This window comes from Orbicella franksi, chromosome 2, assembly GCF_964199315.1.
Source record: "Orbicella franksi chromosome 2, jaOrbFran1.1, whole genome shotgun sequence".
Taxonomy (NCBI): Eukaryota; Metazoa; Cnidaria; class Anthozoa; order Scleractinia; family Merulinidae; genus Orbicella; species Orbicella franksi.
Genome location: NC_138146.1, coordinates 3153911 through 3294682, shown reverse-complemented (window position 1 = coordinate 3294682; position 140772 = coordinate 3153911). Strand labels below are relative to the sequence as shown.

The 140772-nt window shown below is 40.5% G+C and overlaps 11 protein-coding genes and 1 pseudogene across 15 annotated transcripts; 1 reads left to right on the top strand and 11 right to left on the bottom strand.

The window, feature by feature from the left end:
- Positions 1–790: 790 nt before the first annotated feature.
- On the bottom strand, positions 791–14977 carry LOC145477187 (uncharacterized; annotated as a pseudogene). The gene is made up of 9 exons (XR_014047691.1): positions 11811–14977; positions 11191–11245; positions 10057–10351; positions 8095–8344; positions 5948–6243; positions 5536–5617; positions 3313–3343; positions 2866–3061; positions 791–1410 (listed from the first exon to the last, which is right to left on the bottom strand). The product of XR_014047691.1 is annotated as an uncharacterized LOC145477187 (transcript).
- A 10-nt stretch (positions 14978–14987) lies between these two features.
- Positions 14988–26080, bottom strand: LOC145477163 (uncharacterized). Of its 2 annotated transcripts, none has more exons than XM_081455490.1 (6): positions 24135–24603; positions 23041–23290; positions 21637–21973; positions 19396–19508; positions 18170–18350; positions 14988–16628 (listed from the first exon to the last, which is right to left on the bottom strand). In XM_081455490.1, the coding sequence occupies exons 1-6, from the start codon at positions 24431–24433 to the stop codon at positions 16567–16569; spliced, it is 1242 nt and encodes a 413-aa protein (XP_081311616.1). In that variant the 5' UTR covers positions 24434–24603; the 3' UTR covers positions 14988–16566. The 2 variants fall into 2 exon arrangements, with proteins under 2 accessions (XP_081311616.1, XP_081311615.1); XM_081455489.1 differs by lacking the exon at positions 14988–16628 and adding an exon at positions 25990–26080 and having other exon boundaries at positions 16666–18350; positions 24135–24433.
- A 2475-nt stretch (positions 26081–28555) lies between these two features.
- LOC145477203 (uncharacterized) lies at positions 28556–38076 on the bottom strand. Its single transcript, XM_081455492.1, has 7 exons — positions 37432–38076; positions 35940–36238; positions 31946–32195; positions 30917–31235; positions 30002–30114; positions 29334–29514; positions 28556–28645 (listed from the first exon to the last, which is right to left on the bottom strand). Exons 2-7 carry the CDS (start codon positions 36236–36238, stop codon positions 28599–28601), a joined length of 1209 nt encoding a protein of 402 aa, XP_081311618.1. The 5' UTR covers positions 37432–38076; the 3' UTR covers positions 28556–28598.
- Positions 38077–42608: 4532 nt separating this feature from the next.
- On the bottom strand, positions 42609–54948 carry LOC145477128 (cytoplasmic dynein 2 intermediate chain 2-like). 3 transcript variants are annotated; one of them, XM_081455486.1, is made up of 18 exons: positions 54863–54947; positions 53598–53682; positions 53100–53162; positions 52925–52943; positions 51979–52060; positions 51160–51242; positions 50935–50987; positions 50066–50105; positions 49508–49582; positions 48582–48648; positions 47721–47815; positions 47073–47117; positions 46803–46956; positions 46019–46126; positions 45237–45391; positions 44563–44688; positions 43816–43898; positions 42609–43598 (listed from the first exon to the last, which is right to left on the bottom strand). In XM_081455486.1, exons 3-18 carry the CDS (start codon positions 53141–53143, stop codon positions 43466–43468), a joined length of 1362 nt encoding a protein of 453 aa, XP_081311612.1. In that variant the 5' UTR covers positions 53144–53162; positions 53598–53682; positions 54863–54947; the 3' UTR covers positions 42609–43465. The 3 variants fall into 3 exon arrangements, with proteins under 3 accessions (XP_081311612.1, XP_081311611.1, XP_081311613.1); XM_081455485.1 differs by lacking the exon at positions 52925–52943 and having other exon boundaries at positions 54773–54948; XM_081455487.1 differs by lacking the exons at positions 52925–52943; positions 53100–53162; positions 53598–53682; positions 54863–54947 and having other exon boundaries at positions 49508–49673; positions 51979–52058.
- Positions 54949–55009: 61 nt separating this feature from the next.
- LOC145477099 (protein FAM184A-like) lies at positions 55010–65509 on the top strand. Its single transcript, XM_081455478.1, has 12 exons — positions 55010–56187; positions 57355–57536; positions 58129–58665; positions 59420–59541; positions 60071–60221; positions 61143–61355; positions 61876–62029; positions 62433–62560; positions 62835–63019; positions 63271–63417; positions 64082–64199; positions 64621–65509. The coding sequence occupies exons 1-12, from the start codon at positions 55047–55049 to the stop codon at positions 64900–64902; spliced, it is 3360 nt and encodes a 1119-aa protein (XP_081311604.1). The 5' UTR covers positions 55010–55046; the 3' UTR covers positions 64903–65509.
- A 2311-nt stretch (positions 65510–67820) lies between these two features.
- LOC145477083 (uncharacterized) lies at positions 67821–68991 on the bottom strand. Its single transcript, XM_081455477.1, has one exon. The coding sequence runs from the start codon at positions 68974–68976 to the stop codon at positions 68338–68340; it is 639 nt and encodes a 212-aa protein (XP_081311603.1). The 5' UTR covers positions 68977–68991; the 3' UTR covers positions 67821–68337.
- Positions 68992–69614: 623 nt separating this feature from the next.
- Positions 69615–87113, bottom strand: LOC145477067 (uncharacterized). Its single transcript, XM_081455476.1, has 15 exons — positions 86438–87113; positions 82189–82402; positions 81065–81107; positions 80019–80112; positions 79654–79786; positions 78065–78242; positions 77223–77320; positions 77025–77106; positions 76139–76303; positions 75337–75445; positions 75176–75251; positions 74968–75029; positions 71302–71380; positions 71074–71190; positions 69615–70630 (listed from the first exon to the last, which is right to left on the bottom strand). Exons 1-15 carry the CDS (start codon positions 86536–86538, stop codon positions 70451–70453), a joined length of 1731 nt encoding a protein of 576 aa, XP_081311602.1. The 5' UTR covers positions 86539–87113; the 3' UTR covers positions 69615–70450.
- A 4636-nt stretch (positions 87114–91749) lies between these two features.
- Positions 91750–95820, bottom strand: LOC145467746 (uncharacterized). The gene is made up of 5 exons (XM_081451352.1): positions 95621–95820; positions 95498–95524; positions 94984–95009; positions 94120–94333; positions 91750–92607 (listed from the first exon to the last, which is right to left on the bottom strand). Exons 1-5 carry the CDS (start codon positions 95733–95735, stop codon positions 91982–91984), a joined length of 1008 nt encoding a protein of 335 aa, XP_081307478.1. The 5' UTR covers positions 95736–95820; the 3' UTR covers positions 91750–91981.
- Positions 95821–103723: 7903 nt separating this feature from the next.
- On the bottom strand, positions 103724–105055 carry LOC145477020 (uncharacterized). The gene has a single exon (XM_081455471.1). It carries the CDS (start codon positions 104551–104553, stop codon positions 104014–104016), a length of 540 nt encoding a protein of 179 aa, XP_081311597.1. The 5' UTR covers positions 104554–105055; the 3' UTR covers positions 103724–104013.
- Positions 105056–113096: 8041 nt separating this feature from the next.
- On the bottom strand, positions 113097–116073 carry LOC145477036 (putative skeletal organic matrix protein 5). Its single transcript, XM_081455472.1, has 4 exons — positions 115763–116073; positions 115628–115667; positions 114764–114899; positions 113097–113893 (listed from the first exon to the last, which is right to left on the bottom strand). Exons 1-4 carry the CDS (start codon positions 115944–115946, stop codon positions 113375–113377), a joined length of 879 nt encoding a protein of 292 aa, XP_081311598.1. The 5' UTR covers positions 115947–116073; the 3' UTR covers positions 113097–113374.
- A 5775-nt stretch (positions 116074–121848) lies between these two features.
- LOC145477052 (putative skeletal organic matrix protein 5) lies at positions 121849–131387 on the bottom strand. Its single transcript, XM_081455473.1, has 4 exons — positions 130718–131387; positions 130102–130144; positions 129254–129380; positions 121849–129160 (listed from the first exon to the last, which is right to left on the bottom strand). The coding sequence occupies exons 1-4, from the start codon at positions 130917–130919 to the stop codon at positions 128642–128644; spliced, it is 891 nt and encodes a 296-aa protein (XP_081311599.1). The 5' UTR covers positions 130920–131387; the 3' UTR covers positions 121849–128641.
- A 4473-nt stretch (positions 131388–135860) lies between these two features.
- LOC145467738 (putative skeletal organic matrix protein 5) lies at positions 135861–138890 on the bottom strand. Its single transcript, XM_081451340.1, has 7 exons — positions 138762–138890; positions 138640–138666; positions 138302–138336; positions 137988–138138; positions 137321–137363; positions 136473–136599; positions 135861–136379 (listed from the first exon to the last, which is right to left on the bottom strand). The coding sequence occupies exons 1-7, from the start codon at positions 138856–138858 to the stop codon at positions 135861–135863; spliced, it is 999 nt and encodes a 332-aa protein (XP_081307466.1). The 5' UTR covers positions 138859–138890.
- Between the last annotated feature and the right edge of the window lie 1882 nt (positions 138891–140772).

Genomic DNA, 140772 nt, shown 5'->3' with positions numbered 1-140772 from the left:
GCCAAAAGTGAGGGGAGGGCAGATCGTGAAATGTACACTGTTCCACTAACTTTCTATGTACATTTGCGCGGCGCGTAAATTGTCACCTGTCACGCTGTCCTGACGCACTCATTTTTGCACAAGTCACGCACACTTCCACCCACTTTTCAGAGAATGAAACAATTACAAGTTCTATGTGTAAGCAGGTAAGTCAAAAACATGAATCAATGTGACAATGGTCACTGTATCAAGCGAAATATGTCTGATAATTGGCTCCCCAATTACCATTGCTTTATATTTGGCGCTCCCAACAGATTTTTAAATACGTTTGGTTGTAACATCTGCACTAGAATGCTAAAAACGTCCTCGAATTTAAAACTCGACCGCGTTCAAAAGCAATTCCCAAAGGTACGTTTCCGGTTTCAAGGAAGGTAGATACCGTTTAGAGAAGTATGAATACCAACGAGACTGTGTCAAAAAACAGTGCAAGACGAAAACGAGAAGTCACCAAGTGTTACTTAAAGGACCGTGGAAGAGAGTTGAGTTCAAATCTCAATGGGTGTGGGACAAACGAGAGAAAACGTTTAGTGAATTACACGCAAAATTAGAGCAGGTTCAAATTCAGTAAGAGCGCACAATCGAGCACTGAGAGTCGATGAGCCAAATCCTCGAGATCTAGCAGTAGAACACACAAGAGGTTCAGTTAAATTCCAGCTGCTTTCAACTCTTTTTGTGAAAAAGACTTTAGAAGATAGATAACAACAGTCGCAGTATTTAAACACTCGCGAAAAATTTTTATTTCGAGTTTTTCTTTTTTTTTTTACATTTTTTTTTCTGATTTTTTAAACAATTAAGACCAACAATAGCGTAGTTTAATAGCTTTCTCAGCAACTTGCTTTTTGATTGGACAATCAACGGGCACACAAACGTAAAGATGTCCATCAAGCAATGACACTCGGCGCGGTTGGCAGTGCAAGTTCCCGCCAAAACTGGGGCTGTCTTTCCTCAGGTCACGTTTATAACACGGATATTGCGCATGTGCAAGCACTAACACCACCATATTACATGCTTACGAAAATTGAAAAGAATAAACCGATAACATTATATTGTATAGGAACTTTTATAGTAGCCACACTTAAGTATTGTTTATGTTTTACATCGGGTATCAATTTTAAGTTCAATTGAAATAGGTGTGCGCAATTAAAAGTGTGTGCACTACATGTAATCTACATAATATTCATTCTAACTAACTGTCTCTGTGCTACTTAGTTGTATGACGTCAAATCCATTCTTTTCAAAGAGCTTCCTTTGTCAGTTTATTAGCTCTTATCAACAATGCATTTTGAAGTAGCTTGCTTCTCTCCCATCATTCATTCTGTTCTGGGTTAGCCCAAGCCTTCTCAATCTCTTCCCACTGTTCATCAGACAAACCTGTGAAGTAAATTTCCAGGAATGATTTTGTGGTAAAAAGGAAAACTTGTCACAGTGGCTACTTTCCGCTCTAACCTGTATTCCCTCACCTAATGCAAAAGTAAAAATCCAAAAAACTGAACTTTACGCTAATGTGCCGGTGTGTATGGCACTGCTTGTCTTCTCACAGGTTATATCCCCATGTCCTCTCCCCCTCCCCAACACTATCCCTCCTCCCGGGGTAACTTCGATTTGCCCAAAGAAAGAATTCGCTTGATCATTTTCAAAGAAACTCGATCGATAGAATGCGATCCAAGAATAACACGATCGTTAGTTTTCTTTGCATTAGTTCCGTTTGATGCAAGAAAGCAAACTCTTTCCAACGTATTAACCAAACTTTAAATCAAAATTTAAGACACAAACGATTGTTTTGCTCAAGTGTTTTCATTTCTTTTATACTGATCAATAACAAATTTTTCATATCAGCTTTTGTTTTTCCTCCCTTCTTTTTCAGGGAGAAGCGGTAAATTTACTTTTGAGAGGTGCTGATAGTCTAAACAATAGAGAAAACAATACTGCGAAAAATTCATTGTTTCGATGCTCCGGCGTACTTCAAGTTGATGAGCGGTGTCATATTCCCTACGAGAAAAAGCACTCGTTTATCTTAACCAATGAGACTCACCACCTCGCGTTTATTTGAATAATAATAGGCAATATCACAGACCTAAGATATTTTAAGAACTGTAAGTAAATGTTCCGAGAACAATAGGCATTCGGCGCGATGAGCTCGAGATTTCTATCATGTGATAGTTGAGAGGGCGCTACGCGAGTCAACTATCACGCATAGAAATCGAGAGCGAATAATCTAATTTTTTTGGTATAAGTCTACCAGTCGTTCAAAACTTTATCTAAATCCTCTTCATAGACACTTCGAAAATGCCCAGAAGATTTATACTAAAACAGTATCACGCGATAGAAATCTCGAGCTCATAACCTAATTGTTTAATAGAAACACGAAAGAAAGTTTGGGAGAACGAGAAATGCTGTGGAAACACGAGCCGTTAAGCGAGTGAACGGCTCGTGTGTCGACAGCTTTTTCGAGTTCTCCTAAACTTTCACGGGTGCATGTGCATGTTTTATATTTCTTTAATAGTAATTCAGTTGGACCGAGTGGAGTAGTCAGGGAGTAATTGGGCGAGTAATTACAAAATCGCATCGACACAGAACTTTTTAAGAGAACCTCTTTAGAACGAAAAAGTCATTATTGTAAAAACTGTGGTGAAAATTATGAACTGGGAGTGGCGTAGGTATTTAATCACAAAAAATTGAAATCGGATACCTATAATTGGACACCCATGTGATCGGAAACCAATTACGTGACAGATATCCGCACAAAGAACCAATCACGATCGATAATTTTTTTATCGACATTATAATGCACAAATAGCTAGCGTTTAACTTCTTGCGGCTTCTTACCATCAATAAGCTTAAGAAGTATAGCGTATCCCTGAATCTTTTCTACTGTTTTTAAAGATGACAGATCCACGGTGTAAATTTTGCCGGGAAGGACCTGGCAGTAAATACTCTGAAGAAAATCACGGTCTTCATCTGTAAGCGGCTTGTCATAGGGTAGGGACAACGTCATCTTCTCTGTGGTTAGAACTTCTTCAAACTATACAGCAGTGAGTGAAAAGTTAGAAATATGGCTGCAAAGGCGGAGGGAGGTAGCCAAAAAAATATGGCGTGATAGGGGGGTCACTCAAAAGATTCGAGTTAATATTGCCAAAGAATTTCCACGAAGATACAAAAATGTTACAACTAATATCGTTTATCCCTTCTATATGAAATATTCGCACTCTGTTCCCACTAATGTTTCCATTTTGACGAATGAACCATACTACGAATATCAAAAATCCTTCGTACCCACTTTAGATACTTTTTCACTCGCTCTTTAGGGACCGTTCATTTTTTATGAGGGAGGGGGGGGGGCTGGTGGGATTTGGGAAGCACCATTTAAAAATCGCATGACCCCCCCTCAGCTTACCAATTTTTTCACATGGCCCCCCCTTATAGCGGTCATTTTTTGGGATGGCCCCCCCCCAAAAAAAAAATTGAACAAAAAATATTTAGATTTCAACTTTTTTAATATTTCTCTATTATCCCCCTACTTCACGTTATTGTGCTCACTATGAAGACAATATTTACAATCTCTATACGACAGAGAGCTGTTGTTTAAAAAAACAAATCAAAAGAAAGAGAAGTCAATTTCGGATCTCCTAGTTATGGCTCGCCCTGAGCGTGTGGCATTTGGCCTCTCATTGGCATCTTCCTCATCTGAATTGATGAATGCAAGAATGACGTCACTTGAGTCATCTTCTCCCCCAGAGTCAATGGCATCACTGTTATACTCATCATTGTCACTTTCATCCCTTTCACTGCTGTCAGCACTTGCCCTGTTGTCATTTTGTGTCACTGTCCTGGCATTTCTCAGTGTTGGTTGGCCAGCTCTGAGAGGACTCTTCTGCTACAAGCATGAATGTCTTACAATTGCCTTTACTTTCTCACTCTTGCTGCTTTTCAAATGCTGCTTCAGCCCGTGGTGGTTTGAGTACTTGTTTAGTTCTGGAACACGTAGCTTTTTAGGCTTGGTTAGATCTTCGCACAACTCAGTCCAAGGATAATCCTCCTCCCTACTTAACTTTGCCTTTTCTTCTGCTCTCTTTTTCCTTTTAAATTCCAGCACTTCAAGATGCTGAAGATAATCCACCACAAACTTCGATTTGACAATAAACTTATCTGCAAATAGAACAACGCTCTCTGGGTCAGATAAAACCAGCCTGCCACTTCCATGCTCTTTCTTCTTTATATTGTTAATCCAATCGGAGAAAGAGCGCATTACTACATGAGCATCGTGAAAGAGGCTCATTCCAAAATGCGCAATAATGGCGAAAGCGACGAGTCATTTAAGAAAAGGTTTACAGCTGAACGATCCAGGCAGTTTGACATCTTACAAGCAAAAGAAGCAATCTTTCTAAGTGCGGATGGCTGTTCAGAAAGGGCGAGTGAGTTTTCCATGCAAGGGTACCAGTTGAAGCCCAGTGATGGAAGAAAACTGAACTTCTCCATCAAAGAGCACAGAGCAATGGTGGAAAAGTTGAATGTCATATTGAAAGATGTAAAGGAACACGATTCCACACTCTTTCAGTCCAGTGGACTTGCTTTAAAGCAGGGCGAAGAATTTGCCTACAGTTTTAATGTAAAACAGATCAAATGTACAGAAGCTAAGTTGACGAAGGTCACGCAGGACATGGAAGCACTAGGAAATAAGAAGAGCAATTATAACAGCATATTCAAAGGCATACTCAAACAGCACATCAACAAAAGGAGAAGGAAAAAAGAAAACCGCGGAAAGTCAAATGAAAGAAAGAGGAAGCGGACTGAAAACAACGTCCAACGAGTTTATGGAATCTGTGTTGGAAACCCGCTAGGAAATGATCTTCCAGAATGCCTTGTGTACCCTCCTAGAACGGCCGTCCCGGAAGAGTGTCTTAAAGTTGAGGATGTTGCCACGTCGATATTTAGAAGAGATGGGCCATACCTCGCACAGCTCTTGGAAGGAAATTATTTCACCAATGCTGCAAGAAGCAGAATCACCACCAACCTTGAGCGGGAAGTCAGAGATTATGTTTACACCTTCATGTACCCTGAAGAGTACACTCTGACGGAAAGCATTGCTGCTTCTTGCAGCATTGGTGAAAGAGACTCCCATAGCAGCGCAAGCGGCGACGAAGAACTCGACGACAGCGGAGATGAAGATGAGTGCCAGTGAAAGTTGCATTCGAAAATAACAGTGTTAAATACTTCTTTTCAGTAGCTACAAATGCTTTTTGTCACCAAACGTTTTTTTAAAGCAGAAGGAAAGTTTGTAATAAATTTGTATCCTGCCTTCTATGTTTATTCTACAGCAATTTTTTTGATATTCAAACATCATGCCATTTTAAAGTTTTACTAAAATATTTCACGTGACCCCCCCTTTTTCCCTTATTTTTTTGGGATGGCCCCCCCTCGAAAGCCATTTTTTTTCGCATGCCCCCCCCCCAAATCCCACCAGCCCCCCCTACCTTATAAAAAATGAACGGTCCCTTACGCTTTTCTCTATCTTCAGACTTCAGCAATATTGCCTCCTTGATGATATCCAGTTTCTTAGAATCCTCGTCTGTCAAGGGAGCTAATAATTAAGGGCATATTTGTCAGTAGAACAAATGACAAATTAGGTCAAATTAATCGCTAAATTTGGCGCGAAAGGTGACATGCCCGAGAAATTCAATCAAACAATTCTGTCTGTTCAGATATATTAGTGACGCGGGAAATGAGGCAAAATCGTTACGCAGTCAAACACAGTGCTGGCTGTTCCATCTCATAATAAAGTAGGTAATTTAACGGCGGCTTTACGGAACAGTTAAGCTGCTATTTCGCGCTGTTGTACGAGCAATAGCACAGAGAGAGTTTATTTAATAGTTATCTCTAACTTGATGTGAAAGTCCGTGTATGTGTCTACCTGCCAAATTATTTTCCTCATCCTCAAAACGCCAGGGCAGTTTGGCTGTTCTCTGTATCGTGTTCGTCGCCAGCAGCTCTGTGAACACTCGAGCCTGCAAACTCTCCCGGCGGAAGTTTCAATTTTCCCTGCGCCTTATCGTAATCCACAGGAACAAATTTTAAATAAACTGGGCCGCGTGTGTGTCTCTTTACCGCCTTCGGAGGAACGGTTTTCTTTTTAAAATAACCCTTTGCTTTAACTTTGAGCTGGGGAATAATCGAGACAGGAACATTTACACCTCCATCTACCACCACCTGGAACAAAAAACAGCAAGAAATTAAACATATCGCTATCACCTCCCCCCCCACATTACACTACCCCCACCCCTCCACGCGCAACCCCGGTCGAATTAAGAAAATCCAAACTTATAGTAAACAACTGAAACCAAGATATAAACAATAATATTAGCTCAATAAGACTGACAAACATTTACTTCAATCATTCAGGATTTTGCTAGCCCAAACGAGGGCGCTTATCAAGGAGAGCAGCTATTAGGGACGGGGCGGCTTAGTTAGTTTTCTGCTTTGACAGAAACATCTGACTCTAATAAAGCACTGAAGTGAACTCTCGGAGACAACTATCAAAAGCTCAAACCTCCATAACAATAGGAGCTCTCATAATCATAACATAACACGATTTGCTTCGATTTATTATAATATAACTATAATATATAATCTGAATATAACATTCAGATGAGAAAGCAGGGTACATAATTCACTCTTCTAATCAGTCTATTCTGCGGCAATTTCCTCAATGCCCTTTCGCACTTAAATGGTGCAAGAAAACTTTCTGGATTGGGCTTTTATTGGAAGGGGACGCTTATTGGAATAGGGGACGCTTGTTTGAAAGGGGCTCTCAATTGACTAGTGGGCGCGTATTGGATGGGGCGCTTATTGAAATAGGGAACACTTGTTGGAAGGGGGCGTTTATTGGACTAGGGGACGCTTATTGAAATTGTGGGCGCTTATTGCAATAGGGGACGCTTATTGGAATGGAGGACGCTTATTGAAATTGTGGGCGCTTATTGGAATATGGGACGCTTATTGGAATGGTGGGCGCTTATTGGAAGGGGACGCTTATTGGAATAGGTGACGCTTATTGGAATAGGGGACGCTTGTTGGAAGGGGACGCTTATTGGAATAGGTGACCCTTGTTGGAAGGAGGCGTTTATTGGAATAGGAGACGCTTGTTGGAATTGTGTGGGCTTATTGGAATTGTGGGCGCTTATTGGAATAGGGGACACTAGTTGGAAGGGGGCGCTCAATTAAATAGAGGGGGTTGTTGGAAGGGGCCGCTTATTGGAATAGTGGGTGCTTATTAGATGGGCCGCTTATTGGGATAGGGGACACTAGTTGGAAGGGGGCGCTCAATTAAATGGTGGGGGTTGTTGGAAGGGGGCGCTTATTGGAATAGTGGGTGCTTATTAGATGGGGCGCTCATTGGAATAGGGGACACTAGTTGGAAGGGGCTCTCAATTGAATAGTGGGCGTTGTTGGAAGGGGGCGCTTATTGTAATAGTGGGTGTTTATTAGATGGTGCGCTTATTGGAATAGGGGGCGTTTGTTGGAAGGGGGCGCTCAATTGAATAGTGGGAGCTTATTGGAATAGGGGACGCTTATTGAAATTGTGGGCGCTTATTGGATGGGGCGCTTATTGAAATAAGGGACACTTGTTGGAAGGGGGCGCTTATTGGAACAGAGGACGCTTGTTGGAAGGGGCGCTTCTTGGAATAGGGGACGCTTATTGAAATTGTGGGCGCTTATTGGATGGGGCGCTTATTGAAATAGGGGACACTTGTTGGAAGGGGGCGCTTATTGGAACAGAGGACGCTTGTTGGAAGGGGCGCTTCTTGGAATAGGGGACGCTTATTGAAATTGTGGGCGCTTATTGGATGGGGCGCTTATTGAAATAGGGGACACTTGTTGGAAGGGGGCGCTTACTGGAATAGGGGACGCTTGTTGGAAGGGGGCGCTAATTGGTATAGGGCGTGCTTGTTGAAAGGAGGCGCTTATTGTTATAGGGGCCGGGGCGCTTTTTTAGAATGGGGCGCTTGTTGGAAGGGGAGCATTAAATCGAAACATTACATTGTGCAGTTTCGTCATTACCTCACTCTGTCTCTTGCCTTCAAGTTCAAACCGTTCACTATAAATGACGCTATAAATGAGGTACAGTTTCTCATTTTCAACGCGTTCCATCGCCCTGGTGTCGAGCTCGGTTCCTTGTAGTATGCTATCCAGGTCTGGATCGTTAAAGTACTCTTTGTCCAATTTACCGAGTTTCAACTCTCCAAGATCATAATTAATCTTCAGATTTCCCTCCACTATGTCAGCAACCTGAACTCCAAATTCCATGTAACTGCAGATATTAATTACAATATCAATAGAAAATAGAAAGCATGTTGGGAATTATATTGGGTGTGTAAATCCAAGGAAACTTCAAGTGCTGGAATAAAAACACCCAGTATAAATCCCTTCTAAGTATAAGAATGGGACCGCACAAGGCAAAGAAACATATTTGACCTTGGCGGGATTCGAGCACACGAGCTCGAAATTAGACCATAGTTTACTGCGCCTTCAATAATATGCGGACTCTAAAATTCAAAGCTCAACCGACAAATGCGTTTTTCGCCACCGTCAATCAAATGTTCAGCGGCTCCTTCCAGTTTCCGACTACTACCGAGCGCGCGGTAATCAAATCATTGAGCAAAGTTCAGACAACGAAACAGTGCTCGGTTGTAGTCGGAAGCTGGGAGGAGCCGCCGAACATTTGATTGGCGGTAGCGAAAAACGCATTTGTCAGTTGAGCTTTGAATTTTAAGGGTCCGCATGTTATTGAAAGGCGCAGTAAGTTACACAGTTTCAGAATCATCAACTACAGTACTTATGAAGAAGAATGTTTTCTGCCAAAATAGTTGGAAAAGTGTTCTATTAAAATCTCGGATAACTTCAATCAAACTAAGGGTTGCCCACCAAGCTTTATACTGGTTGAAAAAGTTGTTTAACTGAACCAACAAAAATGCAGTTTTCTTGCCAACAGAACTCGAAATTAGTCGAAGGAAATAAACTATGTGCCAAAGAATAGCCGCAACTTACTTTGAGTTAAAGTCTGTCATTCTTACCCCATTTAAAGTTTTCTAGTCACTAGTCCCGTAACCACTGTGATTGTATGTTAAACAATTTAAGGAAGCTAAATTGCTATAGTTTTTATCACTTTTTGTATCGCTGGAACAAAACTGAGACAGCATTGTTTCAACAAGGGAAACGCCGTGCCTTTACACGGCTGAAATTGCAACCTAAAATTGGTTGATACGTCCTCTTCCAGTCCAAAAAGTCGGCATCTTTTTTTTTATCTGCCAGACGTTTCAAGTGCAAAAACTTCTGGTTCGACATAGAATTACGCTTTCAAAGAAAAAGAAACATGGCAGTGAACTTTTATCCCCAAGAACTTCCATCCTGCATTTTTCCTGCATCCTGCATCTTACATTTTTAATTATTATAATTACGGTCACCCAACTAGTTTAGCTTTTTAGTTATTTTGGGTGTCCCACTACTGTATGTACTGTACTGTTTATTTATATATTTATAACCATAATCTTGTAAATTCTTTTAGTTGTTTACAGTAGTAGAAATAAACTGTTCCTGCCCGAGCTCTAAAGGTCGGCACACACGAGGGGACTGGTCCCCGCAACTAGTCGCGGGGACAAGTCCCAGCGTGTGAACTGGCCATTTTTGCTTCAAAATCTAGTTGCAGGAACCAAAGTTTGGTCCCTGCGACTATTCTCACGAATTCAAACCAGTTTAAATTTTTGGGCCAATTCCCTGCGACTTGTTCCTCAGAACGCTTCGTGTGAACTGTTCGTGGGACAAGTCCCTTCGACCAGTCCCTTCGTGTAAACTCTTCAGGGGACTAGTTGCAGGAACTAGTCGCGCGCGCAGCGAGTAGTCCCCTCGTGTGTGCCGACCTTAAAGCAGAAAGAAGTTATAAACCTTGTGTGCGCTCGCCGGGTTCATACGCTACTGTACCGGAAATTAAATTTTTCAAAGCGAGGACATGAACTGAACATTTACCTTTTAGGTGGCTCATCGTCTTCGTTATAGTCAGTTATTTCCAAATCATTCTGTGTTTGTTTCTTGGCGTTTACGCGCTCAAAAAACTCTTCTTTTTTGTCTTCCTTTACATAGTACTCTAACCCTGCAATGATTTTAAATTCGGATTTTTGAACGGCTTCTTCCAAATACTCCTCTTTTGCTTAATCACCAACCCGAATGGCTTTACATTTGACGAACTTGTTCCGTGGGGAAGAGGGTAATAGTTATCGCCAAAGTTGTCATCTGCAAATGCTTTAAGCACCTTTCTAATCATCTGATAGAAAGAAAAGAACAACAAAGCAAAAATAATTAGTATGGCTTATATACATGTGAACTCACAATCTCGGGCAAAAGAGCTCGGACACCAAGCAAGCAGTTCTCCCCTCCCCCCACTTACAATGTTGATAATCTGGTGATTTTTTCCCCTTTTTTTGAAAAAAAAAAGCACCATTTTCCAACATTGATTAGGGGGGAAGGGGGATACGTGATCCAGCTCAAGTGTCCCAACTACTTTTGTCCGGGATTGCAGATTTCACCGTAGATTTCCAGGATTTCCCAGTGGGTTCATTCTAAATACGAGTATGGGGATTAAGCATCTGTGCATATTAGTTCAGTCTAATTTCATTCTGAATGTTTTCTTTTGAAGTTCCCTGACTGGCTCCTTTCCGAAGTCGCTCAACCAATTATAACTTTCAGTTTAAGTCTACTGCAAAGGGCGTGTGCGTCTGTGAGTAGGTTGAGCCTTCTAACGAACAACATAGAGACAAGATTTTGAGCTATTTTTGATTTCACATTTTCTTAGTTTGCGAAAAATCTGGCTTAAAGATTTCACTTCCGAGTTACCCTGTGCCTCTGTTTCAAAATGAGTCCTCGTGCAAAATGAGTTTGATTTGCATGAAAATGAACCCGCAGGGGAAACACATTTTCATATGAATGGTTTTGCACGAAGCCTCGTTTTGACACAGAGGCAAAAGGTAACTCGGTAACAGCCTATTATATTCTGGTTGCATTTTCCGACATAAGCTTTATTACTTCCGGGCGAATTTGCCTCCCCCTCAATTAAAATTGCCTTGGCACCATTACAATGATACAAACTGTTTTCTTCGACCTTGCCTTTAATCTCCTCCGTTCTCCGTCAGATAGTTGAGGTGTTTATTTAGATTACAAACTGCATAGAAGAAAACAATTAAGCTCACATAGATATTAAAACATGACAGTGGAGTTTGAGCTGTTTTATTTAAAGCAGGATACCTTTTAAGCTTGGGCGGTTTTTGCTCCATTTCAGACCATGTTGTGATACTCTTGATAATTCTAGCTTTCAAATTGCGTGTATATGAATGAATAATTTTTAGATGGATAAAAGAGCACTTGTTTGGAGAATATCACGTGGTCTGTAAAGGGAAAAAAAACAGCCTAAGGTAAAGAGGAATATTTTAATTTCGTGCCAAGGTTTATAAATATTGAATCAAATTCCCACACAACTGCCTATGACATTCAATTCCTACAGATTATTATTGAAAAGTCTCTGTGATTATACCTTCTCTGGAAATGAACTACACCGCCAAATGTTTATAAGCTTACAAGTTCCGCTTCAGAAAAACATAAAACTCAGCACATCGTAAATGGAAACAAGGAGACATTTTCTGCAAACTATATCATTAAAACAATCGTAAACTGAACCTAACTAAGGACCATAGTATTTTGAATTCTATTCCACAAGAAGGTTGACTTACCGTTGAAGATGAGCGCGACGTGTCGACCGAAACTCGCAAAATTGATTTCTGCAATTCAAATCTGTGTTCCGCTGAAGGTCACTGAACAGGAATGTCATTAAACGCTTGGCAGACAAAATACTTTGTTAAACCTCCCAACTCAAATACGTTTTCCGATTGGAGGAGAACGTGTCACGTGTCGTGGGTCAAAACTCAATAACTCCCTGGAGTGAACAAAACTCACTAACTCCCTACTCACTAACTCCCTAGGGAAACAACAACTTGAACTCGCAAACAACAACTTGAACTTTCGACTCGCACGTGATCGGGTCGTGCTCCTTAAAACCGCGGCAAATTTGAGAGCCAGTCGGAGTCAAGCAAATGATTTCCTTGTATTTTGTTTTTGTATTTTTTTTTTTTGCGTTGGAAGGTATAACAAAACACTCAATGACTGGTCCCGCGGGAAACAGTGAGTTTTGTTTCCCCTCGACCTCAATGTTTCCCTCGGCTTCGCCTCGGAGAACACTGAGGGTTTCGGGGAAACAAAACTTAATGCTTCCCTTGGGGCCAGTCATTAAGTGCTTATTAGTAAGTGAACCTACAATGCATTGTCTTTCACATTCATGCTTAACAATAGGGTTGGGCTCATGAGAGGTAAATATATAGAGGATATTACACGGTGGCTCGAAGATATGAATTTTATGTTCGCGTGGCAAGAACAATATCTCACGAGTTCGCTTCGCTCACTCGTGAGATATTGTTCTTGCCACGCGAACATAAAATTCATATCTTCGAGCCAACGTGTAATGTTCTTTTTGTTATATGGAGAAACCAATTCAACAAAAGCAAAAGGCGGGAACCGTGACTTCATTGAACGATACGACACTCACAAAGGTGACATACGGAAAATACGCCACTCGGGTCCCGGATGAAGTGGCGTATGGAATCTACGAGTGGTTTAGTTCCCAGTAAAACACTCTTCTCCATATAATAAAATGGTCTATGCAGCGTGCCTCGACCTGTTCATAAACCATTTACCTTGTCGCGTTCTTCGAGATCGCAAGCAAACTTTTAAACGAAGTGGCCTGGGGAAATACTTTTCACGGCCGTTTCGCGGTTGCTCACGCGCTGGTGCTCGAAGTAAAAAGCTATTCGCAGAAAAAAATGTCTGTGGACCGAAAACAATTATAAACAGCATATTTGAAAAGAGTGCTTCCAACCAAGGGCACCTTTTCAGGAAGTACAGGAATGAATGTAACCTAAAAAATGTGTCTTTTTTTTTTCAAGATCTTAATTTACACATTATTAGTTACTAGCTGTTTTCTTTTCGGCTTTTCGGCAGTTACCCACAACGCAGACTTGATTTATTGCGAGTGTAGGTATATTGTAAGTGGATAAAATGGAACTCGTAAGTTATATTGACTCAAGGACTTGGCGAGTATGATAATAGAATGGAATTTTGGGAATTTTATTTACAATTTCCCTAGATTACTAAAAACATCCGCTGTTGAACATGCGGAATAAATCCTTACTAGAAATGTCAAGCTGACCGCATTGTGGGGCAAGGGATCGCTTAGTATGTGTTATATATTGTAACTAGAGTTCGTAGTTTGGGGTATTATTCTACTTAAAGAAGCACAGTCACGGTTTGCGCATATTGAAAAGTTTAGCCTCAATTTTTTCAAATTTGTCGTTTGTAATCCGTGTTAATCTTCTCCATCCTTAGCCATCCTTGTTCCTTTATGGTTTATCATTATCTCTTTGGTGTTTTTCTATCTTATTAAACTGTTATTTTCAGGTTTCCTACCATTTAAAGGTAATTTTGTATGTGGCCAAAATAACTCAAAATACCGTGACTGAGCTCGTTTAATCAATTCATCAAACTTCCAATATAATAGGGCCTTTTCCGAGTGCCTCGGTTTCAAAACGAGTCCATGCACAAAACCTTTCATATGAAAATGAGTTTGATTTGCATTGAAAATGAACATGCAGGCAGAACACATTTTCATATGAACGGTTTCGCACTAAGACTCATTTTGACACAGAGTCAAAAGGCAACTCGGTAATGGCCTATTCCTCTTGGCTGATTCATTATTACTCTCGCAATATCCTGGTCCAGTCCTGTGTGTTTCATTCACCCTCTCTTTGACTAGTATTTTAAAAAATGAAACTCTTAGTAACGACGGCTCGCTCAGTAAAATCTTCTGTATTTGCCTCGAAGCACTCATTTCTCTAAGCTCAAGTCCCCGGAGGAGGGGAACCCCGTATAAAAAGGACGGGGGTGCCCGTCGTACCTTTAAGGGGTTAAAAAAGCGTTTATAGTATCTCTTAATTTGTTCAGCCTCAAAAGGTCAACAGTGGTTTTTTGGTCTCCAAATTGATATTTTTGCGTAACTTTAACACAACCTCACCCCATTACAATTACATTCCAAACGTTATCCTGTTATGGTGCTGTAGGTATAAGCCTTGTTATTGCCAGGATGCTCTTAAAGTGTCCATAACGAACATTACTTCAAGTAGTTAAAATTTTTGTCGCACCCACTTTCTTGCATACGGCGGCTGCGCCCGTAGTACGCCCGGCAGTCAAAGCCGAACTGTCCCACCGAAACGACACGATAATAGTCTTTTTCTTCGCAGCTAACGAAAATAAAGACAATGCTAAAGTTGCTTTGGCTTCTTCTAATTGTTAACTCAGGGTTTCATTTGACGAGGAACAGCATATTTTATTCAGATTAACACAACACTCGACGAACTACGAGCGAATTGTTGGACGCCGGAGACCCATTTTTGGCGCAAAATTCGTAGCGTGGCGACACAAGAATGTTTCATATTTTTTCACTTTTGACAATCTGATAATGTTTTTGGAACTGCAAACTCCTTTCGTGAATATTTAATGCAATCTACAGTGAGAAAAGTTGCCCAATAACGAAGCGCGCGAAGTCTAAAAATAGAATGCAAATTATTGAAACCTCGCGAGAGTCAGACAACATTAGCGTGCTCTGAGAGAGATAGGAGGAAATGAAGGCCAAATTTTCGTTTTGAAAATTGTTTAAGGAACACTTGCTTACGTGCTTGAAAAAGCGTCAAATTCTCCACCATTCCGTTTTGTTTGTCTGAGTTATGACGTCACTCGCGCGCTTCCTATTTCAATGCCGTCCCGAGGGACTTGTCAGAAATTAACGGGGGGGGGGGGGGGAGGGCTTGGGGGTGGAAAATAGGGGAAGGTCGCAGTTTTTGAGGAGCTTATGAAAAAAATAACAGGAAAAGAGGGATGGTCACAAGGAATTAAACCATCATGATCGTAAAGGGATGCTTTAACATTATGTTTTACAAGATGACAAAATATGTATGAAAATCAAGGCATGTAATTTTTTTGTCTTGTTTCTCCAACGCAGAGACCACTTGCATGTTCATCACGGGTCTTGATTTAAATTTGCTTTATTACCAGTAAAAGTACTTTTACAACTTTATTTACCATTTTATTTTCATCGCTTTACTAAAAATCCCCACCCCCTCCCCCTTCTAATTTCTGACAAGTCCCTGACGTCAGGACAGTAAAGTTTTTCCCGCCTGCTGAATCCTGATTGATCAATTCAAATTTCAAGCGCGCTAGCCGTATGCAAGGCCTGACAGCTCGTGCAAAGTAATTAAAGATGGGTGTACAAAAAATTATGTAAGTAAAAGACATTATGTAATTATGTGCAAGCTCAGAATTTTGGACAGCAATTAATACCCTGCATGTAATCGGCCTTTTGGGATCAGAAAAAAATGTTATTAGGGTTCTCAAAAACCAGTTTTAGAGTTTTCAAAGACCTGTTTTGTTGATGGTAACAAAACTGTTTTAGGGTCGTCAAAAACCGGTGTTAGAGTACTCGAAAACTGGTTTTGGAGTGGATGAAACGGTTTTAGGGTATTTAAAAACTGGTTTTGGGGCGGGATCGTCAAAATCCGATCTTAGAGTAATTCATTAGAAATTAAACCAAAGGCTGGTGTTAAGGTTGGAAAATCCGGTTTTTGAGACACGTGAACTCGGCTAGAGGGTCGCGAAAAACCGGTTTTGGGGTCGGAAAACCACGTTTTAGAGTCGTCTAAAACCGGCTGTGGGGTTGAAAACGGGATTTAGGGTCGGAAAAACCTGTTCTAGCGCCGTCAAAAACCAAAATTTGGTTAAGATAAAAACGGTTTAGGGGTCGGAAAAAAGCGATTTTTGTTTCATAAAAAGAACTGGTTTTGGGATCGGAAAAACTTACCAATTTATTTATTATGTAAATTTATTTTTAGAATTAACCTCAAGAGTGGTTGAATCATGCAGTGTAAACACTTGTTTCAATATTATTAATAATACTCATCCCTCAAACCAAAAACGAGATTGCAGCGTGTTTCAAAAGTTTCTCCATTAATTAATTAAAAAAAAAATTTAACAAAATATCTAGGTAAATTATGTCAATCCAAAGAGATTACTATTTAAGCAGCAAAAACAGGAATACTTCTGACATGATCGTACTCGGAGCCTGCGATCCAGGATATGCAAACTAACCAGGCAGTTGTTTGTTCCTTACGTAAACTTGTTTGCATAGCCTCGTCCAAAAGCTAACATAACTATCCAATCAAACCCTGCTTAAAATGACACAAAATAATAAGCAATACTTGTTTATTTTGTCCTGAAAACCTGCTCACAGGTTACAGTCACAGCTTACAGTCACGTAAAACCTTGTTTCTAAGTGACTTTGGCTTGCGTCCATTGTACATCTTGAATTTCCATAGCTCTACTCACTCATTAATTCTGTCCTGGCTCAGCCCAAGCCTTCTCAATTTTATCCCAATGCTCATCTGACAAATCTGTCGTGTAAAATTGCAAAAAAAAAATTAATTGTCGTAAAGAACAACAACGGCGCTAGCTTGTTCACAAGGAAATGTTTCGTGTAACATGTCTCGCAAATTTGTTTCGTCTTGGCAAGACAAGTAACGGGAACTTTGACTCTATTTCCTGCTGGCCGCGACCAAACCCTTTGTGAGAATATTTCATAAATGGGCTATTTCCCAGTTACCTTGTGCCTCTGTTTCAAACCGAGTCCATCTGCAAAACCTTTCGTATGAAAATGAGTTTGATTTGCATGAAAATGAACCTGCAGTCGTAACATATTTTCATATGAATGGTTTCGCAGTAAGAATCGTTTTGACACAGAGGTAAAAAGCAACTCGTAAATGGCCTATTAGGGCTGTTGCAAATGGACAATTCCTTGTGCTCGCACGGAAATTTATCCTACCGCTATAATTTATCTTGCACTTTTATTGACAGGCGATCCGCAAGATTCCTATACAGCTCCATGGCAGCCGGAAAATGTTCGTCGACTGGCTTATAGGGCTAAAATGGGTATCATCAGAAGAACATCAAGGTAAGAGAGTGAATCCCACATACAGGACTCTCAAGTTATTTTTAGACATGGTTTCCAGTTTTTCCACAGATGTTACTGGCGCGATGCGTGGATGTTTGCGTGGAGGAGTCGATGGAGAAGACGTGGAGACAACAATTAAAACAATGGGGGGCCGCCCGTCCTCGAAACGAAAATTTAAAGTGTGAAACGCACAGTCAAATAAGTGAAGGAAATAGAACCAAAAGTCTCCGCTCAAGTTCCAAAACCCTTAATTCTGACACTCATTAACAATTCATCAAGTTAAAACAAAGAAAATCACAACTGTGAAGGAGGTTTGGATGCCCGGTCTTAATTAGCATAGACTTTGACGATTTTACCTCTCCGTTTACTCCTTAGTTTTTGTTTCCATTGAGAAGATATATCAAACACTCGAGACAGTGTTTCATCGAATTTCGTCAAAAATTCTCCGCTGCGCGTCGTATTTTCAACTCTCTTCTCGGTGTTTGGATATCCTGATGAAACACTCTATCGTGTTTGATATATTTCTTACCCCTTTATATACCATTGTTGGCAGAACAAATGGCCCTTTCATATAGATATCATAAAAATGGTATCCTTTTTAAGGTCAACAGTAGCCACCTTGCATCCCTTTTCTATAAAGCCCTTATAATACTTGTAAAAATCAACCGCAGGCATATTTCTGAAACGACCTTTCAACTACCTCAATAGAGGTTTTTCCATTTTTTTTTTTATATTACTACTTTCGAAATGTCTACCCTTTTATATGCATCCAGTCTTAAAAATATATCCCTTTCGGGGGCCCCTGTATAGTCCACCATCCCCGGGGGAACGATGCCTTCCAATTCGTACCTAACCACCTCACACATTCTGTGGGAAATGTCCTTGCCGCCTTAACCCCTTGAGAGGATCTTTCACCAAGGAAAATCCCAGGGAACGTTTTAAAATTATACAGAATTATAGGACAAAATGAGGGCAAAATCTTACCAGCAATTTGTTTAAGAACTATTGCATATCCTTGAATCTTTTCCGTGTCGAAGCTTGACAGATCAACAGTGGACCGGTCGAGGACGGGAATGAAAATGCTTTGAAGAAACTTGCGGTCTTCATTAGTGAGAGGTTCAACAAGAGACAACTTCTTCTTGTCTGTAATCAGTGCTTCTTCAAACTGTTTATACGTGAGAAAGGGATGGATGTCAATGTTTCTACTACAAGTAAAACCCAAAATGAAGAATTAAAAAGAGCCCGAATAACTGCTCGATAGCGTCCGACGCACTAGAGATTCTTTCAGAAACTTGAAAGTTAGAGCCACCTTTTACAGCATAGTAAACAGTGCTACATGAGTGTATTTGACTTCTCTTAGTGTGGTTGTTCGTGTTTTTTTTCCTTTTGTTTTGTCTTATTTTGCTTTTGTATATTTGCACGTTTAGCTTTGCCAAACTATTTTTGTCTTAAATTATGATCATTTTGTGTGCCGATGACAGTATTTTTATTCTCGTGTTAAGTCTTAGGTATCTTTAAGGTAGCCCATTCCATAAGTCTTATTGGCTTCCCTTGGCAACCTTGCCTTATAGACTGACAACTTTTTCTTTACTAGCATTTTGAATTGTTATTATTATTATGGTAATTTTTTTTTTCTCTCCCGCAGACTCATCTGTTTGTTATTAACTATTAGTCTTGTTACATATTATTAGATACCAGTCTTTTTCTTTTTCTTCGCGTTTAAATTTCGATTGTAATCTAGTTAACGGTCACTTCTGAAGATGTATGTTGTACATACGAAACGTCAAGGAAATTAACTTTGTTTAGCATGCGTTTTGGTTCCATGTTTATCACCGCGGTTTGTGTTTTGTTTCTTCTAAAGCTACGATGGCCAAGGAAAAAGAGTTTTTATAGACTGACATTTTGTAACTATATTTAATGGAAAAAAAAAATATAACAAACAAACAAACCCATTTTGCACAACATAATAACACCACCACAAGAAAGCGTTTTTCAATGGCTTTCATTTGAATGGTCACACGTAACGGTCGCTTGAAAGTTTTCCAAACTCCTCATTCGAAGTTTGTCAAAATACTCCGCTATGCTTCGTACATGATTTTCAACTCTCTTCTCGGTGTTTAGAAATAGGGTCAAACAGGGCATTTCGCGTTTGATATATTACTTCATTATTCCTAGCAAGATGCAACTATCAATTGATAAAACATACTCACCCAGCTGAGATACTTTTTCACTCTCTCTTTACGTTTTTCTCTGTTCTCCGCAGACTTCAACACTGATTCCTTGATAGTCCCAAGTTTCTTTATATCTTCAGCTGTCAAAGATTCTAATATCACGTACATAAACATTAGTTATTTAATGATAATGATCTTTATTTTACAGTAACTATGAAGAATCTCACTAGCTTTTCAAAAATACTCGTTTTATTTTTCGCATAAAATGGGCACCATTATTCGAGAGGATTTATCGAAGTTTTCTTGGTCTTGACAAGTCTTGCCAGCAAAGCAAATCGAAAGCCGTACAAAAGTCTGTCAATTTAACGCTTTTTAAACGGAAATATCTCATTCAGCATTCGAGTTATTCTTTTTCATACTTGTCAGTTACTAACTGACAAAGATGGCGTCAACTCGCTGTAAAAATTTGTTAAAACTGAATTAAGTTTCGGCTGACCTTGCTGAGGCCATCCCCTTTTTTTTCTCTGTTTAGCGTCGTCCGACCGACCCAAATTTTCGCGTTTTTCAAAAGAAAAAAAAAAAGTTACACAGAAGGCAATGAAGGCAATCACACATTATTTCAAACAATTGTCACTTTAATCTGAAACATAAGCAATTTTTTGCCTTACAGATTTTTAGTTTTTCTCTGTTCTCGTTTGATTTTAACAACGACGTCGACTTTTTCCTTCCTCCATAGCCGCGATGTTGACTTTGTAACCACACCTTGTTGTTTCCGGGCTCCATGGATATTATGCTGAGGTACCGGGCCTCCTAGCTCCAGACTCCTTTCCAATTTCATTTTTGTTTTTTTCTTTCCTTTTCCGACCAACCGACCCAAAATCAGAAAACGCATTCGACAATAAACGAAAAAAAAGGGGGGGATGGCCTAAATGTCCCGGGGGGATTCCCATATAAAAAGAAAGAGGGTGCTCGTCGAAAATTTTGAAAAGAACCCCTAAGAGGTACCAACATGGGCGTGGCTTGAAATTTTTTCACCCCAAAGGGTACTACAGTCGAAGCTGTATTAAGCGCTTAATACAGGGTGACCGCCAAATACAGGTTGACCTCAAATTAGAAACATTCATTTCCGGCGTTTTAATGATTTGCGAAAATAAACTTAACAAGGAAATCATATGTTTTACCTCGTGTGTTACATTATTTGAAACTGTATGAACAAGTGATTGACACCGTGTGACCGTTTAATAAAGGTCAAGAAAATAGAAAAAGTCCCATAAAATGGTGAAAGCGACCGCTTAATAAGAGTAAAAATTGCAGTAATTATGGGGAGTAATTTTCGGGACTTAGAAAACTGACCGCTTAATACAGGTTCGACTGTAATTCTAAAACAACATTCTATCTCCTGTCATGCTTTTTTGAGCTCAGTGCCCTAAAGGAGGTACCAAAACCGCGTTTTTGACCCCTAAAAGGCACGACGAGTACCCTGGTCCTTTTTACATAGGAGTTCCCTTTCGGGCTGAATGTATGCACCAAGGTATTTGTTTCTGAAGAAGCTGTTGGGCTTCGTCAGCAGGCAAGTGAAATACGAAGCTATTTTATTTATCAACTTGAAGTTTATAAAGGTAAATTACAAGCCGTACTGAGTTAGTGAAGCTTAGAATGCCACTACCTTAGAGCAAACAGCTCACGCTCAAAAAGTCACCTTAACTAACTCGCCACGTCAACTCCAATTAAGTTAATAAATCACTAGGCCCAGGCCACTACGCCCTATTGGATGTATAACGTTTGAAACGTAAATGTAATTCAACGTGGTTTTGCACAAAACCGACTTGTCGAATGATAAAACTAAAGTGACATAGGTCTACCAGGTTCCACGGCATAAAAGCTTAATTAACGAGTAATAATTGGCTATTTTTCTTCCGGGGGGGGGGGAGGTGTGGGACTCCCACGTGAAAAGGTCTGGGATGCTCGTCGCCTCGCTTTGGGGTATAAATCAGGGACTTTGGTCTCACTTAAGGTGTTGATGACCAAACGCCATTCTTTTTTAGTTGTCAAAGTGTCTTTTAGGGTGCACTCGAAGAAATAATAATAACAAACGCTATTATTCCTGCAGTTCCTCATCAGCGTCTGGTAATCAAGCCTATTCTGTTTTAACTGGTATCTTTTAGGGGTCAAATAAAGCTCGACCACGCCCAGGTTGGTTTCTATTAGGGATTTAATTCAAATTTGCGGACGACCGTCCCCGACCATTTCATGTGTGAGTCCCATGGGGGATTTTTTTACCTGCAAAGTAACACTCTTCTTTCGGCGGCGAGCCGGCATCAGGCTCGACGTATTCTCCAGTATACCAGTTATTTTCCCCTGACGTTTCGAACGTGTCTTTTGTATGCGACTGAGCACGAACAGCATGCCCTGGAAACTCTCCTTCAGATAGTTTCAACTTCCCTTGAGTTTTGACGTAATCCACACGAACAAACTTGAAGAGAATCGGGCCCCGGGTGTACCTCGCTGCTACCTTTGGAGGAATGGTCTTCGTTCTATAGCAAAGGCGTGCTTGAGCATTTACAAGGCACTCAACAATCTGCGGGATATCTGCCTCGAAACCAGCGTCCAACTGAAACTTCAAAACAAGAGAAGATAAAGCAATGATGTTCAACTCTAACTTATATCAAAGAGGCAGGAAGGTGGAAAGGCGTACAAAGGCTTAAAGACTAATTTACTGGTGGCGATTTATATCAGCCTGTATTGTCCGACACGATGAATCATGAAGCAAATAGTTGCCACTAATTAGAGTTCGGATACAGCTAATAAATTCCTCTCACTAACCGAGTTCGAGGGCCGTACTCTAAGTTAAGCACCAAGTGTTTCCCGCGCGCGGGCCATGAATCAAAGGTGAAAAACGAGGATTCGTAACTTACAGTACGGACCGAGAAAACGAGGTTAGTAAGATATTATATCTCTGCCGTGTGTATGACGGGTTCAGGAATGATTTCTATTCACGCGGAACGGCTTCAAATTTCTGATGCACCTCGAAAGCAAAACGAGTCAATTTAGTGACTCTTAAATCGTTAGCAGGTCTTAATACACAATTTCAAAAGAAAGAAAGAAAGTTTTAAACATTTACAGTAACAAAAGTTTTAAAATTTTACTTGCTAAGAAAGTTAAGAGCACTTGGCGATAAATCACGAAACACTTTGACAACAAAAACAGCACAGCAGAATACGGCCCGCTAAACTGACTAATCACAGCGCGCCTATGCTAACTGAGAGATATAACAATCCAGTGTAACAAGTCATGTAACAATGTAACAACTCGAGTGTGGCAGTCGATTTTTTTCGACGAAATTCAGTCTAAAAATATATATCCAAGCCAACCCGCTTTTTTCGCCTTAGGGTTAAGAAAGGTAATGGAGGATGCACTTGTTACAGACGTTTGACCGGAAATATGTCACCTGTTCAATATTGAGGGCAAACTAAGAGTGATTGAAATTTGTAAAACTGCAATTTGCGACAATTTTCCAATTTTTATTCAGGTACTGAGAAATTCTACGAGCTGGCCTCTACCTTCCCTTTTGACACCAACACTAGCTAGCTCAAGCGAACAGATTTTAACTTCATTAACAACGAACAAATTCATTCATATTAGAATCGATGTTCGACAAATTAGGTCAACTGCTGAAATATATACCTCGTGTTCCCGTTTGCCCTTAAGGACAAATTTCTCGCTGTTAATCACGGAAAATACTAGGCGCAGTTTCCTGTCTTCAAGGCTTTCCATTTTTTTCACGTCCAAATCCGTCATGTCCAGCAATTCACGGAGATCAGGGTCTTTGATGTATTCCTGATCTAAATTGCCTAGTTCCAGCTCTCCCAGGTCATCTGCAACCTTGATTTTAAAGTTGACACATTTCCCTGCTTCCAAACTAACGTCTACAAAACTAATTACGAGAAAGCAACAAAAGCACTTGTTAAAATGACAAGCAACATTCTAAAGAGTGGGTTACGTCGAGATTAAGCCCCTGGTAAAATTGGCATTAAAACATAAACACAAGCCTGTATACCAAGAAACGTTTTATGTGCTCTGTGGAAATTTAAATTGTTGAAAAACTTATGTATACTGCTGGCAATCGTCACGACTTACCAATGTTGACAAGAGAGCATGAAGAGCAAGAGTTAATTCTCCTATAGGCCTTTCTTTTAAGGTAATCCCTCTCGGGTTACTTTTAGACGTGGTACCCAGTTCTTCCGCAGATAACGTTACCCCGCGCGTAGCGTGAATGTTTTCGTGGAGTATGATAATACGTGTAAGCCAATTAGGCTACCCACGTGAGCAAAACGTGCGTCACGGGATTGGCTATTTCTCGACCCCCCTGGGATTTCCAAAGCCAGGACTGATCTAAATATAGCTTGGTAGGGACCTGCTTCAGGAATAAGGCTTATACTTAACAATTAGACCCGTGGCCCTTGAGGGGGAAGGGTCTAATTGTTTTAGTATCACCCAACTAGTCGGACAGAAAAGGCAATAATAAAGTTAGCAAATGCAAGTTGAAGAAATATTTATTTGGGAATAAACCGAAAGAAAGCGTCACGCTTGATTGCGCCAATTTCGCTACTCAAGGACTATTGCTAATAGTCCTCTAGTAGCGTAGCCAATTAAAATGCAGGATTTGCATTAGTCCACTAGTTGGGTGATATTAAGGGGGATTATCTCTCTTATCCTTTATCTTCTCTTGACTTAGATGAAAATCAAGCCAGTGTAAAATAAATGAAAAACATGGTTACCGTTTTGCTCCGTCATCTCCCACGTCATCTTCCTCTATTTCTAAGTTTTCTTCTTTTACAATGGCCGAGCTCACGGCTTTAGTGAATTCCTCTTTTCTGTCCTTCAATACATAATCCTCCAACAATGCTAGGACAGTGAATTCGGTTTTTGCAAATGGCCGCTTGAAAACTGATCTCGGTTTCTTCACCAGAAGAGCAAGAGGTTTTATCGATGTCCTTCCGCCGTGGGAGACTGGGTGATAGTCATTTTCGTAAAAGTTCTCCTCCGCAAAAGCTCGAAGCACATCTTCAATGGGCATCTAACAAGAAAATAAAACATTGAAAAGATTCGAGACCCACTGGAATGGTGCCACTAACTTACTTTGCGATTCCTTTGCCACATAAAATATCTACTGGTTGATCTCTAACTAAAACCAGGGGAGGGTTTGAGGGAGTGGCAACCCCCCTCCCCCCCCCCCTCTTTGAGTAACATTTTTTTGCAATTTGGGTAAGTCATCATGAAAGTAATAGAACAAAATTGTTGTATACGAAGTTGTTTCACTTCCACCAACTGACTTGATTGTCACCGTTAGGAAGATAATGCACAGTTTTGGTTTTCTGGTTGATAAAAGGGAAACTCCGGATTTTGTATAATGCCTTCACAAACGTTTTTCAAGGTTTAGAACCACCCTTTCATGAACTCGTGGATCCGCCCTAGCTGAAAACTGTTCGACTACAGCATCTACAGACCTTAACAGAGAACAGAAGTAACATTTCCTAAAGCAACATTAAAAGATTTGTCACGAACGTACGGAGGTCGCACTTCACTAAAATTCTCCCCATGGGAGATTTGATCGAAGGGTTCCAGTTAGTGATCGACCAGTGGTTGTCTTTAGGAAGGAAACCAGCGTTTTATCAGTAAAAATCTCGGTCGAAAAATCTTAACTGTCTCGAAACTGAAAATAAAACATAGTTTCCCGTTCACTGACTGTAACAGAATATTTACGATGACGACAATAAGGCAAAGAGACCTTCTATTTCTTAAGAACTGTAATTTTGTTCTATGATGAGGGATGGTTTTCAAATCTTTACCGGTGATCATGAGCTATTATTAGAGAATCTTGATTTTAGTCTCAGTTTAACTTCCTGTTTTCACCGGAAACAACTCTCGTAGGTGGTAATTTTCCAATTATAGCTAGAACATGTAATTTCAAATTTTATTTTCGAATTTGCAAGCGATCAAACGATGACCGTGAACGAAATAACGATCAGACTTAAAGATCAAACTGGACATATTTCAGAGAAAATTACGACATATTCATTTCGTTTACTAGTGCAATTTCATAAAATCGGTTCAAAAATAAATAAATTACAATATTTAGAGAAGAGACCACATCAATTTTAGTAGGTTTTCATGAGGGTTCTCGATCCTAGTGGAACTGGAATTTGGAAATGTTGGTATAAACTCTTGTCGTTAGGCCATCGTAGTTAAGAATATAACACAAACAGCGGTGATAAACATTGTATTCCAACGCAGTTTAATACAGAACTTGACGTTTCGTTTCGCTTCGTTTGGTTTTTGCGGAGGGAGCCGAAAAATCCTCGGAGCAAGGCGAGGACCAACAACAAACTCAACCCACATATGGCACCAGGCCGGAATCGAACCCGGTCCCGGCCACATTGGTGAGAGGCAAGCGCTCTCACCACTGCGCCATCACTGCTCCCCACAACTGCAGATTACTGTATTATTTTCCCGCTCCTAGACTCAAAGTTCGGAGTTATTCCTGGGGTACATTTACTTTCATTAGAATTTCTTAATACATTCTACAATGTCAAATGTTTGGTTATGTTATATTTGAAATTATCCTCCTCTTACCTTTGGATGAGAGAAATCTATCTTCTCCAAAGCTGGCGAGAATTCCTGCAAGGCAAATTTGAGTCCCTACAAGGCTACGCTTGTCAATTCCTCGTTGTAAAACCTTTTTTAACATCTGACAAGCTCGTTGCCCGATTTTCGTTTTCGTGACGTCAGTGTCCATCCGGGAGGATGATGGGACAGATTTGCGTTCATAGTCTTCATCCATGCTCTTTTCCGCATCGCGTAAATATTAGACAAGGAGATTGATTCGAAATTTGCAGGAAAAGCAAAATCATTTGAGATTTTAATTCTGTTCATTTAAAAGACAAGGCAATAGGTTTGGCGAAATAATAATAATGAAAGAAATTTCACGGAAATATATTTATTTTCCTATTTTTTAAGAAGATTACGACATTTTTTAACTTATAAGACATGTTTCGATGTTACTAACATCATCGTCAGTTACAGAATATTTGAAAACCGTTGGGACTATATAACAACTAGGCGAAGCATGCATAGTTAATTATGATTAAGTGACAAAAATAGATTACATATTTGAGTGAGTACAAAGTGTTTGAAAGAATATAAAGCCTAAAGTATAAGTGTCAGGTTGACGTGATGAACTTGTTGATTTAAATTGGACTTTTCCCAATTTATATGCATAGCTTCCTTAAGTTTAAGTTGAAATTTAGTAGGGGCGGAGTCAAGGATTTCGAAACAATCCTCAGAGCAAGATTGACGACAACGTTCTGAGCTTTGTAAGTGTTTGAAGATGTGTGAGGACTTGTCTGAAGAGAGATGTTCACGGACGTGTGTGGAAAAATGACGACCAGTTTCGCCGATATAGCAAGCATTACAGCAAGCACAAATAAATTTGTAAATCACACGTGACGAAGTTCTCTAGGGACAGAATCCTTCGAATCACTGAGAAAAGATTTCTTATTTTCCGCCAAGTGAGCCGAGTGGCCTTTCTGCTGTAGTTTACAGCCGAATACCGAGGTAACCTGCAATAAGGTCCTAAAATTTTGGTCATTTGGTTGTAGAATGCACCATCCATTGACAAGTCAATGTTGGGATTTTAGGGACTTCGAGAGAGTTAGTTATTATGACTAGCCTAGCTCGTAACTAGTTTTTATACGTTTCAAGCGGTGTGGTGATTTCCCGGGTAGGTAAATTGTCTCTTAAAAAAGTGTGCAAAATCAAAAATTTTGAAAAAGAGAATTTTACTGACTTAGAAAGCTACCCACAAACGTATACTTGGAATCAATGCAAACGATTGAATTGTAAAACCCTCAATAGAAAAATCCCAGGATCAAACTAGGGTCTTATTTTATGCTGATTGAACAGAGTGAAAGTTTATCACAAGGTTTGAGGCTTTTGTTTTGTTTATTTTTCACGACACACGAGCCAGTAACGAATTAGTAAGTTTTTGGAAAGTTTAAAAGTTTAAAATAATCCCCACTACGTTTATAGGATATCTGTGGACGAAATCTAATAAGAAATAAGATTTTTTTCATCATGTGCCACGTAATTTTGATTTCGCTCGCTCTAATTGGATATTTTCTCTTATAATGTCAACGGTTTAATAATGGCAAATGTCTGATAATATTGTAATTTAAATTGACCTCGATCAACTTACCGTTGGATATGAGAACTTTGTATTCTCCAAAGCTGGCGCGAACTCCTGCAATACAAACTTGAGTTCCACTTAACGGCTACTAGCACTCGTTTGAATTCGTCCCTACCATTAAATTGAAAACGACTCTCTTTGCATCGTCAACTTTTGTTTTCGTGTCGGCTCGTGACTTGCCTCCAGTGCCCAATCAGGAAAGGGGGCGGGTGGGACATGGTGGGATAGACAATTTAATTCACTTCTGTTCGTCTTCTTTATCCTTGCTGGTTTTCATCGATCTATAAAGTCCTGCTTACACCGCCTTACTCAAACATGATATAACAACGAATGAAGATTTGTATCCCCTAATACCGCATTCAACAGATTTGCCGGTGGTTCACGAAAAACTTTACGGCAAATCCCTCTCCTCCTGGGTACGTTTAGACAATGGTTGTAAAGAGAATTCTGGCAGAGGAGGTCTTAAAACAAAACTTATATATGTTGTCTAATGTTAAATAGTGAGTGAAGTTCTCCAGGGGGGTTCAAACAATTATACGAAAACCCACCTTGTGTAAATTTATTTCGAATAAGCCTCAAGTTAACACCCACTATCCGTATGATGTGAACATTGCAAGACAAACTGTTAGCTCTTCGCTTGAAGTTGCCTTGTGCTTCAAATATTCTCCTGTAGGAATTCATTTAACGAAATATCAAGCCAAATAATTGTCTCAATCCAAGTTAAAGAGAGCACTATATAAAACGCGCAATGTTCTCGCGATACCTTCTCATGAAGTTGTTTGCATAGCCTCGTACAAAGCTAACATAACTATGGAATCAAACCGTACTTAAAATGTCACAAAATAGCAACTAATTCATGCCCCATTTTTTTCTGTAAACCTGTTCACATCATTGTTCAAAGCTTACTGTCAAGTAGACCTTTGTTTCTAAGTGGTTTTGTTTTGAATTCATAGTGCATCTTGAACTTTTGTTTCTTCAGTAATTCATTCTCTCCTGGCTAGGCCCAAGCCTTCTCAATTTCATCCCAATGCTCATCTGACAAATCTGTTGTGTAAAATAACAAAAACTTAATCGTCTTGAAAGGACAACAACAGCGCTAGCTCACAAGGGAATGTTTCGTGTAACATCATATCGCCAAGTTGTTTCATCGCTGCCAAACAAGAAGCTTGAACTTCGATTATGCTTGCTGCAATCAAACTCGTTGCTAGAAGTGTTCCATTTAGACAAGTAGTGGTGCAACTGGACAATTCCTCGTGATCGCAAAAGGAATTTTCCCCTGTACCCTTTTCTATATTTCTGCTTTTGAATCTTGACCCTTTTATATACCTCCGGTCTGAAAAAGCTGCCTCTTTTGGGCGTACATGTATAGTCCATTGTTCATTAATCCCCCCCCCCCTCCCCGCCTTCGTATCTCCCCACTTCCCACATCATTTCTGTGTGGGTAATATCCAAGTTGCCATATCCCCTTGAAAAGATCTTTCAGTGGCGGATCTAGGGGAGGAGCCCGGAGGCCCCAGCCCTCCCCCCTTATTTCGGGTAAAAAAAGAAGAAATCACAGAAGGAAGAAACGCCGGCGCAGCGGGGCAAGCAAAACAAAACCGCCCCCCCCCCCCCCACCCCCTCACCTTTTAGCCCAAGGTCTGGATCCGCCACTGGCTTTCACAAAGGAAAATCCCAGGGAACGTTTTATAATTATACATAATTATAGGACAAAATGAAGGCAAAATCTCACCATCAATTTGTTTAAGAACTATTGCATATCCTTGAATCTTTTCCGTGTCAAATTTGGACAGATTAACAGTGGATTGGTCGAGGACAGGACTGAAAATGCTTTGAAGAAACTTGCGGTCTTCATTAGTAAGAGGTTCAACAAGAGACAGTTTCTTCTTGTCTGTAATCAGTGCTTCTTCAAACTGTTTAGACGTGAGAAAGGAATCGATGTCAATGTTTGCACTACCAGTAACACACAAGGATTGTAAATGTTAAAGACGTCCCAGCATCCATTTTGAAAAGTTTAGAGGAAAAAAGCCAGACTTCCGAAAACACTCGCGGCTCAGTAGATTTTAAAGGAATGGTCACGCGTTAGGGATTCTTCCATAGACTTGAGCGATAGAACCACCTTTTGCAGCACTATAAACAGTGCCACATGAAAGAGCTACTCACTAGCTTTTATTTGAATGGCGGACACATACCAGGGTTTATTCAATAGCTTTCAACTGAATGTGGTCACACATAAGGGTATCATAAGAAAACTTGAAAGCTTTCCAAACACGTCGAGCCTCGTCAAAAATACTCTCTTCTCGGTGTCTGAAAATATGGTGAAACACGGTCTTTCGCGTTTGATGTGTTACTTCATTATTCCACGTAGTGCGCAAGTCCTAATTGATAATACATACTCACCCAGCTTAGATACTTTTTCACTCTCTCTTTGCGTTTTTTCCTGCTCTCCGCAGACTTCAACACTGAACCCTTGATAATCTCAAGTTTCTTTATATCATCATCTGTCAAAGATTCTAATATATTGTAAATAAACATGAGTTATTTAATAATGATGATTTTTTTAAACAACTGTGAAGAATCTCCCTAGCTTTCTAGTAACTTTTTTTGTTCCAACAAAGTTGATATGATGGAAAGGTTAGTTTACTATTGTCATTGCAATATCATAATGTACCGTACGCCCTCAAACAGTAGCTGTGTAACAAAATGGGTACTACCATTCGAGAATGAGATAATTTATCGAAGGGGGAGGGGGGAGGAACTTGGGGGCGAGTACTAGAGATGTTGCTCTCTAGAGGTCGTGTCCTGTTATTCCATTTACACACACACACAAAAAATAACCAAAACCTTCTTCAGAGCAAAGGACTGACGATCGAATAGCTGTTATTGTAGTTGAGTCTGCGGTCAAATATTTTTTTGTCTAAAAAGGCATGGAAACGAGGCGAAAGGGTGAGTACAAAGCAGCATTGACCCTTTCGCTTCGTTTGTATGTCAAACCGCTGATAATCTTTGGTAAGTATTTATTAGTTTAGCAGTACAAACCTCATTTTTTGAGTTGATAATTCAAAAGAATTTTTACTCCCAAACGAGGTCAGTGAGGCTAATTTGAATGCATACAAAAGGATTTCAAATTGTCAGCCATTTGTGAAAAGGGTCTATAGCTGGAAACGTGGATGTAATTCAACGTATTTTTGCATTGAAACAACCTGACGAGTGATAAATTAAATTGACATAAATCTACCATCTCCAATGCGCTTTTTAAAAGTTCTATGGGATAAAAGTTATCATAAACGATAAATAACTGGCCATTCTCCTTGCCTGCCAAGTAACTCTCTTCTTTCCCTGAGCCGACCACAGATTCAGCGTACTCTTCAGTGTTTTCTTTCTCTTCTCCTGTATCTCTGTCGCCTGACTTAACTTCATGCCCTGCAAACGCTCCTTTGGAAAGTTTTAACCGCCCTTGAACTTTATCGTAATCCACACGAACAAACTTGAAGAAAATTGGGCCCCGAGAGTGTCTCGCTGCCACTTTTGAAGGAATGATCTTCTTACTATAGTGGGCTCCAACCTGAACTTGTTTTGCCAGCCAGTCAAGAACCTCAGGGACAGGAGCCTCGATGCCAGCATCCGCTTGAACCTTAAAAACAAGGAAGACAAGATGCAATAATCTTGACATTTATCGTATACCAAAGAGGCAGATACGCCAGGAGAAATTTTAAAAAAGCAGCTCTATATATTTCTTCGGTATGGCCTACTGTCTACACGAATCATGAGAAATTGTCCACCGAAAATGGAACTTTTCGAAAACGTTCTTCAAACCGGAGTAACTGAAAACGCTGACTTTGCGTTTTAGGCCACACTGGAGAAGTTTGAAAACGCAGCTTTATTTCTACGGTTAGGCTATTTCTACCGTCCACACTAATCCGTCACCAAAACTGAGCTTTTCGAAAACGCTTTCCAAACCGGAGGAATTTGAAAACGCCCGTTTTTCGATTTAGTGTGGACGTAAACATTTTGAAAACGGCATATTTATTAAAAACATGTTGTATAATATCAGTATGTAATAATGTATAATTTTGTTGATTCAGACTCAGGCTTCAGATGTTACTCATCGCTTTATTGCTACAACTCTGTGTCGTACGGTCAAGAATGACTACGCTCATCAGGCAATTGCAACATTATCGATTCGCTAATGTTTTGCCTGCAGGTTAACCAGGAAGCTATCAAGAAGATTAGAGTGCACGTGAGTCCACTATAAGTTCAAGAGAACAGATCTAACCTCTCTGACGATGAACAAATTCATTCATCAAAGCACTGATATTCACAGTTCACTACTGACATAAATACCTCGTGTTCCCGTTTGCCCTTCAGTACAAATTTCTCGCTGTAAATCACGGAATATATAAGGCGCAGTTTCTGGTCTTCAAGGCTTTCCATTCTCTTCACATCCAAAGCTGCCTTGTCTAGCAGTTCACGAAGATCGGGGTCTTTGATGTACTCCTGATCTAGTTTGCCTAGTTCCAGCGCTCCCAGGACATCTGCAATCTTCACGTTAACTTTCACACATTTCCCTACGTCCAACTGAACGTCTACAGAGCTACAAAAGCAAAAACAAAACCAAATTGGCGTGGCGTGGCCTGGCGTGGCCTGGCGTGGCCTGGCGTGGCCTGGCGTGGCCTGGCGTGGCCTGGCGTGGCCTGGCGTGGCCTGGCGTGGCCTGGCGTGGCGTGACGTGGCGTGGCGTGGCCTGGCGTGGCCTGGCGTGGCCTGGCGTGGCCTGGCGTGGCGTGGCGTGGCCTGGCGTGGCGTGACGTGGCGTGGCGTGGCCTGGCGTGGCGTGGCGTGGCGTGGCCTGGCGTGGCCTGGCGTGGCGTGGCGTGGCCTGGCCTGGCGTGGCGTGGCGTGGCCTGGCGTGGCCTGGCGTGGCCTGGCGTGGCCTGGCGTGGCCTGGCGTGGCCTGGCGTGGCCTGGCGTGGCCTGGCGTGGCCTGGCGTGGCCTGGCGTGGCCTGGCGTGGCCTGGCGTGGCCTGGCGTGGCCTGGCGTGGCCTGGCGTGGCCTGGCGTGGCCTGGAGTGGCCTGGAGTGGCCTGGCGTGGCCTGGCGTGGCCTGGCGTGGCCTGGCGTGGCCTGGCGTGGCCTGGCGTGGCCTGGCGTGGCCTGGCGTGGCCTGGCGTGGCGTGACGTGGCGTGGCGTGGCCTGGCGTGGCCTGGCGTGGCCTGGCGTGGCCTGGCGTGGCGTGGCGTGGCCTGGCGTGGCGTGACGTGGCGTGGCGTGGCCTGGCGTGGCGTGGCGTGGCGTGGCCTGGCGTGGCCTGGCGTGGCGTGGCGTGGCCTGGCCTGGCGTGGCGTGGCGTGGCCTGGCGTGGCCTGGCGTGGCCTGGCGTGGCCTGGCGTGGCCTGGCGTGGCCTGGCGTGGCCTGGCGTGGCCTGGCGTGGCCTGGCGTGGCCTGGCGTGGCCTGGCGTGGCCTGGCGTGGCCTGGCGTGGCCTGGCGTGGCCTGGCGTGGCCTGGAGTGGCCTGGAGTGGCCTGGCGTGGCCTGGCGTGGCCTGGCGTGGCCTGGCCTGGCCTGGAGTGGCCTGGCGTGGCCTGGCGTGGTCTGGCGTGGCGTGGCCTGGCGTGGCGTGGCGTGGCCTGGCGTGGCGTGGCCTGGCGTGGCCTGGCGTGGCCTAGCGTGGCCTGGCGTGGCCTGGCCTGGCGTGGCGTGGCGTGGCCTGGCGTGGCCTGGCGTGGCCTGGCGTGGCCTGGCGTGGCCTGGCGTGGCCTGGCGTGGCCTGGCGTGGCCTGGCGTGGCCTGGCGTGGCCTGGCGTGGCCTGGCGTGGCCTGGCGTGGCCTGGCGTGGCCTGGCGTGGCCTGGCGTGGCCTGGCGTGGCGTGACGTGGCGTGGCGTGACGTGGCGTGGCGTGGCCTGGCGTGGCGTGGCGTGGCGTGGCCTGGCGTGGCCTGGCGTGGCGTGGCGTGGCCTGGCCTGGCGTGGCGTGGCGTGGCCTGGCGTGGCCTGGCGTGGCCTGGCGTGGCCTGGCGTGGCCTGGCGTGGCCTGGCGTGGCCTGGCGTGGCCTGGCGTGGCCTGGAGTGGCCTGGAGTGGCCTGGCGTGGCCTGGCGTGGCCTGGCGTGGCCTGGCCTGGCCTGGAGTGGCCTGGCGTGGCCTGGCGTGGTCTGGCGTGGCGTGGCCTGGCGTGGCGTGGCGTGGCCTGGCGTGGCGTGGCCTGGCGTGGCCTGGCGTGGCCTGGCGTGGCCTAGCGTGGCCTGGCGTGGCCTGGCCTGGCGTGGCGTGGCGTGGCCTGGCGTGGCCTGGCGTGGCCTGGCGTGGCCTGGCGTGGCCTGGCGTGGCCTGGAGTGGCCTGGAGTGGCCTGGCGTGGCCTGGCGTGGCCTGGCGTGGCCTGGCGTGGCCTGGCGTGGCCTGGCGTGGCCTGGCGTGGCCTGGCGTGGCCTGGCGTGGCGTGACGTGGCGTGGCGTGGCCTGGCGTGGCCTGGCGTGGCCTGGCGTGGCCTGGCGTGGCGTGGCGTGGCCTGGCGTGGCGTGACGTGGCGTGGCGTGGCCTGGCGTGGCGTGGCGTGGCGTGGCCTGGCGTGGCCTGGCGTGGCGTGGCGTGGCCTGGCCTGGCGTGGCGTGGCGTGGCCTGGCGTGGCCTGGCGTGGCCTGGCGTGGCCTGGCGTGGCCTGGCGTGGCCTGGCGTGGCCTGGCGTGGCCTGGCGTGGCCTGGCGTGGCCTGGCGTGGCCTGGCGTGGCCTGGCGTGGCCTGGCGTGGCCTGGCGTGGCCTGGCGTGGCCTGGAGTGGCCTGGAGTGGCCTGGCGTGGCCTGGCGTGGCCTGGCGTGGCCTGGCCTGGCCTGGAGTGGCCTGGCGTGGCCTGGCGTGGTCTGGCGTGGCGTGGCCTGGCGTGGCGTGGCGTGGCCTGGCGTGGCGTGGCCTGGCGTGGCCTGGCGTGGCCTAGCGTGGCCTGGCGTGGCCTGGCCTGGCGTGGCGTGGCGTGGCCTGGCGTGGCCTGGCGTGGCCTGGCGTGGCCTGGCGTGGCCTGGCGTGGCCTGGCGTGGCCTGGCGTGGCCTGGCGTGGCCTGGCGTGGCCTGGCGTGGCCTGGCGTGGCCTGGCGTGGCCTGGCGTGGCCTGGCGTGGCCTGGCGTGGCCTGGCGTGGCGTGACGTGGCGTGGCGTGACGTGGCGTGGCGTGGCCTGGCGTGGCGTGGCGTGGCGTGGCCTGGCGTGGCCTGGCGTGGCGTGGCGTGGCCTGGCCTGGCGTGGCGTGGCGTGGCCTGGCGTGGCCTGGCGTGGCCTGGCGTGGCCTGGCGTGGCCTGGCGTGGCCTGGCGTGGCCTGGCGTGGCCTGGCGTGGCCTGGAGTGGCCTGGAGTGGCCTGGCGTGGCCTGGCGTGGCCTGGCGTGGCCTGGCCTGGCCTGGAGTGGCCTGGCGTGGCCTGGCGTGGTCTGGCGTGGCGTGGCCTGGCGTGGCGTGGCGTGGCCTGGCGTGGCGTGGCCTGGCGTGGCCTGGCGTGGCCTGGCGTGGCCTAGCGTGGCCTGGCGTGGCCTGGCCTGGCGTGGCGTGGCGTGGCCTGGCGTGGCCTGGCGTGGCCTGGCGTGGCCTGGCGTGGCCTGGCGTGGCCTGGCGTGGCCTGGCGTGGCCTGGCGTGGCCTGGCGTGGCCTGGCGTGGCCTGGCGTGGCCTGGCGTGGCCTGGCGTGGCCTGGCGTGGCCTGGCGTGGCGTGACGTGGCGTGGCGTGGCCTGGCGTGGCCTGGCGTGGCCTGGCGTGGCCTGGCGTGGCCTGGCGTGGCCTGGCGTGGCCTGGAGTGGCCTGGAGTGGCCTGGCGTGGCCTGGCGTGGCCTGGCGTGGCCTGGCCTGGCCTGGAGTGGCCTGGCGTGGCCTGGCGTGGTCTGGCGTGGCGTGGCCTGGCGTGGCGTGGCGTGGCCTGGCGTGGCGTGGCCTGGCGTGGCCTGGCGTGGCCTGGCGTGGCCTAGCGTGGCCTGGCGTGGCCTGGCGTGGCCTGGCGTGAAACAACATTTACGCGGTAAAAGCTAAAACTCAACACAACAAGCTCAAATTTTGTACAACTGAAACATCGTTCCAAACTCAAAATAACTGACAAGAATGAAAACTTCTACGTCCTTACTCACACCTTTTCTTGAAAGGCCTCGGTGCATTGTGCATCACCCATTTGCATTTGAGAAAAGGGGACCACTGATGTCAATCATACATACTTATTTGATCCCAAGATGAATGTGTGTGAAATTCTCGAAGAAAAGGTTTGTGCTGGGCGAACAAAAACGACAATGCCTTGGGAATAAGCTTAACTTCTCTTGATTTGGACCAGATATTGTTGGCAGTAAATAAATAAACACCACGGTTACCTTTTCGCTCCGTCATCTTCCGCGTCATCTTCCGCTATTTTTAAGTTGTCTTCTTTTAAAAGGGTTGAACTCACGATCTCAGTGAATTCCTCTCTTTTGTCCTTCACGACGTAATCGTCTAATGATGCAATGACAATGAATTCCGATTTGGCAAATGGTCGCTTGAACACTGATCTGCGTTTCTTAATCACAAGAGCAAGAGGTTTTATCGATTTCGTTTGGCCGTGGGAGATTGGGTAATAGTTACTTCCGTCAAAGTTCTGCTCCGCAAAAGCTCGAAGCACTTCCTCAATGGGCATCTAACAAGAAAATAAGAACATTAGAAAAATTCGTGACCCACTGGAATGGTATCACTAACCATCCTTTACCACAAAAAATATCCACTGACTAAAACTGTTGGACTGCAAATTGATTGGGCTCGATCTATAAGCGGCTTACATGACTGGGAAACCGGCCACGAAAACATATCCGATCTAAAATGTCTCAGAAATGGACCTTGTTACCGATGTCACAGTTTTTGGAATTTGCCATTCAAACAAATAATAAGCTCACCGCTCGATTTTTCATGCCAAGTTTAGTAATTATGCGAAGTTTCATAAGAATCTGTTGCAAACTAATGAAAATATGGGACCCAAAGTTGCTAATTTTTACGAAGAAATGCTCTGTAAAAGTTGGCAAGTTTGCGTGGAAAATTTTGATGAGTTTGCAACAAATGTTTATGAAACTTCATGTAGTTACTCAATTCAACAAGGTAAATTTATCTATTGAGGTGTTTTTTTGTTTATATGAAAAGCACGAAAAAATGTTGATATTGTGTGACACCTCCTAGTGCGTAGCGTGACTGCAAACCAACTGGGAGCCTACAAACCGAACGCCTGAAATAGTTTAAGACCGTCTATATCTTAAGATTTAAACTATAATTTTCTTCTCTTATGTGGGATGGTTTTCAAATCATTGCTTATGATCATGGGCCATCCCTGGAGAATGTTGATTTTATTAACAGTTTAACTTCCTGTTTTCACTCGGCAGGGGAAAATTTCTCTGATTTTCATGATCAATTTCAATAAGCAATGTTCAATCTGAATTCAATTGTCAAATTGCCTCGAATCTTCACGCGATCGAACTTCAGCAAAATCAGCAAAATAAAAACCGCACTTGGCTATCAAGTTATGTCCGTTTGATTACAATTACTGGGATCGAAAATTGTAAATCAGGAAACAGATCCATCCAGCAAACCCTATTGGTTTATGGTTGAGTTTATGTATTTGAGTTCCTTCAAATCAGTTCAAAATGTATATCATGCATTATACATGTATACTGAAATACTGTACGAATTTCCTGATGCCTTTTTAAGTTCCCGATGAAAATTCTAGGCTCAAATTCCGGCTACCATCTTGGAGTAATATAAAAAATACTGAGATTATCTCGATGCATTTTAGAAGTTGCAATATTTTGGCAAGGATATGTGATCCATAGTAATCGGTCAACTTACCGTTGGATTTGACAGTTACGTATTCTCCACAGCTGACCAGTTCTCTCACAATTCCAACTTGTGTTCGGCGAAATGACAACTCCAGCAAAATCGTCGCTGTTACTTAATATTTATCTCACAACTTCGGATCCGTGACTTAATTTCGTGACAAATCTTCGTGACTCGTCTCCAGTGCCAACTCGGGATAGCTTAAAAAGTTTAGGGGCCCATTAACCGATTTATGCGCGCGCTCGCGCGCGTTGCTAAGGAGGTGAAATTTCACTTCCGGTTACTTGCGTCAGCCTGAGCGCGGAAAATAAAAACAACTCAATAACTTCCAAATTCGCTTACATTTTAGATGTTTTTCTTTGTGTTTCACAAAATGCAAAGTAAAAAAAGTACAAGCAGAGACAAAATAAGAAAAAGACAGAAAAACAAGAGCAATAGAAAGAGAAAACCTAACTCCGTGTAGCTTTGTCTGATCTTACCGAAGTGCGCTGGCAGGGTAAATTGCGCACGCACTGATAGGGTAACTTCCAATATATATCGGGCGCACTTCCGGTTTCTTTAAATGCTAAAGGAAACGCGGTTTTTCATTAAATCCAGCCTTTTTCGACGGATTTCGATCAAAGCCAACGTTAGAAAGATAGCTATGCATTCCTTTTTCAAAGTCATGCTTTTTTCAGAAACTTACGAATTTTTTTAATATTTCGAAATTCTCTCAAAATCTGACCTTTTAGAAATGAAACAAAATCTATGCATGGCGTAATAAGGATTTAAATTAAAATATTAAATCAATTTACCTGGGAGCCTTTGCGTTTTTTCAGTATTAGTCACATGACCATGAGCGTGGCCCGATGACGTCATCACTAGTGTTACTAATCATGAAAAAGTTGAAACACATGAAATAACTTTGAAGTAACTAAAAATGATGAGGTTATATGAGAATAAATTTTCCTTAGCAACGGCTCAAAAAGATCGGTTAATGGGCCCTTAAAAAGTATATTTTGTTTGTCGGACAGTGCATCTGGAAATTTCTTCATTTCTGAAAAAATGGTTTGGTCGCAAAACGAGACATTTTATGGGGATGGGTAAGCCTCGACAAACCAGCCAGAAATCCAGGAATTTCACCATTGTTAAAAGCAGCTAATAAACCAAATAAGTAGCATAACTAGTGCATCCTTTGTTGGCAACAGGACTGATTCACAGAAATTAAACGGGAAACAAGTGTTTTTTTTTTTCCTCAACTGAGTGTGTGATCATGATTGCTCTCAAACCTAATCCTTCAACGGAGTATTTCAGATTAAGTTTGCTCAAAAGAAATGACGCGAAAAGGAGACCATAACAGAGGATTCAAATTTTCAGAGAAAATTAGCTTTTTGGCATACAAAATGATGCATTCCTATATACTTGAATTCTCTTAGAAACTAGAGAGAGGTTGACTGTAATGATTCTTCTGGTAAAGTTGTTTAAAGTTTACCGAATGAACAATTGTCAAAACAATAGAAGCCATGAATTATATAGTGTTTGTGGAAATTATTTTGAATTGAAACAGTAGCACGCAGTTTCGGCAAATTAATTGTGGTGTTTCTATCTAAAAGAGGACATAAACTGCCGGCATCCTGAAAACTAAGTAAGCAATGACATTTAGTAGATCTATGTTTTTACTATTTTGTCTAAAGGGTGTGTGTGAACTGTCCTGTTTCGTCAATAGCTATAGATTGACCTAGTTTAGTTTAGGTCTATTCTTGGTGTGGCTGGACCACATTGTCCGCTAGCAATGTTCTTCTGCTAGGAACTTCACTATCATCGATTGCTGAATTGCTTTAAAAAGGCTTATTAACAATTATTTTCAGAGGTGATCTGGAAATGTAAAATAACCTCGTTCCCAGGGTCTTTTCCCTGGCTTGGGGGTGGGGCGGGAAAAGGGAGCCTTTTCCCGCCCCACCCCCAAGCCAGGGAAAAGACCCTGGGAACGAGGTTGAATGTAAAACAATTTGAACTGAACACAAGCAGCTTCGGTAATTCACATCCGTTCCATATATGTTTCACTAATTTCAGAAATATGCATGTCCACCCATTTCAAAAATGGTCTTCGATTTACCAGAAAATTACTGTTACACTTACCAAAAATCGCATTCAATCGACCTTGCAACGAAAATATGAAAATCCCTGCCTAGACCTGTCATCAAATGTGAAAAATACTTTCAGCTAATGGCTCCAACTGATATTTTCGAAAAAGTAAGGTGGCTCTGAAACCTACCTACAGAATTTTTTTAAACTTTGCCAAAAGTTGCGTTTTATCATGTTTATCAAAACTTGACAATATAAAAAAATTTCACCCTGCCGTTTTTGAATTATAAGTCCCTAAAGCTGTAATTAACGGTGTTTTTAGGAAGTCATACTGTTGCTATGGTAACCTATTGCGTATCGTCACAGGATGACCCTGAAGTTTGAGTCGAAGTGCAAGCTCATTCAATCAAGGCTAAAAACCCTGACGTTAAATTCGACTGAGATGCTCGATGCGTGAGCGACTGGCCCGTTTACAAGGTGACGACATGCCATAGCTCGTGGTTGATTTGCCATCGGCTAAGGAACCGAAACACCTCTCGGAACACAGGAAGAGCCACCACAGAACCCTGCTAATCATGAGGCTAGTTCAGGTCCCAAGCTTCGCTGAAGAGTTGAGACATCAAGGCCTACAGGGTACCACATTTTAAAGAGTTCCAGCAGTGCTGGTCAGAGGGAGTTCTGTGTGTCGGAGGCCGGCTGGAGGAAACAGTTGTATTGTCCTACGACGAAACACACCCAGTCAAACTCCCAAGAAGCACCACATTAGTCAGCTGATTGTTCGCCCCTGTCACGAACGTCTGGCCCATGATCCTGGCGCAGACGAGACGGTTCAGCGAAACGCTGGAGATGCCTTTTCACCTGTTTAACACTGAACGCGAGTCGTTTTTCTGGAGCTAGTGCCGCCACTGGAAACTAGCTTTGTGATAGTTTGTCAGCCGGAGAGGACCTTTCAAGGATCGCGGAGATCAGATCGGATAGAGGGACTAAAGATAGACTGCATGAGTAAAGTGGACTTTTTCACCCTCCTACAGCGGCGCAGATGCCTGGAGTCCGGAAAACACTAGTGCAAAGTGCAAAGAAGCATCTGAATGCTACTGTAGGAGCCTGGGGGGAGGGGGGGTACTCCCTTTTATGGGCTATATAGGTAAGTGCGGCCCCAAAGGATATGGTTTTTTAGCCGTTCTGGTCAGAAATAGGATATGGTTTTTGCATTCTAGCCTTGATAAGGTTATGTTTTTAAGAAGAAGCCACTTTTTCATTATTTTCGAAAAGAAAATCAACAAAAGCCCTTCACAAATTATGTTTACGGTAATTTAACATTGGTCTGAACTAGGGAACTAATTGTAACGCAGGTCTGAAACAGGGTTTTGATTTAAGGGTCAGGTCATAAATAAGGTTTCGAATTTTTGGTCAGGTCATAAATAGGGTAGAGAATATCGCAGCTTTTGGTCATAAATAGGGTAAAGGTTTTGGTAAGCGGGCCGCACACCCCTACCAAATTTTTCTGGGAGTACCTCCCCCCCTCCCCCCCTCCCGGGCGTAGGAGATAGACAGCTCAGTGAGTTCGCATTGCGAACATTGCTCACCAAAGTGGAATTCATTATGAACAACCGACTGATTGTAGCAGCATCGGATGACCCTGCCGATTTGGAAGCATTGATCCCCAATCACTTCTTGCTGCAAAGATAGGCGACTGGATTGCCTCCGCAGGTGTTTTCGTCAAGGAGGAACATTTGGGAAGGAAAGTGGAGAACGATCCATTACCTTACCGAAGTCTTGTCGAAAAGGTGGATCAATGAAAATTTACCGACTTTGACTGAAAGAGAGAAATGGCTAAAAGATAAAAAAAATGATAAAGTTGGCGATCTGGTGCTTATTTTGGAAGAGAATGTTTCCCGTACAAGTGGAATTTGAGCCGTGTAACTGGGGTCTTTGTCGGACAAGACTCATAGAGTGCGATCAACCAAGGTGAAGACTTCCAGCACGGAATGACACCACCCTGTTGTTAAACTGTGCCTATCGGGTGGCTAAGACAGACACTTACTATGATTGGCAAACGTTTGAACTTTGACGTTTGCGGGGCCGCTGTGGTGTCTCTTGTGTGCGTGCTGACGGAAAATTTTAAGAACGCTTGTTAGCACGTGAATTCGAACAATTGAGCAAGTTCGAGTGAACGTCATTCGAATAGAATGCCAACGAATGTAACAAGTTTCGCGTGCACGTGACATTCTTTTGTACAAATATTTTTTACTTTAATGTTTCAGTTCAGTATGTTAGTTCGCGAAGAGCTCTTAATTTCCGAGAATTTTGAAGCGAAAGGTTGACGTGGTACGTAGAACAGTCCAAGTAGAACACAAGAAAATGGAGAAGTCTTCTAGATTACAAATGATGCACAGTAATTCGTCTAGCGTGATCGTCTGGGTTAGGCTAATTCTGAAATGAACTGCTATCGGTGACCGATGTGCGCAAGCCATCTTTAAGAGTCAAGAGCGACTTGACTCCGAAGATGACTCCGTCCAGGTCAGTCACTTGGGAGAAACGTCAGTCAGCAATAACAGTGAACAATTTCCTTGTTAGAAATATCTAGAGCGTGACAATCATTATTAGTGCGTGCTGCGTGACAATTGTTTAGAGTTACATTTGATGATGATCTTAGCAATGGCGCAGAAAGTGTTTCCTTAGCAAACTTATCAAAAGTTTAAGGAACTTTCTTTTGCCTTTGTTATTAGAGTGAATGAGACATAATCGAGACATAGGGAGGGATTTAGCTGAGAACATCAAAATATATTACGAGATCAAGAGTGACTAGTGTTGATATTGGCGTCTCCAATATATTTTAACTTTTCAATTTATTGCCGTTACACGGCGCCTACAAACGTTGACATGAGTACTGCTTAAGTTTATTGCATAGCTGGACATGGCAAGACTTTTATCAATTAATTATCACCGAAATGGCATAAGGTGTGGACAAAAAGAACGTTTCAAATGATGTAGTACCAAGGAGTCAGTGGCGGATCTAAGGGAGGGGCACGCCCCCCCCCTCTTATTTTGGGTAAAAAAAGAAATTACAGAAGGAAGAAAAGCCGGCAGGGCTAGCAAAGCAAAACCGCGCCCCCCCCCCCCCCCCCCTCCCTTCCCCCTTCCCCCGCTTAGCTCAAGGTCTGGATCCGCCATTGGGACTGAATTATACCCTCCACTTATCAGACTCTAAATAGTTCCAATCAAGGAGCTTCTGATTCCACTGAACGTTAGCAATTAAGAAATGCACAACAATAACCAGTGGAGATTTTCTTAGACAATATTTTAGGACAATTACTACCCATGAAATGATACTTTAGGGACACTAGTTTAAGCAAAAACCTCTTCAGGTTTGGTTTTAAATCACCAAAATGTCTGAGAATGGAAGTTGGAACTTTGAATTGATTTGGCGATCTCAACCGAAACGTATAGGCGATTTAACGAGGCCTAAAATAGCATTTTCAATGAAATTTAGTCAGGCAAAATTCGCTAAATTAAGTTGTCTGTAATAATAGTAATCTTGAGATAAATGTAATAAATACCATGTACTTCCAGTCACTGATTTCTTTCATAAACAATCACTTAGTCTGCCATTGACACACCCACCTATCTGAAAATTGCGCTTTCAATTGTTCAACCAAGGTACATCAAAGTTTTCATTCATACTTTTTTACACAGAATAGGGGTAGATATCCAAAATCAACCAGAGGCAACTGATCCTGAAGTAGAAGCCTTAGTCCTTTGATCCGGAATAATCTAAACTTTCAGTTAAACTGTGACTGTTTTTATTCCTCTTCTAAAGAGTCGAGGAAAAAAGCGAAACTCAAAAGTGGAGCGAGCGCGGGTATTCGAGGCGCGACGCGAGCGACGCGGATAAACCCCCACGCGTTATCTCTTGTGCGAGTTTCGCTTGTCGCTTGACAACCCATAGGTCAAAGCATGCAGGAATAGCGTATGTTGCTTGTCATTCTGTCTGCGCGTCATTCGCTATGACAGCTAAGAATTCCTCCTCTCGGGCTGACTGGGTTGTCAAGTCGTCGCTTAGCCGCCATATTTTGATTCTCCCTTGTGAATCACCAGTGGCTACTGTCTGACGCCTGAAAGATAAAAGAGACAAATAAAGAAAAACAAACTAAATATTTCCGTTAAAACTAGCCAAGAGTCGCTAGCCTAGCACCAGGCTTACGCGCGAGGATCAAGGCCGCGGCAAGGCCAGGAGACTTACTCACCGCGTTAGGCCACAAACGTGAGCCCGATCTCAGGCTAATAGCTACAAACTTGCATAGCAGTGACAACAAAGAATAGAAGGAATACCTTTGAAGGTTGTACTCAAGTGAATATACAGGCGATTTGTTCGCTGTGACTTCTAGCGTGACAACTGGGTTGACGCGATTGACCTAAGGATAAAACCTTCACCAGTTAATGATTTCATTAAACGAAAGTACTGTGAAGATCTCAAGGTCTCTAAGACAGTCACACAAAACGGGATACAAACCCCTCAAGGGGAGGGGGAGGGGGCAGTGAAGGACTCCCATACGAAAAGATCTGGAATGCTCTTCGTCTCGCTAAGGGGCATAAATCAAGGATTCTGGACTCACTTAGAATGTTCCTAGCGAAACACCACTATTCTCAGCTGTTAAAGTATCTTTCAAGGGGCATTCAAAGAAATAATTAAAAAATGCTCTTACTTCCATTTTTAGGTTACTTACTTAGGTTTTTAGACTACCGGTGCGGGCTGCTTTCCTGAACAGCGGAAGCCTGTCCCGTTTTAAGTGGTATCTTTTAGGAATCAAATAAAGCTCGAGCCACGCCCAAACTGGTGTCTTTTCGGTGTTTAATTCAAGTTTTGCGACGAGCATCCCCGACTTTTTCATATGGGACTTCCCTCCTTCCGGTCACAAACTAACGATATTCCTGGATGCAAACCACTCCCAACGTTCACAACACATATATCACGAGGGATTAACAACAGTCATCTTCAGGGCGTTTATCTCGTCATCTTGCAGCTAAATGCACTGATTTCCACATACACTCTGATGTATTTGTAGCCTGGACACTCACCTTCAAATCATAAATAAGTAAGCGACCATCGGCAGTCACGACGGAAAACACCAAGGGACGTGATGGAGACCAACGGACCCTAAATAAGTACCCCGCTCCCGGCTCCACCGAGAATAGGGGCTTGGACTGTTAGAAAAGAAAGGTACCGTTACTTTATGCCTTTGGTATGGCTCAAATGTTTCTTTCCGCCTTCAGTGATATTAAATCAGCCGTGTCAAATTATTTCAATTTTCCCTGACTTGTCTCCAAGATATCAATTTTCTCTGACTCCAAATAAAATTATCTGACTTTTCCCTGATCTTGAAGAACATTTTTCTGACCATTTCCTGACCTGTGACAACCCTGCCAGTTGTCGAAGACCGATTAGCGCTAACGGTTAAATTTTACTCCGGGTTTCTCTATTCTTTTTCTATTTAGGACATCTGATCATCAAATTGTACCCAAAAAAGAATGAAACTGAATTTGCTCTTTAATCTTCCATGTCTGAATTTAAATTTCGCATTAATCCTTGGTTATCTCAACCCACCTTTGAACCACCCGTCCCAGTTGATAATGATGATAATAAACATCCAAATTTTCCAACTAAAGTTATTTCCATTTAGGATTTTATTGACATTTTTATTACTCCAAAAGACGTTTATCTTTGAGTTAAAATTTGCGTCATATTTTCTGACCTGTAACATTGAGTAAAGTCTGACGGATGCGTCTGTACCACATGTGAGGAAGAGATTTCTGTGATAAGGAGAACAGTCCACAGAGAACACAGGACCAAAGTGAGGGGAGAAAGCGAATGTTACTGGAGAACGCAATGGTACGGAAGAATAGGTATCTGTCAGAAGAAAGGAATACATTAAAACAGCCCAAGCTTTTTTCCGGTATTTTGAGGAGGTTGAAATCACAGCTATAAAATTTATATTGATTCCTATACATAGAAAGTCTTCAGTTACAAGCCAAACTATTTAACAATGAGATTGTGAGCTTGAGATTTCTATCCAAAGCGCAGCCCGAGTTAGCTGTCACGCGATAGAAATCGAGAGCGAATAGTCTAATCTACTTTTTGTGAGTGTGCAGAAAAACGTACGTACATGTAACTGTCAAGTACAACTGTTAGGTTACTCTCAACACCAACTGCAGGTCCTTTGCATGTGCAAGTTCGTTGCAGTCTTTGGGGTTGAAATAACTACATGGCTCAATGATGACCTCCAGAGAGTGACACCAGTTTCTGCAGTGTGAAAGACAAGCCTTTTTGCTATCCTCCTTGCAGTTGACCTGCACCTCTTTTACAACCTATAGTCTGACTCGTTCTTGTTAATCTGCATCTCTTTTGATGTTAGGGCTCAGGGCATTGTTTGTTTTGTTTATCTGTTGTTTTGTTCGCCCAATTATAAAGGACTTGTAAATGGTGCGATGGGATTGCAGGTCAACTAGAGGTTAGAGTCCTTTTCTTTACACTTACTTGTCAGTGGGGGTCCTCTTGATGTCATGGAGCATTTGAACACTCCTCCAGCCTCCGATCCCAGGACAAAGAGGTTGCGGTCTTCATGGGAAAATGACATACTGGTCACTGAAACGAAATTCAAACATCAAAAGGTCAACATCATACCTCTGCGAGCTGTGCCATCAATAAGTAGTAAAACAAATTTACAGCCATTAGTTAAAACCAAGTGAAGATTTTAAGGAGTAAGAACAAGACTGTTGAGGTGAGTAGACATTGGTTACTTAACCAACATTACTGTTAGTACAATACTATGTAAGGCTTTATAACTTTGTTTAACAATGGATTAATGCTTTAGCGTGCATCAGGTTATGAGAACAGAGGCGTAGCCGGGAGGAACCTTAACTTCCTGATGTGCTCTTCAAACTTCCGGCTGTGTAAGTCATGCATGTAACGTGATGATGCACCGGCAAATATAAAAGCATGAATCAAGTGTTCTATAAAATTGCCAATGAAAATGGCCAAGTGACGTTAACTTTGCCGCCACTAATGGTGTGCAACATTGAATTATGATCCACGCTAATTCGTATACTGAGTTTGATAGTTTCTATCCAGAGTTTGGTGGCTTTTAAGTAATTAATGCTACCTATGTTATGAGAAAATTTAATACATGTGGGCATTTGTGTGATTGTGCTTCAGGCTTCATTTAATGGTCAACAACACACACAGTTCATTTAAACCTCTGTTACACTTACACAAAAACAAACTACCAAATGCATGTGAAACAAGCATGAAAAAACATTACCTCCCATTTCAGCATCACCTCGAGCTTTACTCAAACGCATGCTCCGAGGAACACTGTCTGTTTGTAAAAGAAAGCCACTGACCAGTTTTAGGTCATGTGACCCAGGGGACATTTGCCATACCAGGACTTTGCCATCTCCACTGATGCTAAGGATCTGGGAACAAGGAAATGTCATAAAATGCACAGTAACATTGTCATCGTCACTTAAAAGCAGCCTGGAACCAACACAATAAGCTTTTCTTACTGTAGAACTCTGATAGTACACTGTACCTGATACTTGCTGGCTTTGGAGCTGGGATCCAGACTCCACAAGACCTATAATCAAAGAGGCAATTACAATTTTAACATTAATCATAAAGTAACCCAGTGGTTGACAAGAGTGGTTTTCAACTAAGAGTTAAAAAAACCAAAACCAGAGTTACCACTCTAGCTAATCACAAAGGACCCAGACAACGCAGGGAACCAATCAAAACTCAAAGTAAATACAAGTAGTTCATGCAAAGCACAAGAAAATGTGTGTGAGAAAGTGAGGCTCCTTCTTGGTGTAGAAGACACAGTAGAACACCACCTCACAAATCTATTGTTTTCATTGTATTTGCTCTTCTTTTGTCCGGCCTTTCGTTCTCTACTGTTTTACCTTAACTGTCTCTTCTACACCAAGTAAGAGCTGAAAGTGACAATTAATTTTAGTTTCACCGATGATTACTTGATAATTGCTTTAGATACTCCAGTGAAAACCACTCTGTAAGTAAACTCAGGATTATATTGGCCCCACAGGTGGCTTAAATGCATAATTGATTGCAAGACATCCTTAACAAAAGTGTGTTTTAAACAATACATCAGCCCGACACCACAGTAGATTATTCTAAAACAGGTAGGATGCTTTGGGACATCTTGCATATAGAATTACATAGTTACCTTGGTAACTGGTTCCCGATGCGAGTCTGAACCCATTCCAGATGTAGCAATGACAGTTTCATCCTCTCTCCCAGTGTCCCACACTTGTATCTCACCTGAATATCAAATAGCATCGATAAGCAACTTTCTCTCTTACATTAAGTAAAGCTAATGACCTACAGGACGGGGAAACCATAAAGGGTAAACTTCCCATATTATAAGGGGATGCTTCTCACAAAGTGTTGATCCCATAAGGTGAGCTCTCTCATTAGCAACAAAATGCCAGCAGTCGGCAGCTTTCCTAAGGGACAACTTCTTCAAGGGCCCAGAATCTTCCTGAGGAGAAGGGAAGAAATTGACAAATACAACCAAATAATACTTTCCTTCACTCATTTCTCCCACTAATAATTATTTTCATTTGACTTGAAAAAGAAAAAAAGCAGCCTATTGTTTATTCTACAAAAAACACCTATAGGTAACTTTCTTTGAAATCAAGGAAATCACGTTTTTCCCCAGATTTCCGCACGTTTTGATTAGATGATAATCACAACAAATCTTGCATGGAATGAGCCCGATACACTGTAAATATAAACAAGACAAATATAATTGCATAAAGTTGCCTTTTGTCTGTTTCAAAATGAGTTGTTATGCAAAACTCTTCACATGAAAATGAGTTTAATATGAGTGAGAATGTTAAGGTCAAACAATTTTTTTTATTCAGGGTGACTTTGCTTGAAGACACATTCAGAAATAGAGGCAAAAAGCAACCCCAAAATGACCTATTGAGTGACATGCTTACAGTACACATATTACACAAAGTTAAATAGTCACTATTTTTCGAACTCAAGAGACTGCAGAACTGAAAATGCATTCCACATGTACCATTAAAGGTTCCTCCAGCAATGACTGAGGGTAGTTTTGGATGGAATGCAATGCACATCAAACAGCTCTGTCAAAACAATTAGAGCGACTATCAGTACTGTACTTTTATAATCTTTATAACTATCTATTCAAATAAGTGTACTGATATCATTGGATTTTTGGGCATCAAGTCTCGTAGAAAATTAATATATTAATTCTTTATCTGTCAAGTATAGCTACAACAACAATAATCTTTATTTTCTTTCATTGTAAACTTACATGTTATTTGGCCCGTGGATAGCAAGTGCTAATCTAGGCGGGCCATTTATCACTTATGCATATAACTAGACTAATTAATTACTGGTAACAATAATAACAATTAATTTAAGATTAAAGATATAGTTAATATTACTATCATTTCTGTATATTAAGGCTACTAATAAATAAAATCAGGGGAGAATAATGAGAGAAGACATTGATTTTAATTACTTAAAATATTTCAGTTTATGAATAACCTTGTGTATCTGAAGAAAGACATTTTCTTTGTCGAACATACTCGCTAATTCATTTTTAATTCTAGCTTTGAAAGACTTTGAAAGATTAGCTATAAGAAAAATGGTGAGTAGCTGAGTAAATCTTTCAGTATTTTATCTGTACATCAATAAAAATAATTAGACTATGGTAATCCTTTGCAATCCTTTATGCATGATCATTCCTAAAAAATTTGCATAAAAGGAATAACAACTCCAGTTCTATTTCTACTAAAGATCATATTACATCATTTTCCTCGCTTGATTTTCTGCAACTCAGGTTGTCTCTATACCATCATGAGCAAAATGATAAGGGTTATGATTTTTATCAGTCGAGTAAGAGTGCTTAAATTAAAAAAATGGAAGTTGATATTCCTTCAGTATGTAAAATCTCTTATTGAGCACTAAGTTACTTACAGAGAGGTCAATACTAGCATCAGGTTTGTTTGGATCAATTAATCTCCTATCAATGTTCCAGGTACAGAGTGCTGACTGTGAAAGAAATGAAAAATGTTCTGCCTTCAAGATCAATTTAGGAATCTGATTATCAGTGATACAGTGTGTTCCAGGTACAGAGTGCTGACTGTGAAAGAAATATAAAATGTTCTGCCTTCAAGATTAATTTAGAAATCTGATTATTAGTAATACAGTGTGTTCCAGGTACAGATTGTTGACTGTGAAAGAAATATAAAATGTTCTGCCTTCAAGATTAATTTAGGAATCTGATTATCAGTGATACAGTGTGTTCCGGGTACAGAGTGCTGACTGCAAAAGAAATAAAAGATGTTCTGCCTTCAAGATTAATTTAGGAATCTGATTATCAGTGATACAGTGTGTGTCATTATTTAACAATGGTCAACCTTATTAACTTGGAAAAATACCATATATAGTACTCTGCCTTGTAGGGAGTGGTTTCATGGATAAAAGAATAAATCAATACTCGCAGTGACAGATTAATTAAGTTAACATATTTACCTTATGAGTACACCAATGTTCATGATCAAACCTTCCATATCTAGCAAATGTTAAGCTAAACAACTTCCAGCTTATTGCATCTGGATAGTATATTATTATCAACCTGGTAGATGGCAGATCAAGCCTGATGCAAAAAAACGTCTCCAGTAAGTAATATTATTGCATGTACATGTATGTTATACAGGGCTGTGAGGTTAAGGGCTGTATCCAGTAGCACTTGTCATGGCTGAGTGTGCTTGAATTTCCCTTTATGATACGGGTGCAATTGCCTGTTGTTGATATAATTCACCCATAAAGAATTTGCTATGGGTGTGGAGAATACGGCTACAGGTGACTAAAAGCTTAATGGCAGCTCTGTTATATGAAACTTATCTTGATCAGATGAAGTGTGGTTTTCCGTCAGCTGAGGAACAAAAGAAGTGGAAAATGTTTTTCTCACACACGACTGGGAGTCTGGGTACCGGTGTGCGGGGGCTTTCAGGTCACGTGGCTTGTGTAAGGTTTCAGTTTTTGTTTTGCCATCTGCCATTGCCTGACATACCCTACCCACTAACCTGTGAAGTACTTGTAGAATGTGTTAAGTTGAGGTGAAATTAATTCTCTAGCCACTTTTTGTGTCATTGCAAGACAATTATGTTCTTATGTTAATAAAGGTCAGGCTGTGTGGTTCGGCTTGGCATGGCTCCCAGCAGTGTGTGACAAACTGATTTTTCAACGGATCATTAGGTTATAGCCACAAGCATGGAATTTCCATTAAGGACTGGAGATTACTTAAGTTCACTTATGAAATCACAATCTCGTGAACAAAAATCATGAACAGTAAATGAACGTTACTCTCTAAACCAATTAAACAATGCCTGAAAGGATATGAGGCAGCAATAACAGATCCAGTAGAATTCCATGATAAACCAGTAACTTGAAGCTGAAAAGTAAAAAGTATATATATCTCTTTTAAATGCTTCCACAGATGTCAGAAGAAAAAGGAATCATCCAGATTAGGATTTTTGTTTAGCATGACACCTCTGGCAATGCATGTGTAGGTCAATATTAACTTTCCAGTCAACAAAAAAGATATTTTTGTAAACAATCCACACCTCCTCTTCAGCCAATGCTGCATTAATCAAGGTGTGAGTGCATGATACAGAACTTGTTGCCTCATCCACACTGACTTCAAAACCTATAAAACATCATGAGTGTCAGGTGCTTTTCTTACAGACAGCATATTAAAATTTAGCTATTGATATATTAAAAATAACTGCCAAAAGAACCACCTAAATTGAACGTTAAGTGGCAGATGTCAATTAAATATTACATGAATGGACCAACATTTTTACTGGTACATGTTACATAGCCAGCTCTGTGAACAGGCAAGATAAACAAAACCCTGCACTGTGAACAGGCAAGATGGGGCTATTGCCGGATTACAGTACCAGCAGTTTCCTGCAAGAAACAGTGTTCTGTGTGCCATATCAGAGAAGCTATAATTATTGACTAAGCTTGTTTTGTCAAGAAGGCTAAATATTGGCCCACTTTTTACATGTTTATTGGCATTGCCTGTGTCTTGCTACAATTCAAGATACAACAAAAAATTTTATTGGCCAATATTGACCCATCTTAACCTCACTCTTGGTCAACCTCTCTCGTCTTCACTTCTTATAAGTACGGTATGTACATGTAATATAACGACAACAACAACAACAACAACAAGCTTTATTACCAAATAGAAAAAAAGTTAAACTTTACAATATAATATATTAATACAAAAAAGAGGTAATGTTTACTCAGGATAACTATAAAGCTAATCGAGCTGAGTAAAACTAAGTAATGTTTAAGTACATGAATTAATATGTACTATAAATAAATTGAGAGTAGCAGGAACAGATTTGTAGCAGCCCAGATCCCTTGTTTCTTACCATCGAAAGCATGGCTTGTTGTGTTAGCTTGTAACTGTCGGCTCAGGTCAGGGTAGACACGTAGAATGAAGTTCACAAGATTCTGGTTACAATTAAAAGACTGAGATAAATGCAATCCTTTAAACATGAGCTCCAAGCTTAACTTATTGCGCAGTCACAGAAAATATCCTGTAATTCCATACCCACCTACCAATGGAAAGTCACTACAAAGTAAGAAAGGGTAGGGGGTCTACCACAATTTCTGCTGGGATAGGGAGGCTTAAACAAAAAATCTTCTAGGGAGGGTGCATATACACGCATAAATTATTTTCTGGAACAACGCACTAGAGATTTCATGTGATCACAGGGCTATTTGGTTATTTCATTGGGTCCTGGTAGTCTGTCGAAGAAGTGCGTTTAAGAACAACTAGACCAAAACCAGACAGTCAGAGGGGCCACTGGGGATAATTACGGTCCTTCCTTATGTAAAGAGTGCATCAGATTGTGTGGGCTGCATCCTCTGAAACTTTTACCTTTTTAAATCTTACCAGTCTTCAGACCAGTAAGGGCATTGGGCAGATGTTTAAGAAGCCCAAGGAGAAACCAATGCTTGATTGAGTCCAAGGGATCATCTACAAAGTGAGCTGCAATGGCTGTACATTCACCCGCATTGAGGAAAACAATCGTTTGTGGAGCTCAGGAGGGGCCAAGTATGATACAGGCCACGCGAACAACAGCGAGTCAGCAATTAAACAGCATGCCGAATGCACAGATCACAACATCCACCCAAGGGACAGTGTTACAAACTAACACAGGAGGCTTTTCTTGGAGTCGTGACACTCAACTTTAGACAGCATCACCACCAACAAGAGGAAAGCAATTCCTCACACTTACTTACAGTAGACTTGAAAATAATTTATTATAATAAACAACCTCAAATGGGCTTGTAACGCGAGCAAAAACGAACCTTAAGATTGCCAAGTGCTCTGATGAAGATGGATTAGAAGCCGCGGGCCAAAAATTCAAGAAGAAAAAAAAACAGATGAGATTACAAAAACCTTAGAAAATGTCTATCACCGATCACAACACCGGAAATAGTATTTTCAATCATGTCAAGTTAGTAAAAAAATATAATTATATACCTGATTTTCTTCCTCACAAACAAATACAAGTTTTCCTTTCTCATCTTCTTCTTCTGTTTGAACCTATAAGTAAATTTATGTACATGTAAGATTGTGTTATTTAACCTGGACCTTGGACAAGAGAGCCATGTTGGCACTCTAAAACTGATTGTACTACAAGTACTTCAGGGCTGTAGACCAAAATACCTGAGTGTACACAGGTGTGTATTGGAATTCAATTACAGTAGCACTAACTTTCAATGGCTAAGATGTATGTGGCACCATGATAGAACGTTCATGACTCAAGTTCACCCTTCACCAGACCATTTCTTTTGCAATCCTTAAATTGTATATTCATAAAATAATACTGTATAATTATCGATATTAGGAAAGATTGGACCACTTAATTTACAATTCTGCGAGTACACTCATCTGACTTAAAATGACATGTTGTGTTTGTTAACTAGTAATAAATACACTGCAAGAGCATCATGTATTTATTTATTTCTATTTATTTACCTCTTGATCTACTTTGTGAACAGATTGCACATCAGCTTCGTAAGTGATAATCTCACTGGTTTGAGCTACTGCATCCTTGACAGATCTGTGAATGTATAAATATAAAAAAAATACCACTCACGATCAGTTAAATCATTTTAATTCTGGTTGGATGTCAATGCGTCACCAGTATTTTAAGTCAATTGCTTGTCACAGTTATACAAAATCAAAGCAAAGGGAAATTACTTTTGACACATAAGTAAAATCTGCACCATCGTGTAGGGTTCAAATTACATGTGCAACTCTTTAATTAGCTTACTACATTGTATACTTGGACACATGTACAATAATTTAATTAATTTCCTTGGATATTGTGCATGTGTACTAAAGGCATTATTATTAAGGCATCTGCAGTCAAGTGTCGATGGATACCGTCAATCAACATCTTGATCAACACTTGATAAAGATCTCCATCTACATGTATAATTGACTGGCATCTAAGTCGACCGTCAGCTGAAAGTCGACTAATTTTCATAGACACACCATCAGGTATCAATCAATACATACAAGTCAGTTGATACACTCTGCCAACTATTGACTAACTGTTAACCAAGAGTCGATCAAGTGTCAATCAAGATGTCAATCGAGTGTAAATCTAGTGTCAACCAAGTATCAATCAAGATATAGATCGAGGGTCAATCAAAATGTCGATCGAGATGTCAAATGAGGGTCAGTAGAGGGTATTAATATTGACAATCGGCCCCAGATGCCTTTAGTGCACATTATCAATTGTATCCTTTTTTCTTAATTATTTGGGGTTGGGGAGGTGGAGGGGGGGGGGGGGTGGGGGTTGGGGTGTGGGTAAAAATGGTTCACACAGGTTTCCTGCGTCCTTACTTTCACCTAAAGCTTAAGTTAGGCCTTTTATTAAATAAGAAAATTAAGCTTACCCGGCAAAATTATGTCCTTATAAATGATTTTGAAATTATTCTTAAACCAAAATATCTCCGATATATTACTAACGCAATCGGCCTCTGCTCTGCCGAATTGGTGCCACTAATTTACCTCTCTTTCGCTGTTTACAGCAAGCTTATTATACAAGCTAAAAATTTGAGCTTGGCTCCTTATTTTTCGGCGTCTAATGTTTGTAAGCACAAGTTTAATTTCCCGCCAATATTAAAATGCACCCAAAATACCTTTCAGTTTTCCACGATGAGTGAAATTCTACAGCTTCTTGTGCTTCATCGCTAAACATAATAGTACTAGTATAAAGTTAAGTTGCTTACTGGCAGATTACAGTCAGAATGGTTTCTTTTTTAGGCTTTTTCGCAGCGAAAATTTCCTGAGTTGTTTTTCAGCAATTCAATATGGCGACCAATCTTTCTACCATATTTGGAAGTGGTTACAAGAGGGCTATTTATCCTTCGTAGCTATGGTAACCGCATTGAGAACATTGGAAAAGAAGTCAAAATGGCTGCGAGCAAGACAGCTTCGAGTTTTCACAGTATGCCGCATAGAAACGGCACGTACGTGGCCAGTCATGGGAGTAATTCTAGTGCGGATGTTACTCCAGACTTGCATCTTAAGATGTCGAAAAAAATCGCCCAACTTACGAAGGTTATTTACGCGCTAAACACCAAGAACGACGAACACGAAAATGTTCTGGAAAATATGAAAACAGCCCATGAAGAAGAGATGCAGAAACTGATGGCAGAAACGAAGGAGAAAATGAACTATTTCAAAACAAGGCTGGGTGCTGTTTCGGAGCAAAGACAAAAGATCGACATGCTGGAATCGCATTTAGCGAAGGAACGTCTGCAACGAGAGGAAGCGTTATCGGAATTTGAAAAGTTCAAGCGTCGAAATGGGGAGGATGAAGCTCGATTAAGATCAGAGTTTTCCGACAAGATATTGGTGATGTCAAAGGAATTGCTGGCCGCCAAAAAGCAGTTTGAAGAGCGCTTGAAAGATTTTCAAGCCGCTAGGAAGTTACTGGAGGACGATAGAGACAAAGCTATTGAACAACTGACGAGCAAACACCATGATGAAATCGACCAACTCATGAAAGCTCATCGTGTGCGGTATGACGAGGTTGTGAAAGAAAAGGAAAAGCTTGAAAAAGAATATCAGCAAAAGCTTGCTCTTGTAGAGTCCTCTGGCGATGTTGCTGCGGAGGAGAGGCGGAGAATTGAATCTGAATATCAAGAAAAAATGGAAAAACTGAAGGCATTTTACGAAAATGAACTCGCAGCTTCGCATGCAATGCAGGAAACTTGGAAAGAAGAACAGTTAAAAGAGTGGGAAAAGAAAGAGAAGGTACTTAAATCTGAATGGAACAGACAAGAAAGAGTCTTTAAGGACAGGATTTCGGAATTATTGAATCAACTTAGTGATGGAGAACAGCAAATGTCAATTTTGAGAGCGCAACTGAACGAGCTGGAGTCAAAACTACAAGGGAAGGAGGGAGACTCTTCAGATTTGGCCAAACAACTTGAAGAAGCGAGGCTAGAAGGATCTAGAGCTTTGAAGACTTTGAGGGATACAGAAAACAATTTAACCGTATCCAAAAAACGTTGTGAAGAGCAAGAAGAAGAAATCGCCCGACAATCAAGTAAGTTAATTTATTCGTTTGTACAATACGATCAAACATTGCTAATCGTTAAGTGTTGAACAATAGTGATGTAATGTAATTGTTGTGGCAGTTTCTGAAATAACTTTAAAGTGAAAATTCGTTTTATGTATTGCAACAAAAATGCAGTTTTTCTACGTACTTGAGAAAGTTTATGTTGAGTGGAGATCAAATCATATTATTTTGCTTTGAACGGTGTGATAACCAATGTTATGATTGAGCAGGTGAACTTTGGAAACATCACTTCAGTACATGTATGCTTGAATCAAACTAAACAGGCTACCAATGGGAGTAGTGTATTCTCATGATTAATCGTCTCCTCATAGAGTCATGTATATGTACCTGCAGGAAACATTTTTTAAACAGGCCCATATATATAATTTAACTTTCTAGATGAAAAAAAATTAATGTTAAGTGACCTACATTGTGTTTGTGTAAAAACAGATGTTTACAAATCTCCATCTCTTGACATTGCCATCGCAGGGTTAAAAGTAGCAAACTGTGAGTTCATCCATTTCAAATACATTCCACATTCACTAACATGACTGTATTTAAAGCACCTGTCACTGATCTGTAACATATTAAAAAATAACCACTACACACTATAACACTGTGCAATGCCCTTCGATAACACAGTAATTGTTGTTTCACTCTATAAATATGGCAAGTCTTGCTTCATTATGTCACTTTAATCATTCTTTAATTTACATAATAATATTGCATATAGTACAAGCTAATCATATGGCAGTGGGTGGTTAGCACTCATATACATTAGGCGCATTCACTCTTCCATTCATCACGCACAAATCCTACATGCATCTACAAATCTATGAAACATGTCACATTGATAGAAACACATGAGTTGTCGATAGAAAGGTTGGCGAATGGTCCTTCAGAAACCATGGTCTCGTAAAATTTTCATCGAATTTCATGGGTCTTGCAGTCTGGGTTTTTGGAGGTTACATGTATGTGCATCTTGCAGTCTCAATTTTTCCACAAAGGTTCTTGGGGTCTCAATGATTTTCAAGGCAACAAAAGTCTCTTTAGGACCCACTTAAAAAGGTCACACTTCCTGATTGGTCTCTCTCAGGGAATAAATTTAATTGTTTCTGACAAACATTAAGGTTACAATGTGAAATTGTTTAACAGTGCAAATTAGCAAGCTTGATGCAGCAAAGTTGTCTCAAGAAACGACCATCAAGGACCTTAAAGCCAATATAACCAGTCTGCAAAGCAAACTGAACAAGCTTGAGAGCAAACATGATGAATTGGGGAAGAAGTTTAGTTCTCACACAGTACAAGCGGATTCTGAGGTCAAACGACTTCAACAGGTAAAAAATAATAAAAGATTGTTTACTGCTGAAAAGCTTATGGATACAGCTGTACAAATGTAATTTATATTCATACTGTGGCCTTTAACGGCCAGCAACTTACACTCTGTTTAGTCATGATGACATACATGTAAGCAAGGCCAATTCATGAAGAGATTTAGACCTGAAACAGAGTGACATAATTTGAGTTTCAATAGCCAAATCAAAACTCTCTAGAACTGACCAATGAACTGTTGACAAACTTTATCTCAGTCTTGCAGACAATAAACATCAAAGCAAGACTGACTTGTAAGTTTCAACAGACCAGACTTATAACACCATGGACTGGCAAATGTAGCTTCTGTGACTGTGAAGATAAGACTTTTCATCAGCTTGTGGAAAATAGCTAGTCTGGGATAGGGTAGGAGTTTTGGTGTCTACTCCAGAATGGAGTTGCAAAATCAACCTGATTATGGTCTAGGGTTTCAGGGTCCCAACAGCACTCCCCTACCCAAAGATTTACAGAGCAACCCCCCCCCCCCCCAGGACTTTCCCTTATGTAGATAATCACACTGTACAAGCTCAGTTGTATAATTTTGTTGTTTTTTGATAGGAAATTGAGAAGCTCTCGAGGGAAAAAGCAGACTTGGAGGAAAAATATAATGCTGAGTTGAAACGAGCCAATGAACAGTCCTCCAGCAAGGAATTGTCACTGAGAAGAGAGCTGGAAGAGGTTACAGCAAAGTTAAAGAGAGATCATAGCAAGGAACTAGAGGAAACAAAAACAAAACTCGGCAATGAACACAATGCCAGTGTGAGGACTTTGCAACAAGATTTTCAAGAGAAATTATTGCAAAAAGAGAAGGACCTCTTAGAAAAGTCTGAGCAAGAACTTGAAAGATTGCGTGTGGAGAAAAATGAAGTTATTGCCCAATTTGAAAGCCATTGTAGCGATTTAAAAACTAAGTTGAAGTCTTCTGAGGAAGAAGTAGAGAGATTAGGTAAACTTGTTCATGATAGTGAAAAAGGACTTGGGTCTGCATCATCACATATTGACAGTCTGAAAGAGGCACTCAAACAGTCTAAAGAAGAATTACAGAAAACCAACGGTGACTTGAAGGAAGCCGAGAACAACTATGCAAAGTCAATGGTAAGGATTTTTTAAGTACAGTACTGTGTAAGCTAGTGAATAGTGGTTCTAGTTTTGGGTGCCTGTATCACATTGCTTTTTTTTTCTCATTGTTGAAGGTTTGTAGCAGTCTGTAATGTGGCTAAATGTAATTTACATGTAGGCAAAGTATGACTTGAGCCAATGCTGGTCTGCAGTCTTTCAGGTTGGCCATGCACTGTGGGGTCTCATATGGGGTTTTGTAGGGCTTACGTGTTTTGCTTGCCGGGTGTGTAAAATACGCAGTTTGCTCTGAGTGCCATTCATGCTTGTGAAGAAAAATCATGATCTCTGCCAGGTTCTGATCTTTCTGAGGATCAAATCAGAACCAGCTGGAGGTCATGCGTAATTAGCTTTTTGGTGCTGACCAAAGCAACCATGGATGGGAAATTATGAGTGCTGATCTTACAGGTACATTTGGTCAATATAAGCCGGAATGCTCTTTTTTTGTTGTTTTGTTTTTGCTTTTGTTTTTTTCTAAAGTTATTTATTTAGCTGCTATGGTTATACACTGTACTTGAAACCTTCCTGGGTCAAATTTTATAAGGGTGATTGAGAACATGGAATACATGTACCGGTAGTCTTAAGTGCAGCTTAACTGTATTTGTATAGGATTTCACATCAGAGGAATGGCTAGTAACCAAGTTGCCCCTTTTACATTTTTTTGATTGATTAGATAATGCAAATTGATCAAGGCCATTCAAATGTTTAATTGGAGGGCCTGTATTTTCTCTAGGATGAAATGTACAGGCTTCAAGCACTCCATGACAAAGCACGAAAGGATGCAGAAATTGACCTGAATGCTCGGCTAGAATCACTAACAAACGAGCTGGATACTAAATGGAGTGAGAGATTAAGGTGTGTTTAAAAGGTTAATGATCTAGTGTGACAGAAATATGGTCATGTTTACTTCAAAGAATTTATGGCTTGTGACTACTTGCAGTTACAGTTACAGACAAAACTGTGAAAACATTCATGTCTAATAAAAATATCTTTTTGTTTCAAGTCAACTTTTGAGTGTTCCCTGTTTGTGGAAGTTAATCTGTTATCGAGTTCATGTACATGTAGCTCATTTAAGTTGAGGTTGTTTTTAGACATGATCTTAAATAGAGCAGTGTTGGGCATAATTTTCAAAATTTGAATCAAATAATCATTGAAATTTTTCAAAGGAGTATACTTCAGAAGTATATTTGAATTTTTGGTGATTTTCCATTTTTATGATGTACAGTAAAGGTAATTTAAAGAATAGTTTTCTACAGAATTTAAAACTATGGAACAACTTAGTCTATAGAAACAGTGTTTGTGTAAAATGACTCTTGTAGTGTTATGAAGATTTTACCTTCTTTTCAAAGGCATTGAGTGGTATCCCTTTTCTGCCAATTTTTAGGGATGAATGCTGTAAACTGCGCTCACAGCTGAATGAGCAACACAGAGAAGAAAACAAAGTGTCCCTTGAGGAACTAACAAAGATGAAAGATATTCAGAGAGATGAACTAAGAGCAGAGCTGCAGAGCAAAATTGATACTCTGAGGAAAACTGTAAGTATTACTGTCTGTTGGCATCTTGACAATCTATAGCTACTGGCATGCAAAATATTTAAACACATCACATAGCAGTGTTGACGTTACATACACTGTACTATGCAAGTCTTTCATCCTGTCCTCAAATCTACTCCTTCTGGAGATTTGCCTTAAATTTGCCTGAAAAATTCTTTTTTCATTAAGCTCTGCAGAGATTTGTGATCTGCTAGTGTTACAGACCAGTTTACCCTTGGCTCTCTTGCAATTTTGCCCTTGTCTTTGAAATAATTTACAATTTCTCAGTCTGCAAACAAACCAAACCATCCGTGCTGCCTGATGGAAAATTTTCTTTGTCCACTCTCACCAGCAACTGTTTCATCCTGTAAATTTTCCTCACTGTAAGTTATGGATGAAATTCATAGAGGAAGGTCTTGAAAATGAAGATCTCCTTAGCTACATGTAATGATGAAAAAATTCCCCTCTGAGGAATAGTAATTAATAAATATAAAGTTTACAAGAGACAGTTGGGTGGCGTTTGATGTTGATATAGTGGGATGAACTACTCAACAATGGTGTTCTATCATATACAGGTTGCACATCTTGCTATTGCTAAGAAATGCATTCTTGAACACTCCAAGAAGTTTGTTAGTACAAGTTTTTTGTTGGAAATGTTGCAAGACCACAGTTATTAATAAATAGACTTCTGTAGTACTGGCTTTTGTGAAGTCTGCTTATTGAAGTCTACCTTATGATAAGGTTGCATGTAACTTGGTATGGAAAAGTAAGTTTGCACTATGAACATGTAATAACTTTATTCCTTGTAATAGAACGATGACTGATTTATTAACGTGTAATAACTAAGAGTGCATGACATTCAGTAATATTGCAGGCTGATTAAAAGAAATTATAACAGTAACAAGCTGTACTTCTTTTATCCAGATTGCTGAAACCAGAAGTGACTTGGAAAAGGCAAACCGAAATGCAACGACAACTGAGCTTGATTTGCGCAAAGAACTTGACATGCAGAGGCGACACATGGAGGAAGAAATGGCTGCTTTGTCTATGCAACATACCAAGCGACTTGAAGAGATGATAGAGCAACACAAGGAAGAGTTGAGAAAACTTGAGGGGATAAAAGATGAAGAACTAAAGGTATTGTTGAGATACAATGTATGAGAGAAGGACTGTGGGTGGGTAGTACTCCCTTTTATGGCCTATAACTAATAAGGGAGGCTCCATCCAAAGGGGTACCTTTTTCAGGTTTCAGGATATAAAAGGGAAGGGATTTCACATGTTTAGGTACATATGAAAGGGCAGGAAAACCTGTCATTTAGTTATTTCAAAGTGCCTTTAATTAAAATATTTCGTATTAAAATTGAACAGACGCACCCTATGGTAAATCATTTTAATAGAGGAATTTCTTTTCTGGTGATTTAGTCATTATACAGGCCAATTATGAAAGTATTAGTGTAAAAGGACACATTTTTCAATTAAAGGTATAAAGGAATACCTTTTCTGTCAAAATGGTAAATAAATATACAAAAGGATAATGGGTTGGACTTTGGGGTGGAGCCTACCCATATAAAACTTTGTAGAGTACACCCCTACCCCAGTCATCACTTCTGAAAGATCTGATATTTTACAAGTTCATGTATTATCTTTTTGTGTTAAGGAACGCGAGAGCAAGCTGCAGAAGAGTCACAGAGATGAGATCACGTCCCAACTTCAGGCCAACAAACTCATGATAGACGCTGTCAAATCTCAAGCTGAACAGAAACGAGTGAAAGACATTGAAGAGTTGACGATTCAACATGAAAACGAGCAAGGTCAGTCTAAAGTGAAAAGTGTACGTGTGGTGAGGGATGTTTACATATGCAGTTTTGCATCAAGAGTGAGAGGTGATTTTTAATGCTTGGCTGTACAATCTTGAGAATTTTGTTATTGTGCTTCATCTTTGCCTTTTACAACTTTCCCTGGTGAAGAAAGCATTGCAGATTTAGTATTGGTCAGCAACCTCATACAAAACAATACCCACTGTGTTACACTTTGTGTGAACAGTGCAGTCTGCTAAACTTCACATGACTGGAAATGAATCATGCAATCAGTTTGATACCCATTCAGATCATGTTTTTTTTTATGACATATTTATGCTTCTAGATGAAGTGTCATTATTTAAAGCTAGACTAGTACAGTGGCAGTGACCTAAATGCGTGTTGTTTACGTTTCTAGAAAATATGAGGAGTGAGCTGTTGCGTGTCCAACAGGAAGAAATGCAGAGACTGCATAGGGAATTTGAGGTTCAACTAGCAGGAATGAAACTTCAGCTGCAGCGAGCAAATGAATTGCATTCTAGAGAGGTAAGTGTCAACTTAATTGGCAGTTGTCAAGACTACGAGTGTAATGTTTCTACCAGCTGATAGTTGGCAGTGGATACTGTGCCCCTACTCAATGGTCTAAAGTGCATATTGTGCCTAATATTTGGTAATCCATGTCATACACAGAGCACACTTGAACGATGTACATAAGGGCCATTAAGTTAACACATGCCATAGTGTAGCAATACACTACTGCTTCACAATACTAATGGTGTAGCAATAAATAAATATAAATATGCTCTCTGCATTTTTGCAGGAATCAGAGCACCAGAAACAGATAGAGGAATTGAAGCAGCAAATAGAAGAAAGACAATATCAGATTAAAGAACTGGATGAGGAGATCAGCCAGGTGAGAAGCAACATGGAGGAACTACAACGTGAACTGCAAGCCAAAGGCCAAGAAATATTGAGTGTTCGACGAGAGGCTAACTCACAAATCAGGTGAGGTGCTAGATGAATCTGATGCAATAAAGCATAATATTTTGTTTCAGTTTCGGGGGCAAGGGAGGGGGGGTGTGAGAGATTAAGCACGTTTGTACATGTACTCACAGACAGAAAATTCAAGTTATGTTCAGCACAACCCTTCTTGCAGTATTCCAAGTGCAAATTTTAGCCCAGTGAATATCATTTTGAAGAAGTGCGCAAGTCTTGTCTGGGGGTAAGATTTATGTAATATGTGGTTTGCTTTGCAGGAAACGGGAAGAAGATTTAGCCAAAGCACACCAGAAAGAGGTTGACTCGTTAGTTGCAGATCATTTGCGAGAGACTCAAGCCCTACTAACAGAGTTCAATAGAGCCAAAGAACTGCTTAGTGACAAGATTTCTGCTTTGCAGTTAATGTGAGTACCAGTATTTAGACTCTCAAAAGTCTCAAAATACTGATATATAATTTACAGGGGTTTTATTAAGGGCCAGACACCAGGCCAATTGACCCAGGGTCGGGTCTAGAGGGAGGGTGCAGGGGGTGCACCCCCTCCCCCTGAGATTAGGCTGTCTTCTTCTTATTTGCTTTTAAAATTTGTTTACCTCACCAGTCAGTTATGCCATTCCTTAGTGGTGCAGCCCCTCCTAAGAAAAATCCTGGATCCACCCCTTGTAACTGGCTATGACGACAATTTTTCCCACTTGGTTTAACTATCTAGCAGAACATTTTTCTAATAACGAAGTTCAGTTCAGATAGTTTTGCCCACCTGTAGAAACCAGTGACCCTCCAGCTGAAAATGTTAATGAAACCCTCTAATTTAACTGCTTACCTTAGGTAGAGAGCTATGAATGCATTGATGTTGTAGCCAAAGAGAGTAGTCAGTGATTTGGGCTGCAATGAGTTAAATTTAATGTTGTCAAACAAAAATTATGACTAAGTCAGACTCTGGAAATATGTGGTGGTCATAGTCTTTTCTGTGACAGCTTAACCAAGGCTTGTGTGATCAATTGGGAATAAAATGTATAAATTGTGTTCTTGTAGAGGCTTAAAATGGATCTACACTGTATTTTTGTTTGCAGGCTGGAAGAGGCTGAAGAAAAATACAGAAGCCGACAGTCACGACCAGAAGACTTGGAGTTCATTGAACAACTCAAGAGGGCACTGGCAGAGAGAGAACTGGACATGAAGAAACTTGTGGTGGGTGCTGACTTATAAATTATCCTTGTTAAAACATTCCCTTTAGCACAAATACCTGATACAACTTTGACTTAAGTTCACTTACTTTATGAGTGTTTTACACCATTTTTATTACATGACATGCAGTGAAATGAAAAAAACTTTGAGGACTTTTGGTCTCATGTTAACAACTCCAGGCCTGGGTTTCAAAAGGTGGATAATGCTATCCACCGGATAAATAACTATCCAGCAGATAGCTTTGTTTTGTTAACACTTATTCACTGGTTAGCGATTTATCCAGTTGATATCGTTATCCAGCTGTCAGACCACTGGGGCCAGATCTACAGGGGCTGGGATTTGCCAGACCTCATCCTGGTCCTTGAGGGAAATCATGTTATGGGAATTCACTTAACATGTAAATTATTTCATTTTTCTTTTTTAGGACGAAAAGAGGTATTTTCAACTGGAGCTGCTCAACAGGGAAACAAATTTCAACAAGGTTTTCAAAGCGACACCAAATATTGGCGTGATAAACCCACTTCAGGCAAAAACCAAACCAGGCAAGGAAGGAATACGGCAAAGCAGTTCACTTGTCATGAGCTCATCAAGACTGGATCCAATTCCTAATATGCCAGTCCACGAGAAAAAACTCAATAGCAGCCGGCCACTGCCACCCACCCCGCCCAAGGAACCACCGCCACACAGAAAAACTACTGTGTATTAAAATGTTCTCTACTGACCCCATAACTTAACTTTATATAAAATTATCCATTTTCAAAAGACCTTATTTTAACAAGCCCTTGTGATATACAGTGTATGGTAGTAGATCAAGAGAACTGCACAATCATTCCCTTAAAAACTGTCTTGAATTGTGCTCTTTGTTTATTTTAAGTTTGTATTGGTGTGTGTTTCTTATGGAGAAATTCAGTACACGTTAGTCACTTTTATATGGTGATGTTGAAAATATCACCAATGTCCTGCAGTGTCTTATTTTATTTTTTTAGTAAATAACCAACTATCAAGGCAATGGATCCTTTGACAAAGCTTGTTTTTATGAAACTTGAGCACCACTTTGTACAAAGAAACTACTTTAAGTACATTGTGCAAGTTAATTGTGCATTAGATGTACATATAATCCTCCTCATTATATAGCCATGCACATAAACCCCGCATGGTTTTGTACAGTGTACAGATAACAGACTGTAAACAATCATTCATCACATGAAAAACGCCGTTTATGAATGGCATTTTGTATCATAGTTGTGTGATAACTCCACATGTAAAAAATGTAAAATAAAAATTAAAAAGTTGTTTATGAGGAATTAGTGTTAGTGCAAGAGACATACATGTATAATCATAACTGGGTAATTTGGGGATCCTGCAGAGGTATCTACATGAAGGAAAGTCTTTGGTTTAAATCTTTGGTGAGAGTGTTTTAAGCCAATTATTTTAAAAGGAAGGCTACAGTGAAGTTTCCAGAGGGAGGGTAGTGGTATTGAAAGAAAAAAAATTGGAGAATGGATATCTTTTGGAACAACAAAGTCCAACAGTGTCTCTCATAATGGCCAACAGTGTCTTTAATAAAGACCATGGACAAGAACGTCCCCTAGATTTTCAAGCGATTTTTAAAAGTGCTCAAAAATAGCTGAATTTTGGCATGTGGGCTTCGTTTTACCTGAGAAACATTGCTCTTAAGTTTTTTTTCACTGGTTTGCTCTTCATTTTCAAGATATAATGTATGCAAAAAACTCAGTTTTCCAAGCAGCATCTTTTGAAGATCTTTTCTTTTTTGTTATTGATCAACCCCATTTGCTGTGGAAAAATGAATGGTCCACAGGCCATGGTTTTAGGGTATGATCACAAGTTGGAAAGCCTGAAACTCGGGTAATATTACAAACTTGTCCTCTGGGCTCTTCCCTTTGAAACTGGGAGGGTCAATTTCAAAGGGAAACAAGGTTGAAATCATATCAGTATAATATTCTTATTTGGGGGTGCAAGCTAAGGAACATTGTGTTTCAATTTACATTGAACTCACCATCTCTTTTCTGATTGGCTGAAAGCATACAATGAATTTTCAAAATCAGTGCCTGTGACGTGATCTATCTGCAGATTGTACAATAATCACTCAACGTCACCAGTAATCATGTCGTATGACTTTGGTGCATGATGTCTAAGGGTAATCATATGCATGTCAAGTTTGTGCGCTTTGTGTTGCTTTCCGTCAGTGAAGAGCAAAATTATGACTTCCATTTTTTTTTGTTCAATGTATAATAAAGCTATAATTATAATAATTATTATTATTAGATTCGGGTTTTCCAATATCCAGAAAAATCAAGGTCTCAGTGAGGGTTATCAGCCTCAGCCTTAAGCTTCAGTTGATAACCCCTACCTCGACCTTGATTATTCTGGATATCACAAAAACCTCATCCATTAATTGTTTATTAACACCTCAAAGTAAGTTTAAACATATGCTAGAATAGGAAACTTGGATATTCCGGGCCATGCAGTTTCACTGACAATAATTTGGAGCAGAATGGCTCTGAAATTATCCAATCCTGAAATGGGCTTCACTTTTCAACTTACTTACTCTGTACATGTGCAGCTTACACCAAGTATCGTGAATATTTGTTATTTTGTTAATCATTTAAATTTTCACAAATCTTCAGCATGAGCTTCACATGAAATACATTTTAGACTTACAAAAGAGGCCCCTCCCCATTCTGGTATGATCCCAGCCTCCTGATGGGTGATTTACCTGAAAGTGTACCCTTGAAGCTTTTTGAGTAGAGAGCTGTGGGGGTGGTGATGGTTTTGGTATTTGCTCACAACCCCAAAATTGTGGCTTAATATGGGTTATTGACCAAGTATGAGGTCAAAATGGCTAAATATTGGCCAAGATCTTTCATAGTCTTTAAGGAATGCATGATACATTCAAGATGAACCAAATTCTGCGTGGTGATTGATAACTCATCAGGTGGGATGGGACTATCTTGCCTGCAGAGATCCCACTTTAGGAGCTAGCTAGCCATATAATGACAACCTCTTGCTAAACCCAAGCGCAAGGGACATACTGGGGAATATTGGCCAAAGGTTGCGGCAGTGCAGACCTTGCTGTGCTCGTCCCATACGGAATGCTGAGGGCCAATATTCCCCAGTACAGCTCCATCATGTAAAGTTAGTAGTTTATCACATGGCACTAGAAAACAAAAACTACACAACTTGTAACACTTATAATCCCAACTAAGAAGAGCCATTAAGAATGCTCAGATTTACCTCTAGACCTTGCCAAATAATATGGCCCTGGTTGGGTGGGGGGGGGGGAGGGGATACTTCCATATATGGATTATATGTGTATGTGCTGTTTGTGAAGGGTACAGTTTTCAAGCAGTTTAGTCTGGGATAAGGTATAGAAATCAGACAGATGTGGTTTAGAATTGGGTATAATTTGCCAGGAAAGTGGGAAGTGTATAAATGATTTAGGCCAGATATAGAACAGGGTTCTTTTTCTGGGGTTCTATAATAAAAACTTTAAAAAAAACTTCTATAATAAAAACTTTAAAAAAAATCGTCAAGGAGAAGGCCCTGGGGACGAGGTTGGGTCATTATTGCACTGATGGTAAAACCAGTCGTCAGCACACTTCATCAATGAATAAGGTTTATTAGTAACGCTTTACAAATAAGCTATACGTCATGTGACGAAAAAATGGGAAATGTTAACGGACACTCCATTAAGTACTTAAGAAGTTTTGACTCTTATCTTCTCGTAGACTTTATACGTTTTCCAAAAAAAATTAAAATTTCACACCAAAATCAAATAAATTACACATCAGTTGAGAATGCCCACTGTTCACGAAACTCTTTGAAAATTATAGTAAACACAAGTACGTTTAAAATGCAGGCATGGAGAGGAGTCTCCTCTAATGTGGTACAAATTAAAAGTCTTATCTAAAACATGAATCACCGTAGGTCGAAACTGTTTTTTGATCGTAGATATAACAACCAAAGTGGCAGGTGTTCCACACAAACAAAGACACAAAGAAACCTAGTTTGTCCCAGTAGGAACATATGCTTTTCCTAGCGTTATAAAGCTTAATCGTACGTATTTTTCTAGTCGCGTATGATACAAAAGATAAACTCGCTTTGAATGTTTGCAGTCGTCTCATGCAACCTCCACTGCTGCGCCATTTTGCTCCGAGACCGTTGTTAGCTCATTGTCCTTCGAGGCCCTTTTCGTCGGCGATCTTTTCCTCTCGGCCGGCAGTTCTTCTGTCTTTTGTAGCTTTATTCCTGCCCTTTGGTTTGCCACACGAGTGCTCGTTCTCTCCGGTCTAGATCTCTCCTTCTTTCCAGTCTTGGCCTTTTTAACCGCTGGTTCGCTGCTATCTGTCTTCTTCGGTCTTCCGCGCGATTTCTTGGCAGGTTTTTCCGCGTTCGCTTTCTCCTCGGTTGCTGTTTCATGGGCTGATTCGTCGACGCCATGAGCTTGCTCTCCCTCAATCACCTCGGGTTGCAAAGCTGTTTCTTCGCCCGCAGAGCTTTCTTTCGTTTCTTCCGCACTGGGTTGACGAACTTCTTCAGTTGGTGGTTTCTCCTCGGCCATGCTTACTTGCTTTCCCTTCTTTCCTCGTTCTTTCGTGGATTTATTAACCATGCCGAAGACCCTAACGCAACCTTTCGACAAAGACAACACTTGATGCAGACAGACAGGATGCTGTATGGTTCGGTGAAAACCACTATAACCGGTTTTCTCCGGTTTCTTTGACAGGAAATCGATTTCACAAATTGATTCTTTGGCCATGTGATTGACAGCAACAAAAGTCGTTTGTGTAAAGTGATTGAATCGAGCAGGCGGTCTTGAAACGCAGATGTTTTGTGAAAAATGCTATTACGTCCACTATTCGTGGGCTGTTCCTCTTAAAGCTGTTTGTAAAACCAACAAACACTGAGACAATTCTTTCTTTGAGAGCAATCTTCTCTGATCTTTGAGTACTGTATTGTCATGTCTGCTGCGCGAGTGCGGGGTTTCCCCAGCAGCACGAAAGTGTCGTTATGTAAGCGCCATCGCAGTGTCCTGAATACATCAAACAACTTTCTGTTAGCCTCCTTTGTAAGACAAGCAAAAATACCAGCGACATTTTGCCTCTTGCCACAGACTGAAGCTAAAAGCAGGGAGACAGGGTTGACCAGAATAACTTTGAAACTTTTTAGTATGTATTTAAACCGACAGGCAAGTTTTCCATTGGGGTAATTCATGGTGGAGAAATACAGTTTACTCAGGAGTTTAGTAGAAATTGAGTTTATGACAAGTTTTATAAACATGGTGTAGGCAATGTATATTTTAAAAATTAATATTAAAACTACATTCAAAATTAATATTTTGAGTGCTTTGGAAGAGCCAAACAGAGACCACAGAACTGCATTACTGTCATGATATGAGTGTTGAATATGGGATGAAGTGCAGAAACTGATGTTATTCTATGAGAAATTGAATCGCTATGAAAACGAACATTTTCAGGGTACCAAGAACGGTACACCAAATCTCTTTATTTGCATTTCCAACCAAACTGACACCAAACATGGTGCTAACATGGCAATCTGTAATCCCCAAGGATGTGTGGCACATCGGTGTCAGTACCATGTCGCCAGCTACCCCCTCCCCCCAACTCACCCTGGGTACCAACTTAACAGCAACACTTTTAAGACATGTACAAGTTTGTGTTTTTAATGGCAATTGTACTCATGTGGCATGTCTAATAGGGTCTTTTTCAGATGTATTGTTTTTTTTTAGCCACAGCAGTTTTCTTCTTGTTTAATTTCTTAACTTGTCTGGCATTAATTGTCCTAAGTGACTAGTGGTCACACATTTTATACACTTGCACCAGCCCTTACCAATTTTACTGTAGAAAATTTTCTCTTTAGGTGTGAAGGAGTTCTAGCATTATCATCGACTGCATAGTTGACTTAGCTAGTTGGCTTAGCTATCATAACTATAATCTAAAGGGGAAATACAACTCTGATCAGAGACTATTCTGCAGCTTCAAAATAAGTCTTGCACTTTGGAAGAACTCAGCTGCAAATTATTCCAGCCATGTCGACTCTTCAGGCATTCAATTCATCTCCACCTCCAGATACTACCCAGATTTCTGTAGAGCTATGTCTACTCACCAACATAGAACTTTGCAAGTCAAATCTGAGATGTCTGAAGTGTATACACAAAGCTAGCTATGTCTGCTGTAAATTGTATCACAAGTTGATAGTTTCACAAGCCATCACTATGGTGTGTTGAAATCGAGATTTGTTGGAGCTACTGGAGACATCACTGCTTCATGGTCAGCAGTTATATTTCCAAGCGACAACTCTTGGGTATAAGCATCAGAACTTTCTCTCTCACTTTCTCCAATTGACCTACTGTTAGAAATCTGCCGAAGAAGGCCTTTTCCCTCTTCTCTGCCCTAATAAAACCACAAGTAAAAAAAGTACATAAATAGGCATAGGGTAATTTTATTACTGAGCATAGACAAAATTGTGAACAGTTTGCTTTGGAAATAAGATAAAGTCTCTGTTGGGTCTTGCCAAAGCTAATCCCAGTTCTCGTCGCATTCACAACTACTCATCCCAGCCCTGTATGCCACCCCTGGATGTATTAAATCTGCCAGGTATCTAGTATGTATATACTTGGGTGGAGAAAGGTAGTTAAGTCTTCAGCCCAAGAATACAATGTAATCACCCCAGTTAGGACTCAAATCCGGACTGCTTGTTATAGGAGGGCAGAAGGGAGGGAGGAAAGAAGGAAGAGATGAAAGAGGAAGGAAAGGAAAGCAGAGAGAGCACAAAGAAAGTAAAAGCGAGGACTGCCAGAAAAAAAAGTAGCAGAAATGAAAGATGACTCACTTACCTCGTTAAATTCACAACACTTGTGAGCATACATTTCAGCAGCTTCGAGATTTCTTTTCTTCAGGTTGTATTTTGCCAGAAATAGGTATGCAGAACACAAATCAGCAACTGACAGTATCTGCAACAACAAACAGTGCAGAAAATCAATATTATTTAGAGTTAGTGAATGTCCTTCTAGCACCAACTTTGATATTATCCACACAAAACTTTTTATTCTCTATGCTCTTACCCCAACAACCTCTGTCTGCTCCACATAGCGGTTGTATTGAATGGCTGCATCATCGTCTTCTTGAAGTTGCTCATGCAATCTAAAACCAAAACATACAAAAATCAGCAACTAGGAGATTTAATTATAATGTGGTGAGTCATATATCATGGCAGTAAATTGTTTGTGCCAAACCATCCAACAAAAACTGGAAGACAATAGGTGACATTTTGCACATAGCAGTGGTGAACTCAACATCAGTCATGCAGCTGAAATGGATAAGAGGGATAACCACTGGGTTGGTCTAACAATTCCCATGCAAGGCTTGAAAAAAGTGCCATCCGGCCAGCCAGGATGAGTAGATTCTCTTGCCAGGCAAGTTACTTTTCATTCCCCCTTATCTGATGGGCAAGGGCCCTAGCAAATTTTCTGCCAAAAATAAGAAAAAGTTAAACTTTGACTTGCCCGGGGCAAGGAAAATTCATGGACTGATTGTCTGAAGGGTAAGCTGAAATTCAAGTATTATTTTTTTCAAGCCCTGCCACGGCAGGATAAAGAGAAAGAAGTGTGATAACAATGATGACAATCGCAAGGGTAACAAGGGAAACCAGGATGGCCCCCTTTGCAACTATACCCACACCACCCTTACCAACATTACCACCCTTTAACCCCTTGCCACCCTTGTTACCCTTCCCAACCTCACCACCCTTGCAACTAATGCCACCCTAGCCACTTGCGTCACCCTTGTCACCACAGCCATCATTGTCATCCCCACCAACTTTTCAAGCCCTGACACCCTCAACAACTTTGCAACCCTTGCTAGCCTTGCTACACTAGCCACCCTTTCAATCCTTGCCACCCAATATATTTAAATTAATGTATTTAAGGCAGTAAAGGAGGTGGGCTGGGGTGTTCAGAGTGGCGGGGGTTACTAGGCTGTCTGAGGGTCCCCAATAGGTTTGGCGGGATGCGGGATTTGGCTTTTTTTCGCCATGATATTCAGGATTTGAGCTGAAAACAGGGGCGGGAAGTGGGAATTACAATTAGGAGCGGGAGCAGGATTTCATGTTTTTATGAGGTTGGGATGCGGGATTCACAAGGGGAACAGGACGGGATGTGGGGTTTCAATTTTTATACGTCATAAATTGACCAGCGCAAAAGCCCCAAGTTGGGCAGAAATGAACCTTTTGTGTGTACAGCTGTGTCAGGTTTCATGTAATGAGTAGCAACGGCTCTGTACCCTGTCAGGTTCAGTCAAACACATCCATCATCACTCAACTAAGTTAGTATCATGAGACTGTAAGAAGTCTTTGAGTCCTATTGTGATCCTCTGACATCAATGACATCTATCCATTTCCCACATCTTCGACGCTTGCGAATGTAATCTTGACCTTCCCCCCGCCCACCGGTCTTTCTAGTTTTTCTAGTCTTTCGACCTTTTCTAGAGCGCTTGTCTTGGCCAGGATGGCCACATTGGGTGGCGGTGATAGTGATTTACCGAACAAAGTACAGTGTATGAGACATTATAAATTGCATCGCCATATACTACGAAAAGTATGTGCAAGTGGGAATGCCTTCATTCGGAAAGAAAAGTTCTGAGCCCAGATTTCAAGGAAAGTGAAGACGCTGGAAGCTTTGAAAGAAACTGTCAGGTACGGGCCATCCCTTGAATATGGTAAGGAAAAATCATTTTCTTTCACTGATACATAGACAAAAGAAGACAAAACAGTAACCAGTTTACAGAAAGAAACGTTATAATCATTTGTGCTTACTTATCTGCTACCTATTAAATCTTTTGGTGTTCTTTTATGCGATATCTATTTTTAAAAAGTTTCTGTGTTAATAATTAAATTAATTATTAATTTTAAAAAATTAGTAATTAATGCAGAAACGTCTTTGAAAAGTAGGCGGGATCGGGATTTCCAGGCAAAAAAGGGTGGGATGGCGGGATTAACAGTGAAAAATGGGCGGGAAAGTGGGATTTGAGAAGCCTATTGTGGACCCTCCTGTCTAGGATGGCCAGGGTGGTGAGAGTGGCAAAGGTGGTGAAGATGGCAAGGGTGGTCAGGGTGGCAAGTGTGGCTAGGGTTGCAAAGGTGGGATGGGTGATGAGTGTAGCAAGAGAGAGGGTGATGAGGCTGGCAACAGAAAGTATGGTGAAGCTGTCCAGGGTTGTAAGGGTAGTAAAGGTGGTATAGGTGGCCAGGGTTACAAGGGTTAAAAGGGTGGCCAGTGTGGCAAGGCTGGCTAGGGTGGGAAGGGTTGCCAAGGTGGTCACGGTGGCCAGGGTGGCAAAGATGAAAAAGGTAGCCAGGGTAGCATGGTTGATTAGGTGGCAAGAGCAACAGAGGTGGTGAGACTTCCCATGCATTGTGGCAAAGGTGGCATTGGTGTACAAGGTGTAAAGGACAGTCAGGGTGGCTAGGGTGACAAAGGTGAAGAGGCTACCCATGGCAGTTTGACGAGGGTGGGGAGGGTGGCCAGTGAAGAAGGTGGCCAAGACTGAGGGAAGGAGGGTGGCAACATTACTGTTAAGGGCAGGCAATGTGGCCAGGGTGGCCAGGGTAACGTAGATGATGAGGTTGGCAAGAGTGGCCAGCCAGGTTGCCAAGGTGGGTGGCCAGGTGGCAAAGGTGGCCAAGGTGGAAAGTGTGGGTGAACAGAGTGGCAAGGAAGGCTAGGGTGGTGAGGGTGGTGGGGTGAAGGAAATGCCAACCATGGAGAGAGTGGCAGGGGTGGCAAAGGTTGCCAGGGCCAGGATGTAAGGCCAGAGTGGCAAAGGTGTTGAGTGTGGCAAAGGTGGACAGAGTGGAAAGGGTGGCAAGGGTGGCCAGGGTGTCCCAGGTGATAAGGGTAGCCGGGATGGCCATGGTGGTAAGGATGGCCAGGGTGGCGAGGATGGCTAGGGTGATAAGGGTGGTGGAGGTGGTGAGGGTGGCCAGGATGCCAAGTGTGACCAGTGTGGCCAGGTAGACAAGTATGGTCAGGGTAGTAAGGGTGAGCAGAAGTCTAGGGTGGTGAGGGTGGCCAGGGTTCCCAGGGTAACAAGGGTTGTGAAGGTGGCCAGGGTGGAAAGGGTGGCAGTGGTGGCCCAGGTCACCAGGGAGGTAAGGGTGGCAAGGGTTCCAGGGTGACAAGAGTGGCCAGGTTGGTTAGGGTGACAAGGATGGCCAGGGTAGCAAAGATGGCCAGGGTGGCCATGGTGGCCATGGTGGCCAGATTTGCCACTGTGGCCAAGGTGGCCAGAAGACCAGGGTGGTGAGGGAGGCCAGGGTTTCCAAGGTGACAAGGGTGGTGAAGGTGACCAGGCAGGCATGGGTGGTGAAGGTGGCCAGGGTGGCAAGGATGGCAAGGATGGCTAAGGTGGTTAGGGTGGTAATGGTTGCCAGTTTTGAGGGTGGCCTGGATGGCTAGGGTGGCCAGAGTGGCAAGTTTGGCAAAGATGGCAACTGTGGCCAGTGCGGTGAGGGATGCAGAAGTGGTGAGGCTGAAAATAGAAATGATGTCATGAAATGTCCAAAACTACGTTTATACAGTTTAATAGTGAGTTTGAACATTTCATGACATCATTCCCATGTTCTATAGCAGTGAAGACCTTGGTAAAATGTGGTTGGTTTGTTTAGCAGCTACTAGGTAAGTTTACAATGCACACACACTTTGGAACTACTACTCATTTGATTTGGCTAATACCTTGCCAGCTTTATAACAGCCATTCCTTCCAAATCACCAACTGACATCGCTCTAAAATAGCACTGAAATGGAAATCATTTGATCACAATTGACATGTATTTGACAAGCAGTCACAAACCTACATTGTGTACTCCCAACCCAGACCATAAATAACTAAATATATTTTTAACCATTTTAAAGTACATCAGTGAGATGATTTGTTACTTACCTTTTTGGCATGTTGCATGTTGTCCAATTTTTCATAACTTTCACCCAAAGCAACTAACATTCTTGAGTCATTTGGCCTGCAAGTAGTTCATTAAGCTTTAGCTTATCAAATCTATACTTATTTCTTTATTGAACTGTACTCAGACATAAAAAGTGAAATACCTGAATTTGTGAGCCTGCCTGTAGTAATACAAACAGTAAAATGGCATCTTAAGGATTTCATATGTCTGTCCTAGTCCATACCATGCTCTATAATCTCTGTAATTTACCTCTATCAAAAACCAAATCAAAAACAAAAATTACAGCGATATAACCTGTTTACAGAACAGTTGAGAGTTGAGAGTTAAAGATTACAAAAAGTTCATAAAAATCAATTTGAATAATACTATAAAAAAACAGTCAAAAAATTAGCATGCATGTACAAATTAAAAATTTAAAGGAAATCACATCTTTTTATGAAAAACCTTTCCGACACTGTAGCATGAGAGCATGCTAAATTGTAAAAATTATATTTCAAAGTCAACAGCCGGCATAGAAAATTACTTATAATTAACAGTCAGTGGGTCACGTGTGAATTTAATTTCACCCAAAGAGGATACCCAATTGCAAAAATATGAAAGCTCCACAGGCTACATGGTAATTGGAAACTTTAACAATAAATAAACTAATGCCAAGGCAATAGAGTACATGGGTGGGTAAATTACATGTGTCTCTGGCTGTTGCCTGATAGTTGCCCTTGGAAATTTTATGTTCTAAAAATCTACTTAAAAGCTAGAGAACAAATATTTCTTTTTAGAACATAAAGATTTTTGCTTTTGCAGGCAACTATCAGACCATAAGCCCTGGATAGAAACAGTCTATTGTCACAATATTATAGAGTTCTTTGGAAACCTCATCATATTGTTAAAGTTTGAGAGAACTCAAAACTGGGAAACAGGATGTTCTATTGCAGCAGCAGTTATACCTATGGCTTTCCTGTATGCCTCTATAGCAGCTGATGTGTTTTTTCTCTCCATGAATTCATGTCCCATCAGTGTCCATGCAGATGTGTATTGCGGGTTCAGTTTGAGTGCACGTTGGAAGTAGGTGACTGCCTTCTCATGTTGGTCATGAAGGCTGTAGTAATTCCCTGCAAGATATTTGTTTTTTAGCAAAACACAATGCTACTTATGGTAAAACCTGTCAAAAAAGACATGGGTGTGGAAGGAGGGGAGGCTTCTGACAAACCATGGACTAATTAAGTTGAGAGAAAAAATTACACCCACAAAAAAGGCTTTTCACATATCAGGGTCCCTTGATCTTACGGATGAATTTGCATGTTGTTGACAAGCACAAAGTAATAAGCTTGTAAGAAGTTTTCGTTATAGGCATGAAGAAAGGCCCCCGCCTATCAAAAATAGCCTTTTCCCAAAATCTCCTCCCACCGCCATACAAGTCCTTGGCTTATGTCCAGTTTTCCCTCTGAAAGAAAAACATTATTTCTCTTCAGGTTGAAAGCCTCCTATTGAGAACTTGACTTGTACAATTAATTATTATGAAATTGCTAAAATATGCTCAGACTTGTGACATTCATTTTTAAGGTGTTTCCTTGAACATTATGTTTAGAAGGCGGTTTCCATGCAGTATTCTTGAAATTAAGCCACTAACATTCTTCTAAGGTGCAACATCCTTTCTAAATATTACAACCAAACTTTTCAGAAAATTAACATGCATTAACTTACTTTTAATGATTTCCTGATAACAAACTCGCCTAATCTTAGTCGATTCTGCTTGAAAAGCCTTTTGAACAAATGGGAGCAAATAAGAATAATTATTGGCTATTGAAGTCAGGAAGGAGAGAGTAAACTAACCTATGACACAACATGTTTCTTCTCTGTACTTGTCAATGCTGTTAGTGTGATGTGCTAGATAACTTAGCTCAGGCTTCATTTCCTGCAAAAAAAAAAAAAGAATGCACTTCATTGTAAGTAATTAGTTGAAATTGCATCAGGTTGTATTCAAATTATAGTTACTAAATGAACAGAAAGAGGGAGATTGTAACTTCCTACCTTGACATAAAGAATATTTGAGTATGTGTCCATGTGCTCTAGAGAATACGGATCTCTCTTTTGCACTTCTTTGAATAACTCACAGGCTGCATCAAAATCTTAGCCAAACAAAAACAACAATCAAAATCTGATTTTTAAATCTGTAATAAGTAAAACTTTGTCAAATCTTGGGTAAGACACATTAGTCTTGCAATTCTTCCCAATGGCTATGTGTCTAAATGGGTACTGGCCAGCAAATCAATGGTCATGAGCAACTTCTCATGGGTGTGAAAGTTAGAAAAATCACTGCCATGGCTGGATCTGATGATAATGATAGATTAAGTAATGATGACAGAATTTTATAATAAGGACAAGTTATCCCACTCAGATCAACTGTCCATCTGAGATGGATAATTTGTCTGCTGGACAATCTGGACAAATTATGTGCCTGTAGTATCGTTTGCCCTCATCTGATTTGTTGTCAACGTATCTTTAAGATGTACTGACAAACATGTCAATCCAAGGACAAATTCTACCAATTTTATATAACTCACCCAAACACTGGACTTTAAATACCTACTTGATGATTTATCCATTCCAGACAGATATTAAATCATGGTCTCAGTTGGATAAATCGTCCCTTACAATTAAAATATCAATTTGGCATCAAATAATTTGGTCTCTAGTAAACATTTTGCCCAAAACTAGGAAGAGTATTGTAAGGCTGCTGTAGTACTCCACAGTCAGAAGCTCGGCTCTATATGTCAGATTTCAGACACCACCCAACAGATTTAAAACAGAGTGCTTCAGTCCATCCACTTGTGAATAACTGTCTAATGATTTAGTTTCTCAACTTAAATTACCTCTGGCGTGGTATTGCACCAATGCAGTCTGGAGTAAGATGTACTTGTTTTCTGAAAATCCAGCCTGGCTAAGATTGACGTACCTTTCCAAGCCTTCTTCATTCAACTGTAGATCAATGGCTACATTTGCTTGGAAAAATTGAGACATCCAGTGGGAGGGGAGGGTCAGTGATTGAAGCTACAACAAAAAAAAAAGCATAGTGTGTCAAGTGAGTCAGAAAAATGGGAGAATATGAAACTTTAAATCATAGCTACAGTTGCAGCACGGTTCGATTGATTACCATAAATCCTCGAATTAGCGCCCGGGGGGGTTATTTCAAATTTACGAGAAGACGGGGGTGTTTATTCAAGGGGGGGGGGGGGGCATTTATTTAACTTTTCCCAAATTCTGGCCTGACATGATCATTTTTTTGATACATCATCCTGTGTAAACAACAACACAAGCTGTTTATCAACATAAAAAGCTGATCCTAAAGTTTAACTCACGGCACTTAACATGTTCACAAAACTTAAACAATGTAGAAATATAATACTACACGACGAAAACCATGCATCCTTTGTTGTCTCGTTACTCATCCACAAAAAAGGGGGGAGGGAGGGGGCACTTATTCGAGGGGGGACTCAATTTAAATTTTGCCCAACAGGAGGGGTGCTTATTCGAAAGGGGCACTTATTCGAGGGGAGAACTAATGCGAGGATTTATGGTATCTGCAGCCAGTTTTGTTATAATATAAAATTATTACATCTGCCCTCATGATAGATCTTGGAACACCTTTTCTGAGTAAGGGTCATAGAATCTTGGTGTACAATGGAAGGTACGAAATAACCTGAAGACTTGTTTGGAATTATTTAATTAGTAGAAATATTAATATTAATTATACCAATTTTTTCTTTCAACTTTTCCTACTTTATAACCTACCCACTTTCCAACAGATCCAAGGAGATAGGAACTCAAAAACTAATTAACAAGGGGTTGGCCTTTAATATTTGCTATAGCTATTGTCTTTCTTTGCCCTGATATATGGTTCTTTCACACTACATTTTGATGAGATTATCAATAATCAGAGTTAACTGGGAGATCTGCTGTTGGCCAGCAAATGATCGCTGTGGGCATGCATAGTTGTGCCATTGCTGTGCAGTTTCACCCTCGTGGTTTTGCTCTGCCTTGCTTTGTCATTTTGCCTTTGGTTTGCTCCATCCCACCCACTCTTGGTTCATGGTGGGCCCTTGTGTCTAGGTGAGTATACTTATTCTCCACTGAGAATTCAGTGTGACAGGTGCCAGGGGGAGGTGACCCGTGGGAGGTTGCGATGGATACCCCCTTTATTTGCATTTTGCCCACACTTGCTCACTGCCTGCTTTGCTGTCAATTAGCACCTACCCTCCATTTTGAATATTGCTTATCAACAAGTTAACATACTATACATGTGAGTGACTGTTGGGATACTTATGAGTAGAATCAACTTCCTTTTAATTAGTTATCTTTGCACAACATACATATGTGCCTCCTACATGCTCAACGAAATATGTGTACCTACATGCCAATTAGATCAAGGTCATACTGTAGTTTAAGCACAATAGTCACTTACAACTTCCTTATCAGAACAAAGAGATGAAAGCTCCAGCCACGCCCCCCAGTGTAGCGGTTCTTTAGTCACAGCTTCCTGTATCACTTCTAAGGCATCTTCTCTCAAATCAAGTTTCTTCAGTACAACACCGTACCTTAAAGATGTAAGCTAAGGAATCACTCTGCTTTTAAAAGAATTTCCAACCTACATGTATGCACATGCTAATATATATTCACAATGACACTTCAACTTACAAATATGCAACAATGTTGCATGGCAAGATGAAAGAAAACTTCTCATAATATCTTACATGTACATCTTTAATATTATCATGAGGTCTAAATTTACAGTCAGAACAATTTCATAACACAATGCTTTCTACTTACAAGTAAAGACAGAATCCATCCAATTCTCTGTGTTTCTTGTACAGTTCAGCTCTCAGGGAAGTCAGAGCCTGGTTCTGCACATTTTCTTGTGGGCCTGGAAAAGCAATACTCCCACACATAGGCAACTAGCATTGTGTACATGCATGTACCATGATTATGAAGAATCTGCTCAATTCATGGTTTGTACCAGAGGGGATGTTTGGTACAGTCAAACATCCAATTCCCTGTGTTTCACCTCTCCAAAATGGCAACGGCCACTAAAGCATGTCCCAACTGTCACGACAGCCTCTCAACAATGCCCAGTTAATGAACAACTGATGAACAGCGGGTGTATACAAAACCTCATTTTTTTATTGAACAAGGTAACGAATCTTGATCCATACCATGGGTCATTTGTCACTGTTTCTGTTTGGTTTCTGTTTTATTGAATGTCAGATATATGTTTTGATTGTGTAACATATTTACATGCTACAATGAGCATTGATTTTTAGAGCATAAAAACATTGAGTCCCACAACAAAACCAGTGTCACATCACACTCCCTCCCCATAAAGGCCACTTCTCTACAACGGTCATTGTGCTCTGTCACCGAGGTGGCCATTGATTGTGGAGAGCTTCAACTGCTTACAAAACCACAAAGTTAACACACAAACACACACACACACACACACAAAAGGAAATTTGATCCAGTTAATACAAATTTGCCATGAAGCATTTCTCATAATTTACTCAGACCTTATGTAACCAACGCCAACATTATAAAAGGTCAAAACTGGCTCAAGATCTAGACCTTGTGCAGATTTACATATACTAGGATCAAATAGCAGACAAGTACAAGTTGTTGTAACATTTCACGACAAGAACAAACAAAAGCGGTCAAAACTTGTTTCTAAATAAAAATTCATTAACAAGTTTGATTGGGCATCTCATTAATGGTTGCTTTTTGAAGTATGGTGTGGAACAAAGGAAAAATCAAAATTCTAATAAATAAATATACATTATTTAAGGCACAACATCAGATTAGTCAAGAAGAAGCCCATTTGTTACCTAAAACATCCATCATTTTGTCATTCTTGTGTTTCTCACCAGCCTACAAAAACACAAACAAATTGACCAATTTTGTATTCTCAGTGGACTGGATTTAGCTTGCAATGGAGGCTCATGTGGGGAAATATAATTAAAAAGAGATTAATGTCATTTGCATTTGCAAAGATTGCCTGCATTAGCCTCAGTTGCAAGCTAGTTCCAGTCCAATACCAAGAATTCATACAAAAATGGTCTATTAAAATGTATCAATTAAGAAGCTTTTTTGGCATTTTTAACACACTGCTTTTCAGGTTGCCAGTATTTAATTAACCTTTTAAGGTTACCGTAAACCTTCGCGGGTGTCCTAAGCGAAAAAAAATATTACCGCACTGTCTTAAAGACAACCACTACAAATTATATATCAATGCAAAGGTTTTTCGCTACGGACACCTGCGAAGGTTTACGGTAACCTTAATTAACTGTAATCAATTTGTAAGAAGGGTAAAATAAAGGATGTTGTTGCTGTTGTTGTTGTTGTTGTTGTTGTCATGAAATATATACCATACCAAGGATTACTTGGAGAGTCTTTGACTCAGACATTTTTTATTTAGTTATTTATTTATTTATCCTTTTTTTTGTAAAATTGCCCATAGACCTAGTCTCCAGCAATGTGACTGCCTGTGGGGTACTCCCATATACAAATGTAGATGTATAAGTTATATAGGTAAGTGCCACCGTGAAGAGTACGATTTAAAGGTAGTTTAGTCTGAGATAGGGATAGAAATCAGACAGTTTTGGCCTAGAATAGGGCAACTACAATAGTGATGATGCATCTGCATGGAAAATGACTAGTGTGGGATAGGGGAGGGGTTTTTCGTGCCTAGTCTAGAATAGTGTTGCAAACTTAAGCTGATCATGGTCTAGTATATACACTGTTGGGTAAAGGTTTCAGTGTCCCAGCGGCACACCCCCACCCAAAGATAATTTACAGAGTACCCTTCCCTGTGCGGTGCAGCTGCATCACTTTGTGGCTTATATGCTTATCTGTCAAATTAAATTGATGAAATGTTCTACTAGGTATCTTTAGATTTCAGACGGTAAATATGCCAATAATTCCTGGGCTTATACCATCTGACTTTACTCACCAAGTAACGTGAATACATGTACAAGAAGTACGCTTTGTGACTGGTACAACCATCCAGGAAGAAAGCTGCTCTGTCAAATTCTTTAAGATCAAAAAATGTTTTCCCCAGAGTATATCTATCAAAGTCTTTCACAAATTGTGGATCGTAATAATCAGTTTTTGGGAGATGATCAGATGATGGGAAGGATGGAATAGAAAAGGCCAACTCTGCAGACCTGTGGACATAGAAACAAAAAGAAGGACAGAAAAGTTGAACATTTCATCTACATGTAAGTGGTTAGTTTCTATAGCAGTCAGTGTAAAATGAAGACTGTGGACTGCAGACTGTAGACTGGGGTAAAATGCAGACTGAGGGTAAAATGCAGATTGCAGACTACAGACTCTCAGTTAATCGTGTTACCATTTCCATCATTGAAAGCTAAGTGTAATCAGGCTAACCAGAGTGTTACAGGTACCGGTAATATTAAGTCTAACCGGAGTGATATTCAAGCTAACCAGAGTGCAGATTTACACTGCAATAAGCCTGAATAATCCTGTTTATGGTTAAAACTATGCTTGTTCGTGCCAACTGCCTCTCTTTTAACTGGCCCTACTTTTCCAAGGAATGTGTTTGGCTCAAAATGGTGTTTTCTTGACTGAATTTCCAAGACAGGTTAATTAATTCCACCATCTCATGCTTTACTGCAGTCAAAGCTTATGATCAATCTGTTCCCGAATTACCACCTGTTAACAATGAATTAGATCCTGTTTGAGTTCTGCTGCCATTTAAAGACCAGGCTTCAGCCGACATTGTACAAGCACAGTTCAAAAATCTGAGCCAGAAAATTCAAATGACCATCTAGCCAAACGACATCTGAAACTGCACAGAGTCAAGCTGTCTGATGTTCACCAACAATCCCTTGTTTATCAATTTAATGTGATCTGTGTGATGCAGGTTACGTTGGTTACACACAGCGGCATTTGCGTCAACGCGTAGATGAGCACAGGAATGCATCTTCCTCCAGTAGAAACATTTGCATGTGAAACATTCTTATGTGCCCAAGGATCTTAACAAGAATTAAAATTACCATCTTAAAAAAGTGCAAGAGCAAGTTTGACTGTCTCATTTATGAAATGTTTTTTATTAATGAACTGTAATGTACAGTCAGACTCAATGTGTGTGAAAGTCTTAAATCATTTTAATTATGTTATTTTTGCATGCTTTTTATTGTTTTCAACACCCTTTTTAACATTGTCATACTTAACATACTTTTACTTCTTTGCTTTATATTTTATGCTTATGCAAAAATTTTTATCCTCACTTTTAAGCTTGATAATGACTGAAGTTCGGTCAAAATGTCACACACTTTTACCATTAGTTTTTAAAGAACCTTTACTTATAAAAACAAAAACAAACCAGAAAATTATGTGTGTACACACTTGCCATATTTGTAGAGCGTGGTATAATAGCTCACAAACTACGATGGCATATATGATGGCTAAGCCAGTGAAAACTCTTGAATAATTTGCATTATCCAGTAATTCAGTTTTAATAAAGTTCATACTTACGGCACTTCTCAGAAAGAATGAAAACTTTAAAACATATTTTGCTGGGAATTGCACTGTAGCAATTACAGTGCATTTACTGAAACTGGGGCCACTCAGACAATGAAAACCAATCAGATAGCAGAACTAAAACAATAGATTCCAACATTTTCAAATCCAGCCAATCATATGTCCTGTTTCCAAATCCAGCCAATCAAATGTCCGATACAAAACAATGAGGTCTCAACTTGTTTGTCATGATGCTTACACGACTACAGTGTCACTTATCAATGAATTGTCAAGCTTAAGCCGTTAGTACTTTCGCATGCTGGCAGGTTTAAGAAGAATTGAATTTTATGCTGCACTTTCTGTATGTGATCACTGGTTTGTTTTGTACATGAAAAGAAAAGCTGTGTAAGAATGTCACTCGTAAATATATATTGCCAGTAGAGTGCATGGTGTAGGGTTTGAATGTTGTTGCAGCTGTTTAAAAAAAAACCTTTAATGGTCTCTGTGAAAGGAAGACTCCTAGCTATGGCACCATCTTTTGTTTTTGCCTGAGTGATTTTACACTCTGAGGCTTTGAAAGTACAACGCAGACAAAAGTTCGTTTGAATTTTCGATGAAGATGATATTTCAATACACTGATAACCCAGAAAGGTAGCTCAAACTCCGAAATGAACAGCTCCTGAGACAGCGAACGCGACAGTTTTTCCGAGAACTGCGGACAACAGGAGCGGAATTTATTTTGTAAAAAGTGTCAAAATTTATAACATTATTCTACGATTTTAAACGACAACTGTAAAGATGATGTTTGTGTGGCCATACATTCATGGTGGAAAACGGTCAATCTAATGAATTTATCACGGTTGTAAATGTAAAATCTAAAGTAACACAATAAGTTCTAACACGAAAGTACTAACGCTTGAGCTTGAGACAACGTAGTCGCGAGCATCACAACGAACAAGTTAGATTTCATTGTTTTGTACCAGACATTTGATTGGCTGGATTTGAAAATGTTGGAATCTATTGTTTCAGTTCTGTCATCTGATTGGTTTTCATTGTCTGGGTGGCCCAAGTTTCAGTAAACACACTGTAACCATAAGTTCAACACACTAAATATGCAATATCTAAACGTGATGACCATCAAATAGTTATTAAAGAACCTAGCCATGAAGACACGATTAGCACCTAAAAGCAAACTCTGGAACACCGACTTGAAACCAGTCAGTGTAAAACGCAGACTGTGGACTGCAGGTTGCAGGCTGTAGCCAGTAGTAAAATGTAGACTGAGGATAAAATCCAGATTGCAGACTGGGGGTAAAATGTAGACTGCAGAATTTTCAATTATATACCGTGTTATTTCCATTATGGAGTGTTAAGGTGGCCGAACACAGTTTTCAGGCACACTCTTGCTATTAGGTGGCTCCCTATCGTTTTACGATTGCATGCACGCATAGGACGAAAGCTCAAGAATCCACCTGCGTTCAAAGGAAAACGTAAGTGTTTTTTCGATTTTTATGACGTCAACATGAGGACAAAAAGCAAAACTGACATTTAATTTTCTCGAGTTTCCTTCAGTGAATTTTTTTTAAATTTGGCTCAGTTGTAACCACATACAATTGCTATAAAATACCCTATTTATGTTAAAATCTGTCAGAGCTAATCTAATATATTTAGAAGAATGACAAATTACAGAATATTGGAAAAACAGTCTGAACAACCTTGACTTTTTACCAATTCAAAATGCCAGGCAATATCATTTCCATGATGTGGCAAAGTATGAAAAAATTGCACTGAAGGTAAGTATAAATATTGAGGAGTTTCGGCCAAAATGAGAAATATATCTGCCTGTCATTAGATGAGCTGTTGCCATGGTAATGGCCTTGATCCAAAAATTGGCAACCAAAAAATGAGCCTTATTTTAACAGTACCCATACCAGTAAATCTCTACAGGGAAAGCTTTAAGAGAAATTAACTAAGTTTCCTTTTCTAACTCGCGTTCTATAGGGAGGGTGTTCGTAGATACTCTAGGGAGCCACCATACCTGCCAACCCCCAGAGTACAAAAACCTGGAGGCAATCCGGCATCCATGCTGGCCATCTTCGCTTCGACTGATGTAAACAGCGTGTGAAAACCACGCCAATATTGTACCATGTATTGTGCGACTTGATTGGTTGATTTCTGACCAGTTAGGATACTCGTTAAATATACATCAATTTGATTGCTCTGTTTTATGTCGTCCAATCGAGAGCAGCTCAAATAAGAGCAACTAATTTCCTTCTTGTTTTATTTTCCTTTTGGAAATCTCGAAAATAACAAAATTAATAAAAAAGAAAAATTAAAAAGAGCCACGGTAGGTAGTTCCCGGGAGATTTGATGAGAAACTTGGAGACTCCTGGGAAAACCGGGAGAGTTGGCAGGTCTGAGCCACCTTAACCTCAAACAGCTTTATTCAGGTTAATCGCAGTGAAGGTCTGCGCTCCGGTTAGCCTGAGTATATCACTCAGGTTAGCCTAAATAAGCCTCCGGTTAGCCTGTTTACGGTTAGCTCTCAATGATTTTACCAGGATTCGGTTAAAGTCTACAGTCTGCAGTCTGCATTATACCCACGGTCTGCAGTCTGCGTTTTGCACTGACACTGACTGACCAGAATCGTCACATTTTTTCGTTAACCAAGATTGAGAACTCCGTAAAGGTTACCTTTGGAATCGTTTTAATCTTACCATTTAGCACTGTGAAGTAACCCTCTCTCGGAACATTCTTTCACCGCGTGAAGAAGATCTCGTTTGATCTCCGGTAGACAAACATTCGACACGGCCGCCATCTTGTTTTCAAAAACCCGCGCTCAGAGCAACGGTCGGGGACTGAGACGGGCTTTCAATATTTTTTTCCTTTCTTCTTTCGTTCGATTTCCCTTCCTCCCTTTATTCTTTAAAACAGGTATTCCCCTGGCCGTATTCCACGAATTTGGCCGTTAACATTGTAAAATTCCACAAGTTGTGTTTAGTAGCAAGGTTAGCAAGGGAAATTCGCGAATTCTGGCAACGTAGAAAACAGGAAAACAAAGGAGAGCATTTTATATTATTTTCATGCAATTTCCCCCTCTTCAAATTCCAGCAGGCCATGATGATAAAACCCGATAACGAGAGAAGGAATAATAGAAACTACAGCGTAATAATCATTTTATCAGTTGTAATGGAAAGGATATACAATGATTATCCCCTAAAATAGCTACAAAGTGAAAAAAAAAACAAAAATGATAGAAAACAACTACAGTCGAACCCCGGGGGGTACTCCCAGAAAAGTTGGGTTGAGGTGTGCGGCCCGCTTCCCAAAACCCTTACCCTATTTATGACCAAAATCTACTATATTCCCTACCCTATTTATGACCTGACCAAATATTCGATACCCTATTTATGTCTGTTTCAGACCTGCGTTATAACAAGTACCCTAGTTCAGACCAATGTTAAATTACCGGGATAATTTGTGAAGGGGTTTTGTTAATTTTCTTTTTGATAATGATGAAAAAGAGGCTTCTTCTTAAAAATATACCCATATCAAGGCTAGAGTGCAAAAACCATACCCTATTTATGACCAACATGGCCAAAATAGGCTAAAATCGATACCCTATTTATGACCAAAACGGCTGAAAAACCATACCCGTTAAGGCCGCACATACCTATAAAGCTCATATAAGGGAGTACGCCCCCCCCCCGGGGGGGGTTCACTACCGACATTTTCATTTAGGGCGGCTTTTAATTCCCGTATTAACACTGTTTCCTTGATTTTACACTGTAAATCACATTGACCACTTGCTAGGATCTCAAAATGGTGCCATTTGATGCTATGACCGTAAGAGGTTGAATGATCAGCAACAAGGGAGGCGTGACCAACTTGCATTGAGTGAGAGCTTTGAAGTGCTCCGTCTTTCTGTCATGCAATCTTCTTTTGGTTTTACCAATGTAGAAAGCATCACTATCCCAGGAACTGGCTTTGTAGACAATCTTCGATTTCTGCGAGCAGTTGAAACGATCTTTGTGAGGAAAGAAAGACTTCATTCTGCGAGTGTTCTGAAAAATATTAACCCTGCGGTTGACGAAATCATAAAACTTATTGACACAAGATTTTAATCGGCGTGTAATATAGCATCGCTATGGCAACCTAAATAAGGTAAAACAAGGATTACATCTTTCTTGGAAACTGTGAGAGTAGGTTCTGAAGGTCTGCCCTTATTTTTGTTCAGTACATCTTAACGTTGTAATCAATAACGCCTCTCGGATAACCATTTTAAAGAAAGGAATTCTTCAGATCAGATAGAGTCGACTGCAATAAAGTGGATTTTGAACAAATGCGTAAGCAACGATAGGCAGGGGCGCAGCTAGGAGGGGTCCCGGGGTGCCCGTAACCCTCCCCCCCCCTTTATAAGCATTTTTTTTTTTAAAACAGCCCACACAAGATTGCGAAAACGACATGACAATCTGCTGAGTACCCTCACTTGGACACAGTGTGACCCCCCTTTGAAAAATCCTGGCTACCCCCTGGATAGGTAAGTGTTCGGATTAGATTGCTCTTATACTTTCTGGGAGTAAAGGAGTCCCACTTGGTGTAAAGACCAGTGAAAGTCTTTTTGTGGTGTACAGTAGTTGAAAATGTATTGTGATCACGCTTGATACAGACATCCACGAATGGGATCTCTCGGTTCTCTTCAAGTTCTATGGTGACTGAGATGTTGGGATGTCTGCTGTTGAGAAAATCTAGAAATCTGGTGGCGGTGTCTTTACTGTCAAATAAGGAGAAAGTGACATCCACATATCTAATCCAAATGGACGGTCGCGACTGATTATTAGCCAACCAGCTCTCCTCAAAATGACATATAAAAATGAAAGATGTAATCCTTGTTTTACCTTATTTAAGTTTCCATAGCGATGCTAGTACACGCCGATTAAAGTCTTGTGTCAATAAGTTTTATGGTTTCGTCAACCAGGGGTGGCGAATGGTAAATGCGAGACCGCGCGAGACGGCGAGACAAGCGTTTTCCTCTGCGAGCCCGAGACATTTAATTTTGACATTTTCAATTGCGAGACCGAGACTTCAAAGGGTTTGACGTCCGAACGCAAGACGTTCACACTCTTAAAATTCGGGCCCCAGATTTAGTTGAGAGCTAGAACGAGCTTGTGCAGCCTTCAAACTGGCTGGAACTAGAAATTCGATTATAACACACTACGTTATGATATGGTAGAACAAAATAACTGCTTTACTGGAGCCAAAACGGACGTTGCGAGAGGTTCTGTAGCTTTTTGTGGAATTCAGACAATTTACAAGAAGTTAGGATTAACTTTTTCTCGCAAATTTGTAAGTTGCTTCATTGAAATTCAATGTCAAGTGAAGAGAAGACGTCATTTATAAAACCTGAGATAAACGAACGAATCGGGACTTTGAAACTCTTTAGCTTTGCGAAAAATCGTGACTCCGAGACAGCTTTGTCTAAAAATCGAGACTGCGGGGCGCACATAACCGCTAAAAAACGAGAGAGCGAGACCCGTGAAATTCGACTAAAATTTTGCGAGACCCAGAGTTTTTGAAGGACCATTCGCCACCCCTTCAACCTCAGGGTTATTTTTCAGAACACTCGCAGAATTAAGTCTTTCTTTCCTTACAAAGACCGTTTGAACCGCTCACAGAAATCGAAGATTGTCTACAAAGGCAGTTGCTGGGACAGTGATGCTTTCTACATCGGTAAAACCAGAAGAAGATTGCATGACAGAAAGACGGAGCACTTGAAAGCTCTCACTCAAGTTGATCACGCCTTAATTCGCTGTTGCTGATCATTCCACAGGCAGCCCAGACGTTGAATACGATTAATACGTGACATTATTCTGTTGGCGATTGCGTTACAATTTTAGCCGTTTATAAGACAGCGTATGAGTATGCTTCGAAAATTACTCTAAATGCTACGTGTAGAAAATAATTTGAATAAAATGGCTTACCTTGTGTATGCATTGCGTTATTTTGATGTCTCTGGGTTCCTGGAGGTGGTTTAGAGCCATTTAGGCGAGTTTTACTTTCTGGCGGTTTGCTTCCCCTAAAGAGAAACGAAAGTCGGGCGACCCACTGGCCCGACGGCATGCACTCAAAGCTCCGTAAATTCCACAAAAATGGTCTAATCTCGTCAAAATTGCCTCATGGCAGCCGTCGATAACTCTTCTTCCCATTCACTTTCTCCCAAGGTTCCAAAGTTTATCTTAATCGCCCGAGAATCGCTGGTTTTCCAGCTTTTGCTTTCCATTTCTGCTCCGTCTCGATCCGTAACCGATTATCCTGGGCACAGGATTTGAATTTCTAGCTTAACGACCGCGCCATCGTGACAAAGTCGCCTCCAACCGTCGAGAGGCACGGGGCATTTTTTAATCATGCAAATTGCACCTTGCCGCAGTGTTGACTGAAATTAGTGCCTAAAAGCACTGTTAACTGCAAAAATACAAGAAGCAAACAATGTTCAGCTGAATTTAGCGTCTAAAAGCACCGCTAACTGCAGCGAGAGATGGCAACGAGTAACTGACCAATTCTCCGTGCCTCTCGACGGTTGGAGGCGACTTTGTCACGATGGCGCGGTCGTTAAGCTAGAAATTCAAATCCTGTGCCCAAGATAATCGGTTACGGATCGAGACGGAGCAGAAATGGAAAGCAAGAGCTGGAAGACCAGCGATTCTCGGGCGATAAAGATAAACTTTGGAACCTTGGGAGAAAGTGAATGGGAAGAAGAGTTATCGACGGCTGCCATGAGGCAATTTTGACGAGATTAGACCATTTTTGTGGAATTTACGGAGCTTTGAGTGCATGCCGTCGGGCCAGTGGGTCGCCCGACTTTCGTTTCTCTTTAGGGGAAGCAAACCGCCAGAAAGTAAAACTCGCCTAAATGGCTCTAAACCACCTCCAGGAACCCAGAGACATCAAAATAACGCAATGCAAACACAAGGTAAGCCATTTTATTCAAATTATTTTCTACACGTAGCATTTAGAGTAATTTTCGAAGCATACTCATACGCTGTCTTATAAACGGCTAAAATTGTAACGCAATCGCCAACAAAATAATGTCACGTATTAATCGTATTCAACGTCTGGGCCGCCTGTGTTGTAACCGACGGTTTTCTCTTTCGCTCACTTCTGTTGCATTATTTTTGAGCAGTTGAACTCGGCGTATAATCATGAGAAAACTCGTTATACTAAAGTACGGTAAGAGTCCAAAAGAGTTTTTCTTTTGGGAACCTAATCATGATAAGTTAACATGGACAGTATTGTTCATTATAACCCACGCTTAATTTTCGCGCAATTCTGTTGGCTACTTTACGTCACGTGGTGCAAAATTATTGGGCAGTTATCACGTAATAACCTCCGCCTGCGTCGATAATTGCCCTGCGACTGTTTCTGTCGGAAAAAAAACAAAGCTAAAAAGAATAAATCCCGCTCTAGAATTTCACCTTTTCATCTTAATTATTTTTCATGGAAGAAAAACAAACCCTTTTCGTGGAATCCGCTGATAATGACATTAAAAAAAACTGGTCGCCAATGCTGTTCCGATAAGTACAAAAAAGTCAAAAAAATATGCAGAAAATTATGGGAGGGTTATAAAAAAAATAAACCCCTTTCTGGCTCGCTGGTATGTTGGACGATAATGTCCTTGGCTGAGAGATTGTCCTCAAAATTTCACATTTGCCCTCGAAGCTTCGCTTCTCCGCCAAATATTCATTTTTCGGACAATATCTCAGCTGCGGACATTATCAGCCGACATACCAGGCGCCAGAAGGGGTTTATTTACTAAATAAGGGGATACAGTTTAGGTATAGCAACTGAACAGCCCCTTAAAAGGGAGCTTCAGTAAAAATGTTTGTATAAAACGTATGTATGCGGTTAGCGCAACTTTAGTTTAGAGGCGCAGTTGATCTTTGTCATCAACATAAAGAGGGCCGCGCCCCTTGTCCGAAAATTGGATATCATGCTTCGAAAAAGCACTTTGCAAAAATCTTGTACGCATTGAACGTACAGCAAATAAATTTTCAAAGATCTCGTGAAGAAATCTTTATTTATGCCAGTAGTTACAGAGTTTCCAGAACCCCTAAATTGAATAACTGGGCTACAAAAGCGATCTAGTAATTTCCTTTATCGTGGCACGGGTTGGTTGATACATGTAACCCAACACCTTATTAAACTAACTTCTATTTTACTTGACAGCATCTCCGCTTAGCTTAGTTATTCGTTAAAGTTTGTTTCTATCGCACCATCACCCAGATTGGCTTGTTCTCATAACAGTAGCCGGCGATACACTTGGTGCCTCGCGAGACGGCACTGTCAGAAGCCACGTAGTTGTTGGAGCCTTCGGCACTATTCCACATGTCAATCCACTTGTCTGTGCCACCGTGCGATTCCGAAATCCCACGGTCACTAATGAAGTGGAATGCATTTATTGTGGCAAAACCCGACGCGGGAAATCTCTTGTTCTGATCTGCTGGACTGTACCTGTAAAACCCATGCAGGTTCCTAACCAAGTTAGCATTTGTCCCTGTTAAGAAATTTTCGAACTCATCTTTAAAGGCTGGTGGCGAGCCTGCAGCCCTTTCGTAAACAAGCCTGATGTTGTTGTCATCAGCAAACCGGAACATAACTTGTTTCCAGTCCGCCATGTTGGGGTGGATATGACTGGCGGCGTCTGCGTGGGTGGATTTCGCAGCCGCTTCTGAGAATGTGGTACTGATGAAGAGGAAGCTTGGGGTGACCTTCGTGGCGAATAGGGTCCAGCCCCCACCCTCAGTTTCCATGTCGCAGTAGGCTTGGAATGAGTCATCTGTTGAGCCACCGTTTGGATCGATCCAGTAGAGTCCATCACCACGACTCTGACCTGAAGGTACAAAGAAAATTAACTCATTCCTCCTCTAAATATCTACCCACCAGTGAAAAAGCGAATGAACAAGATTATTGCTGGTTGCTTTGTCACGCTACGAAAAACTAGTAAAATCGAAATCATTGAACAAAAAGAAGCCAGGTATTTGAAATTTTATAGAAAGTCAAAGGATAATCAGCTTTTCCGGGTCCCAGGTATATGACAAATTCCGTGCTCAAGTTATCCTTTGAGAAGGTTACCCCAGATTTGTAGAACTCCCAATGGAAAGCGCACATTTGTGTCCAGCGAAGCATAGGTGATCTGACTCAAGCTCGCAAATAACCGTCTCTGGTGCACCCATTAGTACGGATAGCGCCCAGGTTACGTAACAGTTGAAATATCAGGATTTGTGTGTGAAAAACGGTTATGTTCTTAATTAAGCTTAAAAAGCGAAAGAGAATGAATAAAAAATAAACCTATCTTGCTTCAGGTGTGTGTTTCATTAGTTTTCGTGAGGTTTCTCGGCCAGTCTGTGGTAATTTAGTTGGTTTTTAGTTTAAATCACTCCTTAGAAAGGATACATATAGGACAAATCCGTGAAGCTAAATACCATCTTAATTGCCATTAATCGGCCTAGAAACCTCACAGGAACCTAGGAAACATACAGCTGAAGCGAGGTAGGGTTGTCATTATTCATGCTCCCTCGTATTTTTTAGGCTTAAGAATATAACCATTTTTCCCAAACCATGAATCCTTATATTTCGACTGTTGCGTAACCTGAGTACTGTTGTATGTAATTTATTTAGTATGTAGCTCATTTGCGAGCTTGGGTCACCCAAAGCGGCACAGTTATGGCAGTATGGCAGCCAGACATCGATGTCGAAACAGCTGGAATTTACTTCAATAACCGTCCCCCTTACGAATCAAGACTCTCACATAAACATTTTTTTCGAATTCGTTAAGTGTTCAAACCGCGTTAAAAATCTCAGAACAAGTCAATCTTTTCAAGCTACATGACAACTTACTCGTGGCCATCTTGCTGTTTTTTCTTGGTGTCGTGTTATATGAAATTCGGTATCAAATAGATTCCATGTTGCCGAATGGTGAGACCAAATAAGTTAGCTAAAGTTGCACACGAGGCAATATATAGTCGTGTGTCACTGACGTTCTTACCACTTTTTGACGTCTTTTGTGATCAATTGCTGAACAGACGCACGGCAACATGGAATCTACTTGTTAATGACGTCATCTATGCGTCTGTCCTCCAGTTGACCATTAGCAGGAGCCAATCAAAATGCGAGAACAATTCGACACATTATATAAACTTGGATTACAAAGATGGTCTATTTTCAAAACCGAAGGATGCTATCGAGCTGAAGACTTGCAAGAAAATATATTTCTTGGAGGTCTCATAGCCCATAAATTTAAAATCTCAGGAAGCCTTTTAATTAGTTTTCTTATTTTATAATTTTATGACGTCACGTGAAAACATTGTGTACATGGGCGTGATTAACAATACGTAAAACTCACCCGCATTTAAAATATGCAAGCAGCTACGTCCTGGCTGATCGGGCGTTTGACCCAACCCAGCAGTCACCAATGGCGACCAAGAGCTGCCATCGCAGAGCTCCAAGGCATTCTCGGAAGTACTGTAACGAACGGTGCCAGCAATACTCGGTGTACATTCCTCAGCGGTGTCTCCAAACTTAATTGCACCACTTGGGGGTGGTGATGGTGGTTTACACTAAAAAAAGATAAACGACAAACAAATAAAATATGGAATACCGTAAACTACCGCTTATAAGTTACCCCCCCCCCCACTTGTTACGAGCCCATCTACCAGTAAACCAAAAAATACATCGGCTATAAGCCCCCCGGATATAACCCCTCCTCGCTCCAGCTTTCCTTGTTTTGAATTCGTTTTATTATGATGTTTTTAGACTTTTCGATCAAAACAGCTATAGCTCGTTTTGAAACGGTTTTTTATTCCGATTATAAGCCCCCTCGGATACGCCCTTCGTTTATAAACCCATCTAAAAGCCCTTGAAAAGTTTTACAAGTTTTCGGTACATGGCACATCTTTTGTGTCACCACTTGTATTATTTTACTGAATCTCATTGAATATTCAGAGATCAAGGGGAAGAAGCCATTCAAGTTGATGACCCATCAATCTTTCCTTCGTACACTGATTCTGTTACGTTCGTAGAAACTCTGTTTTCTATAAGCTGTGTCAAGAAAGCGCGCCATAAAAAAGGCACAAGTATCCGACGAGCTACAATCGGCAAAGTGAAAGAGTTAGGGGGTTTTGTTCACTGAACTCCACCCAATTTGTCTCATGAAATTTATTTACTTCTTTGTCGAAACTAACTAAGAAGACAATGATTTTTCACCAACCTCAGCTGCATCACGTCCGTCACGACCTAAGATCAAAGAAAAACAGGAATAAATTTGCTGTTTATGTGGTGTTATAACCATGACAACATGTCAGCAAACAGCCGGGCCACATCGTCTTGGACGGATTCGATCATTTTTTGCCCATTTATATCACAAGACAGTCGAGTGGGAAAAAAATCCTAACTTCTTTTTCAAGTACTTTTGGGAGATTTGATCTTGATTAAATACTTGAAATACAGAGCCCATAACATATGTATTCCAAACTGCACAACCAGGCCATAACATGAAAAAAAATTGACTGAGGCAATGTTCATGTTTAGATTCTCTTCCCAGGTATTTAGCAGTGTTTTACTTTCTCCCTTCAAAAAACAAAACCAACAAAAACGAAGCAAATGAATCAGGCGAGTGCCTCGGTCTGCCTCAACTGGAGTTTCTGAACTTGTTTTTGCAGCGCTGAGCTACAACTAGTCAACGGAAAATTAAAAACTCGTTGTTAAATAGCTACTTCTCTTACCAGGCTTGCCATCTCTACCGTCTCTACCTGAAACGAAGAAGGAAAAATTGCTGTTAGTCCGAAAAAAAAGGCAGAAAACCGAATAATGCAAGGGATCGTGAAAGCATCATTTATTTTTCTCACCGTCGCGGCATTTGCACGTGGATGCCGGGCAGCTTCCACCATCCGCGGAATACACCACGGTTGCAAAAGAACTCAGGAAGAAGGCCAGACCTAAGGCGAAAAGCAAGCGAAACATTTTGACTCTTTCTCTACTCCAAGGTTTTCGCTAAGATGAGAGAGATCAATCTGTTGTATGACTTTTAACCACGAATGAAACAGGAAAAAACAATTCAACCATGGAGGCCATTATTTAATTTGTGTTAAAGGAGCATTTGTACATGAAATAATTGATGCTAACCACAGGGTTTTTATTGTTCTGCCGTCTTAACTGTTGACTTCAAATTTACCTTGTTCATCAATTCTACTCTTTGAGCACTTGTTAACACACAGACAAACGATAAAGCAAACAGAAATACGTAAGAACAAAACAGAATGAGATAAAAAAGAACGAAACAAAGACTCAATCAGTCTGTTGTATGTTTTCTGTGACGCCGACTGAAACAGGAAAAACAATTCAACCTTTAAAACCATTATTTAATTTGCGTTGAAGCGGCCACTTGTTATGGTAAATTGTCTTGGTTGCTATTGACTGTCTGAATAGTTGCCATATTCGATCCGTAAATTAGTGTTCTCTCAATGCTTGCAAACAACAGCAACCACTGAAATAGATTGAAATAAAAAGAAGAGAACTAGTTGTTAAAAAGAATCAAGCACCTCCTTTTATTATCAGGCTTTGGCCTCAAAGAGAACTTGTGCAATTTTTCCTATCGTTTTACTCCATGCTGAAACAGGAAAATGTGCAGTTACACCGAGTGATCATTAATTGTGATGTAAATTAGCTGAATCCCTAAACACTTCAGTTTATGCTCTCAACTTTTTTACGTCAAACTTGAGGTCAGTAATTCGAATTTTCTATTAAGCGCTTGCAAAGAAATGTCGCTGGACAAAAACAAACTGAAGCCAAATAAACAAGTGAAAATTTCTACTTTCCGCTCGCGAAAGATATTTTATATCTCTTTAATTACCACAGTTACGTACTTATGCGTACTAATCATTTGTTATGATGAATTAATTAAACGCACGGCTCATTTCGACCCATTCAATGCCTTGTTATTGTAGCGGTTTGTGTGGGAAAATACCTTCGCTAATTTTTCCGCGTACAACTCGGCCTAAACTTAAGATGAAGTCATCAAAAAAAACAACAACAACAGCAAAGAGAGTTATTTTGACTTTACTAGCACCAACTAGACAAGTTTTAAACTTACTGAATTGAAATAGTTAATTTCGATGAAAAACCTGACTAGTTTTGTCGTGAAGACAAACCGACAGTTTTAGGATCAAACATCAAATTGAGATGAAGCGACGAACACTTCAACAAACAAACCAAACAAGCAACCAACTAACTTCTTTATTTTCCATGAAAATGTCACTGAAATTAAAATTAACTACATTGTTTCTATGAACCTACTTTGCTTTGATTTTATTGCTGGTGCATGCATGGAGAAGATGGAATAAAATCGGGGGAGCTTATTCCACAAAGACCAAAGTAGAGACATGACCTTTGTCGGCACTAACAATTTTTAAGTCGATTTGTTTAGGGCGCTTTAAAAAAAAAATTGGGGCAGAACTAAAATAAAAAGCGACACATTTCCCATGTCAGTCCTTTGCAAGAATGGCAGAAATTGAGCACTGTTGTTTACCAGATCTGAAACAGGAAAAAATGACTCGGGCTTAGAAACCACTTGTTATGACATTAACTGGTTTTTGTTACGTTAATAACACTAGATATACGTCTTTGAAACAGGAAAAAATGTTACGACCAAGGAAACCACTTGTTATATATGGGTCAGTTACCAAGCATGAAGTCAATGGCCGTTGGTCAAGAATTGTGATTGCGTGTTTTTGGACTCCAACTGCTTGTGAGCCCACACACACGAAACAGCCATCTTGCACGGACAAGCTTGATAACTTCATTATGAAAAAAAAAAACTAATTGATTTCTGTTGCCAGTAGCATCATGTAATATGTTTTAATTCACTATATATGGAAACGATGCCATGGAGTACTTCGTCCCTTAACCGGCTTTCAACTAGTTAACTTCGTTTTAAGTGCTTCCAACAGAATGCCAAACAAAACCGTCGGCCAAAATCAAGCAGAGTAAAAAGCAGCGAAATATTAATACTTTGACTTCTCTACCCTTAGCAGACTTTCACTAGAATGACAGAAATTGACGTCGCTTATCAGTGTTCCTGACTGAAACCTCAGAGCAATCAAGGAATTCTACTGTATGATGCCATTAATAAACAACAAAACAATGAATTACTTAGACTTAAGCGGATAATGAGCACTGTCAACTTGTATCACTATAGCAGAATAATTGCTGACGTCATTGTTTACATTTTTCCTCATCAACATACAACTTTGCTCGGTGAAGGTATCTCACGAATTGACTGAATTGACAAAAGCGCTAATGAGCTCAGACATTCTTTGTAAAGTTTTTAAAACCACGTCGCACAAAAACTCTTCAATACATCGGGTTCAAACTCCTTGAGATAGTTAATCGTGTTGTGCCCTTGCAATATTCAGAACTAAGTTATTGCAGCTCAAACAAAAACTGCTTATCCTAATGAGGCAAAAAGTGTAAACAAAGATTCTCCTATTCTATGTTTTGCTGTTTTCACAGATATTTCATCAAATATCATTGTAATATTCTTTCTAAAACTCACTGATAATTCATCAAGTTAAAACAAAGAAAATCACAACCGTGAAGGAGGTTTGGATACCCGGTCTTAATTAGCATAGATTTTGACGATTTTACTTCTCCGTCTACTCCTTAGTTTTTGTTTCGATTGAGAAGATATATCAAACACTCCAGACAGTGTTTCATCGGTTATCCAAACAACTCGAATGTCGTCAAAACTACTTCGCTGCGCGTCGTATTTTCAACTCTCCTATCGGTGTTTGGATATCCCAATGAAACACTGTCTCGAGTGTTTGATATATTACATCAAGTTCTGTTAAGTATCATACGGCTCATAGAAGCAACTTTGATTCAACTGTGACTTCCCTTCCCTTAACAGGCTTTCACTAGAATAATAGACATCGTTATTATTCACGTTGCTCAGTGGCAGAAACAGGAAAAAGTTGAGCAGCCATGGATACCATTTGTTTTGACAAATTAATTGAATCCTGAATGACGCAATTAATACAAAACCACAGAATAATTGAATTAAGATTCACTGAGACTTAATATGAGTATTATAATCTTGTTTCACTTGATATACACACTGTATTATCTCTTTTGGGGTCTTTACAGACCGTTATATACAAATGTATAACATTGTGGCATTCTATCGAGTTCTGATAAGAATCAAAGTTACCTTCAACGAAGAAAATCACTGAGCTGTTTCATTTTAAAAGTCCTTTAAAATTAAATCTAAAATTAAATTAAAGCTATGTTGTAGATTTGTGTCACCCAGTCTGGCAATTCAACAAGACTCGTTCAATGCTCTGTGTCTTGTGTTTAAGATGGCTAGCATCACTTTCGTACCGCTTGAAGGAAAAAAAGCAACATTCTTCTGCCAACAGTGCGTCAACAGAAACGTGTTGCAAGTATAAATTTGAGCGGTGTCAAGAAATCGTTCTACAGTGAGAAGTATTGTATACACAAAGGGACTACAAACATTTCCGAGATCGAGAAAAAACTTGGTATACTATTTCTGTGAAAGAAATATAGGGAGTAACGTAATTCGAAGTTTCGATGTACCTAACAGCATTATCAAGAATAAAAATCGTTATAAACTAAAAACATTCCGATTATGCCCACACTTGTATGATATTCTGTAAACGCCTATGTTTTTCTATTTCAGTTTAGGCCTTTCGTCGCCACGCAAACGACTCAAATGATCGTTTGTAAACACAAAACTTTGTCAATTTATCGGGACTAACAAAGCAAATGCTTTATATTTAAACAGGAAAAAACCAGGAAACCAGAGAAATTACTGTTTCATACATGTGCTATTTTACGTAACTGCCAACAAGCTTTGCAGAAAAACGCCTCTGGTTAAACTTTCCATCTTCAAACTTCAGTTTTCTCGTGTTTGGTCGATATATTTTGAGCGCTTTCAAGATCAAAAACAAAAACTTATGAGAAAAAATGCAAAACATTTCCTATGCTACCCTCTCTCAATAATGGGAGCGTTTTGTTTACCATTTTTGAAACAGGAAAAAAATGGTCCACCAAGGATGCCATTTGTTGTGATCAATCAATTGATTTCTGTTACAGAAATGTTTAACTCGACTTGTTACTCGATTCGTTTTGAGTGCTTGCATCCTCGGAGATCCAGGGGCAGCAAGTCGGGACGACGCGATATTTTTGGACGAAAGTTTACTTAAAGAGCTTTACTCTTACCGAACCAGTTCCAGAAGGGTTTGAATTCCGTCACGCCAGGTTACCGATCACGTAAAAAAGGCAATTTCACAGGGCGAACAGCCAAAATTTTGCCCCACATATTTCCACCGCAGAGCAATGACTGTAACACTTTAAATACACTTCATGCGAGATTTTTCAGTTATAATCAAAATCTATTTACCTCTAAAGAAAGAAGAATAATAATTACTCCTAGAGATCCCAGTACAATACCATTTGAAGCTGGAATGATTGGAGAAATCCGCCTCAAAAAGTTGTATCAGCAAGAGACGACGACGCCATTTTCGAAAATTTTGTGCATTTGCGCGCTTCTTTCATCGGGTCAGCCAAATCAGACGTGTTCACCTCTCCCTCCTGCGTTCCGCTGATTGGCCAGAAAAATATTGAAAGCCCCTGTGTGAGGTGAGAGCAGGCGAAAAGTCGGAGGAACGATCATCCTCAATTGCTATCCACATAACCCTGCGTCAGCACTCATATCGTTCAACGGATTTTCCCTACCCTAAAAACCACTTTGAGCCTCTGCGGAGGAGAGAGCAAAGACAACAACAACAACGAAGTACAAGTAAACGACATCAACGTATACGTAACCAAAATTTTAGCGAAAGCCCTCCAAAGTGGATCAGTTTTTGAACAAAAAATTACATCCGAAAAAAAAAAATTTCTTTGCATTTAAAGACGGTGTGAATATAAACTTAGCAAACTGCCTTCGTTGACTATTCTCAGTTATACAATAAGTCAAATCATTCTCGCCGTTTGATTGGTTTTTACAAAATGATCTACTGGAGGACAGACTATAGATAACGTCAATAAGATATTTTTTCTTTATTATGAAAAACAATTAGATTTCATGTTGTGCCTATGTTGACCAGTTACATATTAAGAATTCCTTGAAACAGTTAACAATTTTCCTATTTTTATGTTCTGCTTTACCGTGTTAAAGTTTGCACTATTGATAAAAAGTCTGCACTTAATTAGGCCGTACTCGTTGTTTATTAAAACTCGACAAGTTCTTCACTTAATTTTCAACTTGAGCCTTTTTCTATCGAACCATCACCCCGATTGTTTTTTCCCGATAACAGTAGCCCACGATATACTTGGTGCCACGCGCCTTACGGCTGTTAGAAGTGACGTAGTTGTTTTATTGGTCAGCATATTGCCGCATGCCAAGCCACTTGTCCGAGTCAGTGTGTCCTTCCGTAATCCCGGTACTTGTATAGTAGTATAATCTGGATATTATAGCAAAACCGTCAGCGGGACTTCTCTTGTTATGATCTGCTGGGCTGTACTTGTAAAAAGCGTACATGTTCGTCCCCGTTGATTCAGAATACGTCCCCATTAAGAACTTTTCAAACCCTCTTTGTCGTTTTAGGGTGCGCCTGCTTTCCTGTTGTAAATAATCTGGGTGATATTGACGTCAGTAAACCGAACACAGCCCGTGACGACGGTTATTCGGGAGATTAATTTGCAGATTAACTGATTTATAAAATACTGTATTGAAAACCGGCTCTAAACAAGAAATTGAAACAACTAGGACAATAAAAGCAAGTACGTGTAATTGTATTACCATAATACAAAGTAAGTAAGAGTTATAAATTCAAGATTAAGAAAAAAATGAAAGTAGGGAAATAAGTAAAATGTACAAATAACATGAAGACATGACACCATGACAAGAGGGAATAAACATGATCGCCAGTTCGCCAGTTCTCCAGTAATTTCTATGGTTGATAACACGGCTTTTCGATCTGAGGAAAAATTCTTTAGAGATTTAGTCTAGTACCTGCCGAGTTCCATCTTTTGCTTGTGATTTTCAAGCCTAAGACATTTAACCTCTTAATTGTATTAGACCTAAATATTAAGAAAACGTGTATTTGTCCACAAGGGTGCAACAAAACGTAACTTATCGGAATTCTGAGGGCCATGGTGCATGGAAGAACGATAAAGTTTGTTTTTTTTGTTGGGATTGTTAACAATGTTGTTTAATTTGAATAATTTGTTTCAGTGGTTTGCTCGGCCCCACCAGCCTTTGTGTTATAAACACTGTCAAGGGGGAAACAAGGGTTATCTTTTTTCTATCAGATATCGTCATACAGTGAAAATTCAATTTCAAGAAAAAAAATTCGTACTTCCCATTGAGAAATTTCCGTCTCTTGTACTACCAAGGAATGTGATAATGTCACAACACCTTATTATCCAATTTCTGCTCTATTATCTGTCAAGTGGTCGCTTACGGGAGGTTAAAAACAAAAGACAGTTTCAAACTTGTAGCTCTAAAAGTGGTTGCGGTAGCTTATGAGAGGTGGTCGCTTACAAGAGGCTCCAAATATAGTGATTTGACTTGGGAACTTTTGGTATTTTGGAAAACTGGTCTCTGAGGAGAGGTAGTCGCTTACGAGAGGTGGTCGCAACCGGAGGTTCCATTGTATTTCGTTTTTTAGAAAACTCACATACGTTTGAGGGGCACAACTGGACGTGATTGAAACTATGAGAAAACACACAACCCCGAGTTAACCTGACGGAGCTGACTTATCCTTGAATATCTCCCTACAAGACATTTGTAGACCGCGAGGGATGATGGGTAGGAGCGTTTTCCAAATTTTACATAAGAGAAGACTGAAGACGAGTCAGATTGTGGTGTGTGAAAGATGACCACTGATATCAATATGATCGATCTCGAACTAACCGAGATTGTTTCAAGGTCTTTGACACCAGGTATAATAGACATTTGATAGAGGCTTAATTCAAATCATAAATCAGCTGACGAAATAAAACCAGATTTAATTCAAACCGCTTATTGCTTTGCTTGATTTTTTGTAATAGGGACGGTGCCTACTAAAATCAAAGGTCTTTTCGCCAGATTAGGACCATGTGGAAAAAGTAGATCTTAGTAAGGGTTTTTGGAATCCACAAAGAAAACCGGGGGTAGCCACGCATTTTCCCGAGATAATTAGCCTTGAATCTCAATAAAAATTCTAACATCGGCATTTTTCTGAAAAAAAAAGGAAAATATGTTCCTTCACGGACTTCCTTCGTATTCGTCTTTACACACAGAAATGCAAACACATTTTTAAAGATCTTTAAACTACATGACAAATGGTAACATAAAAACCACCTTTGATATGTTTTTAATTACAAAATCATCGCAGCAGCGATTTTAGCCTCTCTGATAGTTATCCTCTGGTTTAGCCAAAATACAGTCTAAATAGCTTTACCTCACAATCAAAAACTAATCACTTGTTGAATAGTCCTGCTAATTCATAACATAAAATGTTGGGAACGGCATGCGTTTTTAAAAGTTACATGAGTTGTCATCGTTTTTGAAAACTCTTACGGTGCCCGTTACATATTCTCCGTCACCTCCCCAGTAAGTCAAACATTTGCGTCTGTCATACTTACATGTTTACAGTTGGATTACAATATTTTGTTCTGCAGATAATGGCTAGTTTTTTCCATGGATAGTAGGAGACTTTACTATCCATGGTTGTTTCAGATGGAAGACGTTAAATTTTGCTTTCAACTGTAAAAACAAATTTGCGGAGCCTCAAAATAATTGGCCATATTTTTTCCTGTTACCATGAACAGGAAGGAATGAAGGATCAAAAGAAATTAAAAGGAAGAATTGAATTATTGAATCTTTTGGCGTTTCAGCTTGCGGGGCATTTAGGGAAGCCATACAACAGATTTCTTTGGCCCGAAGGAAAACAAATGGAAACAGATATATCGCAAAACTAAAACGTTAGTGGAGGGAAAATTGTGTGATCGCGTTTCTGAAAGCGGTGAAGGTTATCATCTTACTAGACTCATAACAAGAAACATCAGAAAATTGTTGCATCAGCGTTTATTTTAACCATTTCTGGATGCAGTTAAAGCTTCTATTCTCTTATATCCACCAGCCATGGTTTCGTAATGTTTTGCTAGCTCAAGTTAAAAGAGACTAAACTACACGCTACAGAGCCTTTGCTCATTGTTCAGCTGAAGCCGTCTGTTTCTAACGCACCATCAACCAGATTGGTTTGTTCAGATAATAGTGGCCCGCGATACATTTGGTGCCACTCGCCTTGCTGTCGTCGGTGAAGACGTAATTACTTCCATTCACTTCAGCAGAACTCCACATGTCAAGCCAGTTGTCAGAGCCAAAGAACCATTCCGAAATCCTATGGTAGCTACTGAAGAACAACTGGACTATTGTCGCAAAACCAGACGCGGGATTTCTCTCGTTCTGATCTGCTGGACTGTACTTGTAAAATCCCAACACATTTGTTCTCACCTGAAGAGGAGTCCCCATAACGAAATTGTTCAACTCTTTTTGTGGTGCGCCTGCCTTCCTGTTGTAAATAACCCTGATGTTGTTGCCGTCAACAAACCGGAACATAACTTCTTTCCAGTCCTCCATATCAGGGTGGATATGACTGGCGGCATCTGCATTTGTAGTTTTCGCAGCTGTTGCTGAGAATGCAGTTCTAATGAAGAGGAATTCTGGAGAGACCTTTGTGGCGACTAGCGTCCAACCCCCACCCTCAGTTTCCATGTCGCAAAAAGCTTGGAACGAGTCACCTGCTGAGCCACCATTTGGATCGATCCTTTAGAGTCCGTTGCCACTACTCTGGCCTATGGGAAAAAATAAAAAAACAATGGCCGTTGGAGAAAACCTCTTTGTGGTGAGCAATTTTGTTATTTAATTCATTGTTAATGCGCACCCTTATTGTGGGCGTAATTCATGTCAAAACGTCACGCCACGTGGTACTTCATGCGCGCGAGATAAGAAAGATATATAAGCAAGTATAGGGCTTGTTATGGGTGCTCAATAAAGGATTTATTATATGGAAAAAGAACCTATTTTCTTGCGGGATACGGCGGGTAATCCCGAGCGGGGAAGATGGCGCTATCTTGCGCACTATGGTAGCCAATTACAGCGAAGGTTAGGTTCTTCTTGCTCGCTCACGGAGCAAGCCAAATGATAAAAGCGAGTATAGGGCTTGGCACCAGGTGCGCTCCCTTCACCTGCAATTTTGTCTCTTAAATGGTCGGTGACCCCCTTTTTTTCTTTTCAGAGATCACTTCCTTCTATACTGATTCGATTTTCTTCATTTTAACAAAAACACGAAAAAAAATCTGTACGTAAAAAGTAAAAACAAAATATTTCGCCTTTTTTTCTTTTTTGCGATCGCAGGGAGTACACAATATCTTGTTGAGTAGGGTGAGAATAAATAATCGCTTTTCGCAACATGATCCTACCGTTACCGTTGGGCGATGAATGAAGTCCGTTGCGATGGACTTCTTTATGGACTTCCAGATTGCGAAATAACTAAACTGCAGAGAGTACAGAACGCATCAGCTAGGTTACTAACTTCGAGCCGCAAATATGACCACATTACGCCTGTTTCGCAAGAATTACACTGGTTGCCTGTTAGGTATAGAATACATTTTAAAATTTTACTTTTAACTTTTAAAGCATTAAATGGTATGGAACCAGCTTATATTAGCGTTTTAATTAAAGGTTAACGCACTCAGCGAGTGAATTATCGGGATTTACCTGCACGAGTTCACTATCAATGAACTAGAAATTTCAATACCGCAAGAGGCCTTGCCGAAAGCGTATTGAAAATTTCGAGTTCATTGTTAGTGAACGAGTACAGGTAAGTCCCGATAATCACGAGCAATGAGTGCGTTAACATTTGTATTATACAAATTGAATACACTGCACAAAGAAACACTGCATTGAAACCACTATATTTGAGTCAGGCGAAGCCATGGTGTAATGACAGTGGTGTGTTAATTTACACCACGGCTATTACACCACGATAATGACGTCAAGGTGGTTGTTTCGTCACAACCCAGTATCACGTGGTACAAATCAGCCAATCAGAAAATCGGAATTCATACAGTGTATGAAAGTTGAATAATAATTAATGTTAGAAAGCACGCTCGCTGTTCATTGCGCTCTAATTCAGGCACTATTCTATTACATCCAGCAGGGAAAATGAAAAAGTCTTTAGCCTTAAGCGCTTTAATTACTTTTTTATTGTTAAATTTAGTTTATGTACATATTTAGTATATTTTAATATTGTAATGCGCGTTTGATCATTATATGTTAAAAAGCGCAATATAAATTAATAAATTACTATTATTACTATCATCATCATCAACATCATCATCCTTGGATTTTACGCGCCATCCAGCGCGAACTCGCGCCCCCTTCCTCGATCTCCCACACGTGTTTTCTGACACCACAAATCTTTACAAAATCCTTCTCCGCTACCAATTGTATCTCAGAATGTCGCTAAAAATGCTTCAGGCATTTACTTGACTTCGGAAAACAAATTAAGCAAAACAAATTAAGCTTCCAGGAGTTATCATTGATGATGACCTTAATTTCACCGAGCATATCAGAGAGATATGCACCAAGCCTAGCAAAAAGGTTGGTGTACTCAATCGCCTTCGGAATTTAATACCCAGCAGGGCAAAACTCCTGTTGTACAAATGCTTTATCATACCACACCTGACTTACTGTCACCTAGTGTGGCACTTTTGCAAAAATTCGGATTACAGACAGCCTGAAAGATTACAGGAGAGGGCTCTCAGGGCTATATATAGGTCCCACTATGAGTCATACGAAGAACTTTTAGGACGTGCTAAATTGCCAACGTTATACAATTAGAAGTTTAAGCCTTTAAACTGTGGTTAATGAGCTTTGTAGTCTACATCATAGCTGTCATCTAAGGTTGTCACCAGTTCTGTTATCTTCCCCCTATTAGCCATTGTGCAATAGCCTTAGGTCAATGTCCAATGCAACTCAATCGTTTTACCACATGGGAAATCATACGACAAAGCTCCCAGTGATTTTCCACCATGCTCTCATGTGATTTCAGCGCGCTATACCCCTCCCAACTCCCTCAATCCCCAGTTAGTAAAATCCCATTGTTTTCTGACCCTGCCCAGTTGTGAGCTAGTATTCAAGCTGGGCCGTTCTCCGCCTTCCCCTCCCTCCCTCCCTGTATTGGTAGCTTTGTCCTTTCCCATCTTTTTGCTCCATGTGGTTGTAATTACCTTTCGTGATAAGGTGGCTTTCACCTACTAAACCTTCTCGGTTCATTCACTGCCACGTTCTATTTGTTATATTGTGTGTAAACCATAGCTGTTTAGCCAATAAAGGTTTTTGGTGGCAGGGAAGTGCAACCTAGGCTGCACTTTGCCCTACATAGTGCTATGGCCACCCTTGGAAATAGGTCCGGATCTCTCTAGGACGGTGTCATCGTACCATCTGACCTATTGTCCTCTCAGAGGGGCACCCCTCTTCTGGTCCATCCTATGTTACTCCCAGGAAAATAGGTCCAGATCTCTCCAGGGTGGTGCCATCGTACCATCTGACCTATATATTGTCCTCACAGAAGGGCACCCCTCGTCAGGTCTCCTTAGTAACATAGGTTCTCCTAGAGACGCCGCTACTCTAGGCTCTGTCTTCCCTGCCACCAATGTTTTGCCACCATAATCAGTGTTTTGTTTCTGTTTCCTGCATCTACCCAGCAAAAAAATTGGGTTGGGGGTTGCAATGTTGTTACCCTGATAAATATCCTCGCTGGTACTGTTAGATCTGTCCCTCCCCCTGTGTGGGTGTGGCTTTAATAATTTATACTAAATTGCACAGCAGCAGGGTCTCATTAATATACGTCTCCAGGATACTGCAGTGCTGATGTACAAGGTTAAGTACGGGTTGACACCAACTTGTAGTTCTGATTTGTTTGCACGGAAAAATGCCACTCATGCGCTCAGGAATTGTGATTTTGCCGTACCCCGCTTTAATAATATACGCTATGGCAAACATTCTATTGGATGCATGGGTCCTTTTTTATGGTCAAAGCTTCCAAAAGTTTTGAAAGAATCGCCAAATGTGGCAAAGTTTAGAAATGAAATAAGAAAATTGGACCTTTTGGGTTATCTAAGTAACAACAGCAATTGCTGCAACCTGTGCGGCCAGTAAACTTTTTCGTCCGAAATAAAGGCCTCGCCCATCCATTAAGAAAAAAGGACGAATTTTTAGAATTTTAAATGTACATTAATATAGAATTTTAGAATGTTAAACTTTAATTAATATAACATTATAATTAAGGCGTTTCTTAGGACAACATAGACTCTTTTATTTCCTTTCATTGTTTGCCAATACTTCAATTTTAATTTTTTAAGAGAATCTTTTAATACTATTAATGAAAATTTTTGAGTAGAGTTTTAACTCTACTTACTAGTTTCTACTTACTACTTACTAGCTACTTAAAAGTAGCTAGTTAATGAATAAGATGACACCTTAATAAGTTTAATTCTAAATACTAAGCTTTCCATGACACACCTGTCAAAAAAGTATCCGCTGACCAGTATCACTAGACAAGTGTTTTTCACTGCTTTTGTTTTGTGTATTTTGAGGTTGTTCAAACTCAAAACAGAAGGCCAAACAAAAACAAAAACAAAAAATGAAAAAAATGATATACAGAAAACCCCACCGCAAAGTTACAAACTCAAATGACAATTCTCGCTTATCCTGATTTAGCTTAATCAGGCTTTGAGCAACCCGGCTTGGCTAAATCTATATATTACTGATTGCCATAAATAATATATTGAAATATGCCACCAGAAACACCGTTGAATCCCGCTATTCAGGAGCCTATTTCGAACGCTCGAAAGACATTTCGAAATAGCGGAAGCTCGATATAGCTGATATTAAATGACTGAGGGGCAAATCCAAGGAAAATAGTTTTGATATTGAAATAGTGTTGAAGTCGAAATTACCGAATTGGGATTAGTGTGGTCCAACTAATGGAACTAAATTTGCTTTGCGACGTTTACTGAGAGTCTTTTCCTTAGACTTTTCCATTGGTATTCGATGTAAATTGTCTTGCGGAGAAGAAATGAGTTTTACAAGTCGTGCAATACGTTCTTTATTGCGCTGTGAGATGTCTGTAGAACAGTTTACACTTGAGTGCATGTGGAAAGAAATTTACATTTGCTTTGACTTTGCATTACTCATGCTACTTTGTCATTCAAACAGAAGTAAAACCAAAACCAAAAGTAGCATTTTCCCGCACCCCGCGTCAGCCACACTGATATACAGTGGAACCTCGATTTAACGAAGTCGCTGGGGACTGGTCAAATTTGTTCGTTAAATCAAGGTTTCGTTACATCGAAAACCTCGATATAACGAATTTGAGGGGAAACGACCAAAATGTTCGTTATATCGAGGTTATAGTTAATGATTGATTTGTAACACAGGTGACTTCTGTCACGCAATTCAATGCAATTTTCGTCACCCAGAAGTGCCGCGTTTTGCGATGCAATTCATTAAGCATGGTGGTTTTCAGTATCAATTATTTTCACTTTTGAGCAGACGCGCAGCCTTTGTTTACAAAAGAACGACACTTTCAGAGTAGCGATTTAATAATGTTGCAACATAGAGGCTAATACAGAAAATTGTCTATGTAAACAAGGAAACGGGCTCTAGTGTTGTTATGTTGCACTACCCAACATTTCCGGATTTCAAAGAAGATAGAGTAGAAGTTAATTGATGTCGAAATACTATAGTGCCAGTGTCTATGACATATAATAAGCCGTTGACTGAAAGGTTGCTGTCTCTTTACCATAAGGATTACAAAGATTTGTTGACTGTTGATCTGTTCAGCGTTTATCCTCTGTCGCGTGTTGACATTGTAATTGGTTATATCGAGGTAGATTTTACGTCTGGACTTCCGGATTATCCCCCTCGTTATATCAAAGAATTCGTTATATCGAGGTTCGTTATATCGAGGTTCTATTCCATACATTTTACTGTAACTTTGGCCGGGACATAGAATATCGCTCGTTATATCGAGGACTTCGTTAAATAGAGGTTCGTTAAATCGAGGTTCCACTGTACTTTGCACACAGAAGTCCCTCACATCAAATCAGAGAATGAATGGCAGATAATCGCACCTATTCTTTTTGAATTTTTAGTACATGTTAATCTGGTGGGAGGTGGGATGCCCCGAGAATTTCAAGTGTAATTTGCGTCAGCCGTCCAAGACCTCTTACATTTTGCGTAATAAAATTCAAAATAGGGGAACATGAAAACAAAATTCTCGTTGTCTCTTTTATTCACCCTTTTTGTTTGATTTGAAGGACTCCTGTGTATGGTTCGAGTTTTCAGTGGCTCTCTTTGTTGTATGCGCTTTTTGTAACTGGCCAGAGTGATTACTTTGGTTTCATTTTTACTCTACTCAGTTGAAAACTGCTCTACGTATAGTATCTAAGATTAATTACAAGGTCAGTGAGCTCTGATGTCAGGTGCGTACGTCTCAAACATACGCAGCCAAAATTGCTATATTTCAGCTAAACTGATCAGATTTTGTGAAGGCTTGTGTGTTTGAGTCTGTTATTTCCTCGTTAATATGGCTTTTCGCTTTTTGGGGGAAGAAGATGTTGGTTCTAACTCTAATATATCAGAAATTTTATTCCTCCCAAAGTGTAACAGAAATAAAACACAATAACATTGATCAAAAAGATTATTGACCATTATGAAGACGGATTCCGCTCAAAGTTTGAGCAATAACTGAGTGCAAAAATTATTTACTAAAAATCTATACTCACAGCACGGTAACGTTTGGAATACTATTTAAAACATCTCTCTTGATCATGAGTTCATTTCACTTAGTAACTTCACCATTAAATTTTCAAGCATTCTCGAAAAAGTTAATGTCAAACCTCGTAACAATGTTTAAGTGTGTGTTATTGTGTGTTCAACTAACGCGAAACGTCAGTTTTATTTGAAATATGGATAACCCCCTTCAAGTTCAATTTTCTCTCGCGGGGTCAGCTTGAGAGCTCAAGTCCCGATACCTTCTTTTCAACGGTATTCACAATATTACCATGCCATGAGGTTTATTTGGTAACTTAATTTTTGCCATTATTGCTCGAATCTTCTGCGGAAATCGTCCTAAAATGTCAAATTTAGGCTTCGGCTCAGAGATCTTGAATATTATGAATAAAAACTTATCTCTCTTCCAAAACTCTGTGAAATTAAAGTTTGCCAGCAGGCCCGCGCCAAGTATTCCGTCAAAATAAAAGCAGGATAAAATTAAGGTGGCTGAACACAGTTTTTGATACCTGTGTTTCATTCACATTTTTCTCTAAAACCCTTCATCCCTCGGTTGTCAAAATGGCAGCAAGCTAGTTAACAACACAAACTTTGGTTTTTTGATGGTTAAGTTGACGTATGTGCCGTTGCCATGGCAACATGAATAAATAAAACAGGCCTTTAAAATCGGTTTTGTTTATTTGCAGAAAATCTAGTCATTAGATTTTTTTATAATATGCATGCAACAAGCTTGTGACGATTCTCGCAAGTTAACACCATTTTGCTAATAATTTAACAGAGAGATCTTTAATTATCCCTTGTTGAAGGTTTACTGGAATATCTAGAATTTCCTTTGTTAAAGTTCAATTATTTTCAATACTCCAGTTACTTATTTCCTAAAGTATTTACGTGCCAAATTTCGTGAAATTCTAATGAGTGGTTCTCGAGAAATAGGCGTATTTCCGAGAGTGCAATTTTCACTCCATCGCAATTTTTTGACTTACTACCCAAGCGCTGCATTTAACTGGGTTCTTTCGGTAAGAAAGGAAAAGCTGAGAATTGCTGGGTTCTGTACATCGCTACTTTTTCTAGCATATCTTTGTAATAAAAGACTAAAGCCATCAATACGCTACGTTCAATTATAGAGAAAAATAGCACAGATACTGCGGGTGTTGAGTAAATAAAATGATCGCTCTATTGACGGCACGTTTGTTTTTTGCAATCCTTGTGCGCGCGCTGAATTGAATCAGCAAAAGCGCGCGCGAAACTGTGTTCGGCCACCTTAAGGTGATTCCTTAGTATTGCATTGCGCATCCCTGCTGTGCACGATTTTCGCGTCATTAGCGCGCGCACATGAGCGCGTGCGCGTACGAAACGTAAGAGATTTCCCCCAAACTAAGCTCGATAGCGAAATAAATGCTCCTTTTCTCTTAAACGAGCACGGTGACCCCACCTTTTATTTCATAATTGCAATGAGAACAATATCGTCAATGACTGAGAAAAAAATCAGCAGAAATCTATGGCTACTTGTTTGGCAAATGAAATAAATACTACAGAGGGAGACATAACGGGCCCAACAGCGCATGTCCAAATTATGTGTCCTATAAGGGATAAAAAAATGCAGGGTATTTGAACACATTTTTTCTGGGACGTAGATGAATAAACAATCAAAGAAAGTCAAACTCTGTGTGATATAACACGCTGCATTAAAAAATAATCGAACTTATTGGTTGCGCACGGAGATTACCAAAGTCACCTAAATAACCGTATTTGTCAGCATTGTGGCGTGAAAACAAGCAGGGTGACCCCCTCTTTTTATTACGTTTTTAAGATCTCCTTGTCCTGTAACAACAGCATACCAAGTTTCATGGGAATCTATGACGGGTTCTTTTATTAGGGAATCACCTTAAGGTGGCTTAACACAGTTTTTGATGCCTGTGTTTCATTCACCTTTTTCTCTAAAACCCTTGATCCCTCGGTCGCCAAAAATGGCGGCAAGCAAGTTAACAACGCAAACCCTGTTTTTTCGCGCGCATTGTTTCTGTGCATGCTTACTGGGCCCACGTCACGTCATGCATCGAGCGCGCGCTAAGTAATAAACTGAACAATGATAGGGCAGATGGCCATTGCCATAGTTTTGCCTGGATTTAACGATCTTGGACGTTCGGTGACCCCTATTTTTCTTTTGATGGGTTATTTTCTCTATCTATTTTCTACGTTTAGCGAAAAATGAAGAAAATCTATCGATTAGAAGTTTAAATTTTTTGCAAAATGCACCATCGAATCCTTTCGTTTATCTGTGCGCGGTTTCAAATGCCTCTTGAAGGGTTAAGTTTTGTGAAAACGTTGGCAACATTTGGGATTATTAACACAGCGGATTCATTTATACAAAATATTACTAGGATAGTTTGTCTCCGTTGATTAATCTTTGATATTTTAAGCTAAAAACCCTGGGGACCATGCTGATTCACGTGCGCCAATTTTTCAAAATCATTTGTTTTCCAGTATCGCAGATAATCGAATTTTTAGAACAAAAATAACTTCTACCTGAGGTTTTCATTCAGGGCGTTGTTATCGGTACTTCTGTGTACAGTCCAGCTAAGTGTTAATTGCAAATGAGTCATGTTGAGTGAAAACCTGATATAAGAAACAACAAAATAAGTCAAAAAAACATTTATTCCCACCACCGTGTTTTATTTGTTTTACAACATTCAGTTTCCTTGAATGGTCTTGAAATGAGACAAGGCCGGTCTTGTCACTGGACCAAAATGTAACCCATGGCTTTGATGTATTTTTCTCCATTATCTGGTGACCATCTTGCGTCGTTTCCACACGTGTTGGAGTCATCAGGATACCCTCCTGAACCAAACCCGATTCTGGAGTCACAGTTGTAGCAATTATTTTCGTTGTTACTAAGGATGCCGATTCTTGCTTTAGCATTGTTACCATTAGTACACACAGCATTGAACCCTTCCTTGTTACAGTTGCGCTGTAAGGAGGCCTGTGAACCAATCAGCGTCTTCCACATGTCACGACCCACCGAGGTGGCGCGGTATTGGCCGTCAGCGATCAGTGAGTACAGAGAGTTGGCATGCCTGTTAACGACCATGAATTTGATCTGATGGCCGATCTTCATACCAAGACAGATCTTGGAGAAGGATGTGTTCCAGTAGGTCGGTAACTTGGTCTCTTGAAAATCAAACCCAGTCTTGCCTCCAGGAAGGTTAAACTCATTCTTGTTGGTCCAGAGTGCGGAATTGTAGTGGAAGGTTGACTAGATGAAATGAAAAAAAAGCACGTTTTCAAAACCCTGCAACGTTACTGAACTGTCCTTTTGCCTTCTAATTTTCTCTTAACAAACAAAACTTCATTCAATTTCTTCAAATTTCAACTGGAGGTAATATGGGAGTCTAAATAAACCAGGACCCTTGCTTTCAACTGGTTAGTTATAGCGGAGCTCCGGCGGCCCGAAGGGCCGCCAAGCGGAGCCCCATACTCATATAGGAGAGAAAAGGAAACCCATGAGTTGATTTTCTCATGGTCATCATGGCTCGCGGTATTGCTCGTGGGCGCGTACGCACGACGGCGACGACGACGGAGTCGCGCAACATGGCCGCCATACTCCAAATAATAGGTTGACAGAGACATGCAGTCTTGGTTTACCGTGTACTTCTTTGATATTGGACATCCATGTTATGATCAATTGACACCTGTCAAAACAAGGTATCCGCTGACCAGTATCACGTGACCATATCGCGGGCTCAAGTTTACAGCTTATCGAGGTCGCGTGTTTTTTTGAAATTGACCGCTGACCAAGTGCTGGTTTTCGATTAGATTGCGGGCTCATCTCAGGTTAACTTGTTGAAAACAGGGCAGGATTGTTCGGAAGCCGGTTAACGCTAACCAAGGATTAAAAGTTAACCGAATTATAACTTTTTTTTCTATACAAATGTTTTTTGGCTGCTTTGTTTTGTGTATACAGTGATTATTAAAGCTCAAAACAGAAGGCCAAACAATATACAGAGAACCGCGCCGCAAAGCTACAAAACTGAAATCAAAATTCTACCTTTCTCCTGGGTTATTTGACCCTGAACAACGCGGCCCAGGAGCTACGCTTTTAGGCTGGCCTAAATCTATATATTACCTTATGACCATCAATTTTCATGACCAGTGTCCATCCTCCACCTCCGCATGCGCCAATGCCGTCGCTGGTCATGTGACAATACACAGGGATCTTTCCACTGTCAGTTTGCAGCTCGTAGGATTTATTTATTCGCAAACTGACGAATGAAAATAACATACCTTAGGTTCTAGCATACTCAGCCATTGCTTGTAAAAACATGACAGAAACTGCCCCCATTAAGCCCTCCTGTTTATAAGCTCTCCTGGTTATAGGCCCATTTCTCTTGATGTACATGGACACCAACTATTACTTCTGATTATAAGCTCCCCCGAAAATAAGCACCCCTTATGGTTTAAAATGAAATGAATTCGATTTAACATGATTTTGTAGCTACAAAAAAAAACTATATGAAATACGTCTTTCGATCAACACCGGCTGTTGCTCTTTTCGAAACCGTTTTTTTTTTTAAATTCCAGTTGTAAGCCCTCCCCCGGATATAAGCCCGTCCGTTTATAAACCCATCCAAAACCCCTTACGATGTTGTATAAGCACAGGGCTTAAAGGCGGCAGTTTTACGGCATTGATTTAGTGTGAAAGTTATTTTTAGAGGGCTTGGAAACATATCGTTTTTCAAAAGAACTCGTGATCACATCCGTACGCTTGTACATGTTGAAGTCACTCATGAATGTTTCTTCCTCCGGCAAGAGCAAAACGCGGCGTTCCAATTGAGGAACCTCCATCTTTGGCTTTTGGCCGCGACTTGCTTCCTCCAATCTTTGTTGAAAAATCAGTGCCGTACATACAGCTGCTTCCCAGCGCCGTGCCTCTACATAATAGATTTTTACATAAGTAGAACGTTAAATGACATTTCATCTGCGAACTTACTTGTGTTTGTCATACAGTTCTTTACAGGAAGTGGGAACAACTGTGAAAAAAAATTAAACTCAAGAGAGGCGCTAGGTACGAAAAAAAAACCAGAAAGAAACAAATTTCAATGAAGATCGGTTAATCCAAGTTTACCTGGCGGGGAAACCAGCTCGATAAGCTTTTCCAACTTCGCTTCCAGTTTCGTTTCCAAAGCCTTAATGGTTGAACAGACATTCGTCTTGTCACAGGTGCCAGATTCGGTGCCAGTGTCATTGCCATGTATAGCGACCTGAAGGAGCAAGTTTACGCTAAAACAAGCGGCGAACAACGAGCGCATTTTGAGAACTGAAGAAAAAAATGTGCGTTTTAACGGCTGAGTTTTGTCGATAACTGACTGACTACGTTTCCTTGTATACAAGATTCGCGAAAACAATATGTAAACAGTCTGCGCGAATATTTTCTTGCTTGCAGCCACGTCAACCAACCAACTACTTAAAAACTTATTTTTAACTAATAACTGAGTATTCGGTCTCTTTCTGGTATAAGACTGCTTGCGAGAAATAAATTTGTAAGAAGAACGACGAAATAATTCCGAAATGCTGAAATCTCGACATATTAAGTCGGTTTTTCAAAATAAATGAAGGGGACCTTTTGCGAAATGCAATTCATATAAATGAGCTCCTAATTACATTTTTGTTTGCAAGCCGGTGTAACAGAATAATTACGCGCGCGGCAGCCAGGAAGACATTTTACGTTTTGTTCTGTCTAAATTGAGGCCGAAAGAATTTTAAAACATCGGTTTGAAATATTTGTTACCACTAATCAAATTGCTTTGAGTGATTCTATAATTTTCCATAATGCTTTACAGTCTCTAATAGACAATGTTTTCGATATCATTTACTCTTTATGAACAATCATATATAATTATATACTGATGAAGTCAAAACAAATCAATCACTTCCCTTTTGACCTAACTAGTTTTGGCTTCGGCTCAGCGATCTTGCGTATTCATTGTGTGCATGAATTAATTCTCATTTCAGAATTCTGTATACTTTCACTTTATTGACAGGGACATTGGGGTTTGCGGTATTGCGGTATTCGACAATTTTTCTTGCGGTATTTCGGTAATATCATTTTTGAATTGCGGTATTGCGGTATTCTCCGAGCCTTCGGGATGAGGTTTTTTAACATTTTGGACGGTATTAAAAATTATCCTCCAATTTCTTCAGCATTTTCCGATGCCTTTTCCAGTTTCCCATTAGTAAAGGGAAAGCTATTTTTAGTTAATAATTAGCCAACACGCGAATGGATGTTACTTATTTTGCTTATTTTGTCTTCACCGAAAATTACAAATTCCTAATAGCTATTTCCGTGTTATTTCAGCTCTAAACTTGACATACAGAGTACTGGTTTCGGTGTGACATTGAATTTTGACCCGGCCGATACTGAAGTGTTGCGGTTTTGCGATAATGCGGTATTTGCCCAATTTTTTTTTTTTGCGGTGTTGCGGTTTTCAGAACCCCCCAATGTCCTCCTCTTTATTAGACATTTTAGCATGTAGCCTCACGGCATATGCAAGTGTTTTGGTGAACCGATAGGTTGACAAAATAAAAATGCAAATGACGACTAAAACTCTACAGTGATACTACATACTAGAATCCCTAGTGAAAGATTCGTACCTAAAACTTCTTACATTCAACCGATCTAAACAGCATTTGGCGCTATCTACACATATATTCTCTTGTAGACATACTACTGAACAGATAACCTCTTACACTATCACACTAAATTTACTTTTATGTTAATTAAACGCATAATAAGTAATATAAAAGTTACTTCGATCAGCTAGGTCCTGAAATTATTTGCTGTAAAATTATATTGTGAAGCCAGCTTGTGAAGAAGGCCTCAAACATGTTCAGCGAGTGGAATTTTGCGTCAGGCGCTCAAAAATAAACATTGACCTAACCACCAAAAATTAAGTCAATAACCAAGAATATTTTCTGAAGATGTAGTAGATTGGCAAATTGGTTAAAGTTAGTTATTTAATCAAAATGACTAATTCATGTGAGTGATTTAATGTTTCGTTTGTCGTTAACGCTAACTTGTGTCAACTAATGTCATGTTTAACTGTGAATACCGTTGCATGCAGCGGAGAATCAGTGCGATAAATGATGTCATGAATAGCACAGCGTCCTGGACTCTTCCTTGGCTTAGCCGGAGAAAATGGATTGACAACTCCGTTCGCGCTATTCTGCGTAATTTTTACTTCGTCCAACCACGACTCAGACCTGAGTATCTATCTGTTGAGTTCCCAAGGATTTTATTTCTTACATGTTTCCTCGGCTTATCCAAATCAATGTTTTACTTGTCCTTGTTTGCCATCTTCTCCTTGCTTTAAAATATGCACCCAGAAACACCGTTAAACCTCACTATTTAGGAGCTACGCTGGAAAGATAATTCGAAATAACGGAAGCTCGGAATAGCCGATAGTACATGACTGAAGGGCAAAATAACGAGGAATTCAAAATGACTGAGTTCGAATTAGTGAGATCAACCTGTATTTGTTTTGGGACGTTTACGGATAGTCTCTTGCCTAATCTTGTCCACTGGTATTTCAGATGTACCAAGGTAATTGTTTTGCGAAGAGGATATGAGTCCTTGTACACTGAAGTCGTAGAGTTTAGCCTTCATCGCCCTGTGCGACGTTTGTAGACCAATTTACAAGTGCGTGTGGAAAGAAATTTACTTTGGCTTTGCATTGCTACCATTAGCCCAAAAAACTCTTGTTACTTTGTCATTCATTCAGAAGAAAAACCAGGACCAAACGTGACGTTTTCCCGCGCGTCGCGTCAGCTACACTAATGTATTTGTACACAGAAGTCCCTCACATCAAATCGGAGGACAAATTACAGATATTTTTACCTATTGAGTGGTAACCATTTTGAATTTTAGTACGCGTTCCATCTGGTGGGAGATTCTCGGTGCACAATCGGATGCATGCCCTGAGAATTTTCGATTTGCGTCAGTCATCCGAGATCCATTATATTTCACTATTTATAATTCAAAATGGCCGTCGTGAAAACAAAACTCGCGTTGTCTCTTTTGCTAAATTCATCCTCTTATTTGATGTGAAGGACTCCTGTGTGTGCTTTGAGTTTTCAATGCTTCACTTGATTGTCCGTGTCCTTTGTTATTGGGCAGAGTGATTACTTTGGTTTCGGTTTTACTCTACTCAGTTGAAAAACCGTTCTATGTATCTATGATTCATTGCAAGGTCAGGGCCTCAGATGGCAGCTGCGTAGTCTGAAACATACGAAGCCATAAATAATTGTTCAAGTCTAGTGACTGAAACTAAGCGGCTAAACCGTCAGCGCGCTATCTGTAGGACTAATGTGGTTGTCTCACATAGAGTACTAGAGTTACTAGCCTTTAATATATGGCTAGTTCTGTGAGCAGGCACGATAAACCGAATCCTGGACTGTGATAAGCTACCCGAGTGGGCAAGATATCGGGATTACCCGCTGTCTCGCAAGGAAATAGTGTATTTTCTCCAAAAAATAAATCCCATATTGACCAACCTTGTTCGCTCAAGATGGTGGATGTTGGCCTCGTTCTTTTTTTTTTTTTTTTTTTTTTTCGCGTGTTTTTGCACCTCAACTCCGAATCGATCTATAAGCAAAACACGCAAAAGAAGAACTTGGCCAATATCCAATCATCTTGATCTCACGCCTGGTCGATAAGACACCGCGGATATACGTTTTTTGGGGCGCGATACAGTATTTTGCTGGTCAGCGGCACACCCTAACAAAACTACAAAATGCCTGTAACTTTTACATTGTTTTCGGAGCGAGTCTTATCGACAGTCAAAAAGATACAAAACTTAGAGCGCACACTGTAAACTTAGCTTTTAAACTCCGCTCATTTGTTGGATAGTTCTCAGTTAATATTATATATTGTGCCAAAGCCAAACGGAACTTGCACACGGTGTGAAATTGTTGTTGTTTCGTGAGAGTTCATGCTCGCAAGCGGCGAGCCAGTGGCAATTTACGTTACGATGTGCGCTAACGCTAAAACTAGGCAGCTTTTGTGTTCCTGTAATGGTGTTCTGAGGACATCAACTTCTCAAGTTTGTTGAATTGATGGGCTTGAACCGTATGAATCGGTATGTCAACGGCATTTCGATCAAATTCGTCGGGAAGACATGCTCGTGTTCGTCCTCTTGTTCGATTGGGGGCACTCACGTAAGTAATCACGGTCATCCTGTCCTCACTCGGCATCACCGAATTATAGACCAAGTTGGCCGAAATCGAAGCAGTGCTTCGTATAAATCTTGGACACGTTGGTGTAACAAGTGTAGGACTGAGTCCCCAAAAGAGTTCAAAATCTGGCCTCAACTCGAGGAAGAATTCATCGAGGTATGTTTTCTCATAAAATATCCAATTTTAATTATACTGTACTTCAGGAAGCTCGAGGCTGGCGTAAATAAAATTTTAAATTTTCATATTTATTATTGTTTCTTTGTTTCTTGTCATAATTTCGAATTGTTGCAGTTCTGTATTTTGCTTTTAGCGCCTCTAAAGTGTGAAAATTATTTTAAACTAGTTGCATAGCTGTTAGAGTTTAGAAAAAAAGCTATTTAGCTATTAAAAAAACCACAAGAAGTACATGACATCTGATTATCTTTAGATGGCAGAAGACATGGAATACAAAGCTGTTAAAAGGGTAATTAAAAATACATGCATACAAGACAATAAAATTACCATAAAATCTGGGTAATAACAACTTTTAGTTAAAACTCAATAAATGAATTTCATTTTTAGTTATAAATAGGCTATCCCCCCTGTATTCACACAACAATCTTCTGATTATAAGGCCACCCAGATAATTTCTGACCACATTACCTTAGAGCCTGAGACTCTATAACTTTGTAACATTAATATTTGTTTACATATTACTTTTATCTGGATTTCCCAATAGAAAACTTCTTCTATTGTACATTTTTTTCTATTTTGGCTCAGCAAAAATCCTTTTAGATACTGTCCATGGATGATTTCCACAACATCAATGCTGTAAAAACACCAACTGAGAGAACACTGACCAATGCTCTCCATATGGCAACTCCTCTCCTGAACATTCAGCCATCTGTTGATGGTGGGGAGAGGCAGGGGGTGGGAGCCCCGGAGAATAGGGGGTAGGAATCCAGAGAGAAATGCAAAATGCTAATTTTTGTCATTCATTAAGGCTTCAAATACTTTCAAAAACAAGAGCTGAAAATGTTACTTGACTTTCAGTTAGTGTCTTTAGAGACTTCTAGGCCGACAGGCAAAGAAAAATTCACCCTTGGGCTCAAAATGAGGCTCAAAATGAAACCCTTTGACAGTGGTTACGTCATAGGTAATTCACTTGAAAGACGGGTAAGAGTAGCAAGGCTCAAAACAAAGGAAAAAAGGAAAAGGAAATGCCTAAGGAGTGTGCAGCTAAATGACTAGGATGTGTTTTGAGTCTCTTAATTTACAGGGGACAGGAGCAGGATGAACAAGGGTGGGAGTCAAGAGATAGAGGTATGGGAAGTGAGAGAACAGGGTATGGGAAGTGGGAGGTTCTGACTCCGCTGTCCCTCCCCCCACTTGATGCAGTACCTTGTCCCTAAGTAAAAGATAAAGTCTGCATAGAGCCAAGTGGCCCATCAGGCCAGGCTTATCTCGGTTTCTGTAGCATGAACTGACTAGGAGTATATCCTGGATAGGATGCTAGTCGATCACAGGGTTACCCCCAGCATTAAATTCACCAGTACCCATGTGTACACCTTTGTGGAGAGAGGCACCGTGAGAGTAAAAGTGTCTTGCCCAAAAACACAACACAATGTCCTTGACCAGGGCTCAAACACGGACCGCTCGATCCATTGCTGAGCGCACTAACCACATGGCCACCGCACCTTCCACCTTGTCCCTTAGGCCTAACCTTAACCCTAAACCTAAAAAAAAGGAGTCTGTAGATTTCAGTCAAGTTTACCTCTTATCACTTGCGTATTTGAGACAATTTCTAATTTCCTCGCTTTGCCATTCAGTTTACAGCACCAAAGCCTGACTTTAAGTGATTCGCAACTACTGACAGAACTTGTTTTTGCAACTTACAACTTCAGACTTTGCACAAAATTTCTCACTGGAGAAAAGCAATGTTGTAGAACTAAAGTGATGAACTAAATGCAATAAATATTAATTTGTAAGAAATGTATCCGTTCTTTAATACATGCTTTTGTGTCTAGTATCTGAGTTAGATGTAGCCAAGATATATTACCGATAGTTTGTAGACGACAGTAAGCCAATTCAGAGACACAGTGGCATAACCAAACCCACTTGTTAGCCAATTTATCACAGGAAAAAAAAAATACATATAATAATATTATACATATATAATTTATTGCCATCAGGTGCTATTATGTCTTGTAATAAAGTGGTTACAAGTTAAGTAAGAATCTTACAGAAGGGAGGGTGATACAATACTATTACTAAGGCGATCATAATTAATTTCATATTGATTCAAAGCACGTGATATGTACATGTATGATTACAATGTAAAAATTATTTTGTAGTGATTGAGCAAAGCTCATCTGAATTAAATTAAATGAAAGGAAAAACAACAATGCACAAGTAAGATAGGGAAATAGAAATCGAAAAGCTTCAAATGACTGAGTAAACAAAATAAACTAGTGGGTTTCATTGAGGAGTTGATTACTGCCTCTCTGAAATGTTGAATGTCTTTTCAGCATCAAAAGAAGTGAAACTTGACCACATCCCATAAGTGGAAGCGGTTTCGTGTGAACAAATACAGGTGTTTGGGCATTTTAAAATATTTAGTTACATGTGCACACATGTACAGGGAAACGGTCTTGAAAATTTCCATGTGCTATCAACATTTAATTGATGGAAACAAAAAAGCCCTCAAAAAAGGAAAAATTGTCAATGAACCGAAGATATTGAGCGGTCTTAAATGTTTTCAGTATTTCCAGCGTTCGCTGCGGCCAACAAATCATAATATTTTCGATTTCTACTCCCTTCGCAAACGCCACCATTATATAAATGTAGGCTTAAACAATCTTTAATGATAGAGAAATATCTTGTGAATGAAATGAACAAATGTTTTATTCTTACAGCAAACGGCAGGTACAAAAAAAATATTTCACCCGTTCCAAAAGGCGCAGAAAGTCAGAAAGGTGATAGAAACGCCAAAACGCCAGTCTTTAAAGACAAATTCTTATCAAAGTTTCTTTGACGCGTTGCGAAATATAATCTCAATGAACAAGCACCACATGTCGGCGCAAAGTGAGTGTGAATAAAACGGTGCCGACTTACATGTACCTTAACCATTTCGTGCAAATTACACTTTAAATCGAACCAGTCTTCAAAATCCTTGCAAAAGCTACACACAGGACAAATTTTCTGCTTTGCTGGATACCCATCGTTGATTTTCACAATTCTGAGGCGAGGGCGGCTGAAGCAACACGATCCACGCTTCGTCCGCTCGAGCTAGCTCGAGTCAGCAAACTACACATTACTCCACACAAAATGACTACCCTGTACCGCTATTCTTTACGAACATTGTTTGAGTATTAAAAAGCCATTTAAGGACGTCAAACTCACCAATAACGAGAACTATCAAGGATATTTTCGACCTTAAAACGAAGCAAAATACCGATCTCAGAGACTGCTCGATCGAAGGACAGCACAGCCCGATGGTGATGACCACTGACCAGTTACTGTGACGTCAAAAAACATATTTCCGCGGTGTCGGTCGATAACCCATATATATATTTCTTTCGCCGGCTATATTTCAGCCACACTGATCAGATTTCATAAAGCCTTGTTTGTTTGAGTCTGTTAATATGGCTGTCCACTTTATCTTTGGGTAGAAGGGGTTGGCTCTGACTAATATGCCTGAGATTTTATTCCTTCCAAAATGCACCAGATGTAAAGCACTGATAAAATTGATTAAAAACGTTATTGACTATTATCAAAATGCCAAGTTTAGGCCTCGGTTCAGAGATTCTGAATATTATAGAAAAAAACTAAACTGTCGTCCAAAACTCTGTTGAATTAAAGTTTGCAAGCAGGCCCGCGCAAAGTATTCCGTCAAAAAAACAGTGGAACAAAATTAACCAGTACGGCGCACCATATGTACACCAAACGTGGTCGTTATACAGTACTTTTCCTTTGAATATCCTGCCCTCTCGCTTGCCCATACACACAAATGTTTCTGATTTCGCTTCCTCTTCTAAAGGCTAAAGTGCTGCAGTCTGTCTCTGAAGACAAAAACGTTTTTCAATTTTCAATTTTTTTTGTTTTTTGTTTTGTTTTTTTTTTTTTACCAGAGCCGGCACTGCATTGTTTCTAACGAATAAAGATGACAACAAAATGTGACATACATCTCGAAAGCAAAACTTCGCGCCCGCACACATTTCGGGGCCATCTTTCACAATATCACACCTAACACTTCCTTGTTGTTTTGTATGTTGTTGTGTTACCAACAAGAAGGTAGCCCTTTCCTCTCCCCATTCCTTTCGGGGGTAGACTTGCAAGAAAGGAAACTCAATTCAATCGTCGCTTACAACTAAAGTAGCAACAAGAGTAGTCCGTTGCGAACTTGTTTCTGTTTTTCGCCCTCAAGTAAACCCAACAGCCTAGCTGTCTAAAGGTTTTGGTTCGGTCAAGTTTTTAATGTTTGAAACAGCGATTAGTCAACGGTTACGTGACTGGCATAAGAGTACTTTTTTTTCCTATGACAATGTTTCAGCCTCGTACTTCACATGTACATGTACTTCAACTTTAAAGTTTGCCTCCTTCCGCAACAAACCCAGTGTGTGCCCATGCTTCCGAAATCGTCCAGGTTGATGATACACGGTGAATGGAGAAGAGGTTTTTCCTCGTTGCGCGAAAACACCCTTTTGACAGGGATTTTGAGGTATCTGCACCAGCTTGTTAAATCAAAATTGGAAAGCGGAACGTCCTTGAACATCATTTTTTTATAATCTTCCCAACTACCGAAGAAAAGCGGAGGGTTTACGTGCATCCCTTTTCCACTTTTAGGAGGAGGTAATGAACGCCGCTGTCGTGGGGGTGCGGGCCTGACCTGCAGCCCTTTGCCGAACATTTTAAATTTTAGTACGCGTTCATCTGGTGGGAGGTTCTCGGTGCACCATCGGATGCCCCCAAAATTTCCGATTTGTATCAGCCAACCGAGATCCATTATATTTTACTATTTAAAATTCAAAATGGCCGTCATGAAAACAAAACATCGTGTTGTCTCTTTTATTCATCCTCTTATTTGATGTGAAGGACTCCTGTGTTTGCTTTGAGTTTTCAATGCTTCACTTGATTGTCGTCTCCTTTGTCATTGGGCAGAGTGATTACTCTTATAGTTTGGTTTCGGTTTTACTCTACTCATTTGAAAAACCATTCTATGTATCTACGATTCATTGCAAGGTCAGGGCCTCAGATGGTAGCTACGTATACGAAGCCATAAATAATTGTTCAAGTCTAGCGACCGAAACTAAGCGGTTAAACCGTCAGCGCGCTATCTGTAGGACTGATGTTGTTGACTCACATAGAGTTACTCGCCTTCATTATATGACTAGCTCTGTGAACAGGATAGAATGAACCGAATCCTGCGCTGTGATTGGCTACCCGAGTGGGCAAGATATCGGGATTGCCCGCTGTGGATCTCAAGGAAATAACGTATTTTTTCCAAAAACTAAATCCCATATTGACCAAGCTTGTTCGCTCAAGATGATGGATATTGACCTTGTTCTCGACTCCGTCTCGGTCCATAAAAAAAACACGTAAAAAACACTTGGCCAAGATCCATATATCCTGATCTCACGCCTGGTCAATAGTCCATATATACCTTTTTCGCCGGCTATATTTCAGCCACACTGATCAGATTTCATAAAGCCTTGTTTGTTTGAGACTGTTAATCCCTCATTAATGTGGCTTTCCGCGTTTTTCTCTGAGAAGAAGGGTTTGGTTCTAACTCTAATATGTCTGAGATTTTTTTCCTCCCAAAGTGTAACAGATGTAAAACACAATAACATTGATCAAAAACATTTTGGACCATATGTCAATGTTATAAATAAAACTAAGCTTTCGTCCAAAACTCGGTGACATTAAAGCTTGCCAGCAGGCCCGCGCCAAGTATTCCATCAAAATAAAAGCGGGATAAAATCAACCTGTACTGCACCACATGTCTGATTATTAAAAACGTTACTTTATTTCTGCAGTGTACAGTTTCAACGCGTTCATTTTAACATCTACAACATTGGGCGAAATTGCGTGATTGTCATCCATTTTCTTTGAATCTTCTCGCTTGCCAGGACACATAAATGTTTCTGATTTCGCTTCCTCTTCTAGATGCATAAAAGCTAAACAACTGCAGTCTGTTTTCTTTCGAAGAAAAAAAAACGTTACTGTCAAGATTTTTATGAGACGTATACTGAATGCATTACAACAAAATCCGACGTACATCTTGAAAGCAAAACTTTGCGTCCGAGTACTCATACACATTTCGCCGCCATTTTCCACAAGTTGCCTTCTTGTTAGTAACACAAGTGTTACTAACAAGAAGGCAAATTCCTTTTCTTACCGAAGGGGAGACTTGAAAAAAAGGGAAATTTCACTTCATTTGTCGCTTACAACTTGAGTAGCAACTATAGTAGTCAGTTGCGGACATCTTTATGTTTGTTCTCTCTCAAGTAAACCTAGGAGCCTGTATAAAGCTTAGTTCGTTCAAATTTTTCATTTCAGGAACAGCGCTTACACAGTCCTTAGTCAGCGGAAATGTGATTCTTCTTTGACTATATTTCAGCCTCATTTAGCTTTACATGTTCACGTAGGTTAAATGTTAAGTTCTAGTTTGAATCCTTTATGGCAGGTGTAATTAAGGAGTACCCAACATATCGTCGACAACAATTACAAACTGAAATATTTTTTGATATTAAAATAGAAGGAAATTTTTTTTCTCGCAGATAATTGACTTTGCCTGAAAACAGGGCACTGTTAACTGTAGTACCTTAGCGTACATTTTCATGAAGGTAGTTATCTGATACTTAAGCTGAGTGGATAGAAAGTAGCCACGATCATGCTGGGCAAAGATTCCCGGCAACCTCCCCTGTTGCGGCTATTTTGTTTTTTCTTTGTGTCTTTTTTTTCGTTCCGTATGTCAATGTATTTTCTCACATTCTGCATGTTTTTTTTTTCTTTTCGCTTCGCATGTAAATTTCGTTCCGTATATATTTGTGTTATTCTTTCATGTTCATTTAGAGTCAGTTTATCGTCCGTTACCCTCGTAACTTTTTGGTTCCCTGAAACCCGTTTCCAGCATTTGGTAAGCCGTTCAGTTTATCGTCTGTTTTGTATTTTCCTCTTAGTTTTCTGCTCTCTTCAGTCAGTTATTTTTGTAGTAATTCATTTCATGTTAATCTCTAGGAATTTACCTTCGTATTACGGAAAGTTATTAAATTTGCTGGACTAACTAAGAGGAATTCGCTTTAAGTTGTTTGGAAGTCAGCTCTCTGCCTCTTCATCCCCTAGGTGTGCAATAAATATATTGTGAACATTAACTGGAAATTAACTCACTTCCGGTTATTTTGAAATCTGGCGAAAGAAACACGGTCTTGTTTGTTGAACGTAGCCAGAAGAATTTGACCACAGTATTGCTTTACAGATCACTGCTATTTATCAGTGATTAAGTAAAAGTCAAGCTTTCCATTTTTGAGCGTCCTTGCCTTCGTGATTACCGATAGCAATCACTGATATTACAGATACACCTCCATCGATAAGTATTTCGTTAGGGAAGACACAAGAAATTTCGTGCATAGCAACAATCTTTTTTGTACTTAGTTACACTGTTCATTTTTTATAAACTGAAAATATGTTTTATAAGAATATCGAGGCTGAAATTCGCGAAATTTTTAAGAGTAGTTTAAGAATAAACCCGAGGCTGAGATTTTGAAAAGAATAAAATTTTTTGCGTTGGAAATTTATTAAAACAACACAATTGTATCAGTGTTTTTAATTAAACCGTATAAAATCCTTCCTTCTCTAAACGACAAAACTAGCCGCAAAGCAACTAAAACAGGACTAGCCGTATGTTCGATGCTCTGATGCCTGCAGGCTGGCTCTAAAATTACTCTGCCTTGCATCCATGGCCAGACACCAAATACCTTCGAAAACAGAAATGTCATACGCAGTAATTTTAGAATATTCACAAGATTATTTTTAGCTTGCAATCGGCAGAAAAATAAGAATATTCAGCGTCAGTCGGGAAAGCAATATCCTCATAAAAAATAGAGAGTGTATTTTTAATTTCCTGGTTCAACCTAGTCGTTTGTACTCAGCACAATCTATTCACTCAAGAAACACGGAAATAATTTCCCAAGGCACAAATGCCGTAAAAGGTAAATCTATTTGTTTCAAGCCACTTTTTTCTTCGGAAAGAGACTCGCAGAAAAATTATTGCCTTTTTTGCCGTTACTATGTCTCAGCCATATTGAAATATTCTGAATCATTCAAATTTGAGTACAGTTAATCATTAATTCCTTAAAATGGCTGCAGTTCACTGACAAACTGGTTGTTGTAATTTGCTAAAAATCATCAGCGTTATATTGTAAAGAAAGGTTTCAGAATAACTCGTCCAAAATGTGTAGAAATTTTCCGTCTTAATCACAGGTAATTAGAAAAACTGGTCGGACTTGAACTGTTCATTCGCGGCGTTGCTATCGATACTTCTGTGTGCAGTCCAGCTAATTGTTAATTGCAGATGAGTAATGTTCAGTGAAAACCTGATATAAAACACAATAAAATAAGTCAAAAACATTTATTCACACCACCAACTTTTTGCTTGTTTTACAACAATCTTTTATTTTAAAATCTACTCACAAAAATCGTAGGGCTACTAAGCAGTTATGATGACTTACGAGCTTTTTTGTCATGAGATACTTTTTTTGCTTTGGATGGCCTTAAAGACGAGGAAAAGTTCTTCTCACTGCACCAAAATGTATCCCATGGCTTTGATGTGTTTGTCTCCATTATCTGGTAAGTGGAGTGCCTCGTTTCCACACGTGTTGGAGTCATCAGGATACCCGCCTGTACCAAATCCGATTCTTGAATCACAGCTGCCGCAGTCATTTTCGTTGTTACTAAGGATGCCGATTCTTGCTTTAGCATAGTCACTACTAGTACACACAGCATTGAACCCTTCCTTGTTACAGTTGTGCTGCAAGGAGGCCTGTGAACCAATCAACTTCTTCCACGTGTGACGGCCCAGTAAGGAGGTGCGGTATTCGCCGTCAGCGATCAGTGAGTACAGAGAGTTTGCATGTTTGTTGATGACAATGAAGTTGATCTGATGGTCGATCTTCATACCAAGACAGATCTTGGAGAACGGTGTCTCCCAGTAAGTCGGTAACTTGGTCTCTTGGAAATCAAACCCACTGGTTCCTCCTGCAAGATTATAGCCTTTTCTGTCGCTCCAAAAGGGAGAATCGTAATGAAACGTTTTCTGAAATGAAAGAGAGAACATAAGATTTAAATTCGATAAATTTCCACACTGCTTGTAATTTTTGAAAAAACCATACTCTGAAGTAATTTATACCTTGTTCCCAGCGATCTTCATGGCCAGCGTCCATCCTCCATCTCCACATCCAAAGTTTCCCATGTGACAGTACACAGGAATCTTCTGGGAACTAAACATCAGTGGAATCACTTGACTCTTTGTCGACCTGATGAAGGAGGAGAAAGGAAAGAATGTTGGAGGATGAAGCCAATCCTTAAATCATTACTGCACGATCAGAGGATTTTCTCGCTCAGTTCGCCGTGTACTTCTACTCAAGCTCCAGTACCTTATAGTAACACTCTGGCTGGTGAGTAGCTTCGTTTGCTGCTGTTCAAAACAGCAGTGCAGTGCATAGTTTGCAACTGAAAGATAAGAACTCCAAACAAATTCTATACTTTGTACGCACTAGAGTGTAGTATCTTTGAACAAACACCAAGGGCTAAGTTAAAAGTTATTAAAGAGCCAGAGGAATAAACTGCTAGGACTGATTTCCGCTATTGATTTCTTCGCCGAATTGTTTGTAAAAATTTTCACTCTTCCCACAGACTATGGGTAGTCCCTCTTTCGCTTAGTCCGTCGAGCGAGACAGCAAAATAAACCGTGAGGAAATAATAGCGTTCTTCTTGAACCCAGGAGATCGCGCGGCCATTTTTTTTTCTCAGTCACGGTTTTCTTTCGCATCTCACACGACGGACTAAGCAAAAGAAGAACTACTTGTAGTCTACTCTTCCTTTGCCGAGGAGAGTTTATAAAATGAAGCATGCAGATCCGCCTAGAGCTTTGCTCTCTTCAACCGAACGCTTTCCAAGAGCTTCATCATGGCAAAGTGCTGTAGGAAGTGAACGACTGTGAATTATTAAAACGTAATTTACTAACAGTGAACTTACCTGTGTTTGTCATACTGTTCCTTACAAGAGGACACGGGAGTGGCTGTAAAAAAGGATTAAACTTCTGTCAGATGTTTAAAATACAGTGTCCCCAATTAGCCCACATGGACTAAATACATTGACACTTAAATAAAGTTCTTACTTGACTGGATTGTTGTCAAATAAGAAACATGTGTGGGTGAAGGAGGGGTTGCGGGTGCGCGCTGGATGTTGCGTATCAGCTAGCGGGGACGGTACGATCATGCTGCAAAAAGCGATTTGATGGAAAAAGTTTGCAAAAGACGCTAATTTTTTCCGGCTGTCGTAAAAGTATTCGAAAGCAAATTCGTCCAAGTTGTAAAAAGATCTTTCAACTTCGTTTCGAGTTTGTTTGGTTTTGTGCCAAATATGGCGGCCAGAAATCAATGACACGTTTGGAATTTACTTCCATCAGTTCACCTTGTGAATCAGTAGACCTTCACATGACCACTTTTCCTAACAAGTTAAGTGTTCAGAGTCATTCTCTTCAAGGGACATGACAGCCTTCTCGCGGCCATCTTGGTGTGGTGTGGTGTGAAAACTTGGATTATAAAACTGCTCTATTTTCAAACCGTCACGTGAAATACGTAAAACTCACCTGTCACCAATAGCAACCAAGCGTTGCCATTGCAGAGCTCCAAGGCATTCTGGGAAGTACTGTAACGAACGGTGCCAGCAATACTCTGTGTACAGTTGTCAGCAGTGTCTCCAAACTTAATTGCACCACTTGAGGGTGGTGATGGTTGACACTGAAAAGGATAAACGTTAAACAAACAAATAAAATATGGAATGCATGGCATGAAGATTATTTCTTACTTGTATGGTTTTATTAAATGTAGTTGAACATGTAGAGAAAAATTGAAGGAAGAAGTCCTCCAGGCTGATGACACATGACGTTGATTTTTCACCTACCTGAGCTGGACATATCCCATCGCGCCCGTTTCGACCTAAGATCAAGAGAAGACAAAAATACATTTGCTGTTTATGTGATGTGGTAGCTTGTGATTAAACAACCGTGGTAAATCTTCTTGGATTTAATCGTTTTTTTACCCATTTTTATACCACTGTCGAATGGGAAAACTTCCTAATTACTCCTCCAGGTTATTTTGGGAGATTTAATCTTATTACGCACTTGAAATACAGTCTCGATAACAATCTCCGAGCTGTGCAAATGGCGTTTCGTGAAATTGGGCATGCAGCACTAGGGAAAACTAGCTATCTTCAGAGTCAAAGGACAAACTTCTCTTACCAGGCGTGCCATCTCTACCGTCTCTACCTAGGATGAAAAAGGAAAGATTGACGTTAGTCTGGAAACAAATGTAGAAAGCCGAATCATGCAAGGATAGTAAACGCATTACTTATTTTCCTCACGGCATCGAAGAGCTCTGATCCCGACAAGCGGTTGCAAAAGAACTCAGGAAAAACGCCAGACCTAAGGCGAAAAACAAGCGAAACATTTTGACTCCCTCTCTGCTCCCAGGTTTTCGCTAAAATGAGAGAGATCAATTTGTTGTATGATTTTTAATCACGAATGAAACGGGAAAAAACAATTCAACCATGGAGATTATGATTTAATTCGTTTTAAAGGAGCATTTGTTATGATAAATCTAATACTAAATACTAGCTTCAGGCTATTGATAAGTTCCTAAATGTTTGACTTCTAAGTTTCTTTGTTCGTCAATTCTGCTCTCTGAGTGTTTGCTGAAAGAAAAACTAGAATGAACCAAAAAGAACAAAACTAGCTGCCAAAAAGAATAAAGCACCTCCTTTTATTATCTGGCTTTGGCTACAAAGAAAGAAATCATGCAATTTTTGTTAACATTTTACTCCATACTGAAACAGGAAAATGTGGAGTGACCCCAGAGCGATTATTCTTTATGATATAAATAAATTGAACTGATGCTGACACGCCACTCTTTATCTCAACTTTCTGACGAAATACACTACGGACTACCCTACGAACTAGGGTAGCCCGTAGGGTAGTCCTTGGGGTAGTCCGTAGGGTAGTCCTTGGGGAAGTCCGTAGGGTAGTCTGTGGGGCAGTCCGTAGGGTAGTCCGTAGGGTTGTCTGTAGGTTAGTCCGTAGGGTAGTCCGTTGGGTAGTCCGTAGGGTTGTCCGTAGGGTAGTCAGTAGAGTAGTCAGTAGGGTAGTCCGTTGGGTAGTCCGTAGGGTAGTCCGTAGGGTAGTCAGTAGGGTAGTCCGTAGGGTTGTCCGTAGGGTAGTCAGTAGGGTAGTCCGTAGGGTTGTCCGTAGGGTAGTCCGTAGGGTAGTCAGTAGGGTAGTCAGTAGGGTAGTCAGTAGGGTAGTCCGTAGGGTTGTCCGTAGGGTAGTCCGTTGGGTAGTCCGTAGGGTAGTCCGTAGGGTAGTCAGTAGGGTAGTCCGTAGGGTTGTCCGTAGGGTAGTCAGTAGGGTAGTCCGTAGGGTTGTCCGTAGGGTTGTCCGTAGGGTAGTCCGTAGGGTAGTCAGTAGGGTAGTCAGTAGGGTAGTCCGTAGGGTTGGCCGTAGGGTAGTCCATAGGGTAGTCCGTAGGGGTAGTCCGCGTGATAGTCCGCGAAGCGGGGGTCCGTGTTTTCAACTATAGATCTCCACTGTTGTTTAGCATATGTGAAACAGGAAAAAATGGCTCCGGCTAGGAAACCACTTGTAATGACATGTTAGGTGGTTTTTATTACGTCAGTAAAACTAAATATACATCTTTGAAACAGGAAAAAATGGCTCTGGCTATGGAACCACTTGTAAAGACATATTTTTAAAAGTGGTTTTTATTACGTCAGTAACACTAAACATAGATCTTTGAAACAGGAAAAATGGCTCCAGCTAAGAAACCACTAAATATACATCTTTTGAACATGAAAAGATGTTGCGACCTATTATTATATGTGGATTATTTACCATGCGTGAAGTCAATGGACATTGGTCAAGATTTGTTATGGCGTGTTTATGGACTCCAACCGCTTGTCAGCCCACACAACCGCAAAAAAAAACACGAAGGCCAATATCCAGCCATCTCGCACAAACAAGCTTGATTAAATTAATCAAATTTATTGATTCCTTTTACCAGTAGTATCATGTACGATGTTTTAATCCACCATGAAAACGATGCTGTTATGTAATTCATCCCTCAACTTTTCAACTTCACTGAGGTTAACACGATTCGTTTTGAGTGCTTCCAACAGAATGCAAAATAAAACGTCGATCAAAATCAAGCAGCGTTAAAAGCAATGAGCATCTTAAGCTTATACTAACATTAATGGTCTTAGAGGCAAAGGCAAGTTACAGTAACCACACGTTAATACTACAGAAAGCGTTCTTTTAAATTCTACGCGTTTAAATTGTGGAACATAACAAATAATGACTTAAGAACTACCGCCTAACTCTACCTTAGCAATAATGTCGACTTGACAAATTCTATTGACTTTGTTATTTACGGCTTATTAAGCAGTTTTCATTCTTATGTTTGCCTAATTGTATCTAGATTAGACACTGGTATTATTTTTCTTTTATTCTATCTGTTTTTTTCTCGGCGATGGAAGCATAGACGTGCTACAGAACTCTTCAATCCGAGCTTAACTAAAATTTATTACAACTGCTACTTAATACTTTGATTTCTCTTCCTTGCCATACTTTCGCTAGCATGAAAGAGGTTCAGGTTTCTTATGTTCCTGACTTAAACAAAACGACAAAACCTGAATTACTTAGACTTAATAATGAGTATTATAAACTTGTTTCACTCTATACTATGTCATCTGTTTTGCTGTCTTTATAGACATTTCATTACATATCATAGTGATATTCTATCAAGTTCTGATAAGTATCACACGGCTCATAGTATCAACTTTGACTCAACCTTGACTTCCCTTCCTTCCCTTAACAGGCATTCACTAGAATAACAGGAATCCTTGTTGCTTATGTCGCTGACAGAAATAGGAAAAAGTTAAATAAAAGCAGTCACGGATACCATTTGTTAGCTTTTGTTTTGACAAATAAATTGAATGCTGAATGATGCCATTTTATAAAACCACAGAATAATGAATCCAGGAATGAATTAAGATTCACCGAGACTTAAAATGGGTATTACATTTAATATATAGGCTATGTTATCTGTTTTAGGATCTTTACAGACACTACTGATCTATATGCAAATGTAACATTGTGGCATTCTGTCTAGTTCTGATAAGAATCAAAGTGGGCAATGGGGGTTACCTTCAAAAAAGAAAATCACTGAGCTGTTTCATTTTAAAAGTTCTTTAAAATTAAATCTAAAATTAAATTATCAAAGCTATGTTGTAGATTCGCGTCACCCAATCCGTTTTATAAAAAAATGTGTTATAAGAATATCGAGGTTGAAATTTGCGAAATTTTAAGAATAGTTTAAGAATAAACCCGGGGCGGAGATTTTGAAAAGAGTAAAATTTTTTGCGTCGGAAATTTGTTAAAACAACACAATTCTATCAGTGTTTTTAATTAAGCCGTATAAAATCTTTCCTTCTCTAAACGACAAAACTAGCCGCAAAGCAACTAAAACAGGACTAGCCGGATGTTCGATGCTCTGATGCCTGCAGGCTGGCTCTAAAATTACTCTTCTACCATGCATCCAGACACCAAATACCTTCGAAAACAGAAATGTCATACGCAGTAATTTTAGAATATTCACAAGATTATTTTAACCTTGCAATCGGTAGAAAAATAAGAATATTCAGCGTCAGTCGGAAAAGCAATATCCTCATAAAAAAAATAGAGAGTGTATTTTTAATTTCCTAGTTCAACCTAGTCGTTTGTACTTGACACAATCCATTCACTCAAGAAACACGGAAATAATTTTCTCAAGGCACAAATGCCGTAAAAGCTAAATCTAAGCCATATTGAAATATTCTATTTCAGCCACATTGAAATATTCTGAATCATTCAAATTTGAGTACGGTTAATCATTAATTCCTTAAAATGGATGCAGTTTACTGACAAACTGGTTGTTGTAATTTGCTAAAAATCATCAGCGTTAAGGCCTGTCCAAACGGAAATGTTTGGCGACCAAACAGCATCAAATATTGTTGGGTGACCAAACATTTTATATCGTTTGGCCACCTTGTTTGGTGCTGTTTGATCGTGTTTGATCGTGTTTGGTCGTGTTTGATAAAATTTGAAGACCATCAAACATTCGATCAAACAACTTAAAACATTTCTTTTGTTCTTTTGGACAGCCATATCAAACATGTTTGGCGCGCGCATGCGTCCCACGCTTGCTCAGCGGCTTGTATTGATAGTTTGATCTGTGTTTGATCAAACATGTTTTAACCGTTTGGTCACTCACTTCAACATCAGCATGTTTGGTCGCCAAACATTTCCCGTTTGGACAGGCCTTTATATTATAAAGAAAGGTTTCAGAATAACTCGTCCAAAATGTGCAGAAATTTTCCGTCTTAATCGCAAGTAATTAGAAAAACTGATCGGACTTGAACCGTTCATTCGCGGCGTTGTTATCGATACTTCTGTGTAGTCCAGCTAATTGTTAATTGCAGATGAGTAATGTTCAGTGAAGACCTGATATAAAACACAACAAAATAAGTCAAAAACATTTATTCCCACCACCGACTTTTTTGTTTGTTTTACAACAATCTTTTTATTTTAAAATCTACTCACAAAAATCATAGGGCTACTAAGCAGTTACGATGACTTAAGAGCTTATTTGTCAGGAGATACTTTTTTTGCTTTGAATGGCCTTAAAGGCGAGGAAAAGTTCTTCTCACTGCACCAAAATGTATCCCATGGCTTTGATGTGTTTGTCTCCATTATCTGGTGAGTGGAGTGCCTCGTTTCCACACGTGTTGGAGTCATCAGGGTTCCCGCCTGTACCAAACCCGATTCTGGAATCACAGCTGATGCATTCCTTTTGCTCATTGCTACTGATGCCAATTCTTGCTTTAGCACTATGAGCATTAGCACACGCAACATTGAACCCTTCCTTGTTACAGTTGTGCTGCAAGGAGGCCTGTGAACCAACCAACTTCTTCCACGTATGACGGCCCAGTGAGGTGTCGCGGTATTCGCCGTCAGCGATCAGTGAGTACAGAGAGTTTGCACGCTTGTTGATGACAATGAAGTTGATCCGATGGCCGATCTTCATACCAAGACAGATCTTGGAGAACGGTGTCTCCCAGTAAGTCGGTAACTTGGTCTCTTGGAAATCAAACCCACTAGTTCCTCCTGCAAGATTATAGCCATTTCTGTCGCTCCAAAAGGGAGAATCGTAATGAAACGTTGTCTGAAATGGATGAGAGAACATAAGATTTAAATTCGATAAATTTCCACACTGCTTGTAATTTTTGAAAAAACCATACTCTGAAGTAATTTATACCTTGTTCCCAGCGATCTTCATGGCCAGCGTCCATCCTCCATCTCCACATCCAAAGTTTCCCATGTGACAGTACACTGGAATCTTCTGGGAACTAAACATCAGTGGAATCACTTGACTCTTTGTCGACCTGATGAAAGAGGAGAAAGGAAAGAATGTTGGAGGATGAAGCCAATCCTTAAATCATTACTGCACGATCAGAGGATTTTCTCGCTCAGTTCGCCGTGTACTTCTACTCAAGCTCCAGTACCTTATAGTAACACTCTGGCTGGTGAGTAGCTTCGTTTGCTGCTGTTCAAAACAGCAGTGCAGTGCATAGTTTGCAACTGAAAGATAAGAACTCCAAACAAATTCTATACTTTGTACGCACTAGAGTGTAGTATCTTTGAACAAACACCAAGGGCTAAGTTAAAAGTTATTAAAGAGCCAGAGGAATAAACTGCTAGGACTGATTTCCGCTATTGATTTCTTCGCCGAATTGTTTGTAAAAATTTTCACTCTTCCCACAGACTATGGGTAGTCCCTCTTTCGCTTAGTCCGTCGAGCGAGACAGCAAAATAAACCGTGAGGAAATAATAGCGTTCTTCTTGAACCCAGGAGATCGCGCGGCCATTTTTTTTTCTCAGTCACGGTTTTCTTTCGCATCTCACACGACGGACTAAGCAAAAGAAGAACTACTTGTAGTCTACTCTTCCTTTGCCGAGGAGAGTTTATAAAATGAAGCATGCAGATCCGCCTAGAGCTTTGCTCTCTTCAACCGAACGCTTTCCAAGAGCTTCATCATGACAAAGTGCTGTAGGAAGTGAACGACTGTGAATTATTAAAACGTAATTTACTAACAGTGAACTTACTTGTGTTTGTCATACTGTTCCTTACAAGAGGACACGGGAGTGGCTGTAAAAAAGGATTAAACTTCTGTCAGATGTTTAAAATACAGTGTCCCCAATTAGCCCACATGGACTAAATACATTGACACTTAAATAAAGTTCTTACTTGACTGGATTGTTGTCAAATAAGAAACATGTGTGGGTGAAGGAGGGGTTGCGAGTGCGCGCTGGATGTTGCGTATCAGCTAGCGGGGACGGTACGATCATGCTGCAAAAAGCGATTTGATGGAAAAAGTTTGCAAAAGACGCTAATTTTTTCCGGCTGTCGTAAAAGTATTCGAAAGCAAATTCGTCCAGGTTGTAAAAAGATCTTTCAACTTCGTTTCGAGTTTGTTTGGTTTTGTGCCAAATATGGCGGCCAGAAATCAATGACACATTTGGAATTTACTTCCATCAGTTCACCTTGTGAATCAGTAGACCTTCACATGACCACTTTTCCTAACAAGTTAAGTGTTCAGAGTCATTCTCTTCAAGGGATATGACAGCCTTCTCGCGGCCATCTTGGTGTGGTGTGGTGTGAAAACTTGGATTATAAAAATGCTCTATTTTCAAACCGTCACGTGAAAACAAAGAATCAACGATATTACTTTGGTATACATGGGTGTGATAAAAAAAAATACGTAAAACTCACCTGTCACCAATAGCAACCAAGCGTTGCCATTGCAGAGCTCCAAGGCATTCTGGGAAGTACTGTAACGAACGGTGCCAGCAATACTCTGTGTACAGTTGTCAGCAGTGTCTCCAAACTTAATTGCACCACTTGGGGGTGGTGATGGTTGACACTGAAAACGATAAACGTTAAACAAACAAATAAAATATGGAATGCATGGCATGAAGATTATGTCTTACTTGTATGGTTTTATTAAATGTAGTTGAACATGTAGAGAAAAATTGAAGGAAGAAGTCTTCCAGGCTAATGACATATGACGTTGATTTTTCACCTACCTGAGCTGGACATATCCCATCGCGCCCGTTTCGACCTAAGATCAAGAGAAGACAAAAATACATTTGCTGTTTATGTGATGTGGTAGCTTGTGATTAAACAACCGTGGTAAATCTTCTTGGAGTTAATCGTTTTTTTACCCATTTTTATACCACTGTCGAATGGGAAAAACTTCCTAATTACTCCTCCAGGTTATTTTGGGAGATTTAATCTTATTACGCACTTGAAATACAGTCTCGATAACAATCTCCGAGCTGTGCAAATGGCCTTTCGTGAAATTGGGCATGCAGCACTAGGGAAAACTAGCTATCTTCAGAGTCAAAGGACAAACTTCTCTTACCAGGCGTGCCATCTCTACCGTCTCTACCTAAGATGAAAAAGGAAAGATTGACGTTAGTCTGGAAACAAATGCAGAAAGCCGAATAATGCAAGGATAGTAAACGCATTACTTATTTTCCTCACCGTCGCGGCATCTGCACGAAGAGCTCTGATCCTGACAAGCGGTTGCAAAAGAACTCAGGAAAAACGCCAGACCTAAGGCGAAAAACAAGCGAAACATTTTGACTCCCTCTCTGCTCCCAGGTCTTCGCTAAAATGAGAGAGATCAATTTGTTGTATGATTTTTAATCACGAATGAAACGGGAAAAAACAATTCAACCATGGAGATTATGATTTAATTCGTTTTAAAGGAGCATTTGTTATGATAAATCTGATACTAAATACTAGCTTCAGGCTATTGATAAGTTCCTAAATGTTTGACTTCTAAGTTTCTTTGTTCGTCAATTCTGCTCTCTGAGTGTTTGCTGAAAGAAAAACTAGAATGAACCAAAAAGAACAAAACTAGCTGCCAAAAAGAATAAAGCACCTCCTTTTATTATCTGGCTTTGGCTACAAAGAAAGAAATCATGCAATTTTTGTTAACATTTTACTCCATACTGAAACAGGAAAATGTGGAGTGACCCCAGAGCGATTATTCTTTATGATATAAATAAATTGAACTGATGCTGACACGCCACTCTTTATCTCAACTTTTTGACGAAATACACTACGGACTACCCTAAGAACTAGGGTAGTCCGTGGGGTAGTCCGTAGGGTAGTCCTTGGGGAAGTCCGTAGGGTAGTCTGTGGGGCAGTCTGTAGGGTTGTCCGTAGGGTTGTCCGTAGGGTTGTCCGTAGGGTTGTCCGTAGGGTTGTCCGTAGGGTTGTCCGTAGGGTTGTCCGTAGGGTTGTCCGTAGGGTTGTCCGTAGGGTTGTCCGTAGGGTTGTCCGTAGGGTTGTCCGTAGGGTTGTCCGTAGGGTAGTCAGTAGGGTTGTCCGTAGGGTTGGCCGTAGGGTAGTCCATAGGGTAGTCCGTAGGGTCGTCCGTAGGGTAGTCAGTAGAGTAGTCAGTAGGGTAGTCCGTAGGGTTGTCCGTAGGGTAATCCGTAGGGTAGTCAGTAGGGTAGTCCGTAGGGTAGTCAGTAGGGTAGTCAGTAGGGTAGTCCGTAGGGTTGGCCGTAGGGTAGTCCATAGGGTAGTCCGTAGGGGTAGTCCGCGTGATAGTCCGCGAAGCGGGGGTCCGTGTTTTCAACTATAGATCTCCACTGTTGTTTAGCATATCTGAAACAGGAAAAAATGGCTCCGGCTAGGAAACCACTTGTAATGACATGTTAGGTGGTTTTTATTACGTCAGTAAAACTAAATATACATCTTTGAAACAGAAAAAAATGGCTCTGGCTATGGAACCACTTGTAAAGACATATTTTTAAAAGTGGTTTTTATTACGTCAGTAACACTAAACATAGATCTTTGAAACAGGAAAAATGGCTGCAGCTAAGAAACCACTAAATATACATCTTTTGAACATGAAAAGATGTTGCGACCTATTATTATATGTGGATTATTTACCATGCGTGAAGTCAATGGACATTGGTCAAGATTTGTTATGGCGTGTTTATGGACTCCAACTGCTTGTCAGCCCACACACACGCAAAAAAACACGAAGGCCAATATCCAGCCATCTCGCACAAACAAGCTTGATTAAATTAATCAAATTTATTGATTCCTTTTACCGGTAGTATCATGTACGATGTTTTAATCCACCATGAAAACGATGCTGTTATGTAATTCATCCCTCAACTTTTCAACTTCACTGAGGTTAACACGATTCGTTTTGAGTACTTCCAACAGAATGCAAAATAAAACGTCGATCAAAATCAAGCAGCGTTAAAAACAACGAGCACCTTAAGCTTATACTAACATTAATGGTCTTAGAGGCAAAGGCAAGTTACAGTAACCACACGTTAATACTACAGAAAGCGTTCTTTTAAATTCTACGCGTTTAAATTGTGGAACATAACAAATAATGACTTAAGAACTACCGCCTAAATCTACCTTAGCAATAATGTCGACTTGACAAATTCTATTGACTTTGTTATTTACGGCTTATTAAGCAGTTTTCATTCTTATGTTTGCCTAATTGTATCTAGATTAG

Coding starts and splice junctions, on each gene's coding strand:
- LOC145477099 (XM_081455478.1), top strand. CDS start 55,047: ATGGCTGCGAGCAAGACAGCTTCGAGTTTTCACAGTATGCCGCATAGA. Junction 56,188..57,354: donor AGAAATCGCCCGACAATCAA/GTAAGTTAATTT, acceptor ATTGTTTAACAG/TGCAAATTAGCAAGCTTGAT. Junction 62,030..62,432: donor TCAACATGAAAACGAGCAAG/GTCAGTCTAAAG, acceptor TTACGTTTCTAG/AAAATATGAGGAGTGAGCTG.
- LOC145477163 (XM_081455489.1), bottom strand. CDS start 24,433: ATGCCCATTGAAGATGTGCTTCGAGCTTTTGCGGAGGAGAACTTTTAC. Junction 23,291..24,134: donor GGAGATGACGGAGCAAAACG/GTAACCATGTTT, acceptor TCTCGTAATTAG/TTTTGTAGACGTTAGTTTGG. Junction 18,351..19,395: donor TGAAAAAGTATCTCAGCTGG/GTGAGTATGTTT, acceptor ACGTATAAACAG/TTTGAAGAAGCACTGATTAC.
- LOC145477203 (XM_081455492.1), bottom strand. CDS start 36,238: ATGCCCATTGAGGAAGTGCTTCGAGCTTTTGCGGAGCAGAACTTTGAC. Junction 31,236..31,945: donor AGGGCAAACGGGAACACGAG/GTATTTATGTCA, acceptor CTTGTTTTTAAG/GTTCAAGCGGATGCTGGCAT. Junction 29,515..30,001: donor TGAAAAAGTATCTAAGCTGG/GTGAGTATGTAT, acceptor ACGTCTAAACAG/TTTGAAGAAGCACTGATTAC.
- LOC145477020 (XM_081455471.1), bottom strand. CDS start 104,553: ATGGAAACTGAGGGTGGGGGTTGGACGCTAGTCGCCACAAAGGTCTCT.
- LOC145477036 (XM_081455472.1), bottom strand. CDS start 115,946: ATGCGCTCGTTGTTCGCCGCTTGTTTTAGCGTAAACTTGCTCCTTCAG. Junction 115,668..115,762: donor CGAGCTGGTTTCCCCGCCAG/GTAAACTTGGAT, acceptor TTTTTTTCACAG/TTGTTCCCACTTCCTGTAAA. Junction 113,894..114,763: donor TGAAAATTGATGGTCATAAG/GTAATATATAGA, acceptor CATTTCATCTAG/TCAACCTTCCACTACAATTC.
- LOC145477128 (XM_081455485.1), bottom strand. CDS start 54,831: ATGTTTAGCGATGAAGCACAAGAAGCTGTAGAATTTCACTCATCGTGG. Junction 52,061..53,099: donor TTTGTGAGGAAGAAAATCAG/GTATATAATTAT, acceptor AATTGTAACCAG/AATCTTGTGAACTTCATTCT. Junction 50,988..51,159: donor CAGCATTGGCTGAAGAGGAG/GTGTGGATTGTT, acceptor TTTACTTTTCAG/CTTCAAGTTACTGGTTTATC.
- LOC145477067 (XM_081455476.1), bottom strand. CDS start 86,538: ATGGCGGCCGTGTCGAATGTTTGTCTACCGGAGATCAAACGAGATCTT. Junction 82,403..86,437: donor TTACTTCACAGTGCTAAATG/GTAAGATTAAAA, acceptor CTATGTCCACAG/GTCTGCAGAGTTGGCCTTTT. Junction 71,191..71,301: donor AGCAGACAGAGGTTGTTGGG/GTAAGAGCATAG, acceptor TTGTTGTTGCAG/ATACTGTCAGTTGCTGATTT.
- LOC145467746 (XM_081451352.1), bottom strand. CDS start 95,735: ATGTTTCGCTTGCTTTTCGCCTTAGGTCTGGCCTTCTTCCTGAGTTCT. Junction 95,525..95,620: donor CACGTGCAAATGCCGCGACG/GTGAGAAAAATA, acceptor TCTTCGTTTCAG/GTAGAGACGGTAGAGATGGC. Junction 92,608..94,119: donor CTTGCATATTTTAAATGCGG/GTGAGTTTTACG, acceptor TTGTACCTTCAG/GTCAGAGTCGTGGTGATGGA.
- LOC145477083 (XM_081455477.1), bottom strand. CDS start 68,976: ATGGCCAAAGAATCAATTTGTGAAATCGATTTCCTGTCAAAGAAACCG.
- LOC145477052 (XM_081455473.1), bottom strand. CDS start 130,919: ATGCCATGCATTCCATATTTTATTTGTTTGTTTAACGTTTATCCTTTT. Junction 130,145..130,717: donor TTGGTTGCTATTGGTGACAG/GTGAGTTTTACG, acceptor CCTTTTTTACAG/CCACTCCCGTGTCCTCTTGT. Junction 129,161..129,253: donor TGAAGATCGCTGGGAACAAG/GTATAAATTACT, acceptor CTTTCATTTCAG/AAAACGTTTCATTACGATTC.
- LOC145467738 (XM_081451340.1), bottom strand. CDS start 138,858: ATGTTTCGCTTGTTTTTCGCCTTAGGTCTGGCGTTTTTCCTGAGTTCT. Junction 138,667..138,761: donor TTCGTGCAGATGCCGCGACG/GTGAGGAAAATA, acceptor TTTTCATCTTAG/GTAGAGACGGTAGAGATGGC. Junction 138,337..138,639: donor CGGTAGAGATGGCACGCCTG/GTAAGAGAAGTT, acceptor TCTTGATCTTAG/GTCGAAACGGGCGCGATGGG.